Raw genomic sequence first — 144,179 nt, forward strand, 5'->3', positions numbered from 1 at the left:
TGCTTTTCATGATTGGCATGACTAGTTAGACTTATGTAAAACTGCACTCTTAGTTCGCTTGTTGGGAAAGGCCGCTTTACCGCACCCATGGTAGAGAAATCTCCGCTACCTACTGATTGTATCCCATTCAAAATACCACTTGGGATAATTGAAATAATTAGGAATGATTGTTATGCAGGAGACGAAACAGTCGATCCTAGTATTAATTTGTTGAAACTTACAAAACTTTGTGTCTTGTTTAAGATTACAGGTTTGACAAGAGATGGAGTCATGAGGAAATTATTTGCTTTGTCACTAGAAGGAAAAGCATTGGAATGGTATAGGCTACTAGATGATTCTCACATACGGGATTCGGAAGGGATTCAGTCTCTCTTTTCCTCCAAGTTTTATCCTTTTCATGAAGTCCATGAGAATAGGAATTATGTTTATAATTTATATCCTTATCACGAAGAGAGCATATCTCAAGATTGGGGGAGAATGAAAACTTTAATGCTAAAATGTCCTAACCATAGCACTAGTAGAAAAGAGGGCTTTGGTCCACTTGATGGAATACCATTAGTCCCGGTTCACTTACGAACCGGGACCCATGGGGGCATCGGTCCCGGTTCGTGAGGCCAGGGCGATGGCCAGGACTATGGGGCCATTGCTCCCGATTCGTCTGGACCCTTTGATCCCGGTTCTAGACACGAACCAGGACCAATGTGCCTCTCTCCTAGCCCACAACCATTAGTTCCGGTTTTTGGCTGGAATCGGGACCCTATGTTGAACTTTAGTCTTTGTTCCGTCCACAAACCGGGACCAATGCTTGGCCTATATATACCCCCTTCCCGCGAGCAGAGCAGTGCACTGCTCTATTTTTTTGGCCTACCGTGGGAGAGCTTTGTGGTGCTCTAGCTCACCTCCTATGCACAGGAGGTGTTTGATGAAATGCCCAAGCCACACTTAAGCTTTCTCCACTCGGAGCTCCTTGTCCAAGCTCCATTTTCCTGTAGTTTTGTGTTGCTTTGGTGGTCCGTCCGTGTCCCATCCCCATCCTCACCGCGGTCAATCGGCCGCGCCCATCTCGGCATCGGCACCACCGTGGTTAGTCTCTTCTTCTTATCTTCTTTCTAAAAGAAAAAAGTTCTTACTTTTATGATTTAGATAGATACTTGTGTTATTTTCTTACTTCTATTATTAGTTGTTATTATATAGTGCGATGGTTTTGGTATCCGCCTCCGTCGGCCGTCATCATGTCTACGTTCCGTGGTTAATCTAGGAGGTTTGTGAACCGGAAATTCGAACCGACATACAAATTCTTGCCGAGAAGTTAAATTTGGTTGAAAAAGAAAACAGTTACTTGAAAGAAAAATTACAAACTGTTGAAGAGGAGAAGATGATATTAGAGTTGGATGTTGCCGATGTGTGTGACGATCACAAGATCAATATGAATGCAATGCTCTTGAAGATTAGAAACATTGGAAAATATGCCATTCATATTGAGGTTGGATATCATTATGCCGTTGGATCAATTTGTACCTTAGTTGCGGTTATGATCGCATTTGTTGTTGCATTTATATTTAATAGTTTCAGTGTATGTTCTAATTAGAAGCTCTAGAGAGCTATATGTTGTTCAATAATGAGAACTATGTAAGAACGTGATGTATTTATTTTGGTCCCTAATGTACTTTGGCTTTAATGTGATGATGAATTTATATTAATTTGGTCACTTCTCGATATGTTCTAATGGTTTTTATACATTTTCTTTTATAACGCGCGCAGGTAAACTGGCAATGGATGTACGGTGACCGACGCACCTCCGAGTATATTAAGGGCCTGCATAATTTTCTCGAAGCGGCTGATGCAAACAAGCACATAATGGTTTTATGCATTGTGCATGTGGGAATACGAAGGAATTCTCCGACTATAAAACCCTTCACTTCCAGCTGCTTTAGAAGGGTTTTATGCCACACTATAATGTTTGGACCAAGACGGAGAAAGAGGGGTTATGATGGAAGACAATGTAGAAAAAGAGGACGATGACAACTACCCGCCCCCTGAATACGGTGATGCTGCAATGGGGGAAGCTGGACATCAAGAGGAACCAGACGATGTGCCCGATGATGATCTTCGTCGGATCATTGTTGATACACATAGAGAATGCGAAAGTGAAATGGAGAAGTTGAAGTTCGATCGCATGTTAGAGGATTACAAAATGGTTGTACCCAAATTGCGAAGATGACAACACAACGATCGGTACCACCGTGGAATTGCTGCAATGGAAGGCAGACAATGGTGTATCTGACAAGGGATTTAGTTTGCTATTGAAATTAATGAAGAAGAAGCTTCCAAAGGATAACGAATTTCCCGGCAGTACGTACGAAGCAAAGAAGGTTCTATACGCTCTAGGATTGGACGTGCAAAAGATACATGCATGCCCTAATGACCGCATCCTCTACCGCGATGCGTACGAGGATTTGAACGCATGCCCGATATGTGACGCATTGCGGTATATGATTAAAAGAGATGACGATGGTGATGTTGAGGGCCAGTGCACCGGGAAGATGGTTCCTGCAAAGGTGATGTGGTATGCTCCTACAATACCACAGTTGAAACGTCTGTTCAGAAACAAAAAGCATGTCGAGTTGATGCAATGGCACATAAAAGACCGTAAGAAAGACGGGAAGTTAAGAGCACCCATCGACGGGTCGCATTGGAGAAAATTGAGAGCAAGTGGAGCGACTTTACACGTGAACCAAGAAACATATGGTTTGGTTGAAGTGCAGATGGCGTTAATACTTTTGGGGAGCAGAGCAACAAGCATAATACGTGGCCAGTGACTCTCTGTATGTATAACCTTCCTCCTTGGTTGTGCATGAAGCGGAAGTTCATTATGATGGCAGTGCTCATCCAAGGCCCTAGACAACCCAGCAATGACATTGATGTGTACCTAAGGCCATTAGTTGATGAACTTTTACAGCTATCGAATGGAATTGGTGTACCTGTGTGGGATGAGAACGAACAGGAGGAATTTGACCTACATGCGTTGTTGTTTGTAACCATCAACAATTGGCCTGCTCTCAGTAACCTTTCAGGACAGACAAAGAAGGGATACAACGCATGCACACACTGTTTAGATGACACCGACAATATATATTTCGACAAATGCAAGAAGAATGTGTACCTGGGGCATCGTCGATTTCTTCCAACCAACCATCAATGTCGAAAGAAAGGAAAGCATTTCAAAGGTGAGGAAAATCACCAGAAGAAGGCCGCCCTCCATACTGGTGATCACATACTTGATATGGTCAATGATTTACATGTAATCTTTGGAAAGGGTCCTAGTGGACTATTTGTTCCGAATGACCATCCGGGACACGCACCCATGTGGAAGAAGAAATCTATATTTTGGGACCTACCCAATTGAAATGACCTAGAGATCCGCTCTGCAATCGACGTGATGCACGTGACGAAGAATCTTTGCGTGAACCTGCTAGGCTTCTAGGGAGTGTATGGGAATACAAAATACACATTGGAGGCACGGGAAGAACATCAGCGTGTGCATGAAAAACACGGCACGCATCCAAAGCAGTATGAAGGTACTACCAGCTACGCTCTTACCAAAGAAGAGAAGGAAATCTTCTTTGAATGCCTGCTCAGTATGAAGGTCCCGTTTGGCTTCTCATCGAATATAAAAGGAATAATAAATATGGCAGAGAAAAAGTTCGAGAACCTAAAGTCTCATGAGTGCCACGTGAATATAACGCAACTACTTGCGGTTTCATTGAGGGGGCTTCTACCGGAAAATGTTGGATTAGCCATTGTGAAGCTATGTGCATTCCTCAATGCAATCTCCCAGAAGGTGATTGATCCAATAATCCTGCCAAGGTTAAGGATTGATTGGTGCAATGTCTTGCTAGTTTCGACCTGTTGTTCCCACCATCCTTCTTCAATATCATGACGCACGTCCTAGTTCATCTTGTCAATGAGATTGTCGTTCTGGGCCCTGTATTTCTACACAATATGTTCCCCTTTGAGAGGTTCATGGGAGTCTTAAAGAAATATGTTCGTAACCGCGCTAGGCCAGAAGGAAGCATCTCCATGGGCCATAAAACAGAGGATGTGATTGGGTTTTGTGTTGACTTCATTCCTGACCTTAAGAAGATTTGTCTCCCTCAATCTCGGTATGAGGGGAGACTGACTGGAAAAGGCACGCTAGGAGCGGACTCAACAATATGTCCAGACGGGCATTCTTGGTCTCAAGCACACTACACAGTTCTACAAAATTCTACCTTGGTGAGCATGTATGTCAATGAACACAAGAATATTCTGAGCTCCAAACACCCGGAGCAGTGTGATGACTGTATTACATTTGGACACATCAGGACTTTCTGCAGTTTGTTGCAAAAACGTCTCATGTCTGACAATACTGTTTTTGATGAGCTGTACTCGTTGGCCAGGGGACCATCTTCGACTGTATTGACTTACCAAGGGTACGAGATAAATGGGAATACATTTTACACCATCACCCAAGATCAAAAGAGCACCAACCAAAACAGCGGTGTCTGCTTTAATGCAGCAATCAAGAGGGGAAATGACACATATTATGGATACACAGTGGACATATGGGAACTTGACTATGGACATGATTTCAAGGTCCCTTTGTTTCAGTGCAGATGGGTCAATCTGTCAGGAGGCAAGGTCCATATAGACCCATAGTATGGAATGACAACAGTGGATCTGAACAATCTTGCGCACGCATAGGAACCGTTCGTCCTAGCCAATGGTGTAGCGCAGGTTTTCTATGTGAAGGACATGTCTACCAAACCGAGAAAAAGAAAATATAAGGAAGCGAATACATGATACGATGAGCCAAAGCTCCACATAGTTCTTTCAGGGAAAAGAGACATCATGGGATTGGAGGGCAAGACAGACATGTCTGAAGATTATGAAAAGTTTCATGAAATTCCTCCCTTCAAAGTCAAGGCTGACCCAAGCACCCTGTTAAACGATGAATATTATCCATGGCTATGGCGCAATAAGCAAAGAAAACAACCAAAGAAGAAGTGAAGAAATGAAATGCCCTTTGTAAAAGATGAGTTTTCGTATGAAACCGAGATACTTCGAAATAGATTGTCTGTTTTGTACACGAAGTGCATCCAATTTTTTCTGCAACCCTCTCAACTTTTTAGCACATGCTATATGGGTGAAATGATGATACCATGCAACCTTTCAACATTTTTAGAATTCATTTGTAGTGCTTTTCAATTTAAGGGTCATTTAGCTCAAAAAATAGTAAATGCATGAAAAATACTAAATGAAGTCAAAAATAGTTGAAAATTGATGATGTGGCTTTGAATGGTGCATTTTGAACACACAAAAAGTCTTGAGTTTAAATAACTTAAAAAAATGAAATCCCTTTGTAAGAAATGAGTTTTCGTATGAAATCGTGATACTTCAAAAGAGATTGTCCGTTTTGTACACGAAGTTCATCCAGTTTTTACTGCAACCCTCTCAACTTTTTAGCACATGTTATATGTGTGAAATGATGATACATGCCAACTTTCAACATTTTCAGAGTTCATTTGTAGTGCTTTTCAATTTAAGGGTCATTAAACTCTAAAAACAGTAAATGCATGAAAAATACCAAATGAAGTCAGAAATAGTTGAAAATTGATTATGTGGCTTTGAATGGTGCATTTTAAACACACAAAAAGTCTTGAGTTCAAATAAGTTCAAAAAAATGAAATCCCTTTGTAAGAGATGAGTTTTCGAATGAAACCCTGATACTTCGAAAGAGATCGATTGTCCGTTTTGTACACGAAGTGCATCCAGTTTTTGCCGCAACCCTCTCAACTTTTTAGCACATGCTATGTGGGTGAAATGATGATACCATGACAACTTTCAACATTTTCAGAGTTCATTTGTAGTGCTTTTCAATTTAAGGGTCATTAAACTCCAAAAAACAGTAAATGCATGAAAAGTACCAAATGAAGTCAGAAATAGTTGAAAATTGATTATGTGGCTTTGAATGGTGCATTTTAAACACACAAAAAGTCTAGATTTCAAATAAGTTCAAAAAAATGAAATCCCTTTGTAAGAGATGAGTTTTCGAATGAAACCCTGATACTTCGAAAGAGATCGATTGTCCGTTTTGTACACGAAGTGCATCCAGTTTTTGCCGCAACCCTCTAAACTTTTTAGCACATGCTATGTGGGTGAAATAATGATACCATGCCAACTTTCAACATTTTCAGAGTTCCTTTGTAGTGCTTTTCAATTTAAGGTTCATTTAGCTCAAAAAAATCAGTTAATGCATGAAAAATACCAAATGAAGTCAGAAATGGTTGAAAGTTGATGATGTGGCCTTGAATGGTGAATTTTGAACACACAAAAAGTCTTGTGTTCAAATAAATTCAAAAAACTAAAATCCCTTGGTAACACATGTGTTTTCGTATGAAACCCTCATACTTTGAAAGAGATTGTTCGTTTTGTACAGGAAGTGCATCTAGTTTTAGCCGCAACCCTCTCAGCTTTTTAGCACATGCTATGTGGGTGAAATGATGACACCATGCCAACTTTCAACATTTTTAGAATTTATTCGTAGTGCTTTTCAATTTAAGGGTCATTCAACTCCAAAAAACTGTAAATGCATGAAAAATACCAGACGAAGCCAGAAATAGTTGAAAATTGATTATGTGGCTTTCAATGGTGCATTTTAAACACAAAAAAACTCTTGAGTTCAAGTAAGTTCAAAAAAATGAAATCGCTTTGTAAGAGATGAGTTTTCGTATGAAACCCTCATACTTCGAAAGAAATCGATTGTCCGTTTTGTACACGAAGTGCATCCAGTTTTTGCCGCAACCGTCTCAACTTATTAGCACATGCTATGTGGGTGAAATGATGATACCATGCCAACTTTCAACATTTTCAGAGTTCCTTTGTAGTGCTTTTCAATTTAAGGTTCATTTAGCTCAAAAAAATCAGTAAATGCATGAAAAATACCAAATGAAGTCAGAAATGGTTGAAAGTTGATGATGTTGCCTTGAATGGTGAATTTTGAACACACAAAAAGTCTTGTGTTCAAATAAATTCAAAAAACTAAAATCCCTTTGTAACACATGTGTTTTCGTATGAAACCCTCATACTTTGAAAGAGATTGTTCGTTTTGTACACGAAGTGCATCTAGTTTTTGCCACAACCCTCTCAACTTTTTAGCACATGCTATGTGGGTGAAATGATGATACCATGACAACTTTCAACATTTTTAGAATTTATTCGTAGTGCTTTTCAATTTAAGGGTCATTCAAATCCAAAAAAACTGTAAATGCATGAAAAATACCAAATGAAGCCAGAAATAGTTGAAAATTGATTATGTGGATTTCAATGGTGCATTTTAAACACACAAAAAGTCTTGAGTTCAAATAAGTTCGAAAAAATTAAATCGCATTGTAAGAGATGAGTTTTCATATGAAACCCTGATACTTCGAAAGAGATCGATTATCCGTTTTGTACACGAAGTGCATCCAGTTTTTGCCGCAACCCTCTCAACTTATTAGCACATGCTATGTGGGTGAAATGATGATACCATGCCAACTTTCAACATTTTCAGAGTTCCTTTGTAGTGCTTTTCAATTTAAGGTTCATTTAGCTCAAAAAAATCAGTAAATGCATGAAAAATACCAAATGAAGTCAGAAATGGTTGAAAGTTGATGATGTGGCCTTGAATGGTGAATTTTGAACACACAAAAGGTCTTGTGTTCAAATAAATTCAAAAAACTAAAATCCCTTGGTAACAGATGTGTTTTCGTATGAAACCCTCATACTTTGAAAGAGATTGTTCGTTTTGTACAGGAAGTGCATCTAGTTTTTGCCCCAACCCTCTCAGTTTTTAGCACATGCTATGTGGGTGAAATGATGACACCATGCCAACTTTCAACATTTTTAGAATTTATTCGTAGTTCTTTTCAATTTAAGGGTCATTCAACTCCAAAAAACTGTAAATGCATGAAAAATACCAGATGAAGCCAGAAATAGTTGAAAATTGATTATGTGGCTTTCAATGGTGCATTTTAAACACAAAAAAACTCTTGAGTTCAAGTAAGTTCAAAAAAATGAAATCGCTTTGTAAGAGATGAGTTTTCGTATGAAACCCTCATACTTCGAAAGAAATCGATTGTCCGTTTTGTACACGAAGTGCATCCAGTTTTTGCCGCAACCCTCTCAACTTATTAGCACATGCTATGTGGGTGAAATGATGATACCATGCCAACTTTCAACATTTTCAGAGTTCCTTTGTAGTGCTTTTCAATTTAAGGTTCATTTAGCTCAAAAAAATCAGTAAATGCATGAAAAATACCAAATGAAGTCAGAAATGGTTGAAAGTTGATGATGTGGCCTTGAATGGTGAATTTTGAACACACAAAAAGTCTTGTGTTCAAATAAATTCAAAAAACTAAAATCCCTTTGTAACAGATGTGTTTTCGTATGAAACCCTCATACTTTGAAAGAGATTGTTCGTTTTGTACACGAAGTGCATCTAGTTTTTGCCGCAACCCTCTCAACTTTTTAGCACATGCTATGTGGGTGAAATGATGATACCATGACAACTTTCAACATTTTTAGAATTTATTCGTAGTGCTTTTCAATTTAAGGGTCATTCAAATCCAAAAAAACTGTAAATGCATGAAAAATACCAAATGAAGCCAGAAATAGTTGAAAATTGATTATGTGGCTTTCAATGGTGCATTTTAAACACACAAAAAGTCTTGAGTTCAAATAAGTTCGAAAAAATTAAATCGCATTGTAAGAGATGAGTTTTCGTATGAAACCCTGATACTTCGAAAGAGATCGATTATCCGTTTTGTACACGAAGTGCATCCAGTTTTTGCCGCAACCCTCTCAACTTATTAGCACATGCTATGTGGGTGAAATGATGATACCATGCCAACTTTCAACATTTTCAGAGTTCCTTTGTAGTGCTTTTCAATTTAAGGTTCATTTAGCTCAAAAAAAATCAGTAAATGCGTGAAAAATACCAAATGAAGTTAGAAATGGTTGAAAGTTGATGATGTGGCCTTGAATGGTGCATTTTGAACACACAAAAAGTCTTGTGTTCAAATAAATTCAAAAAACTAAAATCCCTTGGTAACAGATGTGTTTTCGTATGAAACCCTCATACTTTGAAAGAGATTGTTCGTTTTGTACAGGAAGTGCATCTAGTTTTTGCCCCAACCCTCTCAGCTTTTTAGCACATGCTATGTGGGTGAAATGATGACACCATGCCAACTTTCAACATTTTTAGAATTTATTCGTAGTGCTTTTCAATTTAAGGGTCATTCAACTCCAAAAAACTGTAAATGCATGAAAAATACCAGATGAAGCCAGAAATAGTTGAAAATTGATTATGTGGCTTTCAATGGTGCATTTTAAACACAAAAAAACTCTTGAGTTCAAGTAAGTTCAAAAAAATGAAATCGCTTTGTAAGAGATGAGTTTTCGTATGAAACCCTCATACTTCGAAAGAAATCGATTGTCCGTTTTGTACACGAAGTGCATCCAGTTTTTGCCGCAACCCTCTCAACTTATTAGCACATGCTATGTGGGTGAAATGATGATACCATGCCAACTTTCAACATTTTCAGAGTTCCTTTGTAGTGCTTTTCAATTTAAGGTTCATTTAGCTCAAAAAAATCAGTAAATGCATGAAAAATACCAAATGAAGTCAGAAATGGTTGAAAGTTGATGATGTGGCCTTGAATGGTGAATTTTGAACACACAAAAAGTCTTGTGTTCAAATAAATTCAAAAAACTAAAATCCCTTTGTAACAGATGTGTTTTCGTATGAAACCCTCATACTTTGAAAGAGATTGTTCGTTTTGTACACGAAGTGCATCTAGTTTTTGCCGCAACCCTCTCAACTTTTCAGCACATGCTATGTGGGTGAAATGATGATACCATGACAACTTTCAACATTTTTAGAATTTATTCGTAGTGCTTTTCAATTTAAGGGTCATTCAAATCCAAAAAAACTGTAAATGCATGAAAAATACCAAATGAAGCCAGAAATAGTTGAAAATTGATTATGTGGCTTTCAATGGTGCATTTTAAACACACAAAAAGTCTTGAGTTCAAATAAGTTCGAAAAAATTAAATCGCATTGTAAGAGATGAGTTTTCGTATGAAACCCTGATACTTCGAAAGAGATCGATTATCCGTTTTGTACACGAAGTGCATCCAGTTTTTGCCGCAACCCTCTCAACTTATTAGAACATGCTATGTGGGTGAAATGATGATACCATGCCAACTTTCAACATTTTCAGAGTTCCTTTGTAGTGCTTTTCAATTTAAGGTTCATTTAGCTCAAAAAAATCAGTAAATGCATGAAAAATACCAAATGAAGTCAGAAATGGTTGAAAGTTGATGATGTGGCCTTGAATGGTGAATTTTGAACACACAAAAAGTCTTGTGTTCAAATAAATTCAAAAAACTAAAATCCCTTGGTAACAGATGTGTTTTCGTATGAAACCCTCATACTTTGAAAGAGATTGTTCGTTTTGTACAGGAAGTGCATCTAGTTTTTGCCGCAACCCTCTCAGCTTTTTAGCACATGCTATGTGGGTGAAATGATGACACCATGCCAACTTTCAACATTTTTAGAATTTATTCGTAGTGCTTTTCAATTTAAGGGTCATTCAACTCCAAAAAACTGTAAATGCATGAAAAATACCAGATGAAGCCAGAAATAGTTGAAAATTGATTATGTGGCTTTCAATGGTGCATTTTAAACACAAAAAAACTCTTGAGTTCAAGTAAGTTCAAAAAAATGAAATCGCTTTGTAAGAGATGAGTTTTCGTATGAAACCCTCATACTTCGAAAGAAATCGATTGTCCGTTTTGTACACGAAGTGCATCCAGTTTTTGCCGCAACCCTCTCAACTTATTAGCACATGCTATGTGGGTGAAATGATGATACCATGCCAACTTTCAACATTTTCAGAGTTCCTTTGTAGTGCTTTTCAATTTAAGGTTCATTTAGCTCAAAAAAATCAGTAAATGCATGAAAAATACCAAATGAAGTCAGAAATGGTTGAAAGTTGATGATGTGGCCTTGAATGGTGTATTTTGAACACACAAAAAGTCTTGTGTTCAAATAAATTCAAAAAACTAAAATCCCTTTGTAACCGATGTGTTTTCGTATGAAACCCTCATACTTTGAAAGAGATTGTTCGTTTTGTACACGAAGTGCATCTAGTTTTTGCCGCAACCCTCTCAACTTTTTAGCACATGCTATGTGGGTGAAATGATGATACCATGACAACTTTCAACATTTTTAGAATTTATTCGTAGTGCTTTTCAATTTAAGGGTCATTCAAATCCAAAAAAACTGTAAATGCATGAAAAATACCAAATGAAGCCAGAAATAGTTGAAAATTGATTATGTGGCTTTCAATGGTGCATTTTAAACACACAAAAAGTCTTGAGTTCAAATAAGTTCGAAAAAATTAAATCGCATTGTAAGAGATGAGTTTTCGTATGAAACCCTGATACTTCGAAAGAGATCGATTATCCGTTTTGTACACGAAGTGCATCCAGTTTTTGCCGCAACCCTCTAAACTTTTTAGCACATGCTATGTGGGTGAAATGATGATACCATGCCAACTTTCAACATTTTCAGAGTTCCTTTGTAGTGCTTTTCAATTTAAGGTTCATTTAGCTCAAAAAAATCAGTAAATGCATGAAAAATACCAAATGAAGTCAGAAATGGTTGAAAGTTGATGATGTGGCCTTGAATGGTGAATTTTGAACACACAAAAAGTCTTGTGTTCAAATAAATTCAAAAAACTAAAATCCCTTGGTAACAGATGTGTTTTCGTATGAAACCCTCATACTTTGAAAGAGATTGTTCGTTTTGTACAGGAAGTGCATCTAGTTTTTGCCGCAACCCTCTCAGCTTTTTAGCACATGCCATGTGGGTGAAATGATGACACCATGCCAACTTTCAACATTTTTAGAATTTATTCGTAGTGCTTTTCAATTTAAGGGTCATTCAACTCCAAAAAACTGTAAATGCATGAAAAATACCAGATGAAGCCAGAAATAGTTGAAAATTGATTATGTGGCTTTCAATGGTGCATTTTAAACACAAAAAAACTCTTGAGTTCAAGTAAGTTCAAAAAAATGAAATCGCTTTGTAAGAGATGAGTTTTCGTATGAAACCCTCATACTTCGAAAGAAATCGATTGTCCGTTTTGTACACGAAGTGCATCCAGTTTTTGCCGCAACCCTCTCAACTTATTAGCACATGCTATGTGGGTGAAATGATGATACCATGCCAACTTTCAACATTTTCAGAGTTCCTTTGTAGTGCTTTTCAATTTAAGGTTCATTTAGCTCAAAAAAATCAGTAAATGCATGAAAAATACCAAATGAAGTCAGAAATGGTTGAAAGTTGATGATGTGGCCTTGAATGGTGCATTTTGAACACACAAAAAGTCTTGTGTTCAAATAAATTCAAAAAACTAAAATCCCTTTGTAACAGATGTGTTTTCGTATGAAACCCTCATACTTTGAAAGAGATTGTTCGTTTTGTACACGAAGTGCATCTAGTTTTTGCCGCAACCCTCTCAACTTTTTAGCACATGCTATGTGGGTGAAATGATGATACCATGACAACTTTCAACATTTTTAGAATTTATTCGTAGTGCTTTTCAATTTAAGGGTCATTCAAATCCAAAAAAACTGTAAATGCATGAAAAATACCAAATGAAGCCAGAAATAGTTGAAAATTGATTATGTGGCTTTCAATGGTGCATTTTAAACACACAAAAAGTCTTGAGTTCAAATAAGTTCGAAAAAATTAAATCGCTTTGTAAGAGATGAGTTTTCGTATGAAACCCTGATACTTCGAAAGAAATCGATTGTCCGTTTTGTACACGAAGTGCATCCAGTTTTTGCCGCAACCCTCTCAACTTATTAGCACATGCTATGTGGGTGAAATGATGATACCATGCCAACTTTCAACATTTTCAGAGTTCCTTTGTAGTGCTTTTCAATTTAAGGTTCATTTAGCACAAAAAAAATCAGTAAATGCATGAAAAATACCAAATGAAGTCAGAAATGGTTGAAAGTTGATGATGTGGCCTTGAATGGTGAATTTTGAACACACAAAAAGTCTTGTGTTCAAATAAATTCAAAAAACTAAAATCCCTTTGTAACAGATGTGTTTTCGTATGAAACCATGATACTTTGAACGAGATTGTTCGTTATGTACACGATGTGCATCCAGTCTTTGCCGCAACCCTCTCAACTTTTTAGCACATGCTATGTGGGTGAAATGATGACACCATGCCAACTTTCAACATTTTTAGAATTTATTCGTAGTGCTTTTCAATTTAAGGGTCATTCAACTCCAAAAAACTGTAAATGCATGAAAAATACCAGATGAAGCCAGAAATAGTTGAAAATTGATTATGTGGCTTTCAATGGTGCATTTTAAACACACAAAAAGTCTTGAGTTCAAATAAGTTCAAAAAAATGAAATCGCTTTGTAAGAGATGAGTTTTCGTATGAAACCCTCATACTTCGAAAGAAATCGATTGTCCGTTTTGTACACGAAGTGCATCCAGTTTTTGCCGCACCCCTCTCAACTTATTAGCACATGCTATGTGGGTGAAATGATGATACCATGCCAACTTTCAACATTTTCAGAGTTCCTTTGTAGTGCTTTTCAATTTAAGGTTCATTTAGCTCACAAAAAATCAGTAAATGCATGAAAAATACCAAATGAAGTGAGAAATGGTTGAAAGTTGATGATGTGGCCTTGAATGGTGAATTTTGAACACACAAAAAGTCTTGTGTTCAAATAAATTCAAAAAACTAAAATCCCTTTGTAACAGATGTGTTTTCGTATGAAACCATGATACTTTGAAAGACATTTTTCGTTTTGTACACGAAGTGCATCCAGTTTTTGCCGCAACCCTCTCAACTTTTTAGCACATGCTATGTGGGTGAAATGATGATACCATGACAACTTTCAACATTTTTAGAATTTATTCGTAGTGCTTTTCAATTTAAGGGTGATTCAACTCCAAAAAAACTGTAAATGCATGAAAAATACCAGATGAAGCCAGAAATAGTTGAAAATTGATTATGTGGCTTTCAATGGTGCATTTTAAACACACAAAAAGTCTTGAGTTCAAATAAGTTCAAAAAAATGAAATCGCTTTGTAAGAGATGAGTTTTCGTATGAAACCCTCATACTTCGAAAGAGATCGATTGTCCGTTTTGTACACGAAGTGCATCCAGTTTTTGCCGAACCCTCTCAACTGTTTAGCACATGCTATGTGGGTGAAATGATGATACCATGCCAACTTTCAACATTTTCAGAGTTCCTTTGTAGTGCTTTTCAATTTAAGGTTCATTTAGCTCAAAAAAAATCAGTAAATGCATGAAAAATACCAAATGAAGTCAGAAATGGTTGAAAGTTGATGATGTGGCCTTGAATGGTGCATTTTGAACACACAAAAAGTCTTGTGTTCAAATAAATTTAAAAAACTAAAATACCTTTGTAACAGATGTGTTTTCGTATGAAACCCTGATACTTTGAAAGAGATTGTTCGTTTTGTACACGAAGTGCATCTAGTTTTGGCCGCAACCCTCTCAACTTTTTAGCACATGCTATGTGGGTGAAATGATGACACCATGCCAACTTTCAACATTTTTGGAATTTATTCGTAGTGCTTTTCAATTTAAGGGTCATTCAACTCCAAAAAACTGTAAATGCAGGAAAAATACCAGATGAAGCCAGAAATAGTTGAAAATTGATTATGTGGCTTTAAATGGTGCATTTTAAACACACAAAAAGTCTTGAGTTCAAATAAGTTCAAAAAAATGAAATCGCTTTGTAAGAGATGAGTTTTCGTATGAAACCCTCATACTTCGAAAGAGATCGATTGTCCGTTTTGTACACGAAGTGCATCCAGTTTTTGCCGCAACCCTCTCAACTTATTAGCACATGCTATGTGGGTGAAATGATGATACCATGCCAACTTTGAACATTTTCAGAGTTCCTTTGTAGTGCTTTTCAATTTAAGGTTCATTTAGCTCAAAAAAATCAGTAAATGCATGAAAAATACCAAATGAAGTCAGAAATGGTTAAAAGTTGATGATGTGGCCTTGAATGGTGAATTTTGAACACACAAAAAGTCTTGTGTTCAAATAAATTCAAAAAACTAAAATCCCTTTGTAACAGATGTGTTTTCGTATGAAACCATGATACTTCGAACGAGATTGTTCGTTTTGTACACGATGTGCATCCAGTTTTTGCCGCAACCCTCTCAACTTTTTAGCACATGCTATGTGGGTTAAATGATAACACCATGCCAACTTTCAACATTTTTAGAATTTATTCGTAGTGCTTTTCAATTTAAGGGTGATTCAACTCCAAAAAACTGTAAATGCATGAAAAATACCAGATGAAGCCAGAAATAGTTGAAAATTGATTATGTGGCTTTCAATGGTGCATTTTAAACACACAAAAAGTCTTGAGTTCAAATAAGTTCAAAAAAATGAAATCGCTTTGTAAGAGATGAGTTTTCGTATGAAACCCTCATACTTCGAAAGAGATCGATTGTCCGTTTTGTACACGAAGTGCATCGAGTTTTTGCCGCAACCCTCTCAACTTTTTAGCACATGCTATGTGGGTGAAATGATGATAGCATGCCAACTTTCAACATTTTCAGAGTTCCTTTGTAGTGCTTTTCAATTTAAGGTTCATTTAGCTCAAAAAAAATCAGTAAATGCATGAAAAATACCAAATGAAGTCAGAAATAGTTGAAAGTTGATGATGTGGCCTTGAATGGTGCATTTTGAACACACAAAAAGTCTTGTGTTCAAATAAATTCAAAAAACTAAAATACCTTTGTAACAGATGTGTTTTCGTATGAAACCCTGATACTTTGAAAGAGATTGTTCGTTTTGTACACGAAGTGCATCTAGTTTTGGCCGCAACCCTCTCAACTTTTTAGCACATGCTATGTGGGTGAAATGATGACACCATGCCAACTTTCAACATTTTTAGAATTTATTCGTAGTGCTTTTCAGTTTAAGGGTCATTCAACTCCAAAAAACTGTAAATGCATGAAAAATACCAGATGAAGCCAGAAATAGTTGAAAATTGATTATGTGGCTTTAAATGGTGCATTTTAAACACACAAAAAGTCTTGAGTTCAAATAAGTTCAAAAAAATGAAATCGCTTTGTAAGAGATGAGTTTTCGTATGAAACCCTCATACTTCGAAAGAGATCGATTGTCCGTTTTGTACACAAAGTGCATCCAGTTTTTGCCGCAACTCTCTCAACTTATTAGCACATGCTATGTGGGTGAAATGATGATACCATGCCAACTTTGAAGATTTTCAGAGTTCCTTTGTAGTGCTTTTCAATTTAAGGTTCATTTAGCTCAAAAAAATCAGTAAATGCATGAAAAATACCAAATGAAGTCAGAAATGGTTGAAAGTTGATGATGTGGCCTTGAATGGTGAATTTTGAACACACAAAAAGTCTTGTGTTCAAATAAATTCAAAAAACTAAAATCCCTTGGTAACAGATGTGTTTTCGTATGAAACCATGATACTTTGAAAGAGATTGTTCGTTTTGTACACGAAGTGCATCCAGTTTTTGCCGCAACCCTCTCAACTTTTTAGCACATGCTATGTCGGTGAAATGATGATACCATGCCAACTTTCAACATTTTAAAATTTATTCGTAGTGCTTTTCAATTTAAGGTTGATTCAACTCCAAAAAAACTGTAAATGCATGAAAAATACCAAATGAAGCCTGAAATAGTTGAAAATTGATTATGTGGCTTTCAATGGTGCATTTTAAATACACAAAAAGTCTTGAGTTCAAATAAGTTCAAAAAAATGAAATCGCTTTGTAAGAGATGAGTTTTCGTATGAAAACCTCATACTTCGAAAGAGATCGATTGTCCGTTTTGTACACGAAGTGCATCCAGTTTTTGCCGCAACCCTCTCAACTTTTTAGCACATGCTATGTGGGTGAAATGATGATACCATGCCAACTTTGAACATTTTCAGAGTTCCTTTGTAGTGCTTTTCAATTTAAGGTTCATTTAGCTCAAAAAAAATCAGAAAATGCATGGAAAATACCAAATGAAGTCAGAAATGGTTGAAAGTTGATGATGTGGCCTTGAATGGGGAATTTTGAACACACAAAAAGTCTTGTGTTCAAATAAATTCAAAAACTAAAATCCCTTTGTAACAGATGTGTTTTCGTATGAAACCCTGATACTTTGAAAGAGATTGTTCGTTTTGTACACGAAGTGCATCTAGTTTTTGCCGCAACCCTGTCAACTTTTTAGCACATGCTATGTGGGTGAAATGATGATACCATGCCAACTTTCAACATTTTTAGAATTTATTCGAAGTGCTTTTCAATTTAAGGGTCATTCAACTCCAAAAAACTGTAAATGCATGAAAACTACGAGATGAAGCCAGAAATAGTTGAAAATTGATTATGTGGCTTTCAATGGTGCATTTTAAACACAAAAAAACTCTTGAGTTCAAGTAAGTTCAAAAAAATGAAATCGCTTTGTAAGAGATGAGTTTTCGTATGAAACCCTCATACTTCGAAAGATATCGATTGTCCGTTTTGTACACGAAGTGCATCCAGTTTTTGCCGCAACGCTCTCAACTTATTAGCACATGCTATGTGGGTGAAATGATGATACCATGCCAACTTTCAACATTTTCAGAGTTCCTTTGTAGTGCTTTTGAATTTAAGGTTCATTTAGCTCAAAAAAATCAGTAAATGCATGAAAAATACCAAATGAAGTCAGAAATGGTTGAAAGTTGATGATGTGGCCTTGAATGGTGAAATTTGAACACACAAAAAGTCTTGTGTTCAAATAAATTCGAAAAATTAAAATCCCTTTGTAACAGATGTGTTTTCGTATGAAACCATGATACTTTGAAAGAGATTGTTTGTTTTGTACACGAAGTGCATCCAGTTTTTGCCGCAACCCTCTCAACTTTTTAGCACATGCTATGTGGGTGAAATGATGATACCATGCCAACTTTCAACATTTTTAGAATTATTCGTAGTGCTTTTCAATTTAAGGTTGATTCAACTCCAAAAAAACTGTAAATGCATGAAAAATACCAAATGAAGCCTGAAATAGTTGAAAATTTATTATGTGGCTTTCAATGGTGCATTTTAAACACACAAAAAGTCTTGAGTTCAAATAAGTTCAAAAAAATGAAATCGCTTTGTAAGAGATGAGTTTTCGTATGAAAACCTCATACTTCGAAAGAGATCGATTGTCCGTTTTGTACACGAAGTGCATCCAGTTTTTGCCGCAACCCTCTCAACTTTTTAGCACATGCTATGTGGGTGAAATGATGATACCATGCCAACTTTGAACATTTTCAGAGTTCCTTTGTAGTGCTTTTCAATTTAAGGTTCATTTAGCTCAAAAAAAATCAGTAAATGCATGAAAAATACCAAATGAAGTCAGAAATGGTTGAAAGTTGATGATGTGGCCTTGAATGGGGAATTTTGAACACACAAAAAGTCTTGTGTTCAAATAAATTCAAAAACTAAAATCCCTTTGTAACAGATGTGTTTTCGTATGAAACCCTGATACTTTGAAAGCGATTGTTCGTTTTATACACGAAGTGCATCTAGTTTTTTCCGCAACCCTGTCAACTTTTTAGCACATGCTATGTGGGTGAAATGATGATACCATGCCAACTTTCAACATTTTTAGAATTTATTCGTAGTGCTTTTCAATTTAAGGGTCATTCAACTCCAAAAAACTGTAAATGCATGAAAAATACCAGATGAAGCCAAAAATAGTTGAAAATTGATTATGTGGCTTTCAATGGTGCATTTTAAACACAAAAAAACTCTTGAGTTCAAGTAAGTTCAAAAAAATGAAATCGCTTTGTAAGAGATGAGTTTTCGTATGAAACCCTCATACTTCGAAAGAGATCGATTGTCCGTTTTGTACACGAAGTGCATCCAGTTTTTGTCGCAACCCTCTCAACTTATTAGCACATGCTATGTGGGTGAAATGATGATATCATGCCAACTTTCAACATTTTCAGAGTTCCTTTGTAGTGCTTTTCAATTTAAGGTTCACTTAGCTCAAAAAATCAGTAAATGCATGAAAAATACCAAATGAAGTCAGAAATGGTTGAAAGTTCTTGATGTGGCCTTGAATGGTGAATTTTGAACACACAAAAAGTCTTGTGTTCAAATAAATTCAAAAAACTAAAATCCCTTTGTAACAGATGTGTTCTCGTATGAAACCATGATACTTTGAAAGAGATTGTTCATTTTGTACAAGAAGTGCATCCAGTTTTTGCCGCAACCCTCTCAACTTTTTAGCACATGCTATGTGGGTGAAATGATGATACCATGCCAAATTTCAACATTTTTAGAATTTATTCGTAGTGCTTTTCAATTTAAGGGTGATTCAACTCCAAAAAAACTGTAAATGCAAGAGATGAGTTTTCGTATGAAACCCTGATACTTCGACAGAGATCGATTGTCCGATTTGCACACGAAGTGCATCCAGTTTTTGCCGCAACCCTCTCAACTTTTTCGTACATGCTATGTGGATGAAATGATGATACCATGCCAACTTTCAACATTTTCAGAGTTCCTTTTGTAGTGCTTTTCAATTTAAGGTTCATTTAGCTCAAAAAAAAAATCAGTAAATGCATGAAAAATACCAAATGAAGTCAGAAATGGTTGAAAGTTGATGATGTGGTGTCACATCCCTAACCCTTAAGCAAGATAGCATTGTGCTCATGTCTTCTTTGCATTTGCATCTAAGAAGTTTCATCAAAAACAACAAAGTGGCAAAGGAAAAACTCAAAACCCTAGCCACCATTTCAATTAAAGAAAATCTCAAACTAGTTCAAAATCAATGAACCCAAAATGGCCTCAAAAAATGTTCAAACTTTCTGATAAATCATGAAAGTAAATGAGCATTGGAGAAAACTATTTTCTTGACACTTTAAGAATTTTAAATAAATGAAAAAGGCTACTGGTTTCAAGTATTAAATTTGAAATCAGAAACTATGAATTTCCAAAAATGTTGAAAACCTTGGAAATGAGTGGGGATATTGTAACAAATATTTCAGGAGGTCTAAAATAGTTTTTACTTTTTGTTTTGGAGCTGAACTAATTAGCAAAACAATAATTAGCAAAACGGAAAATCAAAAACAGAAAAAATGGAAAAACCTTACCTGTCGCCTAAGCCTCGCCCGGCCCATCCCTAGCTCGTCCCCTCCGGCGTGGCCACGCACCTGCGTGCCTGCCTGGCCGCCGCCTCGCGCTGGCGAAGACGGGGATAAGCTCCCCAGAGCCTCCCCTATCCATTCCCCGCCTCGGTTCTCTTCCTTCTCCCGGATCTCCTCCTCCTCCCCGCTGCCGTCATTGGAGCCGAGCTCGAGCTCGAGCTGCCCGTGCCCCTGGCCATAGGATCCCCTCCTAGAGCACGCCAGTAGCTCCGCCTCGTTGCCCTGGTCATCTCTGTAGAAGCCGAAGCTTCCTCGAGCCCTGCAACGCCCGCAACGCCGTCGTCTTCCACCTCCGGCCGCCGGACCTCTCCCGTCGATTCGTCGCCCCCAGGCCTTCCCCGAGCCGTCTAAGCTCTACTCTGCACTCCCCGTGAGCATGCGGTCGTTTCCCCTAAGTTTTCCCCGTCGATCCCCTCCTCTAGCTCTAGTTTCACCGGAGCCCGACGAGGACCGCCGCTGCCGCTCGTCGCCGGTAGCCCTCCGATGATCAGCTCGTCCTTCCGAGGGCACCAGCAGCTCCAGGTCGACGCGTAGATGCTGTAGCAGCTAAGGACCGAGCGTAGATCCCTCTGATTCAAAGACCCCGATGACGCCCGATCCTTGGCCGCCGCCAAGCTCGTCGCCGGCGTCATCTCCGGCCAGATCAGCCCCGGCTAGGTGCAGAAATGAAGCTGCGGGAGACGTGTCGTTCCTCTGGTGCTCTCCGCGCAGCATTTGGCCGTCTGTGCGCCGTTTCCGAGCCCCTCCGCCGTGCTGGTGGTCGCCAGAGGCTCCCCGCCGGCGAGGACGACCTCGCCACCGGTGGATGCCGACGTGGCAAAGCTAACCCAGCAGCTTAGTGACCTAATCACTCGCTGACAAGTGGGCCCAAGGCCAAGTCAAACCTCAGTTAGGGCTGGTCAGCGCGGGATTAGTCCCAGAGAGGCTGACCAGTGGGCCCCCCCTGTAAGGTTTGACCTGAACAGGTCGGCTGACCTGCTGACGTCAGCCTGATGCAATAAATGGAATTTCCAGTATAGAAATAATTCCAGTAAATTGCTAAAACTTGTAAAAATCATAGAAATTAATCTGTAACTCCAATGAAAATAATTTATATATGAAAAAGTATCAGAAAAATTCAAGGATTCTGATTATGCTATTTTCAACTATGTTTGAAAAAGTTACAGAACCCTAAATTGTGAAATAAGGAATAATTGAATTCTTATAATCACTTTATAAATGGAATTTGCAAAAATATTCAAATTTCATTATATATGCATTGATCACACACTGGCCTAATTACAACTCACTACCATAACATGACATTTCATGCATGTTAACATCAAGTTGATCTGAGCACCAGGTCGAATCAATTTAACCGGTATCCGAGAATACCCCGTTTGAACTGCTATTGGAATGTGATTCAAATCAACTCTAAACCTATTACATATTGAAAATAATAGCTTATCACTTTGCATTCTCATGCCATGCTCATGCATCATTTTGATTGCATATGATTGTTATTGAATGTTGCCATTCATTTCGGTAGGCTCCGCACCCCCGGATTCCACCGAATATCCGTCTCACGGATATCGTTCCTCCTCTGAGCAACAAGGCAAGCAACCCTTTTGATCATCCCGATAAATCCCATGTTCTCGCTCCTGCACCTATTTATTGCATTTAAGATCAAATGCTTCAACTGCTTTTGCCACGATAGTTGAACCCACTTCCTTTGCATGACTTAACCTTGTCCCAGTAAATAGCCGAAGCTTGCAACCTAGCATACCTGGTAGTTGCTTGAACTATGATGTGCCTTATTCTGCTATGCTATGCTTAGAGTTGTGTATGGTGTGTCATCTGGGGGATGAACAGAAATGTGGAATGTGTTCGGTGAGCAAAGGTTGTGTGTTGAACTTGATTTGGTAAAGGTACCGGTGAAAGGCTGTGTAGGAGTACTTGGCGGGTTGTTTCATTGGAACCGTCCTTAGGAACTGAGTTCCGTGTATGTAATCCAAGACTAGATACTACCACATGCTGGGCCCTGACATATGACCCCGCTCGGCCTATTAATCGCGTAGTACTCGGTCCAGGAGTTGCAAGTAGTTTCTGGTGTTTATAGTAATGCTGGAGGCCGTGCATGTTGCTGACCTGAGAGGTGGACCGTGATGCGGTAGGCAGTGGCACGGTGTACCAAGTGGCACCCGGATGATGGGCTTGGGAACCCTGCGCAAATCGTTTGAGGCCGTGGCGGAAACCTCGGCCGGACTTCCGTACGGGTTACTCTCAGATAGGCGATAAACCTGGACTAGGTACTAGTGTGGTTAACGGTCGTGGCCGACTCCCTCGCTGGGCTTCCGCTTGAAGGTTGCCGAGGTGCATGTCGTGCACATGGCGATAAGTGGCGGGAGCGTGTGTGACGAAGTACACCCCTGCAGGGTTATGATCTATTCGAATAGCCACGTCCGCGGATATGGACTACTTGGAGACATATGTTGTTCATAGATAACTTCAATGGCTACTCATAAAATTGCCAAGATAAGCGTGAGTGTCGTGGACGACATTTCCGTATGGAGACGGAATGATTCCACGATAGTGTATTGTTGTGGTGTTAGTGGACTCGTGTGTGAGAATTCAAGTTGTCAAAATTTTTTAAAAATGCAAGTTGTCTAGCCACGAGTCAAATGCTGGCTTTCTGCATGAAACCGCACAATACCTTTTGATACCTTGCATGAGTAGTTAGTTATCCTAAAGTCTTGCTGAGTACCTTCGTACTCATGTTTGCTTAATAAATGTTGCAGAGGTTGGTAATGACCCTAATGGAGGGTTCTTCGTAGACATCGACGACGACGAGTAGCTGGTGTCCCAGCTACGATCTGGCCCTGCGTCGGCTCTGTAGTATAGTCCGGCCATGTGCCTTCTAGTTGCCCTGTCTGTACTCAAACAGTTTAAACTCTTCCGCTGGCTTGTATTTGTATGACTGTTATTATTGGTCGTGAGACCCTTAATGTGTAATATTATGTGTGTGGCTCTTCCGAGCCTTTAAAATAAAGCTTGTATGTTTATGGTTATGTTGTGATGCCATCGATGTATCTATACATATCGGTATGCCATGCGTACGTGTGTCTTACTTGATATGTATGGGGTTCGAATACCTAGTCGTGAACTTTAGTAGCACACCTTACAAGGAAATGCCCCTTTGTGATCCAACGAGCCTTGGTAGTTCGCTACTGCTCCGGACACATTGGTTGACCGGCATGTGTCCTTCTTAGCTGCTGTGTCTGTCCCCTTTGGGGAAATGTCATGCGACGTAATGGAGTCCTTGTAGCTTGCTACGACTCGTCTACGTTCGCTGATGACCGACACCTGCTTTGTTGGGTCATGTATGCCTGTCCTTGTGCGGTACTGCCACTTTGGTTTATGACTAGACATGTCGATCCGGGTTCTTTGACATTCGATTGCTAGCGACACTATCGCATATGTGAGTCAAAAGACGCAAACGGTCCCGGCTAAGGTAAGGCTGCAGCCGTGGAGTTAACCTTGCGTGAGACCACAAAGGGATGCGATGTGTTACAGGCTGGATTCCTATGGCTTAGGATCGGGGTCCCGACATGTGGCCTTGAATGGTGCATTTTGAACAAACAAAAAGTCTTGAGTTCAATTAATTTCAAAAAACTAAAATCCCTTTGTAACAGATGTGTTTTCGTATGAAACCATGATACTTTGAAAGAGATTGTCTGTTTTGTACACGAAGTGCATCCAGTTTTTGTGGCAACCCTCTCAACTTTTTAGCACGTGCTATGTGGGTGAAATGATGATACCATGCCAACTTTCAACATTTTTAGAATTTATTCGTAGTGCTTTTCAATTTAAGGGTCATTCAACTCCAAAAGAATTGTAAATGCATGAAAAATACCAAATGAAGCCAGAAATAGTTGAAAATTGATTATGTGGCTTTCAATGGTGCATTTTAAACACACAAAAAGTCTTGAGTTCAAATAAGTTCAAAAAAATGAAATCGCTTTGTAAGAGATGAGTTTTCGTATGAAACCCTGATACTTCGAAAGAGATCGATTGTCCGTTTTGTACACGAAGTGCATCCAGTTTTTGCCGCAACCCTCTCAACTTTTTCATACATGCTATGTGGATGAAATGATGATACCATGCCAACTTTCAACATTTTCAGAGTTCCTTTGTAGTGCTTTTCAATTTAAGGTTCATTTAGCTCAAAAAAAATCAGTAAATGCATGAAAAATACCAAATGAAGTGAGAAATGGTTGAAAGTTGATGATGTGGCCTTGAATGGTGCATTTTGAACACACACAAAGTCTTGAGTTCAAATAATTTCAAAAAACTAAAATCCCTTTGTAACAGATGTGTTTTCGTATGAAACCATGATACTTTGAAAGAGATTGTCTGTTTTGTACACGAAGTGCATCCAGTTTTTGCGGCAACCCTCTCAACTTTTTAGCACATGCTATGTGGGTTAAATTATGATACCATGTTAACTTTCAACATTTTCAGAGTTCATTTGTAGTGCTTTTCAATTTAAGGGTCATTTAGCTCAAAAAAATCAGTAAATGCATGAAAAATACCAAATGAAGTGAGAAATAGTTGAAAACTGATGATGTGGCTTTGAATGGTGCATTTTGAACACACAAAAAGTCTCGAGTTCAAATAATTTCAAAAAATGAAATCGCTTTGTAATAGATGAGGTTTCGTATGAAACCCTGATACTTCGACAGAGATTGTCCGTTTTGTACACGAAGTGCATCCAGTTTTTGTGGCAACCCTCTCAACTTTTGAACACATGCTATGTGGGTTAAATGATAATACCATGTTAACTTTCAACATTTTCAGAGTTCATTTGTAGTGCTTTTCAATTTAAGGGTCATTAAGCTCAAAAAATCAGTAAATGCATGAAAAATACCAAATGAAGTCAGAAATAGTTGAATTTTGTGACCTAAAAGCAAAAAGAATCACTGAAAATGAGTAAGCATGAACAAAATAAAATAAATAAAGTAAAAAACAAAAAGCAATTTTTTTTAAATGCGACCTACTAGGCAACCACGGCCTGAATACGACTAGAATCCCAACCAGCCTATTGGGCTAGGATTCAGGCCCGCAGTAGGCCCAATAGGCCCACACGAAGTGACACATAAGGCCCGGAAGCCTGCAATCGAGAGGAGCTCGAGAGGTTATGCACAACAGCGCTTATAAACAACTCGCTACTCTCTGGGCTAGCGATGTGGGACTAAAATTTTGGCCCCGGGCAGCAGCACACTTTGGTCCCGGTTGGTGGCTCCCACCAGCACCAATACGGACCTTTCGTCCCGGTTTGGAGTCACCAACCGGTACTAAAGATCTCTTCTTCCCTCCCTTTTGGGCCGATGAAATTGACCTTTAGTCCCAATTGGTGTACCAAACTGGGACTAAAGTGTTGCTTTGGTTCCGGTTTGAGCCACCGCTACCTCTTGAGCTTGCGTTGGTTTTTCCCTTGAGGAGGAAAGGGTGATGCAGCATAGTAGCAGTAAGTATTTCCCTCAGTTTGAGAACCAAGGTATCAATCCAGTAGGAGTACCAAGGCAAGTCACTACTGGAATTCAGAAATTTGCCGTCTGCTTGGCCTTTGCCGTCAGCTGACGCATGGAAAAGGTACTCTTTGCCGTCAGCTGTCACAGTGCTGACAACAAAGAGGTGGCTGATGGAAAAAGTTTATTTTGCCGTCGGCCACCTCTTTGTCGTCCGCTGGCGGAGGGAAAAGAAGCCCTATGCGGATGACAAAGGCAGGGCAGACGGCAAAGGCCCCCCCAAACGACCGAAACGCCACCCCACCCACCCCTTCACTTTGCCGTCTGCCTGGGGGCCTTTGCCGTCCGCCTGGGAGAGCGGCGGACGGCAAAGGGGACGGCGGCCCACCAACCCAACCCCCACCAGGTGCCTCCCCCCCGGGACCTTTGTCATCTGCCTTGGGGGCCTTTGCTGTCCGCCGAGGAGCGCGGCAGACGGCAAAGGCGCGGCAGCCTACCTCACGCCCGCCCCCTCCAACGGAGCTTCCCACATAGCCCACCCCATTGCACGAATCCCTCACCGCCCGCGCCGCCGCCTGCCGACGTACCGCGCCGCCTGCCCCGCGCCGCTGCCCTGTGTCGCCCCTCCTCCCTGCCCCGCGCCGCCCCTCCTCCCTGCGCCGCCCCTCCTCCGTGCCCCGCGCCGCCCACTCCCCTGGCGCCTGCCCCTCCCGGCGCCTCCCCCACCCTGCACCACCCCTCCTACACCGCCCCTCCTACACCTCCTCTCCTGCGCCGCCCATCCTCCCAGCGGCACTCCTCCTCCCTGCGTCGCCCCTCGTCCCTGCGCCTCCTCCCTGCACCGCCCTTCCTCCCTAGGTAAATTTATTTTTGTTTTTTATGTTTTTTCTCTTTTGTCATTTTTAGGTTCATGGTAATTAGTTCATGGTAATTAGTTTGTGGTAATTAGTTTGTTAGGTTATACTATATATGCTAATTGTTTATGGTAAAATTAATGACACGAGGATGATAACATTAGTTGTCAAGCATGATGTGTTTTTTGGTTTTGTTTCTATTTAATGGTATTTGTAGTTTGAAAACCCCGATGTGTTCTGTGTCACACATGTGACACATATTATCTACAAAAAATATTTTTTTCTCATAGTACCTCTTCATCGGAATGGCTAAAAAACAATATATTTTTTTGACTCGGGAGTACTGATGATGTGTTTCAAGAAAAAAGTGGTGTCATTAGAAAAGAAAAAGGTTTAGGTTTGAGCACATTATTCTATCTTCGAAGATCGACCCGGTACCCTCCCAAAAAAAAAGATCGACCCGGTCCAGCTGATTCATGAGCACAGCGACGTGGGAAGCACTATGTTGTGGTGTGTGTGCTTCCACCGGACAAAACAATGAAATTTTGAAACATGGACGCGGCGCCGGACCCCCGACGCGGCGGCCGTGCTCTCCCCGAGCGGGCCGGTCAGGTAGCTGATGAAGTTGGAGGAGATGCCGTAGTACGCGAACCCCCGACCCCCCGACCCCCGACGCCACCGACCCCCGACCCCCGACAACACTCACCCTTGACCCCCGACCCCCTACCCCGACCCCCGACGCCACTGACCCCCAACCCCCGAGCCCCGACACCTCTTCGGCCTCTTGTTGACCGAAAATACCCCAATCCCCGATGCCAGTGACCTTCGACCCCCGATGACACTGACCCACATAGTTATGAGTTAGGTCACATAGTTATGTTAATTACAAAAACATCATATTTGTGTTGATCGGGTGAATTTCAATGTGCAGTTGCTCGACGAACTCCACGTGCGTTGGACGAGCTCCGCCCTTGCGTTTGTTGGTGAGCACAAATGACTTCTCCTCCTACCCCCTTAATTTGCTCTGTCCCGGTCTTCGTGCCGATGAAACTTGCTAGCTATAGGTTTCTTCAATCATGAGTATGCGTGACCAGTATGCGTCTCCCATTCGAAAGGGCGACATCTATAAATATGCATTTCTTTGCATATTTATAACCGCCATCCTTTCGAATTGTCCAACATTATCCATGGACAGCCCGATGCGGAATTTCGTCAGTGCCTCCCCTGTTGTTCTCCGGGTACACATCCTCTCTGCTTATTGCCGAGACGTGTATCAGGAGAACAGCGGGGAGGTGCTGTCGAAATTCTGCGTCGCATCTGGAGCAGAGCATGTGAAAACGAACCCAGTCTACACATACTCGGGTGGGATTAGGACCTATCTTTACCTATTAGCGTGTAGGTTGCATGGACGTAATAAAACTGACAAACTTGATTAGCGTATGAATATAGATGATGAATTATATATTTATTTCTTGTGCCCCCATAGGCAGCTAGGCAACATGAGTGATCATGCTTGGATGTACACTGGTCACCCTAGTCAGAAAGACATGACCCATGAATGGTTAACAAAAACCAGGGGGTTTGTGAGAGCCGCATTTGCAAATGGCCAGCATAAAACATGGTCCCCCTCTCCCAACTGCGACAACTGGAAAAAGCAGACAGAGTTTGAAATGGGTAAACACCTGCAGAAGTGGGGTTTTACGCCTAATTATACGGTGTGGACTTCTCATGGTGAGTCTGACCAACGTGCCAGAGCCGAGGTGATTCGTCGTCGCACCGACGAGCATGGTACCGGGATTGAAGACATGGTGCATGACTTTGATGATGCTCGTGATTCGGATGATGAGTTGGAGGAATCTGCAAAGGCCTTCTATGAAATGTTGGAGTCTTCAAAACGTCCTCTCCACGAGCAGACTGAGCTTTGTCAGCTGGATGCCATCGCGCAAGTAATGGCTCTGAAGGCTCAATTCAACCTAGGCAGAGAATGCTACGATGCGATGATGACGATATTTGGACGCTTTCTACCCAAAGGCCATGTACTGCCTGCAAACCTGTACCAGTCAGAGAAAATCCTCCGTGTACTTAAGATGCCCTATGAGAAGATACATGCCTGTGAGAATGGATGTGCCTTATTTAGGCTTGAGTATGCGGCCTTGAACTATTGCCCCATTTGCAATTCTTCCAGGTATATTGTGGTAGACAACGGCATGGGTGAGAAGAATCAGACCAAAATCCCCATTAGTGTTCTTCGATATCTGCCAATCGTACCAAGACTTCAACGTCTTTTCATGGTCGAAGAGACGGCCAGACAGATGACATGGCACAAATTGGGCAAAAGAACCGAACTAGATGTGGATGGGAACAAGATGCTGGTACACACTTCAGATGGTTTTGCGTGGAGGCACTTCGATGCATTACATAAGGATAAATCGGAAGATCCAAGGCAACCAAGAGTTGCCATCAGCACGGATGGGTTCAATGTGTATGGTATGACGGCAGCACAATACAGTTGTTGGCCTGTATTTGTCATTCCACTAAATTTGCCACCCGGAGAGATTATGAAAAGAAAGAACATTTTCCTGACGTTGATAATTCCAGGGCCCAACTATTCGGGGAAGAATATGAATGTGTACATGCAGCCGCTTAAGGATGAGTTGCAAGAAGCCTGGGATAATGGGATCAAGACCTACGACGCGGCTACCAAAACAAATTTCAAAATGCATGTGTGGTACATGTACTCGACGCATGATTATCTGGCGTTTGCGCTATTCGGTGTCTGGTGTGTGCATGGAAGGTTCCCGTGCACCACATGCAAGGCAGCTCTCCAGTTCCATTGGCTGCAGACTGGTCGCAAGTATTCTTGCTTCGACATGCATAGACAATTCCTGGATCCTGACCATAAGTTCAGAAAAGACAAGAAGAATTTCATCAAAGGTAGAGTTGTCAAAAACACTGCACCAGCTGCGTTGACAGGCCAACAGACCCTTGATCAGTTAAACGCTCTCGAGCCCGATCCTTTGCGTCCAGGATACTTCAAAGGGTATAATACGGAACACGCCTGGACTCACAAGTCATGCTTATGGGATATCACTTACTTCAAAGACCTCCTTTGCCCACACAACATTGACGTGATGCACACTGAATAGAATTTTGCGGAGGCCATTTTTGGTACATTGTTCGGCATAGAGGGGAAGTCAAAAGATAATCCTAAGGCTAGAATCGACCTGGAGGCTCTATGTGATAGACCGTTGCAAAACTTGCGACAACGGAAAGGAAAGCAAAGCATAGCGAAGCCAAAGGCATGGTTCAATCTTGAAAGGCCAGCTATGAGGGAAATGCTATTGTGGGTGAAAATGCGGTTGATGTTCCCCGATGGGTATGCTGCGAATCTAAAGAGGGGAGCGAGTCTTGAGAAATTGAAAATATTTGGGCTCAAGAGTCATGATTGGCACATATGGATTGAGCGGGTAATGCCGGTGATGTTGCGTGGCTTTATCCCTGAGGATGAATGGCTAGTACTAGCAGAGCTGAGCTATTTCTTCCGTTCTCTTTATGCGAAAGAACTATCGCCTGGCGTGCTAGATGAAATGGAAGAGTTGGCGCCGGAGTTGGTCTGAAAATTAGAAAAAATCTTTCCACCGGGCTTCTTTAATCCAATGCAACATTTGATTTTGCATCTCCCGAGCGAGGCAAGAATGGGGGGGCCCGTTCAAAATCGATGGTGCTACTCAACTGAGAGGATGCAGAAGACGCTTCGAGCTAAGTGTAAAAATAAACGTAGAATTGAAGCATCGATGGCCGAGGCATTCATTACTGAGGAGGAGGCAAACTTCGTGACAGCACACTACGAAGCCAAAAATCATCATTTGCATAACCCGAAGCCTCGGTACAATGATGGCGATCGAGAAAAAGTTCGATCCAACCTCAGCCTATTCAAAGGTAAACTCGCACCATCCGGTGCTTCGAAAGGGAAATCGTTGGATGTCGAAGAATGGTGGACCATTTCATTGTATATGTTCACCAACCTAACAGAAGTGCGGCCGTACATCGAGTAAGTTCTCGGTAATTTATTGTTCCGCAACTTCTAATTGCTTTGAACTACTCTTATTCCCGGATATTTGATATAGTCGATACGTCGCCGAATTCTCGGATGGGGCGGTCATCGAAAAGGATTCCGTCGAAGAGTATGAGCTTCTCGCAAAGCATGGAGGCGACTATCCTGGTTTCATCTCTTGGTTCGAACAAAGGGTAATTAATTACCATTAAGGGCTCATTTGATTTATTGGTCTAATTTGCGGCTAATGCATCCATTCTTTCGTATTAAACTTGTAGGCTGATGCAGAGTCTATGGACGCCGAGTTGAGACAAGTCGCTAATGGTTTTGACTATAAGGTTCGTTCATTTGACAAATACAACATCAACGGGTATCACTTTCGTACCTTTGGCAAAGAGCTATCTATGCCCGACCTAAAGACTACAAATTGTTCTGTCTCTGCTATCGGCGAAGGAGACACCGAGTATTATGGAAGAGTTGAAGCAATTTATGAACTTCTATTCTATGGTGAAAACCCACCGACCGTCGTAGTCTTCAAATGTTATTGGTTTGAGCCGAGGGAGACTAGAAGGACTCATGAACATATAGGACTAGTCGAAATCAACCAAAACACCCACTTAGATGTTCCCGATGTCTATATTACGGCTCAACAGGCGACACAAGTTTTCTATCTACCGTGGGCCTGCCAAACTGATCCAAATCTCAAAGGTTGGGATGTCGTTTATGAAGTGCCACCACATTTTAGACCACCTACCCTCAATGAAGAGGATTACGAACCTCACATTAACCCAGACACATATGAAGGAGAATTCTTCCAAGAAACACGTATGTCCAAGAAACGTTTCAAGAACCGCTCTACTTCACCCGAGAACATTGAAGTAGACAGCGACAATGAATCCGTCTTAACCCCTGAGACCGAACAGGAAGAGCTGGAAGAAGAAGAGGTTACTGCTGTGGATGACCTATCACTTCTTGACCGATTACATAATGGTGGCCTTCCAAATGTTCTTCTAGATAGTGATGATGATGATGCATTTATTGATGATAGTGATGATCATGATGCATTTATTGACCCCGAAGCATATATAGACGAGGACGATTGTTATTAGTTCATCTCAGGTATTCAACTATTATACTATATACAAATTTTGAGTTCATGTTAGGTATTCAATTTTTATTAGTCATGTTGGTATTTATGTTGTACAAATTTCATTTACTCTTTGTCATGACAGGTGTTGAAAGATGGTGGGAAAGGGTCGAAAGCACGCCGCGGCTGCTTCTTCGTCGGTGGGTGATGGGATGGGTACTTCCATTCCTGCCTCGCCTCTTCGGAGAGTGTTGCTCTCTACTATGCAAGGAGCACCCCCCGTGAGAGGAGGTCGACCACCCGCGAAGCCGAGAGGCACTAAAGGTACACGTTGTATTCATGTTGGTATTTATGTTGTACTCATGTTGTATGCATATTGGTATTTATATACATTTTATTACTCATGTTGGTATTTATGTTGTACTAAAGGTACACGTGGCCGCGGGAGAGGTAGGGATACACGGTCTCCGCCACCACCCCAAGCTGATTCACCCGAGCACAGGAGGACTTCTAGGGTGGATTCGTCTGAGGTGGAGGCTACACGGTCTCCGGTTCACGAGCCTCGGGTCAACGAGCCTCAGGTCGACGAGCCTTCGACCCACGAGACTCGTGTCCTAGAGACTTCCTTCCAGACGACTGCGGAGCATAGCAGGGATGAGGGTATGTCCCAAGAGACCAAGTGGGATACCTGGCCTGAGCCAACTGGCCATGCTGGTAGCGACGAGGAGCTGGGTGAGGGGGATACCGTCTACCAGCGTGGTAGTTCGGGGCTCCCGCTCGTGCCAGCGACCCCCGAGCAGAGGTGGTCGATTAGGCCAAATGGGGACAAGTAAGTTAATTTACTCTTATTTAACCTTTTGCCTTCGCGTTTTCTCAAATATCTAATGTTTTGGCTTTAATTTGTCATACTGTAGGGGTTGGATTGTTGCCAAGGGTGTCCGCAAGCCCAACAACGTCCTTGGTGTTCTTTGCCGTCAAAACTTCCCAGGGTTTGTTACGGTGCCCGGTCGGGAGCGAGAGGTAGGGATGACCTGGGAGCACTACTTGGGTGCCCCGGCCCCGTCGGAGGTGGAGATCGACGGTGTTTTGTGTGACACGAGGGCGGACATGGTGATCCGAAAGTTCTGGGTAATTTCTCTTTCACAGAATTATAAATTAACCATAGCTATTTATTGTACTAATTGGTGTTGTCGCGTTTGCAGACCTTCTACAGGTGTGAGGAGGGATACGAGGACGACGCGGCAAAGGTTATCGAAACCGAATGTCGCCGCCTACTTCAAAACTTTCGGCACGAGGCTCGGGTGCAGGCTGTTCGAGACTACTATGCCACGCGGCGTATTAGGATTGATAAGGCGAAGTGCCGTGATGCTAAGATGGAGAAGGAGCATTACATGAAGGTAATTACATATTATTAAGGATTTTTAGTTAGTTTCCTTGATTTGGTTCTTACGCACTCAAATTTATCTTTATTAACTTAGGTGCCCCCGAGATGGTGTGTGGATAATATGGATTGTTGGAAGGCCTTGGTGGATCAGTGGTGCTCCGAAACGTGGGAGACCAGCCACAACAACACCAAGGAGAGGCATGGCAAAACGGTTGGCGTGCCACACCATCAAGGGAGCGTCAACTTAATCCAATTTGGCGAGAACTGGGTATGTGGTTTGCTTCATGCCTCATGCAATTCATTCTTAATGCTATCTTGAGCCCTTTACCAATACAATTTTCTGCTCTCTCTCTTTTAGGCGCGTCACAATAAGACGGAGGCGCAACAGATGTACGACCTGTATGCGATGGCCCATACTGCCTCGTACAAGAAGGTCAAGGCATTCTCTGAGTCTGACCTCGAGCATCCAGAAAACTTCACCAACATCTCCTCCCACGACAAGCTCGTGAAGTACAGAGATCACGGGAAGGCGAGGAAAGGGGAGGACTTTAACCCGAGGGAGGGGCCTATTGATCCAGAGCTGGTGATGATAGCTGGCAACGGGAGGCCCCATGGCTCGATCGCCATTGGAGACGGCCTTATACGTTGTCCTAGCACTCTTCGGCAGATAAAGGCACGCCAAACGAGCTCTTGTCCGGAGATAACACGTCGTCCACGGCCAGTCGAGCTCGCCATCGAGGTTATTTTAATAGACTCAACTATCTTTCCGCATTATGTTGTGCGTTGGAACCAATATGATTACATTGCTAACAATGAGTTGTGTTGCAGGCTGCTATTCAGAAAGAGAGAGCGGCAATGCAGGCGGCTATGGCGGAGAAGGATAAGGAAATTAGGGAGCTGGAGGAGAGGACGACTGCATTGGTGGAGGCGGAGAGGGCACGGAATGAAGCGTCTACCAGGGCCATATACGAGCTCTTCGTGGTAAGTTTCTTCTTCATGTTATTTCAAATCTTGCATTTGAATGTCCGTTTCATTAATAAATAAAAAGTTTGAGTTGTCGAAACCAAATGTACAGTCTATGTGCGAGAAGAACGGCCAAGTCCCTCCGCCGATGCCAGTCATTAACGTGGCGGGGACGGTGAGTTTCATTTCAGTGGAGTGATCTTAAGAGTGTCCTCATGCTAACTACACATTGCAAACGATGTTTGTTGCAGAATATGTCCCGAAACGCATCGCACGACCCTTCTACAGTCGAGCCTTCTCCAGGGCAGCCTTCTCCAGGTGAAACAAGCCAGAGCCACCGTGCTTCACCCTAACTTAGGTATGTTATTTCTAGTGTTTTAATAAAAAATAGCTAGACTTCCATCTAATGACATAATTAGCTTAGTTAGCTCCAAAATAGCTAGACTTCCATCTAATGACATAATTAGCTTAGTTAGCTCAAAAATAGCTAGACTTCCATCTAATGACACAATTAGCTTAGTTAGCTCCAAAATAGCTAGACTTCCATCTAATGACATAATTAGCTTAGTTAGCTCAAAAATAGCTAGACTTCCATCTAATGACATAATTAGCTTAGTTAGCTCCATAATAGCTAGACTTCCATCTAATGACATAATTCCTTCTTCTTCCTCCTTCTCTTCTCCTTCTTTTCTTCTTCTTCCCCTCTTCCTTCTCCTCCTCCTCCTCCTCCTCCTCCTCCTCCTTCTTTTACTTCTTCCTTCTCCTTCTTCTTCCTCCTTTTTCCTCCTTCTCCTTCTTCTTCCTCCTTCTACCTCCTTCTCCTTCTCCTTCTTCTCCTCCTTCTCCTTCTTCTTTTCTTCTTCTTCTCCTCTTCTTTCTTCTCCTCCTCCTCCTCCTCCTTCTTTTACTTCTTCTTATCTATCTCTTCTTCTACGTAGCTTAGCCTCATTCGAGAAAGGCTAAATTGGCTAATTATCCTACGAAATGACATAATTAGCTTAGTTAGCTCCAAAATGGCCTATTTAATAAAAAATGACCTATACTTAGCTAATTATCCTCGAAATGACATAATTAGCTCCAAAAAGGCATTCTTAGCCATTTTAGCCCGAAGAAGGAGACAAGAAGAGAAAAAGAGGAAAAATGAAAGGAAGGAAGAGGAAAAATGAGAAGAAGAAGGAGGAGGAGAGGGAGGGGGAGAAGAAGAAGGAGAAGAAGGAGGAGAAGGAGAAGGAGCTCCTCCTTCTCCTTCTTCCTCCTTCTCCTTCTCCTTCTTCTCCTCCTTCTCCTTCTTCTTTTCTTCTTCTTCTCCTCTCCCTTCTTCTCCTCCTCCTCCTCCTCCTCCTTCTTTTACGTCTTCTTCTCTATCTCTTCTTCTACGTAGCTTAGACTCATCCAAGAAAGGCTAAATTGGCCAATTATCCTACGAAATGACATAATTAGCTTAGTTAGCTCCAAAATGGCCTATTTAATAAAAAATGACCTATACTTAGCTAATTATCCTCGAAATGACATAATTAGCTCCGAAAAGGCATTCTTAGCCAATTTAGCCCGAAGAAGGGGACAAGAAGAGAAAAAGAGGAAAAATGAAAGGAAGGAAGAGGAAAAATGAGAAGAAGAAGAAGGAGGAGAGGGAGGGGGAGAAGAAGAAGGAGAAGAAGGAGGAGAAGGAGAAGGAGCTCCTCCTTCTCCTTCTTCTTCCTCCTTCTTCCTCCTTCTCCTTCTCCTTCTTCTCCTCCTTCTCCTTCTTCTTTTCTTCTTCTCCTCCTCTTCCTTCTTCTCCTCCTCCTCCTCCTCCTCCTCCTTATTTTACTTCTTCTTCTCTATCTGTTCTTCTACGTTGCTTAGACTCATCATAGAAAGGCTAAATTGGCTAATTATCCTACGAAATGACATAATTAGCTTAGTTAGCTCCAAAATGGCCTATTTAATAAAAAATGACCTATACTTAGCTAATTATCCTCGAAATGACATAATTAGCTCCAAAAAGGCATTCTTAGCCAATTTAGCCCGAAGAAGGGGACAAGAAGAGAAAAAGAGGAAAAATGAATGGAAGGAAGAGGAAAAATGAGAAGAAGAAGAAGGAGGAGAGGGAGGGGGAGAAGAAGAAGGAGCAGGAGAAGGAGCTCCTCCTTCTCCTTCTTCTTCCTCCTTCTTCCTCCTTCTCCTTCTCCTTCTTCTCCTCCTTCTCCTTCTTCTTTTCTTCTTCTTCTCCTCTTCCTTCTTCTCCTCCTCCTCCTCCTCCTCCTTCTTTTACTTCTTCTTCTCTATCTCTTCTTCTACGTAGCTTAGACTCATCCAAGAAAGGCTAAATTGGCTAATTATCCTACGAAATGACATAATTAGCTTAGTTAGCTCCAAAATGGTCTATTTAATAAAAAATGACCTATACTTAGCTAATTATCCTCGAAATGACATAATTAGCTCCGAAAAGACATTCTTAGCCAATTTAGCCCGAAGAAGGGGACAAGAAGAGAAAAAGAGGAAAAATGAAAGGAAGGAAGAGGAAAAATGAGAAGAAGAAGAAGGAGGAGAGGGAGGAGGAGAAGAAGAAGGAGAAGAAGGAGGAGAAGGAGAAGGAGCTCCTCCTTCTCCTTCTTCTTCCTCCTTCTCCTTCTTCTTCTTCCTCCTTCTTCCTCCTTCTCCTTCTTCTTCCTCCTCCTCCTCCTCCTCCTTTTACTTCTTCTTCTCCTCTTCCTTCTCCTTCTCCTCCTCCTCCTCCTCCTCCTCCTTCTTTTACTTCTTCTTCTCTTTCTCTTCTCCTATGGTTAGCTAGGGTTCCACCCAAATGACAGAATTAGCTTAGTTAGCTCCTAAATGGTCTATACTTAGCTAATTTCTCTCCGAAATAACCTATATATACACTACTTCATCTAGTATTATTTTTCTAACTTTCTTATTTGTCATTTTGCAGATTACCTTCACTTCACGGGAAGCTTGGTTGATGGAATGCTTGAAGATGATTTCTTGTACCATGGGTTGTATTGAAACTATTGTAGTATATGAATATATGAAACTTTGTATGCACCTGGATGAAACTGGTGTAATATATGGTTTGGTACGGATGTAACTTGCATAATATGTATGCACTATGGATGAGACTTATTTTAATATGGTTATGAGTACGGAAAGAAATTTATTTATGTCAAATATATATATATATATATCCTGATTATTGTTAAAAATGCTGGATACAACAAAAAATAAATAAATAAGGGGCTGGTTCCCCTATTTGCCATGTGCCAACACATGGCAAAAGGGGGAAGGCACATGGCAAAGGGGGGATCTGCCCCCTCTCTCTCCCCTCTTTGCCGTGTGCCAACACATGGCAAAGGGGGGAAGGCACATGGGAAAGGGGGAATCTGCCCCTCTCTATCCCCTGTTTGTTGTGTGCCAACACATGGCAAAGGGGGGAAGGCACATGGCAAAGGGGTAACCTGCCCCCTCTCTCTCCCCTCTTTGCCGTCTGCCCCCACATGGCAAAGGGGGGAAGGCACATGGCAAAGGGGGAATCTGCCCCCTCTCTCTCCCCTATTTGCCGTTTGCCAACACATGGCAAAGGGGGGAAGGCACATGGCAAAGGGGTAATCTGCCCCTCTCTCTCCCCTCTTTGCCGTCTGCCCCCACATGGCAAAGGGGGGAAGGCAGACGGCAAAGGGGGAATCTGCCCCCCCCCTCTCTCCCCTCTTTGCCGTCTGCCCCCACATGGCAAAGGGGGTAAGGCAGACGACAAAGAGAGGAGGCCTGCCGTTAACACTTAACGGGGACGTTACCATATATGCCGTCCCATCTATTTTGTCGTCTGTCCCCTCATGGCGAAGATTCTTTGCCGTCCGTGGTGTGAAAGCTGACGGCAAAGAGCCTCTTCACCGGAATTTTTTTTTACCGTCTACTTTGCCATGAGGGGGCAGACGGCAAAGCCTTTGCCGTCCGTGGTTGCCCCATTTGCCGTCCGCCTTGGCAGACGGCAAATTTCTGAATTTCAGTAGTGAGTATCCAAAGTACCTGCACAAAAACAAACAAACTTTCACCCAACGCTACAAATGGGTTGTCAATCCCTTCACGATTGATTGCAAGGTGAGATCTGAAGGCAGAAAGTGCAACAAAGTGAAAGTGTAGAGCTGAAAATATGAAGTGAAGTAGACCCGGGGGCCATAGTGTTCACTAGAGAGGCTTCTCTCATGATAAGAAGTGTGACGGTGGGTGAACAAATTACTATCGAGCAATTGATAGAAGCACGCAAAGTCATGATGATATCTAAGGCAATGATCATACATATAGGGATCACGTCTAAGACAAGTAGACCGATACTGTCTGCATCTACTACTATTACTCCACACATCGACCGCTATCCAGCATGCATCTAGTGTATTGAGTTCATAAAGAACAAAGTAAAGCCTTAAGCAAGATGACATGATGTAGAAGGATAAATTCATGCAATAGATATAAACCCCATCTTTTTATCCTTGATGGCAACAACACGATACGTGCCTCGCTACCCCTTCTGTCACTGGGTGAGGACACCACATGGTATGAACCCAAAACCAAGCACTTCTCCCATTGCAAGAATTATAGATCAAGTTGGCCAAACGAAACCCACAACTGGAAGAGAATTACAAGGATACGAAATCATGCATATAAGAGAGATTAGAGGAACTCAAATAACATTCATAGATAATCTGATCATAAGTCCACAATTCATCGGGTCTGGACAAACACACCACAAAATAATATTACATCAGATAGATCTCCATGAAGATCATGGAGAACGTTGTATTAAAGATACAACAGAGAGAGGAAGCCATGTAGCTACTAGCTATGGACTCGAAGGTCTGTGGTGAACTACTCATGCATCATCAGAGAGGCAATGATGTTGATGAAGAAGCCCTCCGTATCCGAATCCCCCTCCAGCACGGCACCAGAACGTGCCCTAGATGGGATCTTGCGGAGACAGAAGCTTCCGGCGGTGAAAAAGTATTTTCGTGGCTCTCTCCCGTGGTTCAGATTTTTAGGGAATTTATAGGCGGAAGAAGTAGGGTAGGGGAGCCACAGGGGTCCCACAAGCCTGCTAGGCCCGCCCCCCCTAGGCCGGTCCTGGGTGGCTTGTGACCTCCTCCGAGGTCCCCTGCCTTGGTTCTCAAGTTTCTTGCGTGTCTTCTGTATGGAAAAAATCATTCCGCAGGTTTTATTCCGTTCGGACTCCGTTTAATATTATCCTCTGAAAAAGGTCAAAAACACGGAAAAAACACGAACTGGCACTTGGTACTGACTTAATAGGTTAGTCCCAAAAAAGATATAAAATAGCATATTCATGCATACAAAACATCCAAAGTTGACAAGATAATAGCATGGAACCATCAAGAATTATAGATACGTTGGAGACGTATCAAGCATCCCCAAGCTTAACTCCTGTTCATCCTCGAGTAGGGAAGTGATAAAGACTGAATTTTTGATGTGGAATGCTACCTAACATATTTGTTCTTTGTAACTTCTTTCATGTGGCATGAATGTTCAGATCCGTAAGATTCAAAACAATATTTTACTATTGACATGAAAACAATAATACTTCAAGCAAACTAGCCAAGTGATCATGAACTTTTGAAATAACAAGGCCAAATAAAGTTATCCCTACAAAATCATATAGTCTGGCTATGCTCCATCATCCCCACACAACGAATTTAAATCATGCACAACCCCGGTATTGGCCAATTAATTGTTTTCACACTCTTACTTTCTCAAACCTTTTCAACTCTCACCCAATACATGAGCATGAGCCATGGATATAGCACTACAGGTGGAATAGAGTGTGGTGGAGGTTGTGAGGCAAAAAGGAGGAGATGGTCACGTTGACTTGGCGTATTAATGAGCTATGGAGATGACCATCAGTAGATATCAATGTGAATGAGTAGGGATTACCATGCAACGGATGCATGAGAGCTATAAGTGTGTGAAAGCTCAACGGATGCACTAGTATATGGAAGTGTCAAAACAAGAGACTCTCTATAATAAAGAACATGGTGCTATTTTGAATCACAAGTGTGGAAAAAGATAGTAGCATTGTCCCTTCTCTCTTTTTCTCTCTTTCTTTTTTTTCTCTCTCTTTTTCGTTTGGGCTCTTCGGCCTCTTTTTTTCATTTTTTTGGTAAGCAACTTTGGCCTCTTTTTTTTATTTCCTCACATGGGACAATGCTCTAATAATTATGATCATCACACTTTTATTTACTCACAACTCAACACTTAGAGCAATGATGACTCTATAGGAAATGCCTCTGGCAGTGTACTAGAATGTGCAACGATCTAGCTTAGCGTATGACGTTGAAACATCTCGCTAGATATCTCACGATCATGCAATGGCAATATGAAAGTGACGACACAAGTCATGAGAAGGAACGGCGGGAGGTGCATGGCAATATATCTCGGAATGGCTATGAAAATGCCATAATAGGTAGGTATGGTGGCAGTTTTGAGGAAGGTATATGGTGTGTTTCTGCACCGGCAAAAGTTGCGCAGCACTAGAGAGGCTAGCAATGGTGGAAGGTGAAAGTGCATCTATACCATGGACTCACATTAGTCATGAAGAACTCATACTTTCTGCGAAAGTTTTATTAGTAATCGAAACAAAGTGCTAAACACAGACTCCTAGGAGAAGGGTTGGTATGTGTTAACCATCGCGCGATCCCGATCGCAACAAAAAGGATGATAGTAAATAAATCAATTATGCTCCGACTTCCAAACATAGCGGTTCACCATACTTGCATGCTACGGGAATCACTAACTTCAACACAAGTAATTCTAGATTCACAACACCCTACTAACATAACTCTAACATCACCAAATCCATGTCTCAAAACTAATTGAGAGGAATCAAACTTCTCTTTACTAATCAATGCACATGAATAAGGAAGTTTGTATTATATCCTCTTTGGATGCCTATCATCTTTTAGGACTCTTTCATAGCACAAGCCAATTACCAAGTTACTCGCAGAGAGCACTATCAAACAGACATAAGTGAAGATCGAGAGTTCTTATTTCTTCAAAATATGACACCGCCGTGCTCTAAAAAGATCTAAGTGACGCACTGGAGCAAAGTTATCTAGCTCAAAAGATATAAGTGAAGCTCCATGAGTATTCTAGCAAATTCAAGATGAGTACATGTACCTCTCAAAAAGGTGTTCAGAAATGATGATTGTGACACAACAAAAAGAAAAGACTCCTATAATACACGACGCTTCAAGCAAAACACATAGCATGTGGTGAATAAAAATATAGCTCCAAGTAATGTTACCAATGGATTGAATACGAAACAGGGGATGCCTTGCCGGGGCATCCCCAAGCTTAGACTTTTTGGTGTCCTTGAACTTTTCTTGGGATGACTAGGGCATCCCCAAGCTTGATCTCTTTCCACTCTTTATCCCATTGTCCATGAGAACATCACCCAAAACTTGAAAACTTCACAACACAAAACTTAAACAGAAACTCGTGATATCATCAGCACAAGAAAACAAACCACCACCTATTGAGGTACTGTAGCAAACTTGATTTCTATTTATATTGTTGTTATATTACTGTATTATCACTATTCCTTGGCTATTACCCCCCGATACTATCCATAGTTTCATCAAAATAAGGAATCAACACAACAAAAGCACAATCTGTCAAAAACAAACCACTCTGTATCAATCTGTATACTTAGTATACTTCTGTTATCTAACAAATTCTTAAAAATTACGAACATTAGGGAAATTGGCATATAAACCAGAAGAAAAAAGGATCAGCTCAAAACCTCTTTCTGTCTAGGAATTAAAAATAATTTCGTGAGCGCAAAGTTTCTGTCTTTTTCAGCGCGATCAAACAACCATCACCAAAACTAGTCATAAAGGTTCTACTTGGCACAAACACAAAAAGAAACATAAAAACATAATCATGACAGAATTATGATGGTGTTGACACAACAAAACAGAAAGCAAAAAACAAAGATAAATTCATTGGGTTGCCTCCCAACAAGCGCTATTGTTTAACGCCCTTAGCTAGGCATTGATAATTCAATGATGCTCACACAAAAGATAGGAATTGAAGCACAACGAGAGCATCATAAATCATGTGAAAATCAAATCTAAGTCTAACATACTTCCTATGCATAGGCATTTTATAGGGAAACAAATTATCAAGACAAGCAATAGTTACCATATGCAAGGAAGAAGAAAGGGACAATATCAATCTCAACATAACGAGAGGTAATTTAGTGATATGAAAGTTTCTACCACAATATTTTCCTCTCTCATAACAATTGCATGTGGGATCATAATCAAATTCAATAATATATCTATCACATAGGATATTCTTTTCATGATCCACATGCATGCAAAGTTGACGCTCTTCAAAAATAGTGGGATTACCATCAACTAAAGTCATGACTTCTCCAAACCCACTTTCAACATTATTGCAAATATCATATTCATCATGAGGCTTAAACAAATTTTCAAGATCATAAGAAAAAGCATTACCCCAATCATGATCATTGCAACAAGTAGTAGACATAGCAAAACTAGCATCCCCAAGGTTAGGGTTTTGCATATTTTTAGCATGATTGGCACTAATAGGATTTATAGTGAAACCATTGCAATCATGCTTTTCATTCAAGGAGCCCTCGGGAATCACTTCATAAATTTCTTCATCACGATTTCCAGATTCATGCATCTCAAGCAAAACTCCATAAAGATAGTCAAGTACACTCAACTCACTAGCAATTGGTTCAACATAATTGGATCTCTTAAAGAGATTAGCAAGTGGATGACCATCCATATCAATAGATTTTCACAAAGCGAAGATGCAAGCATATTGAAGGCACATGGCAACAAAAGCAAACATGAAGCAAGCCAAAGAAAGGGCGAACGAAAAAGGAAAATGTATTTGTATTTTTTGTTTTTTTCAGAAGTGGGGAGAGGAAAATGAGAGGCAAAAGGCAAACAAAAGTAAATGCAAGAGATGAGTTTGCGATAGTTACTTGGATAAGCTTCACTAAGAATAGTCCCCGGCGCCAGAAATTGACACGTTGAAGGGAGACTATTCTTGACTTGATACTCCCCGGCACTGGCGCCAGAAATTGGCATGTTGACGAGAGACCATTCTTCACTTGATCCTCCTCCCCGACAACGGCACCAGAAATTGGCACGTTGACGGGAGACTATTCTTGACTTGATGCTCCTCCCCAGCAACGGCGGCAGAAATTCTTCTTGCTACCTCTTGAGCTTGCGTTGGTTTTTCCCTTGAAGAGGAAAGGGTGATGCAGCACAGTAGCAATAAGTATTTCCCTCAGTGTGAGAACGAAGGTATCAATCCAGTAGGAGTATCAACGCAAGTCTCCAAAGTACCTGCGCAAAAACAAACAAACTTGCACCCAACGCTACAAAGGGGTTGTCAATCCCTTCACGATTGATTGCAAGGTGAGATTTGAAGGCGGAAAGTGCAACAAAGTTAAAGTCTAGGGGTGAAAAAATGAAGTGAAGTAGACCCGAGGGCCATAGTGTTCACTAGAGGCTTCTCTCATGATAGCAAGTATTTCGGTGGGTGAACGAATTAGTGCCGAGCAATTGATAGAACCGCGCAAAGTCATGATGATATCTAAGGCAATGATCATACATATAGGCATCACGTCCGAGACAAGTAGACCAATACTGTCTGCATCTACTACTATTACTCCACACAACGACCTCTATCCAGCATGCATCTAGTGTGTTGAGTTCATAAAGAATAGAGGAACGCCTTAAGCAAGATGACATGATGTAGATGGATAAATTTATGCAATAGATACAAACCCCATCTTTTTACCCTTGATGGCAACAACACGATACGTGCCTTGCTACCCCTTCTGTCACTTGGTGAGGACACCGCACGGTATGAACCCAAAACCAAGCACGTCTCCCATTGCAAGAATTATAGGTCAAGTTGGCCAAACAAAACCCACAACTCGAAGAGAATTACAAGGATACGAAATCATGCATATAAGAGAGATTAAAGGACACTCAAATAACATTCATAGATAATCTGATCATAAATCCACAATTCATGGGATCTCGACAAACACACCACAAAAGAAGATTACATCGGATAGATCTCCATGAAGATCATGGAGAACTTTGTATTGAAGATCCAAGAGAGAGAAGAAGCCATCTAGCTACTAGCTATGGACCCGAAGGTTTGTGGTGAACTACTCACGCATCATCGGAGAGGCAATGGTGTTGATGAAGAAGCCCTCCGTGTCCGAATCCCCCCTCCGGCAGGGCACCAGAACGTGCCCCAGATGGGATCTTGCGGAGACAGAAGCTTGCGGCGGCGGAAAAGTATTTTCGTGGTTCTCTCACGTGGTTTCAGATTTTTAGGGAATTTATAGGCGGAAGAAGTAGGGCAGGGGAGCCACAGGGGGCCCACAAGCCTGCTAGGCCCGCCCCCCTAAACCGGGCCTGGGTGGCTTGTGACCTCCTCCAAGGTCCCCTGCCTTGGTTCTCAAGTTTCCTGCGTGTCTTCTGTTATGGAAAAAATCATTCCATAAGTTTTATTCCGTTTGGACTCCATTTAATATTCTGCTCTAAAAAAGGTCAAAAACACGGAAAAAACAGGAACTGGCACTTGGCACTGACTTAATAGGGTAGTCCCAAAAAAGATATAAAATAACATATTCATGCATACAAAACATCCCAAGTTGACAAGATAATAGCATGGAACCATAAAAAATTATAGATATGTTGCAGACGTATCAACCACCAACCGGAAACAAAGGTATTCGTATATTTGCGGGAGTTGTCAAAATTTCCACCAACTTGCATCACCCCGTTCTCTCTTCGTTGCCGTCGTCGCACCCGAGTTCATCGCCGCCGGCCTACACCTCCTCCACGAGCCCGTCGTTATTGTCGTCGTCGCTCCCGAGCTCGTCGTCGTCCTAAGGCCATCATCGTCGCCGTCGCTCCCAAGCCCGTCGTCTCCCCGAGCCCATCGCGCACCGTCATCCCCGAGACCATCGCTCACCGTCGTCCCTGAGACCGTCGCCTGCCATCGTCCCTGAGCCCCTCGTTTCCCCGAGCCCATCGCACGCCGTCGTCCCTGAGCCCAACATCGTCGCCGTCGCCGTCGGCGTCACCCCCGAGCCCATCGCCGTCGTCGTTGACGCCCGTCGCCGTCGCCGTTGCCATAGCCCCCGAGCCCATCTCCGATGTCGTCGTCGCCCGTCACCCATCTTCGTTCCAAAGCACACCGTCGTCGCCCGTCGACGCCCGGTAGCACGTCCATATCCATCTCCCTATTTGCGAATCCACCGGTGACACAAGTTATAAAAATAATAAAAATACTGTTGAAATTATGCCCTATAGGCAATAATGAATGTACTTATTATTATAATTCCTGTATCAAGACAATAGTTTATTATCCATGCTATAATTGTATTTAATGAAGACTCATTTACATGTGTGGATACATAGACAAAACACCGTCCCTAGCATGCCTCTAGTTGGCTAGCCAGTTAGTCAATGATAGTCACTGTCTTCTGATTATGAACAAGGTGTTGTTGCTTGATAACTAGGTCACGTCATTGGGAGAATCACGTGATGGACTAGACCCAAACTAATAGACGTAGCATGTTGATCGTGTCATTTTGTTGCTACAGTGTTCTGCGTGTCAAGTATTTATTCCTATGACCATGAGATCATATAACTTATTGACATCGGTGGAATGCTTTGTGTGTATCAAACGCCGCAACATAACTGGGTGACTATAAAGATGCTCTACAGGTATCTCCGAAGGTGTTAGTGGAGTTAGTATGGATCAAGACTGGGATTTGTCACTCCGTGTGACGAAGAGGTATCTCGGGGCCCACTCAGTAATACAACATCACACACAAGCCTTGCAAGCAATGTAACTTAGTGTAAGTTGCGGGATCTTGTATTACGGAACGAGTAAAGAGACTTGCCGGTAAACGAGATTGAAATAGGTATGCGGATACTGACGATCGAATCTCGGGCAAGTAACATATCGAAGGACAAAGGGAATGACATACGGGATTATACGAATCCTTGGCACTGAGGTTCAAACGATAAGATCTTCGTAGAATATGTAGGAGCCAATATGGGCATCCAGGTACCGCTATTGGATATTGGCCGAGGAGTCTCTCGGGTCATGTCTACATAGTTCTCGAACCCGTAGGGTCTACACACTTAAGGTTCGACGTTGTTTTATGTGTATTTGAGTGATATGGTTGGTTACCGAATGTTGTTCGGAGTCCCGGATGAGATCACGGACGTCACGGGGGTTTCCGGAATGGTCCGGAAACAAAGATTGATATATAGGATGACCTCATTTGATTACCGGAAGGTTTTCAGAGTTACCGGGAATGTACCGGGAATGACGATTGGGTTCCGGGAGTTCATCGGGGGGGCAACCCACCCCGGGGAAGCCCATAGGCCATAAGGGTGGCGCACCAGCCCTTAGTGGGATGGTGGGACAGCCCAAAAGTGCCCTATGCACCAAGGATAAGAAATCAAAGGAAAAAAAAAGGAGGAGGTGGGAAGGGAGGGGGACTCCCTCCCACCAAACCTAGTCCAACTCGGTTTGGGGGGGGGAGAGTCCTCCCCCTTGGCTCGGCCGACCCCCTTGAGGGTCCTTGGACCCCAAGGCAAGGCCCCCTCCCTCCCACCTATATATACGGAGGTTTTAGGGCTGATTTGAGACGACTTTTCCAGGGCAGCCCGACCACATACCTCCACGGTTTTTCCTCTAGATTGCGTTTCTGCAGAGCTCGGGCGGGGCCCTGCTGAGACAAGGTCATCACCAACCTCCGGAGCGCCGTCACGCTGCCGGAGAACTCTTCTACCTCTCCGTCTCTCTTGCTGGATCAAGAAGGCCGAGATCATCGTCGAGCTGTACGTGTGTTGAACGCGGAGGTGCCGTCCGTTCAGTACTAGATCGTGGGACTGATCGCGGGATTGTTCGCAGGGCGGATCGAGGGACGTGAGGACGTTCCACTACATCAACCGCGTTCTCTAATGCTTCTGCTGTACGGTCTACAAGGGTATGTAGATCACTCATCCCCTCTCGTAGATGGACATCACCATGATAGGTCTTCGTGCGCGTAGGAAATTTTTTGTTTCCCATGCGACGTTCCCCAACAAATACTTAGATTAGATTAAGTTACAATAGCAAATAAAGTTATAAAATTATAAAAATATTTAGATTAGATTAAGTTACAAATTAAGAATTTATGTTAATATTTGGGATTATGTATAAAAGTTAGTTTTTACCTTATTTTTACTTTCGTTTCAATAAAAAGTATTTTACCGAAAAAGGGCTTCCCCCTCTTTGTAATATTTGCAGAAACAATGGATATTCCAAGAGACATGGACCAAGAAGAAATTTTGGGGGATATAATCCACGGCGACGATAATGTTGTTTTTTTTCTCAATGACATCGATTGTCTGGAAGGAGAAGATTACAGCTTCGGTGATCAAACAATGGAGGAGGAAGGACATTCTCATGATGGCTTCGGTGACTACCGAATCCTGGAGGAAGGAGACCATGATGACGGCTCTGGTTACCGAACGAGGAGGGAGCTATTGAAAAGTACGGATCGAGCCAAACTTCGATAACGAGACGAGGCCCAAAGAGAAGGTTGGGCAAGGATCAAAAGTTCACGATCAGAGCACTCGCGGACGATGGCCTACCGATTGAACCCAAGCGGACCAAGGACGCATTTTCTGCTCAGTGCGGAGCTGTTATCACGGACAACATCCCGATCAGCATCAAGAAATGGAATAAGCCTAAGGGCGATGACGTCCCTGAAGGTGATTATGTCACCGATGGGCAGAAAGATAATCTTTGGACCGTGCTGAATGAAAATTTCAACCTACCGCCGGAGGAGGATCCGAATAAGCTAGTTATAGACCCACTCCTCAAGGCACGTGCTCTTAAGAAGATGTCACATCTATTCAGGAGGTGGAAGAATTAGTTGATATCAAATTTGTCGACAAAGGGAAGACTCCAGAATTCGTCGGCCAGTTTGAGAAGATGAGAGATCATTGGTCCGCATTTGTGGCCTACAAGACATCGTACAAGAGTAAGAAAATGTCAGAGCCAAACAAGAACAATGCTGCAATAAATCAGTATCACCATCGCACGGGGTCAGGTGGCTACCTCAAAGGCCGTCCGTTCTGGGACAAAGCTGAGAATGACCTGATTGCTAAAGGGGTCCAACCACAGACTTAGGACTGGCCCAACTGTTCAAGGAATTGGTTCTTCGGGGTTGGGGATCTTTTGACCCTAAAACAGGGATGTGTCGTTGGATGGCCGAGCAACTTGCAACACCCATCAACAAGCTTTAGAAGTGTATCACCGCAGCCCAGGAAGGGACGTTCTTTCCCGACAGAGAGAAGGACGAGCTGATTGAGGCCCTATGGATTCCTGAGAACCCTGGACGAACTAGAGGCACACCAGGCTCCGTTCCGTGGAAGGTTGGGTTTTCTAACCCAGCCGGTTACAGAAGCCGAGAGAGAAAGAGGAAAGTGGATCTGAGCGACATGTAGAAGATCAATGCAAGACTACAAATTCTAGAGGAACTAGAGAGCCAGCAAGCTGCCGACCAACCATCTCAGCGCCACGAAACTACCCCAGAATTTTCCCCGCCATCTCAGCGAAGAAGCAGAGTGGCTTCCACGGAGCTCGTTCATCCTGACTTCACGGCTCCTAGCTACCCCGTGGATACTATCACAGAGTCTCAACCTTGCGATCTTTTGACAAAATGTCGGAACCTCACTTTCAAGGTTGCTATCGGCTTTGTTGCACCTCCTGAACCCAACGGAACTTTTCACTGCCTTCCGATTCCACATGGCATTGCTATTGTGATGGTGGATGAAGTAAAGAAGGGACTTGAGCAGATCGAGCTTGGCCACCCTACAGGTGAAGGGGAGAATAAGCTGGTTCATGCTGTGAGGAGTACATGTCTATGGTCGAAGGAGCACATCACGTTTCCAAACTGGACGCCTCCTCCTCCTCCTCCTCTAGCGAGTGATCAGGGCACTCCTCATCCTCCTCCGGCGAGTGATCAGGGCACTCCGGCTCATCCGATGCATGAGGGCACTCCGCCTCCTTTGGCTCCTCCTCATGCGCGCGAAGGCACTCCGCCTCCTTTGGCACCTACTCCTGCGCATGAAGGCACTCCGCCTCCTTCTTCGACTCCTCCCATGATGCATCGGAGCAGTCCGCCTCCTTCTTCGGCCCCTCCTTTGGCGCGTCGGAGCATTCCGCCTCCTTCTTCGGCTCCACCTCTAGCGCGTCGGGGCAGTCCTCCTCCTTCGGCTCCTCCTCCGGCGCGTCATAGCAGTCCCCCTCCTTCGGCTCCTCCTCAGGCACGTCGAAGCAATCCTCCTCCTTCGGCTCCTCATCAGGAACCTCGGAGCAGTCTGCCTCGTCCGCTCCACCGAAAATCACACAAGTAAGAAAGATGCCACCTCCTCCTCCTTCTCTCAAGTAGAAGACAGACTCCGCTGACGCTCTGGCGGCTAGTATTGTTGCAATGTTAGCAAAACGAAGAAGTGGGAAAACAAATCCCCAGCTCAGCCAACAGAAGAAGCAATCGTGCCCCCCGCTCAAGTTGTCTAGCTATATCGCCGTAGCTAAAGATTCGGGGTTGCCACCCGATACCAATCCTGGTGATTACATGAAGGATTCAATAATTTTTGATATAGTTGAGGTAACAAATAAAGAAAGATAAGAATACGTGCTCGGGAAGCGTCTCATTAAACCTGGTCATCCGCCTCTAACACCGAGGATTCACGAATTGCATGAGTGGTACATGAACATCTTCAGGGAGACTGGGAAGACGCTATCTATATGAGAGTGAAAAAAGATCTCGATTTCATTGGAACTCCAGTGCTACTTGTTCAATTCAAGGAGTTATTTCAGTTATACAATCAACTGGTCCTCGACAAACAACTTCTGACTTCCTATTGTTTGTAAGTATTACTTCTATAGTTAAGTCTCTAGCTCAGCTCGTTCATTGCATGTATATATAATTATCCTCACTATATATATTATGTAGATTGAAGATCATCGAATTAAAAAAAGCAGGTATCTTCGATGTTGGGTTCATTAGCCCAGAAGCCGTAAATATATTGTCGGTATGAAATGAAACCAAAGAGATCGAGGTTAGCTTGCTAAACTCGTTGCTTGCAACTCCAAAAAAAAGGGAAATACACTTTCCTTACAACTTCAAGTGAGTGTTGCTGTCTTATCTGTATACTTGGTTTCGCTTACTCGTTGTTAAGTAAATGTAATTGATGAGTTATCTATGCATGCGCAGTTACCACTTTATTCTGCTATCCATTAAGCTTGACGGGGCAAAAGAACTGTCTTAGACTCGAGATGTAAAGATACCGAGGATTATGCGAACATGAGTGCAATGCTCAAGAAGTAAGTTCAATCAGTACCGGCCATACCGGCATGCAACTTTTGTTAATTTCCTGATATCAAGTAATCATTTTCTTTGCCTGGCATCGTTTGGAAGATGTTCACCTCAAAGTCTCCCGGTCTAAACAAGGAGTTGCAATTTACGCACCCCCAATAAGTAGTACTAGCTAGTTCCGCGCATCTCTAATTGATTCAAATTTTCATCAGTATATCATTACCATGCTTGCTTATCAGTTTGATTGAACTCTATTCTTGTAAAGTCTTTGTACCAGGTAGCTGGTGCTGAAAAATGTGCATACTACGTACGCAAGTTCATTCGCCTCTCGACCTGTTAGTGGGGCATCACTGACAAACAAGTTGAAGTATGTAAATAATATTCACAAAATTATTTTATATATTACCATCAATTGTGTTGAATTTTATTCATATATATGCATATATTGACCCCCTTCTTTAAATTAGATGGGGAAGAAGCGGGATGAACTCCTATCAGATGATGGCATACGAGCAATTCAAGAGGAATTGGTGGGATTGGAGCTATTTGTGATTGGATCTTAGGTAGATGATGTTAGGCATTGTAAAAGATGTTATATTGTAAAATATGTTAGGGATTGTAAATGGTTTCCTTCATTTTCTTATTAGCTAGCGTCATGTTCTCTCTATATGTATAGTAGCTAGCGTCGACCAAGCACTAAGAAAGAGAGGACACTTATCTTTATTAGCTAGCTAACACAATATGAAACTAGTAAATTAACCCCCCAAACTCCCTCCCCCCAAAAAAAACCCAGCTCTAGCCAAATGCTGACGCATGGATGCCATGTTGTCCCGGTTGGTGTGGTCAACTGGGACTAAAGGCCCTCCTGCCCGGGCTCCCCGCAGCGGACACGTGGAGACCCTTCGGTCCCGGTTGGTAAGCGAACCGGGACTAAAGGTTTTGTGCTTTAGTCTCGACACTTCAGTCCCGGTTCCAGAACCGGGGCTAATGAGCCTCTGGAACCAGGACAAATGGGCCTTTTTCTACTAGTTTGGGCTCCCCAAAGATTATGCTTATGTGGAGAGTAAGAGTACCTTTTTGCATATGGATCATGGTAACAATTCTTTATGGATACTTATATTGTGGAGTTTATTCATGATCGCACCGAAAATTATTATGAGAAGGGAACATATACTTTTAGCTATTTCAATAATATCAAGTTCCCTCTCTTTATGTTGAAGGTTTTGATGCTGCACTTATTTTGCCTTCCTATGCTTATTGACTTGTGCTTCAATGTATTATTCAATTGCAATATTCCTATGCATAGGAGGCATGTTAGACGTAAATGTGCTTGGTACTTGCTTCTTGATGCTCTATTTTGTTCTATAACTCTTATTCCTACGAGAGCATCATTAAAATCTTAAGCCTATCTTTATGGCTATAAAGAAAGATCTCTAGGGAGACAACCCTTGTTATCTTTACATTAACTTTTTACTTTCAGTTTTAGTGGTATTGATGCTTGTTACTACGGTAGCAACATCATTGTATCTTTATTTTTAAGCTTTGTGCCAAGTTTTAGCCTCCGATTGCAAGAAAGCTCAAAAGTTGTGACATGTTGTCCAGAAAAAGATTCTGTCTGCTTGACGGAAAAATTTGCCAAAAATCACCAGATCATATTTTTGATCTGAATTGTTTTTACAGTATGCTCTATATAATTGTCTTTCTTGCATCTATTCTTATTTTTTATTTGAGTTGCAGAAGTGCCCCGAAAAAATTGTTTACTACCTTTTGTTCTGTTTTTCACAGATTCTGCCACGTTTTGCGTTTTCATCATTTTGCAACTCTTGATCTTGTTGTTCCTTTGCAAAAACCTTTTGGCAATCATGAGAAACAGTAGCTTTTCATGAAAATCTTTATTTCCAGTAGGTAATGAATTATTTTATTATGGTTACTAACCACTCTAATCAGCTTATGATGAGTTTTGCATGAAGGGAGTTTTCAAGTATGCGATGGGAGATGATGAAAGAAGATACAGGATTGTCAAGCGCTCAAGCTTGGGGATGCCCCCATGCACCACAAAAAATATTCAAGGAGACTCAAGCGTCTAAGCTTGGGTATGCCCGAGTGCATCCCCTTCTCTATCAACAATCATCTGTTCGTCCATCTCTATGCTATATTTTTATCACTTCATATGTTATCTTCTATGCTTGGAGCGTCCCGCTCTTTACTTTTTAGTTTTTTTAGTTTTTCTTGCTGTTCATAACAAGTCGGAACATAGCCTACCTTGTTTGGGAGAGAAACACGCTTCATTCCACTCTAGAACACAACATAGGTTTTCATGATTATCTTATATGTGTGTTCTCTATTTCTACGTAGCTATTGTCATGCTTAGCTCTTAGTTTTCATGCTATATCTTTTTAAGAGCTTTTATTTATGTTGCTTTTGGACCTCTCTTGAGTTATCATGCTTATGTTGTTTAGAGAGTTGGCTCGTTGCACTGACTTGTGTGTCTTGTATGAGTAGGTAATTAAGGTTGCTATTTAAGTATACACTACTGGAATCCAGAAATTTGCCGTCAGCCAGTTCTTTACCGTCTGCTGGCTGACGGCAAAGAACCTCTTTGCCATCAGTTGACACAATACAGACGGCAAAGAACTGACACATGGCAAAAATACTATTTGCCATGTGTGGGTCCTTTGCGGTCTGCCAGCAGACGGCAAAGAGCCCCAGGGCAGACGGCAAAGGGGACGCGTGGGCCCCATGCCTGCCGTGTCCGAAATCCGGGGCCTTTGCCGTTCGCGGGCCTTTGCCGTCAGCAGTACGGCCCTTTGCCGTCTGCCTTACGTCCCTTTGCCGTCGGGGGGCGGACGGCAAAGGGGCCTCCCTATAACGGCCGTTACCCCCCACCTCGCTCACTGTCTCTCTCTCTCTCTCTCACCCCGACCACTCTCACCCCTGCCGGCGAGATCCCCTCCCCGCGGCGAGCCTACCCCCCCGGCGAGCCCACCCCCCCGGCGACCCCCTTCCCGCGGCGACCCACCCCCGCCCCCTGCCGCCGCCGCCCCCTGCCGCGCGCCGCCCCCTGCCGCCGCCCCCTGCCGCGCGCCGCCCCCTGCCGCCGCCCCCTTCCGCGCGCCGCCCCCTGCCGCTGCCGCCCCCTGCCGCCGCCCCCTGCCGCCGACGCCCCCTGCGGCGAGCCCCCAGCCGCGCGCCCCCGTGCCGCCGGCGCCCCCTGCCGCCGCCCCCTGCCGGTGAGTTTTTTTGTTTTTCTTTTTAAAAAAGTTAATTACTTTAGTTAGTTTATTAGGTTAGTTTTTTTATTATATATAGGGTAATTTAGTTAGTTTATTTGGTTAGATTATTAGGCTAATTAGGTTAGTTAGTTAGGTTAGAAGAAAAAAAGCAGAAGGAAAAAAAGCAGGAGAAGAAGAAGAAGAAGAAGAAGAAGAAGAGGAGGAGGAGGAGGAGAAAAAAGAAGAAGAAGAAGAAGAAGAAGAAGAAGAAGAAGAGGAGAGGAGGAGGAGGAGAAAGAGGAGGAGAAAGAAGAAGAAGAAGAAAAAGAAGAAGAAGAAGAAGAAGAAAAAGAATAGAAGGAGAAAAAGAGGAGGGGGAGTAGGAGGAGAAAAAAGAAGAAGAAGAAGAAGAAGAAGAAGAAGAAGAAGAAGAAGAAAAAGAGGAGAGAGGAGAAGAAGAAAGAAGAGGAAAGGGGAACCCCGGCACCCCGAAACTGACCCTCGACCCCCGACCCCTGACGCCCGACGCCACTGACCCCCGACCATCAACTTCCGACGCCACTGACCCCCGTCCCCCAACCCCCGACGCCACTGACCCCCGACGCCACTAACCCTCGACCCCCGACGCCACTGCCCCCGACCCAGCCCCTCGGCCCACGACTCCCGACCCCCGACGCTCGACGCCACCAACCCCCGACCCCCGACGCCACTGACACCCGATGTCACTGACCCTGGACCCCCGACGCCACTAACCCTGGACCCCCGACGCCACTGACCCCCCACAACCGACGCCACTAACCCCCCGACCACCGATGCCACCGACCCTCGACGGCACTGACTCCCGACGCCACTAAGCCCCGACCCCCGACACCTCTTCTGCCTTCTTTTGAACGAGAAGGTGCTTTTCGGCCTTCCAGAGGCCCACGGGGTCATAGTTTTGAAAATTATGAGTTAGGTCACATATTTTCCGATCATGTCAATTATAAAAACATCGTATTTGTGTCGATCAGGTGAATTTCAATGTGCAGTTGTTCGACGACCTCCACGTGCGTTGGACGTTTGTTGGTGAGCACAAATGACTTCTCCTCCTACCCCCTTAATTTTCTCTGTCCCGGTCTTCGTGCCGATGAAACTTGCTAGCTATAGGTTTCTTCAATCATGAGTATGCGTGACCAGTATGCGTCTCCCGTTCGAAAGGGCGACATCTATAAATATGCATTTCTTTGCATATTAATAACCGCCATCCTTTCGAATTGTCCAACATTATCCATGGACAGCCCGAGTATGTGTAGATTGGGTTTCTTTTCCCGTATGCCGTGCTCCGGATCCGATGCGGAATTTCGTCAGTGCCTCCCCTGTTGTTCTCCGGGTACACATCCTCTCTGCTTATTGCCGAGACGTGTATCAGGAGAACAGCGGGGAGGTGCTGCCGAAATTGTGCGTCGCATCTGGAGCAGAGCATGGGAAAACGAACCCAGTCTACACATACTCGGGTGGGATTAGGACCTATCTTTACCTATTAGCGTGTAGGTTGCATGGACGTAATAAAACTGACAAACTTGATTAGCGTATGAATATAGATGATGAATTATGTATTTATTTCTTGTGCCCCCATAGGTAGCTAGGCAACATGAGTGATCGTGCTTGGATGTACACTGGTCACCCTAGTCAGAAAGACATGACCCATGAATGGTTAACAAAAACCAGGGGGTTTGTGAGAGCCGCATTTGCAAATGGCCAGCAAAAAACATGGTGCCCCTGTCCCAACTGCGACAACTGGAAAAAGCAGACAGAGTTTGAAATGGGTAAACACTTGCAGAAGTGGGGTTTTACGCCTAATTATACGGTGTGGACTTTTCATGGTGAGTCTGACCAACGTGCCAGAGCTGAGGTGATTCGTCGTCACACCGACGAGCATGGTACCGGGATTGAAGACATGGTGCAAGACTTTGATGATGCTCGGGATTCGGACGATGAGATGGAGGAATCTGCAAAGGCCTTCTATGAAATGCTGGAGTCTTCAAAACGTCCTCTCCACGAGCAGACTGAGCTTTGTCAGCTGGATGCCATCGCGCAAGTAATGGCTCTGAAGGCTCAATTCAACCTAGGCAGAGAATGCTACGACGCGATGATGACGATATTTGGACGCTTTCTACCCAAAGGCCATGTACTGCCTGCAAACCTGTACCAGTCAGAGAAAATCCTCCGTGTACTAAAGATGCCCTATGAGAAGATACATGCCTGTGAGAATGGATGTGCCTTATTTAGGCTTGAGTATGCGGCCTTGAACTATTGCCCCATTTGCAATTCTTCCAGGTATATTGTGGTAGACAACGGCATGGGTGAGAAGAATCAGACCAAAATCCCCATTAGTGTTCTTCGATATCTGCCAATCGTACCAAGACTTCAACGTCTTTTCATGGTCGAAGAGACGGCCAGACAGATGACATGGCACAAATTGGGCAAAAGAACCGAACTAGATGCGGATGGGAACAAGATGCTGGTACACACTTCAGATGGTTTTGCGTGGAGGCACTTCGATGCATTACATAAGGATAAATCGGAATATCCAAGGCAACCTAGAGTTGCCATCAGCACGGATGGGTTCAATGTGTATGGTATGACGGCAGCACAATACAGTTGTTGGCCTGTATTTGTCATTCCACTAAATTTGCCACCCGGAGAGATTATGAAAAGAAAGAACATTTTCCTGACGTTGATAATTCCAGGGCCCAACTATCCGGGGAAGAATATGAATGTGTACATGCAGCCGCTTAAGGATGAGTTGCAAGAAGCCTGGGATAATGGGATCAAGACCTACGACGCGGCTACCAAAACAAATTTCAAAATGCATGTGTGGTACATGTACTCGACGCATGATTATCCGGCGTTTGCGCTATTCGCTGGCTGGTGTGTGCATGGAAGGTTCCCGTGCACCACATGCAAGGCAGCTCTTCAGTTCCGTTGGCTGCAGGCTGGTCGCAAATATTCTTGCTTCGACATGCATAGACAATTCCTGGATCCTGACCATAAGTTCAGAAAAGACAAGAAGAATTTCATCAAAGGTAGAGTTGTCAAAAACACTGCACCAGCTGCGTTGACAGGCCAACAGACCCTTGATCAGTTAAACGCTCTCGAGCCCGATCCTTTGCGTCCAGGATACTTCAAAGGGTATAATACGGAACACGCCTGGACTCACAAGTCATGCTTATGGGATATCCCTTACTTCAAAGACCTCCTTTGCCCACACAACATTGACGTGATGCACACTGAATAGAATTTTGCGGAGGCCATTTTTGGTACATTGTTCGGCATAGAGGGGAAGTCAAAAGATAATCCTAAGGCTAGAATCGACCTGGAGGCTCTATGTGATAGACCGTTGCAAAACTTGCGACAACGGAAAGGAAAGCAAAGCATAGCGAAGCCAAAGGCATGGTTCAATCTTGAAAGGCCAGCTATGAGGGAAATGCTATTGTGGGTGAAAATGCGGTTGATGTTCCCCGATGGGTATGCTGCGAATCTAAAGAGGGGAGCGAGTCTTGAGAAATTGAAAATATTTGGGCTCAAGAGATATGATTGGCACATATGGATTGAGCGGGTAATGCCGGTGATGTTGCGTGGCTTTATCCCTGAGGATGAATGGCTAGTACTGGCAGAGCTGAGCTATTTCTTCCGTTCTCTTTGTGCGAAAGAACTATCGCCTGGCGTGCTAGATGAAATGGAAGAGTTGGCGCCGGAGTTGGTCTGCAAATTAGAAAAGATCTTTCCACCGGGCTTCTTTAATCCAATGCAACATTTGATTTTGCATCTCCCGACCGAGGCAAGAATGGGGGGCCCGTTAAAAATCGATGGTGCTACTCAACTGAGAGGATGCAGAAGACGCTTCGAGCTAAGTGTAAAAATAAACATAGAATTGAAGCATCGATGGCCGAGGCATTCATTACTGAGGAGGCGGCAAACTTCGTGAGACCAGACTACGAAGCCAAAAATTATCATTTGCATAACCCGAAGCCTCGGTACAATGAAGGCGATCGAGAAAAAGTTCGATCCAACCTCAGCCTATTCAAAGGTAAGCTCGCACCATCCGGTGCTTCGAAAGGGAAATCGTTGGATGTCGAAGAATGGCGGACCATTTCATTGTATATCTTCACCAACCTAACAGAAGTGCGGCCGTACATCGAGTAAGTTCTCGGTAATTTATTGTTCCGCAACTTCTAATTGCTTTGAACCACTCTTATTCCCGGATATTTGATATAGTCGATACGTCGCCGAATTCTCAGATGGAGCGGTCATCGAAAAGGATTCCGTCGAAGAGTATGAGCTTCTCGCAAAGCATGGAGGCGACTATCCTGGTTTCATCTCTTGGTTCAAACAAAGGGTAATTAATTACCATTAAGGGCCCATTTGACTTATTGGTCTAATTTGCGGCTAATGCATCCATTCTTTCGTATTAAACTTGTAGGCTGATGCAGAGTCTTTGGACGCCGAGTTGAGACAAGTCGCTAATGGTTTTGACTATAAGGTCCGTTCATTTGAAAAATACAACATCAACGGGTATCACTTTCGTACCTTTGGCAAAGAGCTATCTATGCCTGACCTAAAGACTACAAATTGTTCTGTCTCTGCTATCGGCAAAGGAGACACCGAGTATTATGGAAGGGTTGAAGCAATTTATGAACTTCTATTCTATTGTGAAAACCCACCGACCGTCGTAGTATTCAAATGTTATTGGTTTGAGCCGAGGGAGACTAGAAGGACTCATGAACATATAGGACTAGTCGAAATCAACCAAAACACCCACTTAGATGTTCCCGATGTCTATATTACGGCTCAACAGGCGACACAAGTTTTCTATCTACCGTGGGCCTGCCAAACTGATCCAAATCTCAAAGGTTGGGATGTCGTTTATGAAGTGCCAACACATTTTAGACCACCTACCCTCAATGAAGAGGAATACGAACCTCACATTAACCCAGACACATATGAAGGAGAATTCTTCCAAGAAACACGTATGTCCAAGAAACGTTTCAAGAACCGCTCTACTTCACCCCAGAACATTGAAGTAGACAGCGACAGTGAATCCGTCTTAACCCCTGAGCCCGAACAGGAAGAGCTGGAAGAAGAAGAGGTTACTGCTGCGGATGACCTGTCACTTCTTGACCGATTACATAATGGTGGCCTTCCACATGTTCTTCTAGATAGTGATGATGATGATGCATTTATTGATGATAGTGATGATCATGATGCATTTATTGACCCCGAAGCATATATAGACGAGGACGATTGTTATTAGTTCATGTCAGGTATTCAACTATTATACTATATATAAATTTTGAGTTCATGTTAGGTATTCAATTTTTATTAGTCATGTTGGTATTTATGTTGTACTAATTTCATTTACTCTTTGTCATGACAGGTGTTGAAAGATGGTGGGAAAGGGTCGAAAGCATGCCGCGGCTGCTTCTTCGTCGGCGGGTGATGGGATGGGTACTTCCATTCCTGCCTCGCCTCTTCGGAGAGTGTTGCTCTCTACTATGCAAGGAGCGGCCCCCGTGAGAGGAGGTCGACCACCCGCGAAGCCGAGAGGCACTAAAGGTACACGTTGTATTCATGTTGGTATTTATGTTGTACTCATGTTGTATGCATATTGGTATTTTATTACTCATGTTGGTATTTATGTTGTACTAAAGGTACACGTGGCCGCGGGAGAGGTAGGGCTACACGGTCTCCGCCACCACCCCAAGCTGATTCACCTGAGCACAGGAGGACTTCTAGGGTGGATTCGTCTGAGGTGGAGGCTACACGGTCTCCGGTTCACGAGCCTCGGGTCGACGAGCCTTTGACCCACGAGACTCGTGTCCCAGAGGCTTCCTTCCACACGACTGCGGAGCACAGCAGGGATGAGGGTACGTCCCAAGAGACCCAGTGGAATACCTGGCCTGAGCCAACTGGCCATGCTGGTAGCGACGAGGAGCTGGGTGAGGGGGATACCCAGTGGGATACCGTCTACCAGCGTGGTAGTTCGGGGCTCCCGCTCGTGCTAGCGACCCCCGACCAGAGGTGGTCGATTAGGCCAAATGGGGACACGTAAGTTAATTTACTCTTATTTAACCTTTTGCCTTCGCGTTTTCTCAAATATCTAATGTTTTGGCTTCAATCTGTCATACTGTAGGGGTTGGATTGTTGCCAAGGGTGTCCGCAAGCCCAACAGCGTCCTCGGTGTTCTTTGCCGTCAAAACTTCCCAGGGTTTGTTACGCTGCCCGGTCGGGAGCGAGAGGTAGGGATGACCTAGGAGCACTACTTGGGTGCCCCGGCCCCGCCGGAGGTGGAGATCGACGGTGTTTTGTGTGACACGAGGGCGGACATGGTGATCCGAAAGTTTTGGGTAATTTCTCTTTCACACAATTATAAATTAACCATAGCTATTTATTGTACTAATCGGTGTTGTCTCGTTTGCATACCTTCTACAGGTGTTAGGAGGGATACGAGGACGACGTGGCAAAGGTTATCGAAACCGAATGTCGCCGCCTACTTCAAAACTTTTGGCACGAGGCTCGGGTGCAGGCTGTTCGAGACTACTATGCCACGAGGCGTATTAGGATTGATAAGGCGAAGTGCCGTGATGCTAAGATGGAGAAGGAGCATTACATGATGGTAATTACATATTATTAAGGCTTTGTAGTTAGTTTCCTTGATTTGGTTCTTACGCACTCAATTTTCTCTTTATTAACTTAGGTGCCCCCGAGATGGTGTGTGGATAAGATGGATTGTTGGGAGGCCTTGGTGGACCAGTGGTGCTCCGAAACGTGGGAGACCAGCCACAAGAACGCCAAGGAGAGGCGTGGCAAAATGGTTGGCGTGCCACACCATCAAGGGAGCGTCAACTTAATCCAATTTGGCGAGAACTGGGTATGTGGTTTGCTTCATGCCTCATGCAATTCATTCTTAATGCTATCTTGAGCCCTTTACCAATACAATTTTCTGCTCTCTCTCTTTTAGGCGCGTCACAATAAGACGGAGGCGCCACAGATGTACGACCTGTATGCGATGGCCCATACTGCCTCGTACAAGAAGGTCAAGGCATTCTCTGAGTCTGACCTCGAGCATCCAGAAAACTTCACCAACGTCTCCTCCCACGACCAGCTCGTGAAGTACAGAGATCACGGGAAGGCGAGGAAAGGGGAGGACTTTAACCCGAGCGAGGGGCCTATTGATCCAGAGCTGGTGATGATAGCTGGCAACGGGAGGCCCCATGGCTCGCTCGCCATTGGAGACGGCCTTATACGTTGTCCTAGCACTCTCCGGCAGATAAAGGCACGCCAAACGAGCTCTTGTCCGGAGATAACACGTCGTCCACGGCCAGTCGAGCTCGCCATCGAGGTTAGTTTAATGGACTCAACTATCTTTCCGCATTATGTTGTGCGTTGGAACCAATATGATTACATTGCTAACAATGAGTTGTGTTGCAGGCTGCTATTCAGAAAGAGAGAGCGGCAATGCAGGCGGCTATGGCGGAGAAGGATAAGGAAATTAGGGAGCTGGAGGAGAGGACGACTGCATTGGTGGAGGCGGAGAGGGCACGGAATGAAGCGTCTACCAGGGCCATATACGAGCTCTTCGTGGTAAGTTTCTTCTTCATGTTATTTCAAATCTTGCATTTGAATGTCCGTTTCATTAATAAATAAAAAGTTTGACTTGTCGAAACCAAATGTACAGTCTATGTGCGAGAAGAACGGCCAAGTCCCTCCGCCGATGCCAGTCATTAACGTGGCAGGGACGGTGAGTTTCATTTCAGTGGAGTGATCTTAAGAGTGTCCTCATGCTAACTACACATTGCAAATGATGTTTGGTGCAGAATATGTCCCGAAACGCATCGCACGACCCTTCTACAGTCGAGCCTTCTCCAGGGCGGCCTTCTCCAGGTGAAACAAGCCAGAGCCACCGTGCTTCACCCTAACTTAGGTATGTTATTTCTAGTGTTTTAATAAAAAATAGCTAGACTTCCATATAATGACATAATTAGCTTAGTTAGCTGCAAAATAGCTAGACTTCCATCTAATGACATAATTAGCTTAGTTAGCTCCAAGAAGAAGGAGGAGAGGGAGGAGGAGAAGAAGAAGGGGACAAAAGGATAAGAAGAAGAAGGAGAAGAAGGGGACTTCCTCTTTTTCTCCTCTTCCTTCTCCTTCTCCTCCTCCTCCTCCTCCTCCTTTTTCTTCTTCTTCTCCTCTTCCTTCTCCTCCTCCTTCTTTTACTTCTTCTTCTCTTTCTCTTCTCCTATAGTTAGCTAGGGTTCCACCTAAATGACATAATTAGCTTAGTTAGCTCCTAAATGGCCTATTTAATAAAAAATGACCTATACTTAGCTAATTATCCTCGAAATGACATAATTAGCTCCAAAAAGGCATTCTTAGCCAATTTAGCCCGAAGAAGGGGACAAGAATAGAAATAGAGGAAAATGAAAGCAAGGAAGAGGAAAAAGGAGAAGAAGAAGGAGGAGAGGGAGGAGGAGAAGAAGAAGGGGACAAAAGGATAAGAAGAAGGAGAAGAAGGAGAAGAAGAAGGAGAAGAAGAAGGAGAAGAAGAAGGAGAAGGAGCTCCCGCTCCTTCTCCTTCTTCTTCTCCTTCTTCTCCTTCTCCTCTTCCTTCTCCTTCTCCTCCTCCTCCTCCTCCTTTTTCTTCTTCTTCTCATCTTCCTCCTCCTCCTCCTTCTTTTACTTCTTCTTCTCTTTCTCTTCTCCTATAGTTAGCTAGGGTTCCACCTAAATGACATAATTAGCTTAGTTAGCTCCAAAATGGCCTATTTAATAAAAAATGACATATACTTAGCTAATTATCCTCGAAATGACATAATTAGCTCCAAAAAGGCATTCTTAGCCAATTTAGCCCGAAGAAGGGGACAAGAATAGAAAAAGAGGAAAATGAAAGCAAGGAAGAGGAAAAAGGAGAAGAAGAAGGAGGAGAGGGAGGAGGTGAAGAAGAAGGGGACAAAAGGATAAGAAGAAGAAGGAGAAGAAGGAGAAGGAGAAGGAGAAGGAGCTCCCGCTCCTTCTCCTTCTTCTTCTCCTTCTTCTTCTCCTTCTTCTTCTCCTTCTTCTCCTTCTCCTCTTCCTTCTCCTTCTCCTCCTCCTCCTCCTCCTTTTTCTTCTTCTTCTCCTCTTCCTCCTCCTCCTCCTTCTTTTACTTCTTCTTCTCTTTCTCTTCTCCTATAGTTAGCTAGGGTTCCACCTAAATGACATAATTAGCTTAGTTAGCTCCTAAATGGCCTATTTAATAAAAAATGACCTATACTTAGCTAATTATCCTCGAAATGACATAATTAGCTCCAAAAAGGCATTCTTAGCCAATTTAGCCCGAAGAAGGGGACAAGAATAGAAAAAGAGGAAAATGAAAGCAAGGAAGAGGAAAAAGGAGAAGAAGGAGGAGAGGGAGGAGGAGAAGAAGAAGGGGACAAAACGATAAGAAGAAGAAGGAGAAGAAGGAGAAGGAGAAGGAGAAGGAGCTCCCGCTCCTTCTCCTTCTCCTTCTCCTTCTTCTTCTCCTTCTTCTCCTTCTTCTCCTTCTCCTCTTCCTTCTCCTTCTCCTCCTCCTCCTCCTCCTACTTTTTCTTCTTCTTCTCCTCTTCCTCCTGCTCCTCCTTCTTTTACTTCTTCTTCTCTTTCTCTTCTCCTATAGTTAGCTAGGGTTCCACCTAAATGACATAATTAGCTTAGTTAGCTCCTAAATGGCCTATTTAATAAAAAATGACCTATACTTAGCTAATTATCCTCGAAATTACATAATTAGCTCCAAAAAGGCATTCTTAGCCAATTTAGCCCGAAGAAGGGGACAAGAATAGAAAAAGAGGAAAATGAAAGCAAGGAAGAGGAAAAAGGAGAAGAAGAAGGAGGAGAGGGAGGAGGAGAAGAAGAAGGGGACAAAAGGATAAGAAGAAGGAGAAGAAGGAGAAGAAGAAGGAGACTCCTTCTCCTTCTTCTTCTCCTTCTTCTTCTCCTTCTTCTCCTTCTTCTCCTTCTCCTCTTCCTTCTCCTTCTCCTCCTCCTCCTCCTCCTCCTTTTTCTTCTTCTTCTCATCTTCCTCCTCCTCCTCCTTCTTTTACTTCTTCTTCTCTTTCTCTTCTCCTATAGTTAGCTAGGGTTCCACCTAAATGACATAATTAGGTTAGTTAGCTCCAAAATGGCCTATTTAATAAAAAATGACCTATACTTAGCTAATTATCCTCGAAATGACATAATTAGCTCCAAAAAGGCATTCTTAGCCAATTTAGCCCGAAGAAGGGGACAAGAATAGAAAAAGAGGAAAATGAAAGCAAGGAAGAGGAAAAAGGAGAAGAAGAAGGAGGAGAGGGAGGAGGTGAAGAAGAAGGGGACAAAAGGATAAGAAGAAGAAGGAGAAGGAGGAGAAGGAGAAGGAGAAGGAGCTCCCGCTCCTTCTCCTTCTTCTTCTCCTTCTTCTTCTCCTTCTTCTTCTCCTTCTTCTCCTTCTCCTCTTCCTTCTCCTTCTCCTCCTCCTCCTCCTCCTTTTTCTTCTTCTTCTCCTCTTCCTCCTCCTCCTCCTTCTTTTACTTCTTCTTCTCTTTCTCTTCTCCTATAGTTAGCTAGGGTTCCACCTAAATGACATAATTAGCTTAGTTAGCTCCTAAATGGCCTATTTAATAAAAAATGACCTATACTTAGCTAATTATCCTCGAAATGACATAATTAGCTCCAAAAAGGCATTCTTAGCCAATTTAGCCCGAAGAAGGGGACAAGAATAGAAAAAGAGGAAAATGAAAGCAAGGAAGAGGAAAAAGGAGAAGAAGGAGGAGAGGGAGGAGGAGAAGAAGAAGGGGACAAAAGGATAAGAAGAAGAAGGAGAAGAAGGAGAAGGAGAAGGAGAAGGAGCTCCCGCTCCTTCTCCTTCTCCTTCTCCTTCTTCTTCTCCTTCTTCTCCTTCTTCTCCTTCTCCTCTTCCTTCTCCTTCTCCTCCTCCTCCTCCTCCTACTTTTTCTTCTTCTTCTCCTCTTCCTCCTGCTCCTCCTTCTTTTACTTCTTCTTCTCTTTCTCTTCTCCTATAGTTAGCTAGGGTTCCACCTAAATGACATAATTAGCTTAGTTAGCTCCTAAATGGCCTATTTAATAAAAAATGACCTATACTTAGCTAATTATCCTCGAAATGACATAATTAGCTCCAAAAAGGCATTCTTAGCCAATTTAGCCCGAAGAAGGGGACAAGAATAGAAAAAGGGGAAAATGAAAGCAAGGAAGAGGAAAAAGGAGAAGAAGGAGGAGAGGGAGGAGGAGAAGAAGAAGGGGACAAAAGGATAAGAAGAAGAAGGAGAAGAAGGAGAAGGAGAAGGAGAAGGAGCTCCCGCTCCTTCTCCTTCTTCTTCTCCTTCTTCTTCTCCTTCTTCTCCTTCTTCTCCTTCTCCTCTTCCTTCTCCTTCTCCTCCTCCTCCTCCTCCTCCACTACTGAAATTCAGAAATTTGCCGTCTGCCAAGGCGGACGGCAAAGGGGGCAACCACGGACGGCAAAGGCTTTGCCGTCTGCCCCCTCATGGCAAAGTAGACTGTAAAAAAAAATCCGGTGAAGAGGATCTTTGCCGTCAGCTTTCACAAAGCGGACGGCAAAGAATCTTTGCCATGAGGGGGCAGACGGCAAAATAAATGGGACGGAATATATTGCAACGTCCCCGTTAAGTGTTAACGGCAGGCCTCCTCTCTTTGCCGTCTGCCTTGCCCATTTTGCCATGTGTTGGCGGACGGCAAAGAGGGGAGAGAGAGGGGGCAGATTCCCCCTTTGCCGTCTGCCTTCCCCGCTTTGCCATGTGTTGGCGGACGACAAAGAGGGGAGAGAGAGGGTGCAGATTCCCCCTTTGCCGTCTGCCTTCCCCCCTTTGCCATGTGTTGGCACATGGCAAAGAGGGGACAGAGAGGGGGCAAATTCCCCCTTTGCCATGTGCCTTCCCCCCTTTGCCATGTGTTGGCAGACGGCAAAGAGGGGAGAGAGAGGGGGCAGATTCCCCCTTTGCCATGTGCCTTCCCCCCTTTGCCATGTGTTGGCACACGGCAAAGAGGGGAGAGAGAGGGGGCAGATTCCCCCTTTGCCATGTGATTTCCCCAATTTGCCATGTGTTGGCAGACGGCAAAGAGGGGAGAGAGAGGGGGCAGATTCCCCTTTGCCATGTGCCTTCCCCCCTTTGCCATCTGTTGGCACATGGCAAAGAGGGGAGAGAGAGGGGGCAGATTCTCCCTTTGCCATGTGCCTTCCCCCCTTTGCCATGTGCCTTCCCCTCTTTGCCATGTGTTGGCAGACGGCAAAGAGGGGAACCAGCCCCTTTTTTATTTATTTATTGTTATATCCAGCATTTTTAACAATAATCAGGATATATATATATATATATATTTGACATAAATAAATTTCTTTCCGTACTCATAACCATATTAAAATAACTCTCATCCATAGTGCATACATATTATGCAAGTTACATCCGTACCAAACCATATATTACACCAGTTTCATCCACGTGCATACAAAGTTTCATATATTCATATACTACAATAGTTTCAAGACAACCCATGGTACAAGAAATCATCTTCAAGCATTCCATCAACCAAGCTTCCCGTGAAGTGAAGGTAATCTGCAAAATGACAAATAAGAAAGTTAGAAAAATAATACTAGATGAAGTAGTGTATATATAGGTTATTTCGGAGAGAAATTAGCTAAGTATAGACCATTTAGGAGCTAACTAAGCTAATTATGTCATTTAGGTGGAACCCTAGCTAACTATAGGAGAAGAGAAAGAGAAGAAGTAAAAGAAGGAGGAGGAGGAGAAGGAGAAGAAGAAGAAAAAGGAGGAGGAGGAGGAGAAGGAGAAGGAAGAGGAGAAGAAGAAGAAGGAGAAGGAGATGAAGAAGAAGAAGAAGAAGAAGAAGAAGAAGAAGAAGAAGAAGAAGGAGAAGAAGGAGAAGAAGAAGGAGAAGGAGCTTCTTCTTCTCCTTCTTCTCCTTCTTCTTCTCCTTCTTATCCTTTTGTCCCCTTCTTCTCATTTTTCCTCTTCCTTCTCCTTTTTCCTCTTCCTTCCTTTCATTTTCCTCTTTTTCTCTTCTTGTCCCCTTCTTCGGGCTAAATTGGCTAAGAATGCCTTTTTGGAGCTAATTATGTCATATCGAGGATAATTAGCTAAGTACAGGTCATTTCTTCCTTAAATAGGCCATTTTGGAGCTAACTAAGCTAATTATGTCATTTCGTAGGATAATTAGCCAATTTAGCCTTTCTTGGAGGAGTCTAAGCTACGTAGAAGAAGAGATAGAGAAGAAGAAGTAAAATAAGGAGGAGGAGGAGGTGGAGGAGAAGAAGAAGGAAGAGGAGAAGAAGAAGAAAAGAAGAAGGAGAAGGAGAAGAAGAAGGAGAAGGAGAAGGAGGAAGAAGGAGGAAGAAGTTCCTTCTCCCTCTCCTCCTTCTCCTTCTTCTTCTCCTCCTCCCTCTCCTCCTTCTTCTCCTCATTTTTCCTCTTCCTTCCTTTCATTTTTCCTCTTTTTCTCTTCTTGCCCCCTTCTTCGGGCTAAATTGGCTAAGAATGCCTTTTTGGAGCTAATTATGTCATATCGAGGATAATTAGCTAAGTACAGGACATTTCTTCCTTAAATAGGCCATTTTGGAGCTAACTAAGCTAATTATGTCATTTCGTAGGATAATTAGCCAATTTAGCCTTTCTTGGAGGAGTCTAAGCTACGTAGAAGAAGAGATAGAGAAGAAGAAGTAAAATAAGGAGGAGGAGGAGGTGGAGGAGAAGAAGAAGGAAGAGGAGAAGAAGAAGAAAAGAAGAAGGAGAAGGAGAAGAAGAAGGAGAAGGAGAAGGAGGAAGAAGGAGGAAGAAGTTCCTTCTCCTCCTTCTCCTTCTTCTTCTCCTCCTCCCTCTCCTCCTTCGTCTTCTCCTCATTTTTCCTCTGCCTTCCTTTCATTTTTCCTCTTTTTCTCTTCTTGTCCCCTTCTTCGGGCTAAATTGGCTAAGAATGCCTTTTTGGAGCTAATTATGTCATTTCGAGGATAATTAGCTAAGTAGAGGTCATTTCTTATTAAATAGGCCATTTTGGAGCTAAGTAAGCTAATTATGTCATTTCGTAGGATAATTAGCCAATTTAGCCTTTCTTGGAGGAATCTAAGCTACGTAGAAGAAAAGATAGAGAAGAAGAAGTAAAATAAGGAGGAGGAGGAGGTGGAGGAGAAGAAGAAGGAAGAGGAGAAGAAGAAGAAAAGAAGAAGGAGAAGAAGAAGGAGAAGGAGAAGGAGGAAGAAGTTCCTTCTCCTTCTCCTCCTTCTTCTTCTCCTCCTCCCTCTCCTCCTTCGTCTTCTCCTCATTTTTCCTCTTCCTTCCTTTCAGTTTTCCTCTTTTTCTCTTCTTGTCCCCTTCTTTGGGATAAATTGGCTAAGAATGCATTTTTGGAGCTCATTATGTCATTTCGAGGATAATTAGCTAAGTAGAGGTCATTTCTTATTAAATAGGCCATTTTGGAGCTAAGTAAGCTAATTATGTCATTTCGTAGGATAATTAGCCAATTTAGCCTTTCTTGGAGGAATCTAAGCTACGTAGAAGAAGAGATAGAGAAGAAGAAGTAAAATAAGGAGGAGGAGGAGGTGGAGGAGAAGAAGAAGGAAGAGGAGAAGAAGAAGAAAAGAAGAAGGAGAAGGAGAAGAAGAAGGAGAAGGAGAAGGAGGAAGAAGGAGGAAGAAGTTCCTTCTCCTTCTCCTCCTTCTTCTTCTCCTCCTCCCTCTCCTCCTTCGTCTTCTCCTCATTTTTCCTCTTCCTTCCTTCCATTTTTCCTCTTTTTCTCTTCTTGTCCCCTTCTTTGGGCTAAATTGGCTAAGAATGCCTTTTTGGAGCTAATTATGTCATTTCGAGGATAATTAGCTAAGTAGAGGTCATTTCTTATTAAATAGGCCATTTTGGAGCTAAGTAAGCTAATTATGTCATTTCGTAGGATAATTAGCCAATTTAGCCTTTCTTGGAGGAATCTAAGCTACGTAGAAGAAGAGATAGAGAAGAAGAAGTAAAATAAGGAGGAGGAGGAGGTGGAGGAGAAGAAGAAGGAAGAGGAGAAGAAGAAGAAAAGAAGAAGGAGAAGGAGAAGAAGAAGGAGAAGGAGAAGGAGGAAGAAGGAGGAAGAAGTTCCTTCTCCCTCTCCTCCTTCTCCTTCTTCTTCTCCTCCTCCCTCTCCTCCTTCTTCTCCTCATTTTTCCTCTTCCTTCCTTTCATTTTTCCTCTTTTTCTCTTCTTGTCCCCTTCTTCGGGCTAAATTGGCTAAGAATGCCTTTTTGGAGCTAATTATGTCATTTCGAGGATAATTAGCTAAGTACAGGTCATTTCTTCCTTAAATAGGCCATTTTGGAGCTAACTAAGCTAATTATGTCATTTCGTAGGATAATTAGCCAATTTAGCCTTTCTTGGAGGAGTCTAAGCTACGTAGAAGAAGAGATAGAGAAGAAGAAGTAAAATAAGGAGGAGGAGGAGGTGGAGGAGAAGAAGAAGGAAGAGGAGAAGAAGAAGAAAAGAAGAAGGAGAAGGAGAAGAAGAAGGAGAAGGAGAAGGAGGAAGAAGGAGGAAGAAGTTCCTCCTCCTCCTTCTCCTTCTTCTCCTCCTCCCTCTCCTCCTTCGTCTTCTCCTCATTTTTCCTCTTCCTTCCTTTCATTTTTCCTCTTTTTCTGTTCTTGTCCCCTTCTTCGGGCTAAATTGGCTAAGAATGCCTTTTTGGAGCTAATTATGTCATTTCGAGGATAATTAGCTAAGTAGAGGTCATTTCTTATTAAATAGGCCATTTTGGAGCTAAGTAAGCTAATTATGTCATTTCGTAGGATAATTAGCCAATTTAGCCTTTCTTGGAGGAATCTAAGCTACGTAGAAGAAGAGATAGAGAAGAAGAAGTAAAATAAGGAGGAGGAGGAGGTGGAGGAGAAGAAGAAGGAAGAGGAGAAGGTCTTGATCCCATTATCCCAGGCTTCTTGCAACTCATCCTTAAGCGGCTGCATGTACACATTCATATTCTTCCCCGGATAGTTGGGCCCTGGAATTATCAACGTCAGGAAGATGTTCTTTCTTTTCATAATCTCTCCGGGTGGCAAATTTAGTGGAATGACAAATACAGGCCAACAACTGTATTGTGTTGCCGTCATACCATACACATTGAACCCATCCGTGCTGATAGCAACTCTAGGTTGCCTTGGATCTTCCGATTTATCCTTATGTAATGCATCGAAGTGCCTCCACGCAAAACCATCTGAAGTGTGTACCAGCATCTTGTTCCCATCCGCATCTAGTTCGGTTCTTTTGCCCAATTTGTGCCATGTCATCTGTCTGGCCGTCTCTTCGACCATGAAAAGACGTTGAAGTCTTGGTACGATTGGCAGATATCGAAGAACACTAATGGGGACTTTGGTCTGATTCTTCTCACCCATGCCATTGTCTACCACAATATACCTTGAAGAATTGCAAATGGGGCAATAGTTCAAGGCCGCATACTCAAGCCTAAATAAGGCACATCCATTCTCACAGGCATGTATCTTCTCATAGGGCATCTTAAGTACACGGAGGATTTTCTCTGACTGGTACAGGTTTGCAGGCAGTACATGGCCTTTGGGTAGAAAGCGTCCAAATATCGTCATCATCGCGTCGTAGCATTCTCTGCCTAGGTTGAATTGAGCCTTCAGAGCCATTACTTGCGCGATGGCATCCAGCTGACAAAGCTCAGTCTGCTCGTGGAGAGGACGTTTTGAAGACTCCAGCATTTCATAGAAGGCCTTTGCAGATTCCTCCATCTCATCGTCCGAATCACGAGCATCATCAAAGTCTTGCACCATGTCTTCAATCCCAGTACCATGCTCGTCGGTGCGATGACGAATCACCTCAGCTCTAGCATGTTGGTCAGACTCACCATGAAAAGTCCACACCGTATAATTAGGCGTAAAACCCCACTTCTGCAGGTGTTTACCCATTTCAAACTCTGTCTGCTTTTTCCAGTTGTCGCAGTTGGGACAGGGGCACCATGTTTTATGCTGGCCATTTGCAAATGCGGCTCTCACAAACCCCCTGGTTTTTGTTAACCATTCATGGGTCATGTCTTTCTGACTAGGGTGACCAGTGTACATCCAAGCACGATCACTCATGTTGCCTAGCTACCTATGGGGGCACAAGAAATAAATATATAATTCATCATCTATATTCATGCGCTAATCAAGTTTGTCAGTTTTATTACGTCCATGCAACCTACACGCTAATAGGTAAAGATAGGTCCTAATCCCACCCGAGTATGTGTAGACTGGGTTCGTTTTCCCATGCTCTGCTCCAGATGCGACGCAGAATTTCGACAACACCTCCCCGTTGTTCTCCTGATACACGTCTCGGCAATAAGCAGAGAGGATGTGTACCCGGAGAACAACAGGGGAGGCACTGACGAAATTCCGCATCGGATCCGGAGCACAGCATACAGGAAAACAAACCCAATCTACACATACTCGGGCTGTCCATGGATAATGTTGGACAATTCGAAAGGATGGCGGTTATAAATATGCAAAGAAATGCATATTTATAGATGTCGCCCTTTCGAATGGGAGACGCATACTGGTCACGCATACTCATGATTGAAGAAACCTATAGCTAGCAAGTTTCATCGGCACAAAGACCGGGACAGAGCAAATTAAGGGGGTAGGAGGAGAAGTCATTTGTGCTCACCAACAAACGCAAGGGCGAAGCTCGTCCAACGCACGTGGAGGTCGTCGAACAACTGCACATTGAAATTCACCCGATCAACACAAATACGATGTTTTTATAATTAACATAACTATCTGACCTAACTCATAACTATGTGGGTCAGTGTCATCGGGGGTCGAGGGTCGAGGGTGAGTGTTGTCGGGGGTCGGGGGTCGGGGTTACCTATTATGGATCTGCATGGGGCTTTCATATATACCTTCATGAATCGCTTTACGCCTTGATTTCCAGATAGCCCAAAGAGTTACTATCATGCGCGCAAACTCCTCTTGTGACAACTTCTCATGCATTGTAAAGACCCAAGCTTTAGCATTGAAATTCAGATTTTCACACATGAGCTCCACCGTGTCCTCAAACGACAAAGACCAAAAGCACCTGGCAGTAGTGCAGTTGATTAATGCAGGTTTCCAGCTGTCCTCTGCCAAACAGAAAGAACAAGCTGGGGTGGATGACATATGACGATGGCGTAGCATATCTGAAGTTGGAACTGTCTCCTTGCACAATCTCCAGACAATTTTTTTAGCTTCGACGACGCATTGATACTCCACCGGGGTACCCATGCTTTATTCTCAATCTCAGCCGCTGATGAGCTCCCAATACTCGCCAAATAGTTTTCCCTATGAGGTTTAACCTTGTAACCTGGGGCGCCGCCTCCTCCTCCGACGTGTGTGTCTCTTCCTTGGGTTCCTCCCCCATCTCCTCCCCCTCCTTAAAATCCACCTCCAATTCCATAGGTAGCCCCGCAACCCTTCGGATTCGGACCAGCTCTAGGAGGAAGAGAAAGTGTTGGACCGTGTAATGCCAGCGGCGTGGTGGCATGGCTGACGGGCTCGGAGAGGGAAGTGCTCGGGTGGTGACGGAGAGAGGGAGGAGGCAGATGTGCTAGGCTGGGGGGCGTCGGACGACTTAAATAGCCGGCCCCGACTCCGAGAGGGAGGAGGCAGTTTTATAGCACAAATCTGATGCCTTTTCATTTGTTTGTAGGCTGCTGGTTGGTGGAGAAGTGGAGGCCCTGCACACTGGATGCAAATGCCACAGTCCCAGGTTCCTCTCTGCTCACTATGGCATCAGCATTTTCAGTATTTACAGCTAGACTGCTAGACTACATATCGACAAGTCTATGACTAGTCACGACTAGTCATGACTTGTCTACTTGTCAGTACCCCGGCGACAAGTTGCGATAGGTCGACTTGTAAACCTTGCCATCGCTACACATCGATCCTTAACTGATCAGATTTATGAAGATCAAGAGGTACAACATCTCGGATTGATTTTCCTACTATGAAGCACTCGACTTACGAAAACTGCACGGTGCCATGAAGACGCTATCACCGACAGAAAAAGCCAAGCAAAGAAAACACATGGTCCTACATACTACTCCCTCTGTCCCAAAATAAGTGTCTTAAGCTTAGTATAACTTTGTACTAGGGCTAGTAGAAAGTTGAGACAGTTCTTTTGGGACGGAGGGAGTATAAAATTAAGCAAACACGAACTAATACACGGAATTAGTTGAGGATAATAGATACGAGTGGACGAATCATCCTAACTGATCAGAAACAAACATTGTGTAGTCACTTGGCGCTAAAACAATAGATGTTAAACACTAACTGGCTTCGTAAAGAAGAACGATAGTAATAACCAGCAGGTATTAACGAACAACTAGCCTCAAGGTGTTCTAAAAACTTACCATTGTACTGTAAGGGACAATTATATCACCCGCAGATATAAAGGTTTACAAACTAGGCGATTTAGTCTCGACTAATAATGAAGGATACTTCCCAGTTCCCACCGCCATATATCTAACTATTATGATGTCGATCACTGAATCTCTCCACAGCAACACTCTTGTGTGCAGGTTTGCATGTTGATGACAGTCATATTCATAACAGCACTGACAGCTATTCCCCATCGCAATAACACAATACCACACACATTTGTACCCGATTCGATTGTAACTGTCAAACTCCAGGATTTTACAGGGTTATTTTTAGTGGATATATAAAATTAATCTGAGACTGAAACATCCAGCCAATGTAAATGTGGGGTGAGGCGCTGCGCCGGTTTACCTTGGGAGAGGGAGCACCAGCAGGTGGAGTCGACGGCGATGCAGGACTTGAGGCGCGCCGACGCCACCGCGGTGTGCAGTGGCAGCAGCGTATCCAGCCCCGCCACCGCCGACCTGCAGGAGCCCTCCATGTCACACACACAGCCACGCCCATCGATCCATCCATCTACTGGAGCACCAAGCAACATACCTGCGGAGGATGCGGGCGGCCAGGTGGTGGCGGCGTCGGGTGGGAGAGGTGCCGGGTGGGGGAGGTGCCGGGTGGGGGAGCCGCCGGTGGGTGGGGGAGGTGCCGGGTGGGGGAGCCGCCGGTGGGTGGGGGAGGTGCCGGGTGGGGGAGGCCTGGGGGAGGGGGCCGTCGCGGGGGAGGCGCCGACGGGTGGGGGAGGCGCCGGTGGACGGGGGAGGCGCCGGCGGGGGAGGCACCGGTGGGTGGGGGAGGCGCCGGCGGGTGGGGCGGCAAAACTTCGATGGGGGAGGCCTGCGGGAGGGCGTGGGCGGGAGGGAGGGCGACGGGAGGTTGGGGTTGGATCGAGCCGTTAGTGGGGGAGGCATCGCGCGGGCGGGGGCAGCCGTCTGGGACGCCGTCCCCTTTGCCGTCCGCTGTATTCCCAGGCAGACGGCAAAGGGGTTTCCGGCGGACGGCAAAGAGCGGCACATGGCAAAGGCAAAGGCTCCCGCTCCTTCTCCTTCTCCTTCTCCTTCTTCTCCTTCTTCTCCTTCTCCTCTTCCTTCTCCTTCTCCTCCTCCTCCTCCTCCTCCTTTTTCTTCTTCTTCTCCTCTTCCTCCTCCTCCTCCTTCTTTTACTTCTTCTTCTCTTTCTCTTCTCCTATAGTTAGCTAGGGTTCCACCTAAATGACATAATTAGCTTAGTTAGCTCCTAAATGGCCTATTTAATAAAAAATGACCTATACTTAGCTAATTATCCTCGAAATGACATAATTAGCTCCAAAAAGGCATTCTTATCCAATTTAGCCCGAAGAAGGGGACAAGAATAGAAAAAGAGGAAAATGAAAGCAAGGAAGAGGAAAAAGGAGAAGAAGAAGGAGGAGAGGGAGGAGGAGAAGAAGAAGGGGACAAAAGTATAAGAAGAAGGAGAAGAAGGAGAAGAAGAAGGAGAAGAAGAAGGAGAAGGAGAGCTCCTTCTCCTTCTTCGTCTCCTTCTTCTTCTGCTTCTTCTCTTTCTTCTCCTTCTCCTCTTCCTTCTCCTTCTCCTCCTCCTCCTTCTCCTCCTTTTTCTTCTTCTTCTCCTCTTCCTCCTCCTCCTCCTTATTTTACTTCTTCTTCTCTTTCTCTTCTCCTATAGTTAGCTAGGGTTCCACCTAAATGACATAATTAGCTTAGTTAGCTCCTAAATGGCCTATTTAATAAAAAATGACCTATAGTTAGCTAATTATCCTCGAAATGACATAATTAGCTCCAAAAAGGCATTCTTAGCCAATTTAGCCCGAAGAAGGGGACAAGAATAGAAAAAGAGGAAAATGAAAGCAAGGAAGAGGAAAAAGGAGAAGAAGAAGGAGGAGAGGGAGGAGGAGAAGAAGAAGGGGACAAAAGGATAAGAAGAAGGAGAAGAAGGAGAAGAAGAAGGAGAAGAAGAAGGAGAAGGAGAGCTCCTTCTCCTTCTTCTTCTCCTTCTTCTTCTGCTTCTTCTCTTTCTTCTCCTTCTCCTCTTCCTTCTCCTTCTCCTCCTCCTCCTTCTCCTCCTTTTTCTTCTTCTTCTCCTCTTCCTCCTCCTCCTCCTTATTTTACTTCTTCTTCTCTTTCTCTTCTCCTATAGTTAGCTAGGGTTCCACCTAAATGACATAATTAGCTTAGTTAGCTCCTAAATGGTCTATACTTAGCTAATTTCTCTCCGAAATAACCTATATATACACTACTTCATCTAGTATTATTTTTCTAACTTTCTTATTTGTCATTTTGCAGATTACCTTCACTTCACGGGAAGCTTGGTTGATGGAATGCTTGAAGATGATTTCTTGTACCATGTGTTGTATTGAAACTATTGTAGTATATGAATATATGAAACTTTGTATGCACGTGGATGAAACTAGTGTAATATATTGTTTGGTACGGATGTAACTTCCATAATATGTATGCACTATGGATGAGAGTTATTTTAATATGGTTATGAGTACGGAAAGATATTTATTTATGTCAAATATATATATATCCTGATTATTGTTAAAAATGCTGGATATAACAAAAAACAAATAAAAAAGGGGCTGGTTCCCCTCTTTGCCGTCTGCCCCCGCATGGCAAAGGGCGGGAGGCAGACGGCAAAGGGGGGAATCTGCCCCCCCCCCTCTCTCCCCTCTTTGCCGTCCGCCACCACATGGCAAAGGGGGGGAGGCAGACGGCAAAGGGGGGAATCTGCCCCCCCTCTCTCCCCTCTTTGCCGTCTGCCACCACATGGCAAAGGGGGGGTAGGCAGACGGCAAAGGGGGGAATCTGCCCCCCCCTCTCTCCCCTCTTTGCCGTCTGCCACCACATGGCAAAGGGGGGGAGGCAGACGGCAAAGGGGGGAATCTGCCCCCCCTCTCTCCCCTCTTTGCCGTCTGCCACCACATGGCAAAGGGGGGGGGAGGCAGACGGCAAAGGGGGAGGCCTCCGTTAACACTTAACGGGGACGTTGCAATATATGCCGTCCCACTTATTTTGCCGTCCGCCCCCTCATGGCAAAGATTCTTTGCCGTCCGCTTTGTGAAAGCAGACGGCAAAGAGCCTCTTCACCGGATTTTTTTTTACCGTCTACTTTGCCGTCTGCTGACCGACGGCAAATCCTTTGCCGTCCGTGGTAGCCCCCTTTGCCGTCCGCCTTGGCAGACGGCAAATTTCTGAATTTCAGTAGTGATAGTAGTAACTTGCAATAGTTTCACGGAATTGATTTGAGTAATGTTTGGACTATTGGTGCCAAGAGCTTGAGCCTATTTGTTATAGGTGTAGTATTTTGGTAAATCCGTGTGTTTTTCAAAAAAACTAAAAATTAGTTGGGAACTCTAGCTACTAAATTTATCGCTAACCTCTCGAGGGGTTGGAATATATAGAGTACCCTCACGTTACCATGAGTCGAGGATGCGCAAGGATAACCAAACCCCCAAACACTACTCCTCGGGGTACTTGTCTATTTGTGAATTTCCTAACTAGATAGAGAGTTACCGACAATAAGTGTATGAGGTCTTCGGACTAATGTGAGTATTCGATTGTTGGCAGTTCCACCATCCATATTTTATTAGCCTCTTCGGTACCATGCATTGCCCTTTCTCACATTGAGAGTTGGTGAAAACTCCGCCGGTGCATCCAAACCCATGACATGATACACTCTGTCATACATAAGCCTCATTATATATTTCCTCAAAACAGCCACCATACCTACCTATTAAGGCATTTCCATAGCCTTTCCGAGATACATTGCCATGCAACATCCATCATCTCATGACTTGATCTTCATTTCGTACATGCTTTTGCTTGATCGAGGAGCCGCATGCTAGTTGGGCCTTGTCCTTATTACTACTACATGGCACGCTAGTATCATTGCATATCCTGCTACACTGACACAGACATACATTTTTATACATCATGATAGTTTTCATTCGTCTTTATGTTGAGTACTTCCTATAAAGTGTGATGATCGTCTTTCTATTCATGTAAAACATAGAGTGTTGCACTTAAGTGAGGAAAAGAGCCCGAAGAGGACAAACAAAGATCCCAAAGTGGACAAATGACAGATAAAAAGAAATATCCAAAGAGGCCACAAATAAAAGAAAAAGAAAAGGAAAAAGAAAAAAAAGAGAAGTGGGTAACACCACCATTCCTTTTGAAAGATCCACACTCGTACTCCATTGCTATATTGGTACTACATAGAGATTATCATTCATGCATAACTAAGTGGGGACCCTTACACTATAGAATTTGGTTTGCATATTCCAATGACGATCCTCCTCAAATGGGATCTAGGTCATCATGAGCAAACAAGTTGGATGCACCTCACTAGTTCTATTGGAGGGCTTACCTTAGCTCATATGTGCATCCATTACATGGCAATCCCTACTCCTGACATCATATCTATCATTTGGCTTTCTCTAGCCTATGGTTGTCGTCCTTGATGTGAGCCTTTCATACCTTTTTGTGTTCCTTCCTCATCATTATTATATTTTCCATCCTAAGTGCCAACATATCTTGCTTACACTCATCCATTGCATGAGTGCTCAAAGTTGAAAGGGAGAGGATCATTTTGACTTGTGCCTGACTAGTGGTCTCGGGATGAGTCAAAATATGATTCCGAAGGAGACTAAGTGCGAAGTTTAGTAGACTGAGTTCTCAATTAAAAAATATATTTTATGATCTCAACCCATCTCCCACTTCTTGCACGCAAATACCATTTGGAGACATTCGAGTCATGGACTGCGAGAGCTCTTCCACCTTTATGTTTTTACTTTGCTAAATTCAATACTAGATATAGACTCTTTCTTGTTATTGTCTTGACTTGAATTGTATATCTCACTTTCTTTAAATTGAAGTTCTTATATGTGTGATAGCATGTCACCATAGAAATTATTGTGTTATCATTTATCTACTCAAGGACGAGCAGAAATTAAGCCTGGGATATTGATATGTATCTATAATTTATGCTTGTTCCATGATCTTTTGGGTGACATTGTTAAATGTTTTTCTACACTTTTATACCATTTTACACATATTTGGACTAACCTACAAAGCCAGTGCACCCAGTTCCAGAATCTGTCTCCTGATGTCTATTTTGCACGGGATTTTACCCAATTTTACGAAGCCCGAAAAATTGCAAGAAAAATATATACAAAATCAGCATAATGGAAGCTTCCAAATCACCGAAGATGGGCCATAGGGGGGCCAAGGGCCTCCGAGTTGACCTGTAGGCGCGGCATGGCCCTAATCCGCACCAAGAGGCCGCCTGGGTGGGTCCAACCTCCTCCGAGAGAAAACCCAACATCACATCCAAAATGTGAATTTCTCCATCTTTCCGCCACCGCAGCGCTTCCGAGATTGGGAGCGTCAGGAGACCTCTTCCCGGCACCCTTCCGGAGGGAGGATTGACCTCCGGGAGCTTCTCCACCGCCATGGACGCTTCCTGGACGTGTCATGATTAGTCCTCCTTGGACCATGAGTCTAGGACCAGTAGCTATTTGATGTCTTCTCTCCAATCTTGTGCTTCAATGATTAGTCCTTGTGGCTCACAGATTACTAAAACCCCACATGCCCAGGTACAACAGATCCAGAGCTTTTTGATGCTACATAATTGTAGTGCAAGTTCGATGAAGGTAGTGGATGCATGTACGTGACGTACCCCGATGATTAGGGGCCCTTGGTGGTCCCATAGGCATAGTCAGATAGATCATTGCAATTTTATCGTTTATCTTATCCGTAGTCGGACCTTTTCTTTTGGAATGATTTGAAATTAACTGTTGAGTGAATTGTAACTTAACTTGCGGCGAGTGTAGGCCATTCCATATACTTATCTCTTCATGTATGTAGTGCAATGTTTCCTTTTCTTTCGAAACGCTAAGGTGCGTATCATGGTCGCAAGATTTTTCAGTCCTACACCATAGGTCCAGGTACCGCATATCCAGAGGCGTTCGGCGCTATGCAGGTTCAGTGGAAGTTTGACGAAGGCAGTGGCCTCATGTATGTGACGTACCCTAACGATTAGAGGACCTTGGTCGTCTCTTGGGCTAGCGAGACAGATTCTTTGCTTTTGTCGTTTATCTTGTTTATAGTCGGACCCTATTTTGTGGACGATTGGGAATAAATGGTGTGTGACTTGCAACTTAACTTGTGGAGAGTGTAAGCCATTCCATATACTCATAGATGACCCACAAGTATAGGGGATAATTCGTAGTCCTTTTGATAAGTAAGAGTGTCGAACCCAACGAGGAGGAGAAGGCTCTGATAAACGGTTTTCAGCAAGGGAATAACTACAAGCACTAAAAGTAGCGGTAACAAGTGATGGTGTAGTGAGGTGAAACGTAGCAAGCGAAAAGTAACAAGTAACAAATAGTAGCAACGGTGCAGCAAGTTGCCCAATCCCTTTTGTAGCAAGGGACAAGCTTGAACAAATTCTTATAAGAGGAAAAACGCTCCCGAGGACACACAGGAATTCCTGTCATGCTAGTTTCATCATGTTCATATGATTTGCGTTCGTTACTTTGATAGTTTGATATGTGTGTGGACCGGTGCTTGGGTACTACCGTTACTTGGACAAGCATACCACTTATGATTAACCCCTCTTGCAAGCATCCGCAACTACGAAAGAAGAATTAAGACAACGTCTAACCATAACATTAAACTAGTGGATCCAAATCGACCCCTTACGAAGCAACACATAGACTGGGGTTTAAGCTTCTGTCACTCTAACAACCCATCATCTACTTACTACTCCCCAGTGCCTTCCTCTAGGCCCAAATATGGTGAAGTGTTATGTAGTCGACGTTCACATAACCCCACTAGAGGAAAAACAACATACAACATATCAAAATACCAAACGAATACCAAATTCACATGACTATTGTTAGCATGACTTATCCCATGTCCTCAGGAACAAAAGTAACTACTCACAAAGCATAATCATAATCATGATCAGAGGTGTAATGAATAGCATCAAGGATCTGAACATGAACTCGTCCACCATGTAATCCAACTAGCATCAACTACAACAAGTAATCAACACTACTAGCAACCATACAAGTACAAATCGGAGTCGCGAGACGGAGATTGGTTACAAGAGATGAACTAGGGTTTGGAGAGGAGATGGTGCTGATGAAGATGTTGATGGAGATGCCTCCGCTCCGACGAGACGAGTGTTGGTGATGACGAAGGCGTCGATTTCTCCCTCCTGGAGGGAACCTGCCGGAGCTCTAGATTGGATCTGCTCAAGTTCCTCCTCGTGGCGGCGGAGAATCCACGAAAAAGCCCCACCTTGATTTTTTTCCGGACAAAACCCTTCATATAGCAAAAAAGGGGGGCTAGTGGGCCACCAGGGTGCCCACAAGCCCTGTTGCCGCAGCCAGGGGTAGGCTACGGCAACCAGGCTTGTGGGCCCCTGGCTGCTCCCCTCTGACGCTTCTTTCGCCCAGTATTTTTAATATATTCCCAAAAAAATCCACGTTGATTTTCAGGGCATTTGGCGTTGCGCAGAATAGAGGACTCAGACTTTCTCCTTTTCCAGTCCAAAATTCCAGCTGCCGGTATTCTCCCTCTTCAAATAAACCTTGCAAAATAAGAGAGAAAAGGCATAAGTAAGGTTCCACAAAGTATAATAAAAGTCCATAAAGCGATAAATATCAACATGAAAGGATGATGCAAAATGGACATATCTACTCCCCCAAGCTTAGACCTCGCTTGTCCTCAAGCGAAAACCAAGACCCAAAACATGTCCACATGTTTAGGGATGAAGGTGTCGATAAAACATAATACGGACATGAGGGCATCATGATCACACGTAGAACATCAATACAACATAGAGATTCGTATGGGAAAGTAACAATTCCTTCGCAAAGCAAAGTATAAAACAAAAACCTCACCGAGAAGTAGCCAACAACAGTCCATAGTCATTGAAGCAATTGCAATTTATCATAACATCAGAAAGAGTCAAATTAGAGCTTGCAAGGCAAATCCTCATACTCAATCATCTCTTTTGTTTTCCATAATTGTTACAACTCACGTGGTACTCATGGTATCAAATTTTCAGTTGAACACAGAGGAAGATATGGGATTATAATTTTGCCTCCCAACCATTTACCTCAAGGGTAAAGTCAACAATAATAAAGCATAAGTACTCAGCTCCAAGTTGATATATGAATATAGATCTTTCCCAAGTATATGACGTTCACCAAGAAAAAGGCTAAATAAGGAATTGGTGAAGATCACCATGACTCTTACAAGGGAAAAGTAAAAGTACAAGATAGGCCCTTCGCAGAGGGAAGCAGAGGTTGTCATGCGCTTTTGAGGTTTGGATGCATGTCCTCTTAGTGCGGAGGAACGTCACTTCGTATTGCCTCCTGTGATAAAGAACTTTATTATGCAGTCTGTCGCTTTTATGTCTTCCTCATCACAGGTTCGTACAAAGCTTATTTTCCACACACTAATAGATCATACATATTAGATAGCAATTTTTATTGCTTGCACCGATGACAACTTACTTGAGGGATCTTATTCAATCCATAGGTAGGTATGGTGGACACTCATGGCAAAACTGGGTTAAAGGTTTATGGATGCACAAGTAGTATCTCTACTTGGTGCGGGAGTTTTGGCTAATATGAGGTGGAAGCAATCGTCACATGCTAAGGGATTTCTAAACAAATAACATTGTTTGGAACTAAGCAAATACAATTCATTATGTTGTCTTCCTTGTCCAACATCTACTTCTAAGCATGTAACAGTTTGGTGAGTGCTCACAATTATAGAAAGTGTCTAAGATGATATATTTATATGTGAACCTCTCTTTCCTTATTACTTCTTATTAATTGCAACAATGACCGGGGTCTACGTTGGTCTATTCTCAACAAGTTTCAATCATCATACTTGTTATATGTGAACTATCACTTTCCATAGGATCATCTCATGATCTTTCATGCTATCGTTCTTTTCATACTTTTGATAACGGCACAAAACAAAGCCCTTGACTAAGATACTCTTTATTATATAGCTCGCAAGCTCGAATACATCAGAGGAGACACAAGACAAAAGACTCAAACTAAAACACTAAAGAATTATTCCACCAAGAGAAGAAATAAAACTGAAAAGGAAAGAACTAAAACAAAGGTAAAATCAATAGATATAAAGATGATAGGATACGAGGGCAAATCCCACAAGCTTGGCATAAGCCATGGGAGTTGCCCATACCATTGCTTAGTTGTCTTACTTCGGTGGTGATGGTGGTGGAGTTGTTGAAGTAGTCTGATCCTCCGTCTTCCAAGGCATAGGTGCTCCATCATGGCAGGATGAACGAGTCACCAGAATCCTCAAATCTGCAACCAACCCTATTGATTTAAATCTATACTCATACTCACAGTTTTGGTTTTGCAGGTCATAGATCTAGCCTTGAAGTTGATCAACCCTGTCATAGAGCCTCGAGAGGTGCTTCCCAATGTCAATGGAATCCATCTTGTGGTCACTGGTGAACTCTGGGATCATCATGTGGTTGGCATTGAGTCCACGCTCCACCATCCCTTGGCACTTGAAGACTTTTTGCTCCATTGCTTCGAGACTCGTCTCCATTCTTCCGGTCTTCTTAGGCCCCTCAACATCACGGATGTGCAACATCCCCTCACTCATCTTAATAGATTGAGGGTATTTCAGCACTTCCGTGAGGTAGGGATTGATGACCTTCTCGAAGATCTTGTCCTTAGGAGCTTTTGGGGAAGTCATGATGGTCTAAATCTTCGACCGAAACAAGCTCGAAACGAAAACAGAGGAAAACTGGGTGATACAGAGATCAAAACCCTCGGGCATATATATAATGATTTTTTCTGGACCAGAAGGAGTGCTCCGCAAGCAAATGGAGTCCGGGAGGTACACGAGGTGCCCACAAGCCCTGTTGCCGCGGCCAGGGGGAGGCCCCGACAACCAAGCTTGTGGCCGCCTCGTGCGCTCTCCGGCCTGCTTTTTATTTTTCTAATTTTCCAAAAATTCCAAAATGGAGAAAAATTTCTATTCGAAAAGTTTTGGAGTCCAATTACTTCTCGAAACAGATACCTCTTCGTTTTCAGTGTCTGAAACAGGCTGATAAACATCCCTTATGTACTCCTCTGGAGTTATGATATTGATGATATTGGTCTCAACATTTATGGGAGTACCAGAGATGTAATGCTTGATTATTTGCCAATTTACCACTCTAGGAAAATTACCTTCCGTGTTATTGATTTTGATGGCACCGGAACGATATACTTCCTCGACAATGTAGGGACCTTCCCATTTAGAGAGAAGCTGGCGTGCGAAGAATCTTAAACGAGAATTGTATAGCATGACATAAGCACCTACATTGAACTCTCGTTTTTGTGTTCTTTTATCATGCCATCTCTTAACCTTTTCCTTGAACAACTTGGCATTCTCATATGCCTGGGACCTCCATTCATCTAATGAGCAGATATCAAACAACCGCTTCTCACCGGCAAGTTTGAAATCGAAGTTGAGCTCTTTGATTGCCCAATAAGCTTTGTGTTCCAGCTCAAGGGGTAAATGAGAGGCCTTACTGTAAACCATTTTATACGGCAACATGCCCATGGGATTCTTAAAAGCAGTCCTATAAGCCCATAGTACATCATCAAGTTTGCTAGAGCCATTCTATCGAGACCTATTGACGGTCTTTTGTAAGATCAATTTGATCTCCCTATTACTCAACTCCACTTGACCACTAGACTGAGGATGATAAGGAGATGCAACTCTATGGTTGACATCATACTTAACGAGCATCTTGTGGAAAACACCATGAATGTAGTGTGAGCCGCCATCAGTCATCAGATATCTAGGGACTCCAAATCTTGGGAAAATGACTTCTTTAAGCATCTTAATAGAGGTGTGGTGATCAGCATTTTTAGTAGGGATAGCCTCTACCCACTTAGTGACATAATCCACAACAACTAAGACGTGAGTATACCCATTGGAACTCGGGAAAGGTCCCATATAATCAAAGCCCCAGACATCAAATGGTTCAATGACAAGTGAATAGTTCATAGGCATTTCCCGACGCTTAATAATATTCCCTATTCTTTGGCATTCGTCACAAGACAAGACAGACTTACGGGCATCCGTGAAGAGAGTGGGCCAATAGAAACCTGATTGCAATACCTTATGTGCAGTTCTGTCTCCACATGGTGTCCTCCGTAGGCCTCGGAATGATACTTATGGAGGATTTGTCCCTGCTCATGTTCAGGCACACAACGTCTAATAACACCATCTACTCCTTCCTTATAAAGGTGAGGATCATCCCAAAAGTAGTATCTCAAATCAAAGAATAATTTCTTCTTTTGCCGGTAGGTGAAACTGTGTGGTATGTATTTGGCTACGATATAGTTTGAAGAATCAGCATACCACGGAGCACTATGTGAAGTGCGGATGGCATTCAATTGCTCATCACGAAAGCTGTCATCATTAGGTCATGGGTCATCAAGGACATTCTCTAGCCTAAACAAGTTATCTGCCACAGGGTTATCAGCACCCTTTCGGTCAAAAACGTGCAAATCAAATTCATGTAGCAGGAGAACCGATCTGATTAGCCTAGGCTTAGCGTCCTTCTTCTCCATAAGGTACTTAATAGCAGCATGATCAGAGTGAATAGTGACTTTGGAGTCAACTATATAAGATCTGAACTTTTCACATGCAAACACGACTCCTAAAAACTCCTTCTCCGTAGTGGGATAGTTTCTTTGGGCACTGTCTAGAGTTCTACTAGCGTAGTAAATGACATTCAACTTCTTGTCAACTCTTTGTCCTAGAACAACACCAACAACATAATCACTAGCATCGCACATGATTTCAAAGGGCAAGTTCCAACCAGGTGGTTGGACAATAGGTGCGGTTATTAAGGCCTTCTTAAGTATTTCAAAAGCTTCCTCACAATCCTCATCAAAAACAAAAGGAACACCCTTCTGCGAGAGGTTGGTAAGAGGCCTAGAAATCTTAGAGAAGTCTTTAATGAACCTTCTATAGAAACCAGCATGACCTAGGAAACTTCGTATACCTCTGATATCTGTGGGGCAAGGCATTTTCTCAATTGCATCTACCTTAGCCTTATCAACTTCAATGCCTTTCTCAGAGATTTTGTGTCCTAAGACGATTACTTCATTAACCATGAAGTGGCACTTCTCCCAGTTCAAGACGAGGTTGGTATCTTTGCATCTCTATAAGACTCGATCAAGGTTGCTGAGGCAATTATCAAAGGAAGAACCGTAAATGGAGAAATCATCCATGAAAACCTCAACAATCTATTCACAAAAGTCAGAGAATATAGCCATCATACATCTTTGAAAGGTGGCAGGTGCATTGCACAAGCCAAAAGGCATACGTCTACAAGCAAAGGTACAGAAGGGGCAGGTTAAAGTGGTTTTCTCCTGATCAGATTGTGCAACAGGTATTTTCAAGAAACCTGAATAACCGTCTAAAAAGCATAAGTGTGTGTGTTTAGATAGCCTTTCTAGCATTTGGTCGATAAACGACAAAGGATAATGGTCTTTCCTGGTTGCCTTGTTCAGTTTCCGGAAGTCTATCACCATCCTATAGCCAGTAATAATCCTCTGTGGGATTAGTTCATTCTTATCATTAGGAACGACGGTGATACCTCCCTTCTTAGGTATGCAATGTACTGGACTTACCCAATCACTATGAGCAACATGATAGATGATTCCTGCTTCCATAAGCTTTAATATTTCTTTTCTCACGACCTCTTTCATCCTCGGATTTAGCCTCCGTTGATGATCAGCAACTGGTTTAGAATCAGGATCAGTTTTAATCTTGTGCTGACATAGAGTGGGACTAATACCTTTTAGATCATCAAGAGGATAGCCAATAGCAGCATGGTGCTTCCTCAAAGTTTTTAATAACTTCTTCTCTTCGTGATTCGAGAGATGAGCACTAATAATAACAGGATATATCTCCTTCTCATCAAGATAGGCATACTTAAGAGTATCTGGTAACTGTTTTAGCTCGAGCACAGGATCACCCTTTGGTGGGGGAGGATCCCCAAGAAGTTCAACAGGAATATTATTCTTGAGAATAGGACATTGTTCTAAAACAATTTTATCTATCTCATCTCTTTCATCCATATGCATATCATTTTCATGCTCAAGCAGATATTGCTCTAAAGGATCCGTAGGAGGTACGGCAATAGAGGCTAGACCAATGATTTCATCCCTACCAGACGACTATTTTTCATGGGGTTGTCTTCCAAACTTGGAGAAGTTAAATTCATGAGACACACCCTCGAAACTAACAGTAATAGTTTGTTTAATACAATCAATGTGAGCATTGGTAGTGTTAAGAAAGGGTCTACCAAATATGATGGGACAAAAGCTATCTTGTGCAGTAGCAAGGACGAGGAAATCAGTATGATACTTCGTCTTACCACAGAGGACTTCTACGTCTCTCACAGTTCCCAGATGGCAAATAGTGTTTCTATTAGCTAGCGTAATAGTGACATCAATGGGTTCTAACTCAGCAGGTGCAATATCATCTTTAATTTCATCATATAGGGACTAGGGTATTGCACTAACACTTGAACCCATATCACATAAACCATGATAATAGTGATCTCCTATCTTGACAGAAACAAGGGGCAGGCCAACTAAATGTCCGTATTTGTCTTTCGCGCGAGGTTTAGCTATTCTAGCGGAGTCCTCACAGAATTTGATAACATGCCCATATGTGTCTTCGGCTAAGAGATCTTTGATAATAGAAACACTAGGTTCAACTCTAACTTCCTCAGGGGGTGCAAGTGGTCTAATGTAACCCGTACGTATCCCAGTTGGAGCTTTAGAATAATCCTTTTTCCTAGCAGGGTAAGGTGGTTTCTCAGTGTAGGCACAAGGAACAATAGGATCACTAAAGGCAATGACTTTCTCTTCAACTAGATTGGGTTTAACTATGTTGACTTCTACAGGCGGATGATACTTAAACCCCTTCTCTTTGGGAAGATCAACATGAGCAGCAAAAGATTCACATAGAGAAGCTACTATCCAAGAGTCAAGTCCGTAGTTAGCGCTAAAATCTCTAGAAGTGTTTGTTTCAACAAAAGATTTCACGCAATCAAACTGGAAATTCATACCTGACTCCTTACCTTCTTCAAGTTCCCAATCTTCAGAGGTGCATTTGATTCTTTCCAATAAATTCCACTTGTGGTCAATATCCTTCCTCATAAAAAAACCGGTACAAGAAGTGTCAAGCATGGTACGATCTTCATGAGAAAGCCGAGCAAAATAGTTTTGAGTGATAATTTCTCTCGAGAGCTCATTATTGGGGCATGAATATAGAATTGATTTCAGCTTCCCCCAAGCTTGAGCTCTGCTTTCCCCGTCACGAGGCCAAAAGTGAGAGATATAATCCTGATCACGATGTACTAAATGCATAGGATAAAACTTTTGATGAAATTCCAATTTCAACCGATTATAGTCCCATGATCCAGTATCATCACATAGCCTATACCATGTCAACGCCTTATCCTTCAAAGATAAAGGAAAGACTTTCTTCTTTACCTCATCCTTGGGAAAACCTGGAAGCATAAGTAAACCAGAAACTTCATCTACATAGATTAGATGCAAGTCTGGATGTGATGATCCATCTCCTATAAAAGGATTCGCCAGCAGTTTGTCAAGCATACCCGAAGGAATTTCATAAAAGATATTTTCAGTAGGTACCTCAGGTTGAGGAACAACTCCTCGTGCTTCCGTTCGTGGTGAAGATACCCCGAACAAACTCCTCAAAGGAACAGTTTCCATAGTGACAAGTGACAATAAATTTCAGCACAGTATATAAATGTTTCCATACCAAATTCCACTTACCGAAGGCGCTTTCCTCCCCGGCAATGGCGCCAGAAAAGAGTCTTGATGACCCACAAGTATAGGGGATCAATCGTAGTCCTTTTTATAAGTAAGAGTGTCGAACCCAACGAGGAGGAGAAGGCTCTGATAAACGGTTTTCCGCAAGGTAATAACTGCAAGCACTGAAAGTAGCGGTAACAAGTGATGGTGTAGTCAGGTGAAACGTAGCATGCGAAAATTACAAGTAACAAGTAGTAGCAACGGTGCAGCAAGTGGTCCAATCCCTTTTGTAGCAAGGGACAAGCCTGAACAAAGTCTTATAAGAGGAAAAAATGCTCCCGAGGACACACGCGAATTGATGTCATGCTAGGTTCATCATGTTCATATGATTCGCGTTCGTTACTTTGATAGTTTGATATGTGGGTGGACCGGCGCTTGGGTACTGCCCTTACTTGGACAAGCATCCCACTTATGATTAACCCATTTCGCAAGCATCCGCAACTACGAAAGAAGAATTAAGACAACATCTAACCATAGCATTAAACTAGTGGACCCAAATCAGCCCCTTACGAAGCAACGCATAGACTGGGGTTTAAGCTTCTGTCACTCTAGCAACCCATCATCTACTTACTACTCATCAAAGCCTTCCTCTTGACCCAAATATGGTGAAGTGTTATGTAGTCGACGTTCACATAACACCACTAGAGGAAAAACAACATACATCATATCAAAATACCGAACGAAAACCAAATTCACATGACTATTATTAGCATGACTTACTCGGGAACAAATGTAACTACTCACAAAGCATAATCATAATCATGATCAGAGGTGTAATGAATAGCATCAAGGATCTCAACATAAACTCTTCCACCAAGTAATCCAACTAGCATCAACTACAAAGAGTAATCAACACTACTAGCAACCTTACAAGTACCAATCGGAGTCACGAGATGGAGATTGGTTACAAGAGATGAACTAGGGTTTGGAGAGGAGATGGTGCTGATGAACATGTTGATGGAGATGCCTACCCTCCGACGAGAGGAGTGTTGGTGATGACGAAGGCGACAATTTTCCCCTCCGGGAGGGAAGTTTCCTCGATAGGATCGTCCTGCCGGTGCTCTAGATTGGATCTGCTCAAGTTCCGCCTCGTGGCGGCGGAGAATCCACGAAAAAGCTCCACCTTGATTGTTTTTCCAGACGAAACCCTTCATATAGCAAAAGAGGGGGGCTAGTGGGCCACCAGGGTGCCCACATGCCCTGTTGCCGCGGCCAGGGCGGTAGGCCGCGGCAACCAGACTTGTGGGCCCCTGGCTAATCCCCTCTGAGGCTTCTTTCGCCCAGTATTTTTTGTATATTCCCAAAAAAATACACGTTGACTTTCACAGCATTTTCCAGACTTGCTCTTTTTCCAGTCCAGAATTCCAGCTGCCGGTATTCTCCCTTTTCAGATAAACCTTACAAAATAAGAGAGAACAGGCATAAGTAAGGTTCCACAAAGTATAATAACAGTCCATAAAGCGATAAATATCAACATGAAAGCATGATGCAAAATGGACGTATCACTCATCTCTTCTTCTATGTATTGCGATGATTTATGTACTTGCGAGACAGTAAGATGCGCCTCTTTCCATATTGAGGCCCCGCCCCCAAATATGGAAAGTGCCGCCTCTTGGATGTTACAAATAGCTTGCCATTCTCCTTTACTTTTTATTTTATTTTGCAATTTATAATTATCTACTACGAATCACACTACTTAAAAGCTTGCAAATAACGAGTCCAAGGGGATTGACAACCCTCTTGCCCGCATTTGGTGCAAGTGTTTGCTTCTTTGTGTGTAGCCGCTGAAGATGGGGTTGGTTGTTACTCCTATTGGTTAGATAAACCTTGGTTCTCTAGTATGGGAAATAATTACATATATTGTGTTGCATCATCCGTTCCTCTTCACGAAAAACCCAACGGAGATCTCAAGTATCACGATCTACCACCCTTAGGTGTTGTAGCACTACTAAGTTTGCTATGTCAAAGTCTTTGCTTCGACCCGAGTAGTCCACATGCATTTCCCTCGGGCCGTTTCTGTGGTCTTCACCTACGAGCCTCCCGAGGTGCTTGTTGATGAGAAAACCTACAATACGGTCTCCGACGTCACGTAGATAATTCTCGTAGAAGGAGATGCACTCTTCAATCAGAATGCCGTGTACGATGCGTCCATCCGGACGAGACATGTTACAAATAAATAATTTGATGACCCTATTACTTCTCTTGAATGACATCATAGACACACAGATGCACCATGATGTCAAAGAAGGCGTGCGGGCAGTACATCTCAAGCTCATTTAGTATGACAATGATCTCTTCCTGTAGCTTTTAGAGTTGCTTCACACTAATCTGCTTCCAAGAGTTAACATCGAAAAAGCGGAAGAGACCAGTAAGCGTGGCACGGGCGTGCTGGTCCATTATCCCTCTAATGGCAACATGTAGTATCTGCGCCATGATCCCGTGACAATGATGAGACTTCATCCCGCCGAACCTTTTCTTCTTCGTTTCTAGAAATCTTCTTATCTTCCTACAGAAACCATAACTAACTTTGATTCTAGTAAGGAACTTGAAGAATGGATCTACCTCCTTTGCACTTAAGGTGAAGCAAGAAGGGGGCGCAATATTGCTCTTCCTTCTTGTTTGGTTTTTGCCTCTGTCACACAACTCCATCTCCATCTTCCGGTCCTTCAATGACTTTCTATGGGGCATGCGTAGATCTACCCTCACTTTCCAATCTTCCAAGTCTTTACTTAACTTCGGCCATCCATGGTCTTGTCCGGCATGTTCATTAGTGTTCCAAGCAAACACTCGAGGACATTATTTGCGATATGCATTTGATCAGGGAAACAAGGCATGTCAAGTTTGGGCCAGTACTCCAAGTCAGAGAAACCTCACCTTGTTTTCCATACCATCAACAACTGTTGCGGTGCTTTTTTCATCTTTCTCAGCGCGGGGAACTCACACCAGTTTTTCAACAACTCATAGATTTAGGCACCGCACGTCTTACATGATTTCTCGACACCGCACCGCACCTCACCAGTCCTTGATGCTCAGCCTTAAAATTGAATAAATATCCGTCGTTTCTCCATGGGTCATCCTTCTCGAGCCATCTTTGATGCCCCCTGTGCACGCTTTTCTCAGACCTGCCATTTTCATTGACGTTAGCTGCTGAGATACTGTGTCATACATGCACCGGGTGCATCCACAATATCTGTGGCACACATGTCCTATGGCATATCCGTAACCGAGATAGTCGTGCACCATCATCCTCAGAGCGTCTCTCATATTGACATACTCTCCTTTGCTAGCGTCCCATGTCTTGATCAGTGTTTTCCATAACATGTCTAAATTCTCTTTCAGTAGCCCTAGATGCAGAAGTAGCTATAAAATGATTGATGTATGCATGGTATCTAATGTGTGGCACATCAAGGAGGCACACGATTTTCTTGGCCTCATCAGACTACAAGAAATATGCTCATACATGATGTTTTTAAGATGTCATTGATGAATTCATCATAAATCTATGACGATTTCATCTAAGATAATCGTAAACCATTTGAGGGGATCAAATCTACATATAAATCTTGTTTGCTGGCAATGGCGATAACTGAACTTTAGTTTTGCTGATTGATCTGTGTGGTTGAGGTTGCTCGAAACCTTGCATCTTCATCTTTGTGCTGAACTACTTGTTTATGATTGTGTTGAACTTTACTGTTTTCCCTATGCAACTTCTTATATGCTACAACCTTGTTCTATTATCATGCTTGACAGTGGAACCCAGTCATTTTGTGCTGCCAGTTGACCCTGTCGTGTTGGAAATGTTTCCAGTGACACAAAACTTCACCAACCACCGAGCGAACCTGAAGGTGGGCTCATCATCCGTCAAGTTGGGCCTGGAGAGGAGTGAGGGGCGGTGGGTTGCTTCCTCTGCTCCAGGTACTCCCAGTGAGCCAGGGGACCACGACGCCGGATCCACCTCCATGACCACGCACCAGCAGCCATGGAAGATCAGGGCTCTTGGTCCTTTCCATGTGCTTCTTCTCCATGGATCTCCACAACATGGAAACCCTGGAGCTCGTCAAGGTCCCTCTCTCCCTGCCTCTCCCCCCTCCCCACCCCCTCCTCTTCTCGTTTCGGTTTGGCCGCTCCCGGACTCACGCACGTGTGCAGGTTCACCACTTAGAAGACCAGCGCTCCTGCCGTGAGCTTCTTGTGCTCTCCCTGTTGTTGCTTGACTCTAGTACGGAGCTCAACGTATCTCTCTCCATCACTCTCTTCTCTGGGTGAATTAGTTAGGTGTGAGAAGAAAAATGTAACTTTCTTCAGAGAGGAGAGGAGAGGTCCTAGGATCCTAGCTAAAGTGCATCTGGAAATTATTGTCCATGTTTTTATGGTGCTGCTTGTGGTTGCAGCTTGGTTGATGTTCAGGTCTGTCGATGTCCATGTTTGGTTGTGTGTTGGTTTACCCAGCACTAGTCTTTTCTTATTTTTGATTGGCAAAGTCGTTTTTCTATCATTGGATTAAGTAATTGACTGTCATTTTCTCGTCTTACTATTATCCTGAACTTTTGGATGTTCAATTTCCATGAATATACAGAAACGTTTTTGGTTAAATATAAACTGAAATTTCTCTCTATTTGCGTATAAGAAACGCTTATTTCTGTCTCTCTCCTGTGATTATTGATGACCCACAAGTATAGGGGATCAATCTTAGTCCTTTCGATAAGTAAGAGTGTCGAACCCAACGAGGAGTAGAAGGCTCTGATAAACGGATTTCAGGAAGGTAATAACTGCAAGCACTGAAAGTAGCGGTAACAAGTGATTGTGTAACAAGTAACAAGTAGTATCAACGGTGCAGAAAGTGGCCCAATCCATTTTGTAGCAAGGGACAAGCCTAAACAAAGTCTTATAGGAGAAAAAACGCTCCCGAGGACACACGGGAATTTCTGTCATGCTAGTTTCGTCATGTTCATATGATTCGCGTTTGTTACTTTGATAGTTTGATATGTGGGTGGACCGACGCTTGGGTACTGCCCTTAATTGGACAAGCATCCCACTTATGATTAACCTCTCTCGCAGGCATCCGCAACTAGAAAAGAAGATTTAAGACAAACTCTAACCATAGCATTAAAATAGTGGATCCAAATCAGCCCCTCACGAAGCAGCGCATAAACTGGGTTTAAGCTTCTGTCACTCCAGCAACCCATCATCTACTTACTACTTCCCAATGCCTTCCTCTAGGCCCAAATATGGTGAAGTGTTGTGTAGTCGACGTTCACATAACACAACTAGAGGAAAAAAAATACAACATATCAAAATACCGAACGAATATCAAATTCACATGACTATTATTAACATGACTTATCCCATGCCCTCACGAACAAAAGTAGCTACTCACAAGACATAATCATAATCATGACCACAGGTGTAATGAATAGCATGAAGGATCTGAACATAAACTCTTCCACCAAGTAATCCAACAAGCATCAACTACAAAGAGTAATCAACACTACTAGCAACCATACAAGTACCAATCTGAGTTGGGAGACGAAGATTGGTTACAAGAGATGAACTAGGGATTGGAGAGGAGATGGTGCTGATGAAGATGTTGATGAAGATGCCTCCCCTCCGACGAGAGGAGTGTTGGTGATGAAGATGGCGATGATTCCCCCCCTCCGGGAGGGAAATTTCCCCTGCAGGATCGTCCTGCCGGAGCTCTAGATTGGATCTGCTCAAGTTTCGCCCGGTGGATGTGGCGAAACCACGAAAAAGCTCCCGTATTATTTTTTCCAGGTCAGGACGCATCATATAGCAAAAGAGGGGGGCTAGTGGGCCAGTGGGCTGCCCACAAGCCTGCCCTGCGCCACCACGGGGGTGGTGGCGGTGGGCAAGCATGTGGGGCCCTGGTGGCCCCCCTTCGGTAGTTCTTTTGCCCAGTATTTTTAATATATTCCAGAAAAAATCCACGTAAATTTTCAGGGCATTTGGAGATGTGCAGAATAGTGGACTAGGATTTGCTCCTTTTCCAGTCCAGAATTCCAGCTGCCTAAATTCTCCCTCTTCAAATAATCCTTGCAAAATAAGATAAAAAGGCATAAATATGGTACCAGAAGTAATATAATAGCCCAAGAAGCAATAAATATCAACATGAAAACATGATGCAAAATGGACGTATCAACTCCCCTAAGCTTAGACCTCGCTTGTCCTCAAGCGAAAACAAAGTTCCATAAACATGTCCACATGTTAGGTAAAACATAATACGGACATGAGGGTATCATGATCACACAGAGAACAGCAATATATCATAAAGATTCTTATGGGAAAGTAACAATTCCTTCACAAAGCAAAGCATGAAGCAAAAACCTTACCGAGAAGTAACCAATAATAGTCCATAGTCATTGAAGCAATTGCAATTTATCACAACATCAGAAAGATTCAAATAAGAGCTTGTAAGGCCAACCCACATACTCAATCATCTCTTTTCTTTTCCACAATTGTTACAACTCGTGTGGTACTCATGGTGTCAAAGTTTCAGTTGGACACAGAGGAAGATAGGGGCTTATTGTTTTTCCTCCAAACTGTTTACCTCGAGGGTAAAGTCAACAACAATAAAGCATAAGTACTCAACTCCAAGTTGATATATGAATATAGATCTTTCCCAAGTATGTGATGGTAGCCAAGACAAAGGCAAAAAGGGAATTGGTGATGATCACCATGACTCTTACAAGGGTAAAAAGTAAAGGTACAAGATAGGCCCTTCGCAGAGGGAATTAGACGTTTTCATGCGCTTTTGAGGTTTGAATGCGTGTCCTCTTAGTGCGGAGGAACGTCACTTTATATTGCCCCCTGTAACAAAGAACTTTATTATGCAGTCTGTCGCTTTTATGTCTTCCTCATCACAGGTTCGTACAAAGCTTATTTTCCACAGACTAATAGATCATATATATTAGACAACAATTTTTATTGCTTGTACCGATGACAACTTAATTGAAGGATCTTATTCAATCCATAGGTAGGTATGGTGGACTCTCATGGCAAAACTGGTTTGGAGGTTTATGGATGCACAAGTAGTATCACTACTTGGTGCGGGAGTTTTGGCTAATATGAGGTGGAAGCAATCGTCACATGCTATGGGATCTCTAATCATATAACATTGTTTGGAACCAAGCAAACACAATTCATTAAGTTGTCTTCCTTGTCCAACATCTACTCCTAGGCATGTAATAGTTTGCTGAGTGCTCACAATTGCAAAAAGTGTCTAAGATGATATATCTATATGTGAACCTCTCTTTCCTTATTACTTCTTATTAATTGCAACAATGACTGAGGTCTATGTTAATTTATTCTCAACAAGTTTCAATCATCATACTTGTCATATGTGAAGTTATCACTTTCCATAAGATCGTTTCATGATCTTTCATGCTATCGTTCTTTTCATACTTTTGATCATGGCACAAAGTAGAGCCCTTGACTAAGACACTCTTTATTATATAGCTCACAAGCTCGAATAAATCGGGGGAGAGACAAAAGCAGAAGACTCAAACTAAAAACTAAAGACTTATTCCTCTAAAAGAAGAAATAAAAACTAAAAAGGAAAGAACTAAAACAAAGGTAAAAGCAAAAGATATAAAGGTGATACGATACCAGGGCAACTCCCCCAAGATTGGCAGAAGCCAAGGGGATTGCCCATACCAATGCTTAGTTGTCTTCCTTTTTGTGGTGATGGTGGTGTTGTTGTCGTAGTCTGATCCTCCGTCTTCCAAGGCATAGGTGCTCCATCATGGCAGGATGAACGAGTGGCCAGAATCCTCAAATCTGCAGCCAACCTTATTGATTTAAATCTGTACTCATACTCACGCTTTTGATTCGGCAGGTCATAGATCTGTCCCTGAAGTTGGTCAATGCTATCGTAAAGTCTGGAGAGGGGTTTCCCAATATCAATGGCATCCATCTTGTGATTGCTAGTGAACTCCGTGATCATCGTGTGGTTGGCGTTGAGTCCACACTCAACCATCCCTTGGCACTTGAAGACTTGTTGCTCCATTGCTTCGAGCCTCGTCTCCACGCTTCCGGTCTTCTTAGGCCCCTCAACATCACAGATGTGAAATATCCCCTCGATCATCTTGATAGATTGAGGGTGTTTCGGCACTTCCGTGAGGTACGGATTGATGACCTTCTCGAAAATCTTGTCCTTAGGAGCGTTTGGGGAAGTCATGATGATCTAGATCTGTGGCAGAAACAAGCTCGAAACAAAAACACAGGAAAACTGCGTGATACGGAGATCAAGACCTTCGGGCAACTATATATTGATTTTTTCTGGGCCAGAAGGAGTTCTCCGCAAGAAAACGGAGTCCGGGAGGCACACGAGGTGCCCACAAGCTTGCCCACCGCCACGAGGGGGTGGTGGTGGTGGTGTGGGACCTTGTGGCTTCCTCGTTTGCTCTCCGACTGCTTTTTTTTTCTTCTAATTTTCCAAAAATTCCAGAACTGAGGAAATTTCCTATTGGAAAAGTATCGGAGTCCAATTTCTTGCCGAAACAGATACATCTTTGTTTTCAGGGTCTGAAACAGGCTGATAAACATCCCGTATGTAGTCCTCTGGAGTTATGACATTGATGATATTGGTCTCGACATTTATGGGAGTACCAGAGATGTAATTCTTGATTCTTTGCCCATTTACCACTCTAGGAAAATTTCCTTCCATGCTATTGATTCTGATGGCACCGGAACGATATACTTCCTCGACAACATAGGGACCTTCTCATTTAGAGAGAAGCTTGCCTACAAAGAATCTCAAACAAGAATTGTATAGCAAGACATAATCACGTACATTGAACTCTCATTTCTGTATTTGTTTGTCGTGCCATCTCTTAACCTTTTCCTTGAACAACCTGGCATTCTCATATGCCTGGGCTCTCCATTCATCCAACGAGCTGCTATCAAACAACCTCTTCTCACCGGCATGTTTGAAATCAAGGTTGAGCTCTCTGATTGCCCAATAAGCTTTGTGTTCCAGCTCAAGAGGTAAATGGCAGGCCTTACCATAGACCATTTTATATGGTGACATGCCCTTGGGATTCTTATAAGTAGTCCTATAAGCCCATAGTGCATCGTCAAGTTTTCTAGACCAGTTCTTTCGAGACCTATTGACGGTCTTTTGTAGGATCAACTTGATCTCCCTATTACTCAACTCCACTTGACCACTAGACTGAGGATGATAAGGAGATGCAACTCTATGGTTGACATCATACTTAGCTAGCATCTTGCGGAAAACACCATGATTGAAGTGTGAACCGCCATCATTCATCAAGTATCTAGGGACTCCAAATCTTGGGAATATGACTTCTTTAAGCATCTTAATAGAGGTGTGATGATCAACATTTTTAGTGGGGATAGCTTCTACCCACTTAGTAACGTAATCCACAGCAACTAAGATGTGAGTGTACCCATTGGAACTCGGGAAGGGTTCCATATAATCAAAGCCCGAGACATCAAATGGTTCAATGACAAGTGAATAGTTCATAGGCATCTCTTGACGCTTACTGATGTTCCCTATCCTTTGGCATTCGTCACAAGACAAGACAAACTTACGAGCATCATTGAAGAGAGTGGGCCAATAGAAACCTGATTCCAATACCTTTTGGGCAATTCTATCTCAAGCATGGTGTCCTCCGTAGGCTTCCGAATGACAGTTCTGCAGGATCTGTCCCTGTTCATGTTCAGGCACACAACATCTAATAACACCATCTACTCCTTCCTTATAAAGGTGAGGATCATCCCAAAAGTAGTGTCTCAAATCAAAGAGGAATTTCTTCTTTTGTTGATAGGTGAAACTGGGTGGTATGTATTTGGCTACGATATAGTTTGCATAATCGGCATACCACGGTGCACTAAGTGAAGTGCGGATGACAATTAATTGCTCATCAGGAAAGCTGTCATCAATTGGTAGTGGGTCATCAAGGACATTCTGTAGCCTAGACAAGTTATCTGCTACAGGGTTATCAGCACCCTTTCGGTCAACGACGTGCAAATCAAATTCTTGTAGAAGGAGAACCCATCTGATCAGCCTAGGCTTAGCGTCCTTCTTCTCCATGAGGTACTTAATAGTAGCATGATCAGAGTGAATAGTGACTTTGGAGTCAACTATGTAAGATCTCAAGTTTTCACATGCACACACGAGCGTTATAAATTCCTTCTCCATAATGGCATAGTTTATTTGGGCACTGTCTAGAGTTTTACTAGCGTAGTGAATGACATTCAACTTCTTGTCAATTCTTTGTCCTAGAACAGCACCAACAGCATAATCACTAGCGTCACACATGATTTCAAAGGGAAAGTTCAAGTCAGGTGGTTGAACAATAGGTGTGGTTATCAAAGCCTTCTTAAGTATTTCAAAGGCTTCCTCACAATCCTCATCAAAAACAAAAGGAACATCCTTCTCCAAGAGGTTGGTAAGAGGCCTAGAAATCTTAGAGAAGTCTTTAATGAAGCTTCTATAGAAGCCAACATGACCTAGGAAACTTTGTATACCTCTGGTATCTGTGGGGCAAGGCATTTTCTCAATTGCATCAACCTTAGCCTTGTCAACTTCAATGCCTCTCTCGGAGATTTTGTGTCCTAAGACGATACCTTCATTAACCATAAAGTGGCACTTCTCCCAATTCAAGACGAGGTTGGTTTCTTTACATCTCTGTAAGACTTGATCAAGGTTCCTGAGGCAATCATGAAAGGAAGACCCGTAAACGGAGAAGTCATCCATGAAAACCTCGACAATCTTTTCACAAAAGTCAGAGAATATAGCCATCATACATCTTTGGAAGGTGGAGGTGTATTACATAAGCCAAAAGGCATACGTCTATAGGCAAAGGTACCGAAAGGGCAGGTGAAGGTGGTTTTCTCTTGATCAGATTGTGCAATAGGTATTTACGAGAAACCTTAATAACCGTCTAGAAAGCAAAAGTGTGTGTGCTTTGATAGCCTTTTTAGCATTTGGTCGATGAACGACAAAGGATATTGATCTTTCCTGGTTGCCTTGTTCTGTTTTCGGAAGTCTATCACCATTCTATAGCCGGTAATAATCCTTTGTGGGATTAGTTCACCCTTATCATTAGGAACAACGGTGATACATCCCTTCTTAGGTACGCAACGTACTAGACTAACCCAATCACTATGAGCAACAGGATAAATGATTCCTTCTTCCACAAGCTTTAATATTTCTTTTCTATCAACCTCTTTCATCTTAGGATTTAATCTTCTTTGATGATCAGCAACTGGTTTGAACTCAGGATCGGTTTTAATCTTGTGCTGACATAGAGTAGGACTAATACCCTTAAGAACATCAAGAGTATATCCAATAGCAGCGCGGTGCTTCCTCAGATTTTTTATTAACTTCTTCTCTTCATGCTCTGAGAGGAGAGCACTAATAATGATAGGATATATCTCCTTCTCATCAAGATAGGCATACTTAAGAGTATCAGGCAACTGTTTAAGCTTGAACACAGGATCACCCTTTGGTGGGGGAGGATCCCCAAGCAGTTCAACAGGCAGATTATTCTTGAGAATAGGACATTGTTCTAAGACAATTCTATCTATCTCATCTCTCTCCTCCATATGCATATCATTTTCATGCTCAAGGAGATATTGCTCTAAAGGAGGTACAACAATAGAGGCAAGAGCAATGATATCATCCCTACTGTCGCGACCCCGATCCTAAGTCATAGGAATCCAGCCGGTAACACATCGCATCTCTTTGCGGTCTCACGCACGGTTATCCCCATGGCTGCAGCCTTACCATAGCCGGGACCGTTTGCGCCTTTTGACTCGCGTATGCAATTGTGTCGCTAGCAATCCACTGACAGAGTACCCGGATCGACATGTGTAGTCATAAACCAAAGTGGCAGTTCCACACAGGGACAGGCATACATGACCCAGCAAAGCACGTGTCGGTCACCAGCGAATGTAGACGAGTCGTAGCAAGCTACATGGACTCCATTACATCGCGTGACATTTCCCTAAAGGGGACAGACACATCAGCTAAGAAGGACACATGCCGGTCAACCTATGTGTCTGGAGCAGTAGCAAACTACCATGGCTCGGTGGATCACAAAGGGGCATTTACCTGTAAGGAATGCTGCTAAAGCCTACGGCTAGGTAATCGAACCCCATACATATCAAGTATGACACACGTACGCATGCCATACTGATATGTATAGATACATCGATGGCATCACAACATAACCATAAACATACAAGCTTTATTTAAAAGGCTCGGAAGAGCCTCACACATAATATTACACAGTAGGGTCTCACAACCCATCATAACAGCCATCGGAAGTAGATAAACTGTCTGAGTACAGACAGATGAAACTAGAAGGCACATGGCGTGACTATACTACAGACCCACCCTAGGGCCATATCGTAGCTGGGATACCAGCTACTCGTCCTCGTCGATGTCTAGGAAGAACCCTCCATTAGGGTCATTAACAACCTCTGCAACAAATATTAAGCAAACATGAGGACGGAGGTACTCAGCAAGACTTTAGGATAACTATCTACTCATGCAAAGTATCAATAAGGAATTGTGGGGTTCATGCGGAAAGCCAGCATTTGACTCGTGGCTAGACAACTTGCATTTTTAAATAATTTTGACAACTTGATTTCTCGCACACGAGTCCACTAACACCACAAGAATACTCCATCGTGGAATCATTCCGTGTCCATACGGGAATGCCGTCCACGACACTCACACTTATCTTGACAGTTCTATGAGTAGCCATTGAAGTTATCTATGAACAACATATGTCTCCAAGTAGTCCATATCCGCGAATGCGGCTATTCGAATAGATCATAACCCTCCAGGGGTGTACTTCGTCACACACGCTCTCGCTAGTTATCGCCATGTGCACGTCATGCACCTCGGCAACCTTCAAGCGGAAGCCCAGCGAGGGAGTCAGCCACGACCGTTAATCATGCTAATACTTAGTCTAGGTCTATTGCTTTCTGAGGGTAACCCGCACGGAAGTCCTGCCGAGGTTTCCGCCACGGCCCGAAACGATGTGCGCAGGGTTCCCAAGCCCACCATCCGGGTGCCACTTGGTACACCGTGCCACTGCCTACTGCATCACAGCCCACCTCTCAGGTCAGTGCTATGCACGGCCTCTAGCATGACTATAAACACCAGAAACTACTTGCAACTCCTGGACCGAGTACTAAGCGATTAATAAGTCGAGAGGGTCAATTAAGTATCCCAACGTGTGGTAGTATCTAGTCTTGGATTACATACATGGAACTCTGTTCCTAAGTACTATTCTAATGAAACAACCCTCCATGTACTCCTACATAGCCTTTCACTGGTACCTTTACCAAATCAGGTTCAACACACAACCTTTACCTACTGAACACATTCTCACAATTCTGTTCATCTCCCAGATGACAGACCATACACAACTCTAAGCATAGCATGCATAGGAGGATAAGTCACATCATGGCTCAAGCATCTATCAGGTATGCTAGGTTGCAAGGTTCAGCTATTTACTGTGACAAAGACAGGTCATGCAAAGGAAGTGGGTTCAACTAACGTGGCAAAAGCATTTGTAGCATTTGATCCTAATGCAATAAGTAAGTGCAGAAGCAAGAACATGGGATTTATCGGGATGATCAAAATGGTTGCTTGCCTTGTTGCTCAGAGGAGGGACAATATTCGCCAAACGGATATTCGGTGGAATCCGGAGGAGCGGAGCCTACCGAAAGAAATGACAACAATGAATAACAATCATATGCAACAAGATGATGCATGAGCATGGCATGAGGATGCAAGGTGGTATGCTAATATAGCTAACATTTATTAGGATTGAAGTTGATTTGAATCAGATTCAATATCACTTCAAACGAGGTATTCTCGAATACCATTTTAATAGATTCGACCTGATGCTCAGATCAACTTGGTTTTAACATGCATGGAATGATATGTTAAGTTGCTAGTTGTGATTGAACAATGTTTGATCATAGCATTTGAATTGGAATTCAAATTATTTTCAAATTCCAATTCCAAGGCATTTATTAAATTTAACCTATTCAATATTCTACATGTTTGGTCTAGTAACATTTTCAAGCATGTTTGAAAATGACATATTCAGATTCCTTGATTTTTTCTGATACTTTTTCATACATAAATTCTTTTCATTGGAGTTACAAATTAATTTCTATGATTTTTAGAAGTTTTGGGTATTTTCTGGAATTCTTTTTAAACAGAAAAGCCACTTATTGCGTCAGCATGGCATCAGCAGGTCCAACTAGCCGTTGAAAGTCAAAGCTGACCAGTGGGACCCACTTGTCAATGACTCTGGTCAGTGTTAGATTAGTTTTAAACTTAATTAGCTAATAAACAGCACTGGACCCACATGTCAGTGACTTATTAGATTAATTACTTTTATTTTTGTTAGTTATAATCATTCACAGGCTGGCCTTACGCGTCAGTGGCTCAGGCCAGCTGAGATCCACCAGTGGCGAGGTCGTCCTCGCCGGCAGTGAGCCTCCGGCGACCACCAGAACGGCGGAGGGGCTCGGAAATGGCGCACAGGCGGCCAAACTTTGTGCGGAGTGCACCAGAGGAACGACACGTCTCCCATAGGTTCATTTTTGCACCTAGACGTGGCTGATCTGGCCGGAGATGATGCCAACGACGAGCTTGGCGGCGGCCAAAGCTCGGGCGTCATCGGGGTCATCGAAACAGAGGGAGCTACGCACGGGACTGAGCTCCTACGTCATCTACGCGACGACCTGAAGCTACTGGTGGCCTCAGATGGACGAGCTGTTCACCGGAGGGCTACCGACGACGAGCTTCCGCGGCGGATCTCGTCGGGCTCCGATGAAATCAAGGATAGAGGAAGGGATCGAAGGGGAAAACTTAGGGGAAAGCTGCGCAAGCTCACGGGGAGTGCAGTGGTGGCGCTAGCTTGCTCGGGGACGGCCTGGAGAGGGAGAACACGGGCGACGAACTTCGGTGACCCGAGGAAGAAGAGGACTGCGTCTCGTCGTTTCACTGCGTCTCAGTGTCACGCTCGTGGCTAGATAGCTTCACGGAGTTGCGGCGGATCTATTGCGCGGCTCAAGAGGGAAAGAGGTAGGCTAGAACGACGGCGAGCTCGAGCTCTGCTCAGGCTCCAATGGCGGCAGTGGGGGACGAAGCAGAGGGGGGGAATGAGGAGAGGATGAGCTCGGGCACGTCTCGGGAGAGTTATCCCCTCGCGTGCCAGCGCGAAGCGGCGGCCAGGCAGGCGCACAGGTGCGTGGCCGCGCCAGAGTACGCGGCGGCCACCTCCTGCTGCCCACTGGCGGGGAGGAAGACGACAGGGAGGAAGCTGGTCCGGGCCAGGTGAGCGACACGTAGTCTCGCCTTCATTTGTTTTTCTGTTTTGTTTCTGTTTTGCTAACTATTTTGATTTGCTTTTTATTTCAGCTCCAAAATAGTTTATAAAATTATTTTGAACACACCAGAATATTAGTTGGAATATATCCAACCATTCCTGAAGTTTTCAACATTTTCGAAAACTTAAAGTTTTTTAATTCAAATTTAAACTTTAATCCAGTAGCTTTTTGCATTTAAATAAAATGCCAAATGTGTTATGAAAATAGTTTTCTTCACTGGTTATTTGCTTTCACGAACTATGAGAAAAGTTGAACTTTTCTTGAGGCCATTTTGGGTTCTTTGAATTTGAGAAGTGGCTAGGGTTTTTGAGTTTTGCTTCACCACTTGCTTTGATCTTGTTGCAATTTTCTTGGATGCAATGCAAAGAAGATATGAGCACAATGATATACTTGATTAGGGTTCCAGGGATGTGACACCTACCAGACGACTCTCTTTCATGGGGTTGTCTTCCAAACATGGAGAAGTTAAATTCATGAGACACACCCTAAAAAATTACTGTGACAGTCTGCTTAATGCAATCAATGTGAGCATTGACAGTGTTGAGAAAGGATCTACCGAATATGATGGGACAAAAGCTATCTTGTGTAGTACCAAGGACGAGGAAATCAGTAGGATACTTCGTCTTACCGCACAGGACTTCTACGTCTCTCACAATTCCCAAAGGGCAGATAGTGTCTCTATTAGCTAGCCCTGGTAGTGACATCAATGGGTTCTATCTCAGCAGGTGCAATCTCATCTTTGATTTTATCATATAGAGAACGGGGTATTACACTAACACTAGCTCCCATATCACATAAACCATGATAACAGTGATCTCCTATGTTAACAGAAACAACAACAAGGCGAACTACAGGTTCGTTCTTGTCTTTCGCGTGAGGTTTAGCAATTCTAGAAGAGTCCTCACAGAATTTGATAACATGCCCATCTATGTCTTCGGCTAAGAGATATTTGATAATAGCAAGACTAGGTTCAACTCTAGTCTCTTTAGGGGGTGCAAGTGGTCTAATGGTAACCCCTATGTATCAAAGTTGGAGCTTTAGAATAATCCTTCATCCTAGCAGGGTATGGTGGTTTCTCAGTGTAAGCACAAGGAACAACAGGATCACTAAAAGCTTTGATTTTCTCCTCAACTAGATTGGTTTTGGCTATGTTGCTTTCTACAGGAGGATGATACTTAAACCACTTCTCTTTGGAAGATCAACATGAGCAGCAAAAGATTCACAAAGAGAAGCTACTATCTCAGAGTCAAGTCCATACTTAGTGCTAAAATCTCTAGAAGTGTTTGTATCAACAAAAGATTTAACGCAATCAAACTGGAAATTCATACCTGAGACCTTACTTCCTCCAGCTCCCAATCTTCAGAGTTGCGTTTGATTCTCTCCAATAAATTCCACTTGTTATCAACATCCTTCTTCATAAAAGAATGGCACAAGAAGTGTCAAGCATGGTACGATCTTCATGAGAAAGCCGAGCACAAAAGTTTTGAGTGATGATTTCTCTCGAGAGCTCATGATTGGGGCATGAATATAGCATTGATTTAATCCTCCCCCAAGATTGAGCTATGCTTTCCCTATCACGAGGCCAAAAGTTATAAATAAAGTTTCGATCACGATGTACTAAATGCATGGGATAGAACTTTTGATGAAATTCCAATTTCAACCGATTCTAGCTCCATGATCCCGTATCATCACATAGCCAATACCATGTCAACGCCTTATCCTTCAAAGATAAAGGAAAGACTTTCTTCTTTACCTCATCCTCGGGAAAATCTCCAAGCCTAAATAAACCACAAACTTCATCTACATAGATTAGATGAAAGTCTTGATGTAAAGATCCATCTATTGTAAAAGGATTAGCCAGCAGTTTCTCAAGCATACCCAAAGGAATTTCATAAAAGATATTTTCAGTAGGTACCTCAGGTTGAGGAGCAACTCCACGTGCTTCCGTTCAAGGTGAAGATACCTCGAACAAACTCCTCAAAGAAAGAGTTTCCATAGTGTCAACTGAAAATAAATTTCAGCACAGTACAAAAGTGTTTCCTTACCAATTTCCACATACCAAAGGCACTTCACTCCCCAGCATCGGCGCCAGAAAAGAGTCTTGATGACCCACAAGTATAGGGGATCAATCGTAGTCCTTTTGATAAGTAAGAGTGTCGAACCCAACGAGGAGAAGAAGGCTCTGATAAACGGATTTCAGCAAGCTAATAACTGCAAGCACTGAAAGTAGCGGTAACTAGTGATTGTGTAGCGATGTGAAACGTAGCAAGCAAAGAGTAACAAGTAACAAGTAGTAGCAATGGTGCAGCAAGTGGACCAATCCCTTTTGTAGCAAGGGACGAGCCTGGACAAAGTCTTATTGGAGGAAAAAGGCTCCCAAGGACACACAGGAATTTCTGTCATGCTAGTTTCATCATGTTCATATGATTCGCGTTCGTTACTTTGATAGTTTGATATGTGGGTGGACAGGCGCTTGGGTACTGCCCTTACTTGGACAAGCATCCCACTTATGATTAACCTCTCTCGCAAGCATCGCAACTACAAAAGAAGAATTAAGACAAAGTCTGACCATACCATTAAACTAGTGGATCCAAATCGGCCCCTCACGAAGCAGCGCATAAACTAGGGTTTAAGCTTGTGTCACTCCAGCAACCCATCATCTACTTACTACTTCCCAATGCCTTTCTCTAGGCCCAAATATGGTGAAGTGTTATGTAGTCGACGTTCACATAACACCACTAGAGGAAAAACAACATACAGCATATCAAAATACCGAACGAATATCAAATTCACATGACTATTATTAACATGACTTACCCCATGTCCTTAGGAACAAAAGTAACTACTCACAAGACATAATCATAATCATGACCAGAGGTGTAACGAATAGCATCAAGGATCTGAACATAAACTCTTCCACCAAGTAATCCAACAAGCATCAACTACAAAGAGTAATCAACACTACTAGCAACCTTACAAGTACCAATCTGAGTTGCGAGACGAAGATTGGTTACAACAGATGAACTAGGGATTGGAGAGGAGATGGTCCTGATGAAGATGTTGATGAAGATGCGTCCCCTCCGACGAGAGGAGTGTTGGTGATGAAGATGGCGACGATTCCCCCCCTTTGGGATGGAAATTTCCCTGGCAGGACGATCTAGATTGGATCTGCTCAAGTTTCGTCCCGTGGTGGCAGCAAAACCAAGAAAAAACTCCCGTATGATTTTTTCCAGGTCAGGACGCATCATATAGCAAAAGAGGGGGGCTAGTGGGCCAATGGGCTGCCCACAAGCCTGCCCTGCGCCACTAGGGGGGTGGTGGCGTTGGGCAAGCTTGTGGCGCCCTAGTGGCCCCCCTCCGGTAGTTCTTTCGCCCAGTATTTTTAATATATTCCAGAAAAAATCCACGTAAATTTTCAGGGCATTTGGAGATGTGTAGAATAATGGACTAGGATTTGCTCCTTTCTAGTCCTGAATTCGAGCTGCCTGAATTCTCCCTCTTCAAATAATCCTTGCAAAATAAGAGAGAAAAGGCATAAATATGGTACCAAAAGTAATATAACAGCCCAAGAAGCAATAAATATCAACATGAAAACATGATGCAAAATGGACGTATCAATGATGCATGTGCATGTTGTATATAGTTGCATTGGTAGTTAGTGTTGTTTCTAGTCCAGGATTATGATGATTGGATGCCTACCATTGGAAAGCAAATCTTTTCTGTTATGTACATGTTGTACCACACTACACTATGTGTCGTGCTAGTGCACTGCATATCTTTTTTCTATATGCCAGTGATACGGCTGTTGGCTAGTCTCTCTTCTACTTAATCAATCTTGGTCATTGCTAGCTTCCATGTGGAGTTGTGAACTAAAAAAGTTAGGTTTGTTAGTGATTAATTTTCCATCTTCCTAATTTTTTATTTCTAATATTTTTTATATTTATTTCCTTTTGATTGATTCATGTGCAGTGTAATGTTCTTGTAGGATGACAAGTTGTCGCATCTTGAGCATGCCTCATGGGAGAGCGGAATGAAGTCCACTGTACTGTTGGGACAGTAGCATTTGTGGCATTGTTCTATTGTGCAACTTTGTTCGTTCTTGCTATATTGTTGTGTAAGAAAATGTATTCATGAGATGATTTATTGTGTTATGTAAACCTGGGATATGTATTTTGTGATGTTATATGATGGATGATTTTAATTCGACTTGGACTCTTCTTGATTTGAATCAGAAATAGTGTTGGATTTAATACTCGACAAATAATTGGGTTGAAAAGGCCCAACAAATAGAAATGAAACTAAGTTCTGTAACAAGAAGTTGCTCAATTCAAAAATGAAAAAATGCCAAAACTGAAATTGGACCAAATGTATTAGGGCACTAAAAGTCGAGGGCCCAAATTATAATGATAAAAAAATCGAAAAAATACTAAAGTGGGTGTAAATAGGCTAAGGCCCAAAAAGAAGCCCAATAAGAAAAAGCACAAAAAAATAAAACCAGCCCATGTGATCAATTGAAATGGGTTGGGCTAATTTAAACCATGACGTTTTGATTTCGTCGTAATTTTGGTACGTAGGACTGCCACGTAGGACTAGGTTTGATTGCCAACGATTTAGGGTCGTCGTAAAGGTTACGACAATCCAGGAATCGTCGTAAAAGTGATGACGATTTTGATCAAAACGTCGCTGCTTTTCATTTGTAATGCTCCATTTTTTATGCTAGGTTTTTCTTCGTGAGATCGTAGTAAATTAAAAACCGTGACGATGTAGCGACGAAAAAATAGCTTAGTGTATTAGCATATTCCTTGTAGTGTCAACACTAGCTACTAGGACACAAGTACCCTGCAGGCAGAACCTTCTTTAGATACTCGAGAAGCTTATCAGGGCTTCTATTGGTCCATTTGTTTTTAGCCTTCGTATTTATAAGTTCGAGTGTGAAACTCCACCGGGTCACCTCTTGATCGCAACCAACATAGGATGGATTTATCGAGTCTAACTCCAGTAGCTCCAGCTTGGACTCCTCTCTAGAAGCAGCGCCGTCGCTAGTTGTCTTCTTGCGAAGCAGGTCTCCAACATGATGGTCCTACAGGATTGAACGTAGTAGCGAAGAATGTTGCGTCATGTCTACGCTTCATGTGTGACATCTTCTCCACCTCCATATCCACCCTCTTCTTCACCGCCATGTCCGACTTATTCTCCATCGCCATGTCCGTCCTCTTCTTTGCCTCCATGTATGGCCTCTTCTCCGCAGCCATGTTCGTCCTCTTCTCCGTCACCGTTATCGCTCATCTCTTCGTCTAGTCCGGTGTCATTATTGGCTTCCATATTGATGTCCACATCTTCACTTATCCACTGATTATCTTTCAAACAGACCGCCTTAAACACACAAAATGGAGGCCATACATGGAGGAAGATAGGGGCTTACAGTTTTTCCTCCCAACGGTTTACCTCAAGGGTAAAGTCAACAACAATAAAGCATGAGTACTCAACTCCAAGTTGATATATGAATATAGATCTTTCCCAAGCATGTGACAGTAGCCAAGACAAAGGCAAAAAGGGAATTGGTGATGATCACCATGACTCTTACAAGGGTAAAAAGTAAAGGTACAAGATAGGCCCTTCCCAGAGGGAAGTAGAGGTTGTCATGCGCTTTTGAGGTTTGAATGCGTGTCCTCTTAGTGCGGAGGAACGTCACTTTATATTGCCTCCTGTGATAAAGAACTTATTATGCAGTTTGTCACTTTTATGTCTTCCTCATCACAGGTTCGTACAAAGCTTATTTTCCACACACTAATAGATCATACATATTAGAGAGCAATTTTTATTGCTTGCACCGATGACAACTTACTTGAATGATCTTATTCAATCCATAGGTAGGTATGGTGGACTCTCATGGCAAAACTGGTTTGGAGGTTTATGGATGCACAAGTAGTATCTCTACTTGGTGCGGGAGTTTTGGCTAATATGAGGTGGAAGAAATCGTCACATGCTAAGGGATCTCTAATCATATAACATTGTTTGGAACCAAGCAAACACAATTCATTATGTTGTCTTCCTTGTCCAACATCTGCTCCAAGGCATGTAATAGTTTGGTGAGTGCTCACAATTGTAAAAAGTGTCTAAGATGATATATTTATATGTGAACCTCTCTTTCCTTATTACTTCTTATTAATTGCAACAATGACTGAGGTCTATGTTGATTTATTCTCAACAAGTTTCAATCATCATACGTGTCATAAGTGAAGTTATCACTTTCCATAAGATCGTCTCATGATCTTTCATGCTATAATTCTTTTCATACTTTTCATCATTGCACAAAACAAAGCTCTTGACTAAGACACTCTTTATTAAATAGCTCGCAAGCTCGAATACATCGGGGGAGAGACAAAAGCAAAAGACTCAAACTAAAAACTAAAGAATTATTCCTCTAAAAGAAGAAATAAAAACTGAGAAAGGAAAGAACTGGAACAAAGGTAAATGCAAAAGATATAAAGGTGATACGATACCAGGGAAACTCCCCCAAGCTTGGCAGAAGCCAAGGGGATTGCCCATACCAATGGTTAGTTGTCTTCCCTTCGCGGTGATGGTGGTGTTGTTGTCGGAGTAGTCTTGAGCTTGTCTAATTTCAACCTGAGCAAAAAGTTCTCTCCCCTAGATCGTCATTTTACTCCTCAAGTTTCAAAACTCTATGGCAAAGCTCCTGCTTACTCTCCTGCAAGAAACGAGAAGGGATAAACAAGGTCTTAGGCTTCTTCCTATGGTCAGAGAGGCTTGACTTCTTGAACTCCACATGGGTGTTTGGAGGTTGAGGTAGAGGAGCCTCCTCTTTATCAGAACTCGTTTGCTCCTTCCCCTTCGGCTCATAGTCCTCTTCCTCATCAGTGGTCCATCCATATGGTTCCAAGTCCCCATAGACCTTGGGGTTACCAAGGTAGTCAGCCACATAGCTCTCTCCCTCGGAATCTTGAGAAGACATCTTGACCTAGATCTACGTCAGAAACAAGCTCGAAACGAAAATAGAGGAAACCAACACGATACGGAGATCAAAACCTTCGGGCGACTATATATTGATTTTTTCTGGGCCAGAATGAGTCCTCCGCAAGAAAACGGAGTCCGGGAGGCACACGAGGTGCCCACAAGCTTGCCCACCGCCACCAGTGGGTGGTGGCGGTGTGGGCCCTTGTGGCTTCCTCGTTTACTCTCCGGACTGCTTTTTATTTTTCTAATTTTCCAAAAATTCCAAAACTGAGGAAATTTCCTATTATAAAAGCATAAGAGTCCAATTTCTTGCCGAAACAGGTACATCTTCGTTTTAAGGTCTGAAACAGGCTGATAAACATCCCTTATGTACTCCTCTGGAGTTATGACATTGATGATACCGGTCTCAACATTTATGGGAGTACCAGAGATGTAATGCTTGATTCTTTGCCCATTTACCACTCTAGTAAAATTTCCTTCCGTGTTATTGATTTTGATGGCACCGGAATGATATACTTCCTCGACAACATAGGGACCTTCCCATTTAGAGAGCAGCTTGCCTGGAAAGAATCTCAAACGAGAATTGTATAGCAAGACATAATCACCTACATTGAACTCTCGTTTCTGTATTCGTTTGTCGCGCCATCTCTTAACCTTTTCCTTGAACAACCTGGCATTCTCATATGCCTGGGCTCTCCATTCATCCAACAAGATGATATCAAACAACCGCTTCTCACCGGCATGTTTGAAATCAAAGTTGAGCTCTTTGATTGCCCAATAAGCTTTGTGTTCCAGCTCAAGAGGTAAATGACAGGCATTTCCGTAAACCATTTTATACGGTGACATGCCCATGGGATTCTTATAAGCAGTCCTATAAGCCCATAGTGCATCGTCAAGTTTGCTAGACCATTTCTTTAGAGACCTATTGACGGTCTTTTGTGGGATCAACTTGATCTCCCTATTACTCAACTCCAATTGACTACTAGACTGAGGATGATAAGGAGATGCAAATTTATGGTTGACATCATACTTAGCTAGCATCTTGCGGAAAACACCATGAATGAAGTGTGAACCGCCATCAGTCATCAAGTATCTAGGGACTCCAAATCTTGGGAATATGACTTCTTTAAGCATCTTAATAGAGGTGTGGTGATCAGCATTTTTAGTGGGGATAGCTTCGACCCACTTAGTAACATAATCCACAACAACTAAGATGTGAGTGTACCCATTGGAACTCGGGAAGGGTCCCATATAATCAAAGCCCCAGACATCAAATGGTTCAATGACAAGTGAATAGTTCATAGGCATCTCTTGAGGCTTACTGATGTTCCCTATCCTTTGGCATTCATCACAAGACAAGACAAACTTGCGAGCTTCCTTGAAGGGAGTGGGCCAATAGAAACCTGATTGCAATACCTTATGGGTAGTTCTATCTCCATCATGGTGTCCTCCGTAGGCTTCGGAATGACACTTCTGCAGGATCTGCCCCTGTTCAGGTTCAGGCACACAACGCCTAATAACACCATCTACTCCTTCCATATAAAGGTGAGGATCATCCGAAAAGTAGTGTCTCAAATCAAAGAAGAATTTCTTATTTTGTGGATAGGTCAAACTAGGTGGTATGTATTTGGCTACGATATAGTTTCCATAATCGGCATACCACAGTGCACTAGGTGAAGTGCGGATGACATTAGTTGCTTATCAGGAAAGCTGTCATCAATTGGTAGTGGGTCATCAACGACATTCTCTAGCCTAGACAAATTATCTGCTACAGGGTTATCAGCACCCTTTCGGTCAACGATGTACAAATCAAATTCCTGTAGCAGGAGAACCCATCTGATCAGCCTAGGCTTAGCGTCCTTCTTCTCCATGAGGTACTTAATAGCAGCATGATCAGAGTGAATAGTGACTTTTGAGTCAACTATGTAAGATCTGAACTTTTCACATGCAAACACGACTTCTAAAAATTCCTTCTCCGTAGTGCCATAGTTTCTTTGGGCACTGTCTAGAGTTTTACTATCATAGTGAATGACATTCAACTTCTTGTTAACTCTTTGTCCTAGAACAACACCAACAGCATAATCACTAGCGTCACACATGATTTCAAAGGGCAAGTTCCATTCAGGTGGTTTAACAATAGGTGCGGTTATCAAAGCCTTCTTAAGTATTTCAAAGGCTTCCTCACAATCCTCATCAAAAATAAAAGGAACATCCTTCTGCAAGATGTTGGTAAGAGGCCTAGAAATTTTAGAGAAGTCTTTAATGAACCTTCTATAGAAACCAGCATGACCTAGGAAACTTCGTATACCTCTGATATCTGTGGGGCAAGGCATTTTCTCAATTGCATCAACCTTAGCCTTATCAACTTCAATGCCTCTCTCAGAGATTTTGTGTCCTAAGACGATACCTTCATTAACCATAAAGTGGCACTTCTCCCAATTCAAGATGAGGTTGGTTTCTTCGCATCACTGTAAGACTCGATCTAGGTTGCTGAGGCAATCATCAAAGGAAGACCCGTAAACGGAGAAGTCATCCATGAAGACCTCGACAATCTTTTCACAAAAGTTAGAGAATATAGCCATCATACATCTTTGGAAGGTGACAGGTGCATTACATAAGCCAAAAGGCATACGTCTATAGGCAAAGGTACCGAAAGGGCAGGTGAAGGTGGTTTTCTCTTCATCAGATTGTGCAACAGGTATTTGCGAGAAACCTGAATAACCGTCTAGAAAGCAAAAGTGTGTGTGCTTTGATAGCCTTTCTAGCATTTGGTCGATGAACAGCAAAGGATAATGATCTTTCCTGGTTGCCTTCTTGAGTTTCCTGAAGTCTATCACCATTCTATAGCCGGTAATAATCCTTTGTGGGATTAGTTCATCCTTATCATTATAAACGACGGTGATACCTCCCTTCTTAGGTACACAATGTACTGGACTTACCCAATCACTATGAGCAATAGGATAAATGATTCCTTCTTCCAGGAGCTTTAATATTTCTTTTCTAATGACCGCTTTCATCTTAGGATTTAATCTCCTTTGATGATCAGCAACTGGTTTGAAGTCAGGATCGGTTTTAATCTTGTGCTGACATACAGTAGGACTAATACCCTTAAGATCATCAAGAGTATACCCAATAGCAGCGCGGTGCTTCCTCATAGTTTTTAGTAACTTCTTCTCTTCACGCTGTGAGAGGAGAGCACTAATAATGACAGGATAAATCTCCTTCTCGTCAAGATAGGCATACTTAAGAGTATCAGGCAACTGTTTAAGCTCGAACACATGATCACCCTTTGGTGGGGAAGGATCCCCAAGAAGTTCAACAGGCAGATTATTCTTGAGAATAGGACATTGTTCTAAGACAATTCTATCTATCTCATCTCTCTCCTCCATATGCATATCATTTTCATGCTCAAGCCGATATTGCTCTAAAGGATCCGTAGGAGGTACGCAATAGAGGCAAGAGCAATTATTTCATCCCTACCAGACGACTCTCTTTCATGGGGTTGTATTCCAAACTTGGAGAAGTTAAATTCATGAGACACACCCTCGAAACTTACTGTGACAGTCTGCTTAATGCAATCAATGTGAGCATTGACAGTGTTGAGAAAGGGTCTACCGAATATGATGGGACAAAAGATATGTTGTGCAGTACCAAGGACGAGGAAATCAGTAGGATACTTCGTCTTACCACACAGGACTTCTACGTCTCTCACAATTCCCAGAGGGCAGATAGTCTCTCTATTGGCTAGCGTAATAGTGACATCAATGGGTTCTAACTCAGCAGGTGCAATCTCATCTTTAATTTCATCATAGAGAGAACGGGGCATTGCACTAACACACGCTCCCGTATCACATAAACCATGGTAACAGTGATCTCCTATCTTAACAGAAACAATGGGCAGGCCAACTACAGGTCCATGCTTGCCTTTCGCGTGAGGTTTAGCAATTCTAGCGGAGTCCTCATAGAATTTGATAACATGCCGTCTATGTCTTCGACTAAGAGATCTTTGATAATAGCAACACTAGGTTCAACTCTAATCTTTTCAGGGGGTGCAAGTGGTCTAATGTAACCCCTATGTATCACAGTTGGAGCTTTAGAATAATCCTTTATCCTAGCAGGGTATGGTGGTTTCCCAGTGTAAGCACAAGGAACAACAGGATCACTAAAAGCTATGATTTTCTCCTCAACTAGATTGGTTTTGGCTATGTTGCTTTCTACAGTAGGATGATATTTAAACCACTTCTCTTTGGGAAGATCAACATGAGCAGCAAAAGATTCACATAAAGAAGCTACTATCTCAGAGTCAAGTCGATACTTAGCGCTAAAATCTCTAGAAGTGTTTGTCTCAACAAAAGATTTAACGGAATCAAACTAGAAATTCATACCTGACTCCTTACATTCCTCCAGCTCCCAATCTTCAGAGTTGCGTTTGATTCTCTCCAATAAATTCCACTTGTGATCAATATCCTTCTTCATAAAAGAACCGACACAAGAAGTGTCAAGCATGGTACGACCTTCATGAGAAAGCCAAGCATAAAAGTTTTGAGTGATGATTTATTTCGAGAGCTCATGATTGGGGCATGAATATAGCATTGATTTAAGCCTCCCCCAAGCTTGAACTATGGTTTCCCTGTCACGAGGCGAAAAGTTATAAATAAAGTTCCGATCACGATGTACTAAATGCATAGGATAGAACTTTTGATGAAATTCCAATTTCAACCGATTGTAGCCCCATGATCCAGCATCATCACATAGCCTATACCATGTCAATGCCTTATCCTTCAAAGATAAAGGAAAGACTTTCTGCTTTACCTCATCCTCGAGGAAACCTGCAAGCTTAAATAAACCACAAACTTCATCTACATAGATTAAATGAAAGTCTGGATGTGAAGATCCATCTCGTGTAAAAGGATTAGCCAGCAGTTTCTCAAGCATACCCAAAGGTATTTCATAAAAGATATTTTCAGTAGGTACCTCAAGTTGAGGAGAAACTCCTCGTTCTTCCGTTCGTGGTGAAGATACCCCGAGCAAACTCCTCAAAGAAAGAGTTTCCATAGTGACAAGTGACAATAAATTTCAGCACACTACAAAAGTGTTTCCTTACCAATTTCCACTTACCAAAGGCGCTTCACTCCCCGGCAATGGAGCCAGAAAAGAGTCTTGATGACCCACAAGTATAGGGGATCAATCGTAGTCCTTTCGATAAGTAAGAGTGTCGAACCCAGAGAGGAGCAGAAGGCTCTGATAAACGGATTTCAGCAAGGTAATAACTGCAAGCACTCAAATTAAGAACTGACAAAATGGCGACTAGCAGACAGTCTCAGACTTGGTGAAAATAACACTGTTGACAGTGCATTTTTCAACCAGAAGGCATATTGGCAGCCATAAAAATATATGCTACGGGGCACCGAATGGCATGAAACTCTATAGCATGCTAGAGAATCTTAAGCACTACAAATTACTCCATTGCACCAACCCCAAAGGAGTTGTAGATCACTTAGCTGTCGGGACCCCGATCCTAAGCCATAGGAATCCAGCCTGTAACACATCGCATCTCTTTGTGGTCTCACGCACGGTTAACTCCACGGCTGCAGCCTTACCTTAGCCGGGACCATTTCCATCTTTTGACTCACGTATGCGATAGGTGTCGCTAGCAATCCAATGTCAAAGAACCCGGATCGACATGTCTAGTCATAAACCAAAGTGGCAGTTCCGCACAAGGACAGGCATACATGACCCAACAAAGCAGGTGTCGGTCATCAGCGAATGTAGACGAGTCGTAGCAAGCTACAAGGACTCCATTACATCGCGTGACATTTCCCCAAAGGGGACAGACACATCAGCTAAGAAGGACACATGCCGGTCAACCAATGTGTCCGGAGCAGTAGCGAACTACCAAGGCTCGTTGGACCACAAAGGGGCATTTCCTTGTAAGGAGTGCTACTAAAGTTCACGACTAGGTAATCGAACCCCATACATATCAAGTACGACACATGTACGCATGGCATACCGGTATGTACAGATACATCGATGGCATCACAACATAACCATAAACATACATGCTTTATTTAAGAGGCTCAGAAGAGCCACACACATAATATTATACATCAAGGGTCTCATGACCCTTAATAGCAGTCATACAATTACAAGCCAGCGGAAGAGTTATAAACTGTCTGAGTACAGACAGGGCAACTAGTAGGCACGTGGCCTGACTATACTACAGAGCCGACGTAGGGCCAGATCGTAGCTGGGACACCAGCTACTCGTCGTCGTCGATGTCTACGAAGAACCCTTCATTAGGGTCATTAGCAACCTCTGCAACATTTACTAAGCAAACATGAGTACGAAGGTACTCAGCAAGACTTTAGGAGAACTAAGTACTCATGCAAGGTATCAAAAGGTATTGTGGGGTTTCATGCGGAAAGCCAGCATTTGACTCATGGCTAGACAACTTGCATTTTGAAATTAGTTTTGACAACTTGATTTCTCGCACACGAGTCCACTAACACCACAACAATACACTATCGTGGAATCATTCCGTCTCCATACGGAAATGCCGTCCACGACACTCACGCTTACCTTGACAATTTTATGAGTAGCCATTGAAGTTATCTATGAACAACATATGTCTCCAAGTAGTCCATATCCGCGGACGCGGCTATTCGAATAGATCATAACCCTGCAGGGGTGTACTTCGTCACACACGCTCCCGCCACTTATCGCCATGTGCACGTCATGCACCTTGGCAACCTTCAAGCGGAAGCCCAGCGAGGGAGTCGGCCACGACCGTTAACCACACTAGTACCTAGTCCAGGTTTATCGCCTATTTGAGAGTAACTCGTACGGAAGTCCGGCCGAGGTTTCCGCCACGGCCTCAAACGATGTGCGCAGGGTTCCCAAGCACACCATCCGGGTGCCACTTGGTACACCGTGCCACTGCCTACCGCATCACGGCCCACCTCTTAGGTCAGCACCATGCACGGCCTCCAGCATTTCTATAAACACCAGAAACTACTTGCAACTCCTCGACCGAGTACTACGCGATTAATAGGCCGAGCGGGGTCATATTTCAGGGCCCAGCATGTGGTAGTATCTAGTCTTGGATTACATACACGGAACTCAGTTCCTAAGGACGGTTCCAATGAAACAACCCGCCATGTACTCCTACACAGCCTTTCACCGGTACCTTTACCAAATCAAGTTCAACACACAACCTTTGCTCACCGAACACATTCCTCATTTCCGTTCATCTCCCAGATGACAGACCATACACAACTCTCTAAGCATAGCATGCATAGCAGGATAAGGCACATCATAGCTCAAGCAACTACCAGGTATGCTAGGTTGCAAGGTTTGGCTATTTACTGTGACAAGGTTAAGTCATGCAAAGGAAGTGGGTCCAACTATCGTGGCAAAAGCAGTTGAAGCATTTGATCCTAATGCAATAAATAGTTGCAGGAGCAAGAACATAGGAGTTATCGGGATTATCAAAAGGGTTGCTTGCCTTGTTGCTCAGAGGAGGAACGTTATCCGTCAGACGGATATTCGGTGGAATCCGGGGGTGCGGAGCCTATCGAAATGAATCGCAACATTCAATAACAATCATATGCAATCAAAATGATGCATGAGCATGGCATGAGAATGCAAGTGATAAGTTATTATAATCAAGATGTTTTAGGTTTAGAGTTGATTTGAATCACATTCGAATAGCAATTCAAACGGGTATTCTCGGATACCGGTTTAATTGATTCGACCTGATGCTCAGATCAACCTAATGTTAACATGCATGAAATGTCATGTTATGGTACTGATTTATATCTAGGGCAGTGTGTGATCATTGTATTTATAATGAAATTTGTATATTTTTGCAAATTCCATTTATAAAGTGATTAAAAGAATTGAATTATTCCTTATTTCACAAATTAGGGTCCTGTAACTTTTTCAAACATAGTTGAAAATAGCATAATCAGAATCCTTGAATTTTTCTGATACTTTTTCATATATGATTTATTTTCATTGGAGTTACAGATTAATTTCTATGATTTTTGCAATTTTTAGCAATTTCCTGAATTAGTTTTATACTAGAAATTCCATTTATTGCATCAGGCTGACGTCAGCAGGTCAGCCGACCTGTTCAGGTCAAACCTGACAGGGGGGCCCCACTGGTCAGCCTCTCTGGGACTAATCCCACGCTGACCAACCCTAACTGAGGTTTGACTTGGCCTTGGGCCCACTTGTCAGCGAGTGATTAAGTCACTAATCGGCTGGGTTAGCTTGCCACGTCGACCTCCACCGGCGACGAGGTCGACCTCGCCGGCGGGGAGCCTCCGGCGACCACCAGCACGGCGGAGGGGCTCAGAAACGGCGCACAGGGGGCCAAATGCTGCGCGGAGAGCACCAGAGGAACGACACGTCTCCCGCAGCTTCATTTCTGCGCCTAGCCGGGGCTGATCTGGCCGGAGATGACGCCGGCGACGAGCTTGGCGGCGGCCAAGGCTCGGGCGTCATCGGGGTCTTTCCAACAGGGGGATCTACGCTTGGTTCTTAGCTGCTACAGCATCTACTCGTCGTCCTAGAGCTGTTGGTGCCATCGGAAGGACGAGCTGGACATCGGAGGGCTACCGGCGACGAGCGGCAGCGGCGGTCCCCGTCGGGCTCCGGTGAAACTAGGGCTAGAGGAGGGGATCGACGGGGAAAACTTAGGGAAAACGACCGCATGCTCACAGGGAGTGCAGAGCAGAGCTCAGACGGCTCGGGAAAGGCCTGGGGGCGACGAATCGACGGGAGAGGTCCGGCGGCCGGACGAGGAAGACGACGGCATTGCGGGCGTTGCAGGGCTCGAGGAGGCTTCGCCTTCTGCAGAGACGACCTGGGCGACGAGGCGGAGCTAATGGCGTGCTCTGGGAGGGGATCCTATGGCCAGGGGCACGGGCAGCTCGAGCTCAAGCTTGGCTCTAATGGCGGCAGCAGGGAGAAGGAGGAGATCCGGGAGGAGGAGGAGAACCGAGGCGGGGAATGGATAGGGGAAGCTCTAGGGAGCTTATCCCCGTCGTCGCCAGCGCGAACCGGCGGCCAGGCAGGCACGCAGGTGCGTGGCCGCGCCGGAGGGGGCGGCGGCCACCTCCTGCTGCCTACTGGCGCGAGGGAGGGGACGAGCGGGGAGATGGGTCGGGCCTGGCTTGGGCGACAGGTAAGTCTTTTTCCATTTCCTCTGTTTTTGTTTTTCTGTTTTGCTATTTATTGCTTTGCTAATTATTTCAGCTCCAAAACAAAAAGTAAAAACAATTTTAGACCTCCTGAAATATTTGTTATAATATCCCCACTCATTTCCAAGGTTTTCAACATTTTTGGAAAATTATAGTTTCTGATTTCAATTTTTAAATTTGAAACCAGTGGCTTTTGCATTTATTTAAAATGCTTAAAGTGTCAAGAAAATAGTTTTCTCCAATGCTCATTTACTTTCATGATTTATCAGAAAGTTTGAGCATTTCTTGAGGCCATTTTGGGTCCATTGATTTGAACTAGTTTGAAATTTCCTTTAATTGAAATGGTGGCTAGGGTTTTGAGTTTTTCCTTTGCCACTTTGTTGTTTTTTGTTGAAACTTCTTAGATGCAAATGCAAAAGAAGACATGAGCACAATGCTATCTTGATTAAGGGTTAGGGATGTGACATTAGCAAACTCATGGCAAGACAACAAAAAATTATAACAGATCTCAGACTTGGAAATATTTCAACATCTCAAAACAACACTATTTTCTAGCATGTTGGCAACAAGAAAACAACAGCTAAACATGGATTTCTATAGCAACCAAAATTACCAGGGGCTAACATGAATGTCCAAGGGCATATATCTAGTTCACAAGTAAATCATATCATGCATGGAATAAATCCCACAAAAAAAAGGTTAGCAAGGCAAAATATCATGCACGCTAACTTACTCGGAAGACAAAATATCATGCAAAGTTAAATTCTACGGATTTTTCTACCACGAAAACATATATAATATGTGGCATGAAAATAAAAACTAATGCCACTCATATATGCGGGAATATGTCCTAAGCATGACATAACATACTATTGATGCCACCTACATGAAAATTACAGGACAACTATTTGTAAAATACCTGGCAAGGTGTTGCAAGAACCTAGACATTTTAACTACAAGCTTTGAGCAAATTGGATGCACGCATAAATATCTATGGAATAATTAACCTAATAGGATAGCGCCCAAATCTATGCAAACAGCGGGTAAAACAACTTCAAACATGCATGCAAGTTGTAAAATATTAATATACGTGAAATTCTAACCAAGTTACATAGATAACTTGTCGCAATCCGACGCACGAATTTAAAACTACGACCATTCGGAAATAATGCCTTTTTCTGAAAAAGAATAAATCACACGTAAAAAATAAAAATAAAAGAATTACGGGCCGAAACTGCTACGGGCCAAAACAGTGCATGGGCACAGGTTAATAAAAATGCGCGCGGGCTCGGAATAGCACTACAAGGATACCCCTATAAAGCAACACATTTTTTACAACATTTTGACTATATGTTGCATAATTTCCATAGATACGGATATAAGCGTTGTAGCATATTGCATGTTCGCCTTTCCCCTATCGTAGTATACATATAAAAAAAGTAAACAAACGGAATGAGAGAGAGGGAGACACATGAAAAAGGAAGCCCACGATTCCCCTCTTCTCTCCCAGATCACCACCACCTCTTCCTCCACCTCGCCATCGGATCTCCCCCTCCCCTCCTCCCACCACGCCGCCGGATCTCCCCCTCCCCTCCTCCCACCTCGCTATCGGATCTCCCCCTCCCCTCCTCCCACCTTGCAGCTCTGGCGGCTGCCGGATCCATCGCATCCCCCAACCTCGAGGTCCGCATCAAACCACGACGCCCTCCCATCCGACTGAATCCGGTGCTTGCGGCCACCCAAGGCCACCCACGACCCTCCCCCTAGGGTTTTGGGTGCCGGCTCCGGTAGCGATGGCCATGGCATCCTCCTCTCATTCGGTGAGTGCATCCCTTGATTCCCTTCCCCTGGCTACGTCCTCTCTCCCTCCCCCTTCCTCTAACCACTATTATCCTCTTCTCATGTACACGTGCAGGGAGGAACTAGCTGTGTATGAACTCCACCATGACGCTGCTGATGGTGATGTCAATGGACGGGATGTGTCGCGGCGTCGACGAGGTTGTGCTAAGGCGGGAAGTTGAAAGGGAATACATGACCATGAAACTCGATGGCACGGTGCTGGGGGTGGAGGACATGGCCAACACGACGCTGTATGTGGAGTCAGACGAGGCTAGGTATGTGACCGTGACTTGGACTTCAAATTACCCCATGAGTTAAGGCTGAACCTCCTACATACTTGTGTGTTGCTGAACCACTACTAAACATCTGAATATATCCAATGCTACGTCACCCAAAAAGCATCAAGATAATTGACCAACCTAGAACTATGGATTTAGTAGCCTCTTTGTTCTGTAGAGTTTTTTTATTATCTATGTCTTGCCTGCTACTTAGATTGTATGGTATGATAGGGAAGGATGCATAAACGGACAACCCCTACATGCACAACACCAGTCACTGCCTTGAACACACGTCCAGAACTAATGCCAAAGATCGATAAATTTGACTCTTGAATCATATGTTCTGAAACAACAGCCAATTATTTTGCAGGGATATGTCATAGAAGTGCCGTATCGGTGCAGGATACTGCACTAGGGGTGATATGTCGGGATACGCGCGAGATACACTTATCTATCGTAGCACATTTTATCAAATTAAAATAAAGTAAAAAAAACAGAATACGACTAGGACACGCAGGGATACATCAAGGATATGTAAGGGCACGTTAACACTCGATCTCCAGCCCATCAGAAGGCCTACTCGATGGATACATAAACCTAATCCCTAGAATCCTTCCTATCGCTGTAATCTTGAAGTTGACAAATCGCAAGACTAGTTTCAGCGCATCTCCAGCCTCCCTTACGTCGCCGCCGCCGACACCTCACAATGCAGTTCATCTCAATTCTCTAAGTCTTCTTCATCCAGAATCTGTACTGTACGCAAGTAAGCTTCGATCCATTGCTTCATATTTATCTTAATGTTAGGGAATGTCGTGTAGGTCGAACAACTAATCCTATGTTGCCCGATCTGGGAGTGGGTATGGTAGTAATGTCGTCCATGATCTGGGAGTGGGTATAAGGTTTTCCCTTTAGTGTTCTAAGGAACAGAAGGACTGCATCAAGGAGTTGGGACATGAAAATTAAAAATACAACAACTTTTTTATATCCATGATCAAGTTACTTTATAAACGTCGATTTTCTAACCCTCTAAATTAATGATTTTTTATGCTTATTTTTTATGTATTTGTACATATACTCGTCGCATCCCCATTAGTCTATTTCAAGAAAATGTCGTACGTACTAGTATCCCTGTACCATGTAACATAATTGACAAGTCATGTAAATAGGATTCAGTCGTATTTGAATATGTTTTATCCTTTTTTATAATTGTATTTTTATGGTATCAATTATTTTGTACTGTAGGGAGCTCACAAACTGCACAAAGTCAAGATTATTGCTATGGTACCATCAATGATTGCAACGGAAGATATTTGTAACCTCAAGTGTTATACAAGGTTACTATTTGCCAATGTGTCATCATGTGTTTCCATTATTTTTTTAAACCTTTAGTATATCAAAAGATTCCTTTTATTCTACGATAGAATTGGTTTGGCAAAACTGTATGCAACTACCACCATGAAATTGTATTGAGAATTATGCAAAGAGTGAAGTCATCATTTCTCGAGGAGTTGCAGTTGTAGTGATGTGCATGCCACACAATTACCGTTTGATGTCCTTGATATTACTATAACTTTAATATGATCCAAACACACGCAACCTCATTTACCAACTATTTATATATATACTTCTATGCCCGGTAGAAAACGTAATATGAAATTTCTTTTGGCAATGTTTATGAAACGTGAATGAAGTAAGATGCCAGAAACCAAGTGAAGAAATTGATAGATATTTTATTGGCCTAGCTGTTAAAAACTATATGTAAAAAATATCTTTCTATAATTTTAGTATTAGCAACCTATTTCTGATGATAGTAGTAGATTCGTATAAGCCATTCCATTGGGTAAGGATTCATTCCTTACAGTTGGCTTATACTTAGGTGCTAATTATAGTTTTTGTGTCAATCCATTCTCATTCATTGTATACTTTTAATGATGACAGTGGTTTTTTAATAAATTCTTAGTTGCTACTCATATATGCAGGCTAGCTTCAAGGCTATGAAGTGAAAGACCAAAGAAAGATTTTCACCATGTTTGTTATTTAGCTCAGTAACTGTACGTCTACTTCTTTCCCCTGTTGTTTGTTCCTTTATTTGCACCGGACTTCTTGAAAGATGACAACATGCAATCATTATTGTAGAGTGGCCATGTTTCTATTTGTATTCCTAAAATAGAATGAAGTTTCATTTACATCTTTATAACTTTGTTTCATTAATAAAAGGTTTTGTTATTTAAACATAGCAATTACGTGGCTTTATCCTTATTTTTCATTGTATCATGTCTCCACTTACATTTAACAAGTATGTAGCTCTTTCTCTAGTTGTAAGATCTGATCCTAAATTTAACCTTGATGGAGTTGAAACTGCGAATGAATTCGGGGCACTTCATGTTCATATGACACTTGTGAAAAATGAAGATTTGGTACGGAGTCGCAAAACCTATAATATTCTTGGTAATTCAGAAAAAACAAAGATTGTATTCTGTTTAACATTTGTATGTGAAACATCATGCCTCTATCACTACTTGTGTAATCTCAATGCATTGTGTATTAACAGTTCATTTTCTTATTCACTTTGTAGATTCAGAAGATATATGGATGAGGAAATTATACTTCAATGATGGTGATGGTGTTCTGGTTCATGATGACGATGACAGATGCTTTTAGTTTTAGTTAAGTTAGTAGGGATGTTGTTCCTCTTGGATCATGTTGCTCGATTAAGTTTTTGTTAAGTTGTAGGGATGTTGATGGATGGTTTCAATTTAAGTTTTTTTGTTAAGAGAATATTTACATTATGCATCACATTTGGATGATGTTCCTCCTGCAATATCCCCTATTGTAATCCAAAAGTTTATCCAATATATGATTTCTCTCTTTCGTACATATATTCTCTTATCTTTTGCTCATTTACTATACATAATGAGAAGCCATATGTGGATCATTAATTTAATTGATGGGAAGAATAAGCGTTGCATATTCTCCGTTGCTAGGCAATTAGGTTTGGATTCATGTATATTAAGTACAACATATAAAAGTGTTGTAAAACTTTGTTTTATGTGTTGTACTCTTGCAACGGTTCATTTTACCAACGGAAGTATAAGCGTTGCATTATGCGCTAGCAACACTGGATAAGGCAATGCATCTCAAAGTGTTGGTAAAGACACTAACAACACATATATGGACTTTTGGATATTGAAAAAACCGTTGCTATAGGGGGATCATGTTGTAGTGTAGTCGGGCGCTCACGAGAAGGCCTCATGGGTCGGCGTGGGAGGAGGACTAGGCCTGGGGAGGCGAGGCGGAGGCCGGCTGGGGCCCTGGGCTAGCTGGACCGAGGGCAGGGCCGGCCCACTCGGTCGTGTTAACGGCCCGCCGCACGCTTGAGCTTCTCGATCCAGATCGATCGATGGGGAGACTAGCGATGGCGCATGCTCTTGGGCTCCGGCCTGTGGGCGGCGCGACGGGAGGTGGTCGGGGTCGGCACATCTAGCGGTGGAACACCGGTGGCCAACGGCGGAGGCACGTGTGGCAGCGCGAGATCCGGTGGCTCTCCACAGGCAGGACGAGCTGGCGGCGACTACGTTCCGGCGAGCTGCTCGGGCGGTCGAAGGGTGCACGTGCGGCAATTGGACGACGATGATGAAGATCTGTAGTGAGCTCTTGGCTGCTTCGGGAGGCGAGGCGGACTGAGTCTAGGTAGGAGCCGGTTGGAAGGCTGGGGCAAAGCCAGAGGCGGCTGCAGCACGCGGTAGTTCCTAGGGCCTAGTTCGGCCTCGTGCAGGCCGGATCTGGGTCCGGGCGGGCCGCGACGGTTGGTGGGAGGAGGCTGGCCATGTGGCCACGCACAAGACATGGGAGGTGGCGGTGCGGGTCCCGAGGATGCTAGGTTTTTCCAAAAATGAACGAGGAGATGTCCATTTATATGCAGGGATGCATGGGCTAGGTTAGGGATTTGGGGTGGTTTTTTGACCCTCCGATCGCGATCGGACGGTTCAGTCGGAGAGGTGGGTTAGGGTTAGCTTAGGTGGGCTAGTTGGGCTGTGGAGAGGTGGCTAGGTGGGGAGGAGAGGGAGGTTTGCGGCCCGGCAACAAAGTTTAAAAACGTCGAAAACCGTCCGACGATGAACCGAAGACGGTGCCGCTACGGTCGACCGTTTGGGAATAAAACTGACTCTCATTTCGACGAAAATTGGGATGCGCCCTACCTATAATAAAATAAAGCCACTTGCTAGGTTTCAACCCAATCCGAGAGGGGAATAGGAATAGAAAGCAAGAGGTGAAACTTGGTCCCTTTCTTTTGACAAACGAGTGAAACCAACGATCCTTGAAGGTTGCAAAGAGATGAAGAATGATATTAAGAACAAGACAGAATTCACAAGAAGTTTCAGCAGCACTTCGGTAGGAAGAGAGGGCAAAATTTGATAGATTGAAAGATCTTGACAAGATTGACAACAAACAAACTAAATTGATATGCAAGGAAGGAACATGATCTTGATAGAATAGGAAGATAACTGGAAGAGGGCAACAACACCACAACTCCGGAACAATAGAATATAAACTAGATCTTTGAGAAGAATAGAATGAAGAAGAAAATGACAACTACTATCACAATTGAATTTGACACGCAGCCTCTCAAGAAGAATTGAACGGAGTTGTTGGCGAACCAACAACGAAAATAACAAGATTGTATTGGACTTATGAAAACCATCCCAAAATAATGAGGTGACAACCAACCACTAACAGAAACAAGGATTGATTGGATGCAACAAGAAGTGCAAAACTTCTTACACCAAGAGGATACATTGAAAACTTGGATTAATGGTAACACCATAATAGCAACAATCTTTAGGGAAACATTTTGGTGAAATCTAATCCAAGATAACTCAATGAAGAAACCATGGTCAAAATATCTTATGATCAAAGGGTTTGGGGGATTTAAATATCTGATTCTTAAAACAACTTCTCTTCGAGACTCCTCCACTAACAAGAATGCTATAACACCACCTCAATGGATAACAAAAGAAGAATTGCACTCGAAATGCAAGAGAGAGGATACTTGAGTTTCTCCGAAAAGAATCTTGAAGAACTCATTAAGAATGAAGAGATAATGATCTGCCTAACAAAAAACTTCAACAAGGCACCGGGATAATTGAGAGACTAACGAACAGACAATAATTGAGAGTGAAAGCTGAAAGCTCAGAACAAAGAAATATTTCAAAATGATGGCCTTCGGAGGATTGAGAATGAAAACAAATCTGAAATGCACCGGATAGATATGGAAGAATTACACATTATCGAGAACATAAAGATGATAAAATAAAGCAAAAATGATGAGTCTTCAAAGAATGGACCAAAATTGATAGAAACACTCCTTCAGTCTCCCTAGCTGAAAATGATGCGGAGGACACCACTGAGACATAGTGAGACACTTAGAATTAATGAAGAATGAATGGTTGAGCCAATGAGGAGAATAAATTTTGAAGCAATCTTGGACAAGGAATGTGACTGATGAATTCATACTTACGTCATAATTGACAAGAATTAGAGATCTCCGTGAAAGATTAGAAGAGCTAGATACGATCGTGGAAGAAACCTGTGGGTTATGGGCCCACTCAAAAGAAACCACCCCCAAAACAATTGATTTGAAAGAGAGATCGCACTGGTACAAATGAAAACTTGATGAGGTTGGGCACCTTAGAATAATTTAAAGAATTGAAAACAAGAAACTTCTAAGACTCCTTCGACACTCTGGGTAGAAAGAGATGGAAGACTAACCAAGAAAGACTTTAAAAGAATTCCCAAACTAATGAGAAGGATATGATGGCCACAAAGATCTTGAATTGAATCCCCCGTTTAAGAAAACAACATGAAGAAATGATGAAATACAACTCATGAGAATCTTCACAAAGAATCACCGGATATGATATGAAAGAGAAGATAGCGGAAGCATAAATGAATTGAAATGCAGTTGGATGAGAATTGAATCACTAAATAAAAGGGCGGGAGGGTGGGGAAAAACAAAGACAAGTTGGGACAGATGAGATGAATTGTGTAAAGAACTGAGAGATTGATCTTGCAAAAAATTTAAAAGGAAAGAATTGACTTGAAGAGAAACACGCCAGATGAAAAAGAATTGACATGACAACTCCGATTGACAAGACTTGAAAACACAACTTGATTGAGCCAAAGAATTTGCATTCCCATAAAAATATGAGAACACCTCTTAGGAAAACATCTTAAATCAACATTTGACATCGAAGCAACTCGAATTAACATACTCCAACAACACAAAGGATGAGGCTTACAAAACAAGCCAGAACAAATTCATGACAGTGATTTCGTCCGATATTTTCATGGACAGGATCGCAAGGGCTCTATCCTGTCGTAGCCATCATTTACAAGGCAGTGCACACAACATACAAAGCATCCCCGAGTCGTAGTAAGCTACAAGGACTCTTTACACTAGTAGAAAATGTCCCATTTGTCCCGGTTCCAGAGGCCCATTAGCCCCGGTTCTTGAACCTGGACTAAATCGTCGGGACTAAAGCCCAAAACCTTTAGTCCCGGTTTGCTTACGAACCGGGACCGAATGGCAAAATTTGGGACCGAAGCCCAAAACTCATTTTATTCCCTCTCATTCAAAAGTTTTCAAAAAGTTTCAAATTTCACTCAAGTTTCAATCATTCAAAAAATAAACAATCAATCTAATAATTATATTAACATTCCAAATTTTGGGGTGTCAGAAACCTACCACACTTAAAATGAATCTCGCCCTTGAGATTCAAAGAGGTTAGAAAGACAAGGTTAGGGTTTGGGGTCTCCTAACAAATCCAAACTCCTGCAAGGTGCATGCTACCACACTTAAAATGAGAGTTACTGGTCCCTCAAAATATTAACAATCCACTAGGATCTTGGCATCTGACTCCTCACATTCTTCATGGTAACTACTTTTGTGAAGCTCTTCCATTATATTCATAATTTTTCTATCAAAATCAAGGGTTCTTCTGTTGATATAAGCTTCTTCCGTCACTAGGTCTTCTTAACTGACAAGTCTCGTGACAATTCTAAATAACCTATTGATGATTCTCACGGGGGTCTACCATTTGTGGTTATCCTGTAGAGAGAAGGGTCTTCGCTTCATCCTCACCGTAAAATTTCCTACGCGTGACAACAATTGCGATGTACATGGGCTTTCATCATACCATTCTAAGGCTTAAACAAAAGCTTCAGAGAACGTCGTCTCTCACTATGATTAAGTCTCTCGGATTTACCATTTTGAATAGGAAGAGAATGATAAGAGTAAGTCGTCATGGTGATCAATCCATTCGGCAACCAAATCATTACTCTGTATAAGGTTTAGCGAATCTCGTGATTCTAACACCCGGGCAGTCTCACAAGCGTTGCAGAATTACTCTTGTACATGAACGAAGTTCAGATAAATCCATTGATTCTGCAAGCTGAACAAATGTCTATCGTGTTCTTCACCACTCTCAAGTTTTCGTATGCTCCTAAGAAAACCTTTGCTGATCCATCATGCGCTTGGGGAAACCTTCAGGAAAGTCTTGGGATGCATCCTTGGTACCGATTGAGTTCCTTGAAGTCATATTTTCCCTTGCCATTGGTTTGTTTACCAATAAAAGTGTTTGTTCCACATATTAAGTCTCTCCTCAGAATTCCTATTCCAATGTACATTATTCATCTGTTTTCATCCCCATAGTTTGATATGATCCATCATTTCCTTCAACTGTATTAAGTGGATATTGGCTCCTTGGTATGCATGGTACATTCCTACTCAGTGGATCCTATGGGTTTACCATTTAAAACCACACTTACAATGAAATATACTCATGCCTGCAGAGACCATATTTTCTCATATCCTCAGAAATGAACAGAGATCTTTGTACTTGGAGAAACAACTCATTCAATTTCAACATAGGAAAACATGACACAATAGATTCCATTGTTTTATGAAGTTATTACAATTCTCAGAGACTCCTGTTGAAAAATTTAACTCCATAAATTCATGAAGACAAGAGTGCTTTAGGTTACAGTTATTGCCATTGTCAAAACTTAACTACTCCATTCTAACTTTCTTCCCCTGCGGACAATTACTAGCATAATGTCCTGCTTCCTTGCAATGAAAACAAATGAGTTCCGACAAGTCTCGGGTCTTCTTGGTGTTTGCTATTACTCCTTGGTTTCCCTACTTCCTTCTTTGGCACATATTGTTGTAGTGGACCAATTCCTTACACTTGAAACTTCTGATATGACTCAGGTCTTTATGTGTAGGGATTTGACTGTGGTTGGTGTACTTTCTCTTCTTTCCGGACTGCTTCATTCTAGTTAGTTCTTCTATTTCAAGTGGATCCAACTCTAATTTTTCTGTCGGCAAGTCTTCCAGATATTTATGGCTTTCCTTCTTGCAATCCTGTGAGTTATGTCCTTCTTCTCCACATGAGTAGCATGCATTGGAGAAAAATCTGGTTAGGCCTTGTCCATCAGGGTCTTCATTATTTTCCTTCATCACATGTTCTTCTAAGATCTTCTTCTTGAGTGTTTCCTTCATTGCTTCATTCTGCTGCTTGACAACTTGTGGCACCTTGGGGTAAATGTAACACTAGGCTGGGTAGTGGGTGGTTTCTTCACACAAGAAACAAGTAACCTAACTAGTTGGGCATTCCTCTGATGAGTGATTTTCTTCACAATGAGGGCATCCATCCTTGTGTTCTTCCCGGGTGTGTCCTATTTCTCCACAGATCTTGCATGCACAAGGCTTGTTCATCGGGTTATCATAGCACTTCTCAATGAGACGGGATCTTAACAGAGTCTTCTTGAATTTGTCCCTGGTTTCTGCTCCACTAAATCCTTGTATGGCATGATGCATTTTCCACCAGATAGCAACAATTTGGGTAAAGTACTGAAGAGCGTGTTCCACTTCATATTTCCTTGAAATCAAATTGCTCCCGAAGTGGTTCTCCTTGTTCTGAATCCATATTTCAGCCTCCAGCTGAGTCATTGGTCTAGAGATTACAAGTCCAGCTTCATACGCCATCTATTGGGTCCATGGTTTTTGGGATGAGACACTACATGAAATATGTCAACTAACGACATTCTATCAGTGACACTCGCGGAATTGGTCGTAAATCTACGACCATTTGAGACCAATTGGTCGTAAGTTTTCCGGAGGGGTCCTAACCCCAAAAACTAACGACCTTTTTCATAAGAAAGGTCATATCTTCCTTATGGGCAAAGGTCGTAAAGCAGATAGCCCTGTTTTGCTGCCTTATTTCTAGCTAATTACGACCAATATAGATGGTCATAGCTATGACCAACTGCCACATCATCAGTTTTGCCTACATGTGATGTCCATATGTTATTTTTTCCCTAGTTTTTGAAGCAACCTACTATTCTGTCATTCCAAAAATTCTCGAAAAATTGTCATAAATACTTTACATCATATATTCCTCAAATATGTGAAACCCCTTCCTTCCATAGTTCAAAAATAATTCAGCAATATTCATTTTCCTATTCTGTTCAGAATAGCAATTTCTGAAGGAAGTGTCACTTTGGCATGTCCAAATAGTATAACATTTTTACAGTGCCTTCATATGCCCTAATTAACATCATACGCCAAATTTCAGCTCAATCCATTGATTCATTTGATCCCAGCTTCAACATCCATATTTCTGCACAGTGTGGTACTTTGCAAAGCAAGTGTCACCTAGGTTCATCCATTTGAGCTAAAATTTTGGCAAGAGCGTCTCCTTAGTAGATGATAATCCTCAGCCAAAATCTAGGCCCATTGTCTATTGCATTACACGCCCCGCTAATCAAACACTTGGCTCCTAATTCATGTTTGAGCTTAGTTCGATCTCCTCGTGAGATTCTTCTATTGTATTCTTCTTCCTCACACCTACCGAGGGAGTGTCTAACCCACCAGACATGCCTATTGCACCCAGAATGCATGGCAACGCAACGGTAACGCGGTGACCACGCGGCTCGCATGCAAGTTCACGCGCTCTAGAGTTGGGGCCCTCGACCACCATCCAAACCTCGGCGTCAAGTCACCACACCATGTATTTCTTATTAAATAGATAATGTACCTATGAATGATTTTTGGGAAAAATAAATAGAAAATTATAATACAACTTCAATTCGAATTTGACCAGGTTCCTCCTGAATCGGCGGCAATTTGTCTTTTTCACTAGAGGTGGATAAAAGCTTTTAACACCCAACCATTTTGTCAATTTTACATTAAATATGACCTAGTATTTTAGAAAAATGATTTGGTACAATTTTGAAACAAATATATGGTAGGTCCTTCACAAAAAAAGTCATTTCGGACACTTGAAAAATGGAAAATGAATTTTTATACAAGGAAAGTGAAAACTTCCTTAATCAACATTGTTTTCCATTCCAATATGCACCTTTGTGCATAATATTAGATCGTTTCAACAAACTATGCCATGAATGTGGCAATAAGATCGATCATTTGGCTTGAAAGCCATGAATCTTCACACAAGATAGCCCATTTCTGAGAACAATTTTTTAAAATAATCACCGTATTACAAGTTTATTATTTTTGCTCGTAACTTGGTCACATGTTATGACACACCGCGAAGGTTTTGCATTTTTTTGATTTTTCTTAATTTGTTATGCTCGTTTCAAAATGCGGTCTAAACGGCGGGCATGACCGTTCATAGCTAGAGGTTGAATCTTGCAAATTTTTGTTGGATCTCTGATTAAATAGATATTTCTTTACCTAAAAATGATTTTAGGAAAAAATTATGAGAAAACTATGAGGCAGCTCTAGTTCAAATTTGACCCGCTTCCTACTAAATAGGCGACAATTTGTCTTTTTCACTAGAGGTGGATAAAAGCTTTTTAACAACCAACCATTTTGTCAATTGTAGATTAAATATGTCCTAGTATTTTTAAAAATGATTTGGTACAATTTTGAAATAAATATATGGTAGATCCTTCACAAAAAAACTCATTTTGGGCACTTGAAAAATGGAAAATGATTTTTTCATACAAGGAAAATGAAAACGTCTTTAACCCTTGTGCATAATATTAGATCATTTGATCAAACTATGCCATGAATGTGGCCATAAGATTGGTCATTTGGCTTGAAATCCATGAATCTTCACACATGATATCCCATTTCTGAGAACACTTTTTAAAAATAATTGCCGCATTACAAGTTTATTATTTTTCCTAGTAAATTTGTCACATATAATGACACATTGCAAAGGATTTCCATTTTTTTGAATTTTTCATGGCCATTTCAAAATACGGTCAAAAGAGCGGGTATGACCGTTCCTAGCTAGTGGTTGAATCTTGGAAAACTTTTGATGTTTTTATGATTAATTAGATACTTTTGTACCTAAAAATCATTTTTGGGGAAAATGAAAAGCAAATTATGAGGCAGCCGCAGTTCTGATTAGTGGGACCATTTTTGAGATCAGGATGACATGTGGGACCAATCTGATTAGTGTGACGAGTACAAAAATAAAATGGCTAAAAAAATCAATAGAAAGTAAAAGACCACAACCCAAAATTAAAAAGGCTAAAATGTTGGGGATTATTGGGCCAGGCCCATGCAGCTAAGCAAAATAAATAGAAAAAACATTAAATGGACTGGATTAATGGGCTCGGCCCATCTAAAACACCGAATTGGACCGGGCTGATTCTATGCCACGTTAGCTTGCCATGTCAGATCCGACGTGGCGTGGGCAGATTGCTAGTGACCAAAATAATTTCAATGTTTTCGTTCGTTCGTAAAATCCTATGACCAATCCAGCAAAAAGGTCGTTATAGTTCATTAGAGACACTCAGCTTTTGACCGTTTGTTTTTGGTCGTAAAAAGGTCGCAAATGGAAATCAATGACCATTCGGTGACCAATATTGAAGGTCGTTAGTTGACATATTTCTTGTAGTGAGATGAGGAAAGGAGAGAGGTAAAGATACGAACATCTCAAAGACACAATAATATCAAAACTCAAGTCTGCACATTCATAAATTTCAACCAATAATATAGTATCGCCACCCACATAAGGTTTGTATGGTCGATCACACAATATGCAATAACGTTCATCTTTATTTCTCTCATGATGGGACTACTACTACTAAGCTAGTTCACATCATGTCTTCATCATCAGTGGGCTTCTTCTGGTCATGCGTGATCTTCTCAAGTTCTTCTGCGAGATTATCCCTGTTGACGCGGAGTTTTCGATGTCGTCCTTGTAGTTCCAAGAGTTGGCTCTTGAGCTTCTGGATTTCAACATCACCAGTATGCACCCTGGCTTCACTATTCTTCAAGTCTTGATGAAGCTTCTGAATCTCTGGATCGTGCTTCTTCACATTGGCTACCTTCACTTTCTCAGTGTTGAGACTCTCACGGAGTGCGTCAGTCTCAAATAATTCTAAGAGAAGGTCGATCTATAGGTTCTTGATGTAATGTTCCAGTTCTTGATTATACACCACTATAGGTGAAAACTTCACCTTCTACTCATCTGTAAGGATGATGTGTGCTTCATGAGGCTTCTGCCATCCAAGCCTTCCAAATTAGTGAGTACCCAACTCAACACGACGACGATAGCTCAAACGTGCGATAGCATCATGAACAGCAGTGCTCATGCCCATATCATAGTCATGGGTCAATGTGTCATAGTTGATGTCTTCAGTCTTGGGGTCTTCTTTACGTCCAAAAACTTTAGTTCTGACACCCCAGAATCCAGACTTCCTCTTTGTCACCTTGATCTCACGTATCGGCAACTTCCTCATGTGTACCTGCTCCATGAGAAATGGGCCTCCAAGAACATCTTCATTGTGCTCTCTTTCGTTTAGAGTGTAGGTCTCCATCTATAGTTTGGAATAGGGAAGGTTCAATAAAAGAATGAAGAGGTACGAGAGTAGTGAAAACAAATGTTGTTCCTATCAAGATCGTCCTATTTCTAAGCCATTTCCCAGGGTGACGTCCTACAGTCAACATGTGCTCTGATACCATATCTGTAGCGACCAGACTAAAAACGAGTCAAGCCTCTGTGTATCTGTGCCATCCCTGGATCAGTATGCTAGCACACAAAGTACATCAATGTATATATCAAAGTGCAATCACATGTAAATAATGTAAAACTGATATATACCTGAAAGTCTCAACGGAAACAGTCAAGGGAGTGGAGTCCCAATAAACACCAACGGCAAGTTGAGTGTAGACTGTAACACTGATTCGTACTCTTACACGTCGAAGAAAGTATCTGTAAGATAAGACGTTGCAGCCGTGTAGGTCAGCATATTGAATATGCCGGCAAGTCACAAAAGAGAGGTGAAAATATCATCTATACTATATGCATATATGGTAGGTGGGGCAAGTTTTGCGTAAAGCAAATTTTCTTACAACAAGAGAGAGGTTAAAAGAAAAATTTACTACATCGTTGGTTGTTAATGAGAAGGTTCCACCAACCATTTCTCATATGCAAGTTATAATATTACCCACATCAATAATTAATGGTGTTGAGAGTTCCTGATAGTTTCAATTCTTTTAGCTCAAGTTGTCCATGATCGTGGACACGGCTAATCGATTAGGTTTGAGTACTCTGCAGAGTTCTGCACACGTTCCCCACAAGATTAGATCGCCTTAGTTGAAGTCCTCGCCCTTCAGGGTGTTTGAGAACCGGATGATCAAAACATGGTCGCCTAGTAGGTGGCATTTAAAAAATATATTTGTTTTTGTTTTTTTACTTTATTTATTTTATTTTGTTCCTCCTTACTGTTTTTTACTTATTCATTTTGCTTTTAGGTCACAAAATTCAACTATTTCTGACTTCATTTGGTATATTTCATGCATTTACTGATTTTTTTGAGCTTAAAGACCCTTAAATTGAAAAGCACAAAAAATGAACTGTGTAAATGTTGAAAGTTGGCATGATATCATCATTTCACCCACATAGCAAGTGCTAAAAAGTTGAGAGGGTTAAGGCAAAAACTGGATGCACTTCATGTACAAAACAGACAATCTCTTTCGAAGTATCACAGTTTCATACGAAAACTCACCTATTACAAAGGTATTTCATTTTTTGAACTTATTTGAACTCCAGACTTTTTGTGTGTTCAAAATGCACCATTCAAAGCCACATCATCAATTTTCTACTATTTCTCACTTCATTTGGTATTTTTCATGCATTTACTGATTTTTTTTTAGCTAAATGACCCTTAAATTGAAAAGCACTACAAATGAACTCTGAAAATGTTGATAGTTGGCATGGTGTCATCATTTCACCCACATAGCATGTGCTAAAAAGTTGAGAGGGTTGTGGCAAAAACTTGATACACTTCGTGTACAAAACGGACAATCTCTTTCGAAGTATCAGGGTTTAATATGAAAACTCATGTGTTACTAAAGGATTTCGTTTTTTGAAACTTATTTGAACTCCAGACTGTTTGTGTTCAAAATGCACCATTCAAAGCCACATCATCAATTTTCAACTATTTCTGACTTCATTTGGTATTTTTCATGTATTTACTGATTTTTGTGAGCTAAATGAATCTTAAATTGAAAAGCACTACAAATGAACTCTGAAAATATAGAAAGTTGGCATGGTATCATCATTTCACCCACATAGCTTGTGCTAAAAAGTTGAGAGGGTTGTGGAAAAAACTGGATGCACTTCGTGTACAAAACGGGCAATCTCTTTTGAAGTATCAGGGTTTCATACGAAAACTCATCTCTTACAAAAGGATTTCATTTTTTTGAACTTATTTGAACTCAAGACTTTTTTGTGTTTAAAATGCACCATTCAAAGCCACATTCACAATTTTCAACTATTTATGACTTCATTTGGTATTTTTCATCCATTTACTGTTTTTTTGAGCTAAATGACCCTTAAATTGAAAAGCACTACTAGTGAACTCTGAAAATGTTGAAAGTTGGCATGGTATCATCATTTCACCCACATAGCATATGCTAAAACGTTGAGAGGGTTGCGGCAAAAATTGGATGCATTTCGTATACAAAACGGACAATCTCTTCCAAAGTATCAGGGTTTCATACGAAAACACATCTGTCACAAAGGGATTTCATTTTTTTGAACTTAACTGAACTCAAGACTTTTCATGTGTTCAAACTGCACCGTTCAAAGCCACATCATCAATTTTCAACCATTTCTGACTTCATTTGGTATTTTTCATGCATTTACTATTGTTTTGAGCTAAATGACAATTAAATTGAAAAGCACAACAAATGAACTCTGAAAATGTTAAAAGTTGGCATGCTATCATCATTTCACCCACATAGCATGTGCTAAAAAGTTGAGAGGGTTGCGGCAAAAACTGGCACTTCGTGTACAAACGGACAATCTCTTTCAAAGTATTAGAGTTTCATACGAAAGCTCATCTGTTATAAAGGGATTTCATTTTTTTGAACTTATTTGAACTCCAGACTTTTTGCGTGTTGAAAATGCACCATTCAAAGCCACATCATCAATTTTCAACTATTTCTGATTTCATTTGGTATTTTTTATGCATTTACTGATTTTTTGAGCTAAATGAACCTTAAATTGAAAAGCACTACAAATGAACTCTGAAAATGTTGAAAGTTGGCATGGTATCATCATTTCGCCCACATAGCTTGTGCTAAAAAGTTGAGAGGGTTGCAGCGAAAACTGGATGCCCTTTGTGTACAAAGCGGACAATCTCTTTCGAAGTATCATGCTTTCATACGAAAACTCATCTCTCACAAAGGGATTTCATTTTTTGAACTTATTTGAACTCAAGACTTTTTGTGTGTTCAAAATGCACCATTCAAAGCCACATCATCAATTTTCAACTATTTCTGACTTCATTTGGCATTTTTCATGCGTTTTCTGATTTTTTGAGCTAAATGACCCTTAAATTGAAAAGCACTACAAATGAACTCTTAAAATGTTGAAAGTTGGCATGGTATCATCATTTCACCCACATAGCATGTGCTAAAAAGTTGAGAGGGTTGCGGCAAAAACTGGATGCTCTTCGCGTACAAAACGGACAATCTCTTTGACAGTATCAGGGTTTCATACGAAAACACGTCTGTTACAAAGGGATTTCATTTTTTTAACTTATTTGAACTCAAGACTTTTTGTGTATTCAAAATGCACCATTCAAAGCCACATCATCAATTTTCAACTATTTTCTGACTTCATTTGGTATTTTTCATGCATTTACTGATTTGTTGTGAACTAAATGACCCATAAATTGAAAAGCACTACAAATGAATTCTAAAAATGTTGAAAATTGTCATGGTATCATCATTTCACCCATATAGCACGCGCTAAAAAGTTGAGAGGGTTGCAGCAAAAACTGGATGCACTTCGTGTGCAAAACAGACAATCTCTTTCAAAGTATCACGGTTTCATACGAAAACTCATCTGTTACAAAGGGCATTTCATTTCTTCACTTTTTCTTCGCTTGTTTTATTTTCTTATTGCGCCGTAGCCATGGAGAATCTTCATCGTTTAACAGGGTGCTTGGGTCAGCCTTGACTTTGAAGGGAGGAATTTCAGGAAACTTTTCATAATCTTCAGACATGTCTGTCTTGCCCTCCAACCCACGATGTCTCTTTTTCCTAAAAGAACTATGTTCAGCTTTGGCTCATCATATGATGTAGTCGCTTCCTTATATTTTCTTTTTCTTGGTTTGGTAGACATTTCCTTCACATAGAAAACATGCGCCACATCATTGGCTAGGACGAATGGTTTCTCTACGTGCGCAAGATTGTTCAGATCCACTGTTGTCATTCCGTATTGTGGGTCTATCTGTACCTCGCCTCCTGACAGATTGACCCATTTGCACTGAAACAAAGGGACCTTGAAATCATGTCCATAGTAAAGTTCCCATATGTCCACTATGTATCCATAATATGTGTCCTTCCCCTCTTGGTTGTTGCATCAAAGCAGACACCGCTGTTTTGGTTGGTGCTCTTTTGATGTTGGGTGATCATGTAAAATGTATTCCCATTTATCTCGTACCCTTGGTAAGTCAATATAGTCGAAGATGGTCCCCTGGCCAACGAGTACAGCTGATCAGAAACAGTGTTGTTACACATGAGACGTTTTTGCAACAAACTGTAGAAAGTCCTGATGTATCCAAATGTAATCCAGTCGTCACACTGCTCCGGGTGTTTGGAGCTCAGAATATTCTTGTGTTCATCGAAATACAGGCTCACCAAGATAGAATTCTGTAGAACTGTGTAGTGTGCTCGAGACCAAGAATGCCCGTCCGGACATATTATTGAGTCCGCTCCTATCGTGCCTTTTCCAGCCAGTCTCCCCTCATACCGCGATTGAGGGAGATAAATCTTCTTAAGGTCAGGAATGAAGTCAATTGAAAACCCAATCACATCCTCCGTTTGATGGCCCATGGAGATGCTTCCTTCTGGCCTAGTGCGGTTACGAACATATTTCTTTAAGACTCCCATGAACCTCTCAAAGGGGAACATATTGTGTAGAAATACAGAGCACAGAACGACAATCTCGTCGACTAGATGAACTAGGACGTGCGTCATGATATTGAAGAAGTATGGTGGGAACATGAGATCGAAACTAGCAAGACATTGCACCAAATCAATCCTTAACCTTGGCAAGATTACTGGATCTATCACCTTCTCAGAGATTGCATGGAGGAATGCACATAGCTTCACAATGGCTAATCGAACATTTTCCGGTAGAAGCCCCTCAATGCAACCGGAAGCAGTTGCGCCATATTCACGTGGAAGTCATGAGACTAGGTTCTGGAACTTTTTCTCTGCCATATTTCTTATTCCCTTTATATTCGAAGAGAAGCCAGACGGGGCCTTCATACTGAGCAGGCATTCAAAGAAGATTTCCTTCTCTTCTTTGGTAAGAGCGTAGCTGGCAGTACCTTCATAACGCTTTGGATGCATGCCGTCTTTTTCATGCACACGTTGATGTTCCTCCCGTGCCTCCGGTGTGTATTTTGTCTTGCCATACACTCCCAAGAATCCTAGCAGGTCCAAGCAAAGATTCTTCATCACGTGCATCACGTTGATTGTAGAGCGGACCTCTAGGTCTTTCCAATAGATTTCTTCTTCCTCATGGGTGCGTGTCCCGCATCGTCATTCGGAACAGATAGTCCGTTGGGACCCTTTCCAAAGATTACTTGTAAATCGTTGACCATATCAAGTATGTGATCACCGGTACGGAGGTGGGCTTCTTCCGATGATCTGCCTCACCTTTGAAAATCTTTCCTTTCTTTCGACATTGATGGTTGGTCGGAAGAAATCGACGATGCCCCAGGTACACATTCTTCTTGAATTCGTCCAAATATATATTTTCGGTGTCATCTAAATAGTGTGTGCATGCGTTGTAGCCCTTGTTTGTCTGTCCTGAAAGGTTACTGAGAGCAGGCCAATAGTTGATGGTTACAAACAGCAACGCATGTAGGTCAAATTACTCCTTTTCGTTTTCATCCCACAAACGTACACTATTTCCATTCCATAGCACTAAAAGTTCATCAACTAATGGCCTTAGGTAAACATCAATGTCATTGTCGGGTTGCCTAGGGCCTTCGATGAGCACTGGCATCATAATGAACTTCTGCTTCATGCACAACCAAGGAGGAAGGTTATATATACATAGAGTCACAGGCCATGTATTATGGTTGTTGCTCTTCTCCCCAAAAGGATTAACGCCATCTGCACTTAAACCAAACCATACGTTTCTTGTTTCACGTGTAAAGTCGCTCCAATTTCTTTCGATCTTTCTCCACTGCGACCCGTCGCTGGGTGCTCTCAACTTCTCGTCTTTCTTACGGTCTTTTATGTGCCATTGCATCAACTCGACATGCTTTTTTGTTTCGGAACAGACGTTTCAACCGTGGTATTATATGAGCATACCACATCACCTTTGCATGAACCATCATCCCGGTGTGCTGGCCCTCAACATCACCAGGGTCATCTCTTTCGATCTTATACCGCAATGCGCCGCATACCGGGCATGCCTTCAAATCCTCGTTCGCACCGCAGTAGAGGATGCAGTCATTAGGGCATGCATGTATCTTCTGCACCTCCAATCCTACAGGGCATAGAACCTTCTTTCCTTCGTACGTACTGCCAGACAATTCGTTATCCTTTGGAAACTTCTTGTTCATTAATTTCAGTAGCAAACAAAATCACTTATCAGATACACCATTGCCTGCCTTCCATTGCAGCAATTCCAGTGTGGTACCGAGCTTTGTGTTGTCATCTTCACAATTTGGGTACAACCCTTTTTGTGATCCTCTAACAAGCGATCGAACTTCAACTTCTCGATGTCACTTTTTCATTCTTTGTGTTCATCAACAATGACCTGACGAAGATCATCATCGGGCACATCGTCTGGTTCCTCTTGATCTTCAGCTTCCGCCATTGCAACATCACCGTATCCAGGGGCGGGTAGTTTTCATCATCCTTTTCTTCTACGTTGTCTTCCGTCATAACCCCTCTTTCTCCATGCTTGGTCCAAACATTATAGTGTGGCATAAAACCCTTCTAAAGCATGTGGAAGTGAAGGGTTTTATAGTCGAAGAATTCCTTCGTATTCCCACAGACACTACATGCACAATGCATAAAACTATTCTGCTTGTTTGCATCAGCCACTTCGAGAAAATTATGCAAGCCCTTAATATACTCGGAGGTGCGTCGGTCACCGTACATCCATTGCCGGTTTACCTGCGTGTGTTATATAATAAAATGTATAGAAACCAGTACAACATATCTTGAATAGAGAAGTGACCAAATTAATAGAAATTCATCATCACATTAAAGCCAAACTACATTAGTGACCAAAATACATACATCACGTTCTTACATAGTTCTCATTATTGAACTACATATAGCTATCTAGAGCATCTAATTAGAATATACATTGAAACTATTAAATTTAAATGCAAAAACAAATGCGATCATAACAGCAACTAAGGTACAAATTGATCCAACGGCATAATGATACCAAGCCTCAGTATGAATGGCATATTTTCTAATGTTTCTAACTTCAAGCGCATTGCATTCATATTGATCTTGTGATCGTCACACACATCCAACATTCAACTCCAATATCATCTTCTCCTCTTCAACTCTTTGTAATTTTTCTTTCAAGTAACTATTTTCTTTTTCAACCAAATTTAACTTCTCGGCAATAATTTGTATGTCGGTTCGAATTTCCGGTTCACATACCTCCTAGATAAACCGCGGAACATAGACAGGACGACGGCTGATGGAGGCGGTTACCAAAACCATCGCACTATATAATAAAAACAATACTAGAAGTAAGAAAATTACACAAGTATCTATCTAAATCATAGAAGTAAGAACTTTTCTCTTTTAGAAAGAAGATAAGAAGAATAGACTAACCACGGTGGTGCCGACGACGACATGGGAGCGGGCGATCGACGCTGGTGAGGATGGGGACGGGACACGGACGGACCGCCAAAGCTACACAAAACTAGAGGGAAATGGAGCTTGGACAAGGAGCTTCGAGAGGAGAAATCTTAAGTGTGGTTGGGCATTCCATCGAACACCTCATGTGCATAGGAGGTGAGCTAGAGCACCACAAAGCTCTCCCACGACTAGCCAAAAAAACAGAGCAGTGTGATACGTCTCCAACGTATCTATAATTTTTTATGGTTCCATGCTATTATATTGTCAAACTTTGGATGTTTTGTATGCATTTTATATATTTTTTCGGGACTAACTTATTAACTTAGTGCCAAGTGCCAGTTCCTGTTTTTCCATGTTTTTGATCATTTTCAGAGGAGAATATTAAACAGAGTCCAAATGGAATAAAACTTCTGAAAAGATTTTTTCCGGAAGAGAAGATACACAGGGGGCGTGAGAACCAAGGCAGAGGCCACCAGGGGAGGCCACAAGCCCCCTAGGCGCGGCCAGGGGGCCCGCGCCTAGCAGGCTTGTGGGCCCCCTGTGGCTCGTCTACCCTACTTCTTCCGCCTATAAATTTCCAAAAAATCCAAAACCACATGAGAGATCCTCGAAAATACTTTTCCGCAGCCGCAAGCTTCTGTGTCCGCAAGATTCCATCTGGGCACGTTCTAGTGCCCTGCCGGAGGGGGATTCGAATACAGAGGGCTTCTTCATCAACACCGTTGCCTCTCCGATGATGCGTGAGTAGTTCACCATAGACCTTCGGGTACATAGCTAGTAGCTAGATGGCTTCTTCTCTCTCTTGGATCTTCAATACAAAGTTCTCCATGATCTTCATGGAGATCTATCCGATGTAATCTTCTTTTGCGGTGTGTTTGTCGAGAACCGATGAATTGTGGATTTATGATCAGATTATCTGTGACTCTTATTTGAGTTTTTTCTGATCTCTTATATGCATGATTCCATATCCTTGTAATTCTCTTCCAGTTGTGGGTTTTGTTTGGCCAACTTGATCTATGATTCTTGCAATGGGAGAAGTGCTTGGTTTTGGGTTCATACCGTGCGGTGACCTCACTGATACGTCTCCAACGTGTCTATAATTGTTGATGGTTCCATGCTATTATCTTGTCAACTTTGGATGTTTTATATGCATGAATATGCTATTATATATATATATATTTGGGACTAACCTATTAACTCAGTGCCAAGTGCCAGTTTATGTTTTTTCCATGTTTTTGACCCTTTTTCAGATGGAGTCCACGTGGAATAAAACTTTGTGATGATTTTTGTTGGACCAAAAGAGACCCCCGAAGCTTTGAAAGAAGGCCAGAAGAGCCACGAGGGACTCACAAGCCCGAGAGGCCCGACCCCGCCTCAATAGGCGGAGCCTAGCAGGCTTGTGACCTCCTCGTGGGCCCAACCAATGTAATTCCACCACCATAAATTCCTATAAATACAGAAACCCCCAAAAAGAAACCTAGATCGGGAGTTCCGCCGCCGCAAGCCTCTGGAGCCACCAAAAACCAATCGGTAGCCCGTTCCGGCACCCTGCCGGAGGGGGAATCCATCTCCGGTGGCCATCTTCATCATCCTGGCGATCGCCATGACGAGGAGGGAGTAGTTCTCCCTCGGGGCGGAGAGTATGTACCAATAGCTATGTGTTTGATCTCTGTCTCTGGTGTTCTTGAGATGTCTTGATCTCGATGTACGGTTGGCTTTGCTACTATAGTTGGATCTTATGATGTTGTTCCCCCTCTCCCTCTTGTAATGAATTGAGTTTCCCCTTTGAGGTTATCTTATCGAATTGAGTCTTTGAGAACACTTGATGTATGTCTTGCACATGTCTATCTGCGGTGATCAACTTGAGGGTTTGTGACATTGGGAACCTATGCATA

The sequence above is a fragment of the Hordeum vulgare genome, chromosome 6H, assembly GCF_904849725.1.
Source record: "Hordeum vulgare subsp. vulgare chromosome 6H, MorexV3_pseudomolecules_assembly, whole genome shotgun sequence".
In the NCBI taxonomy this organism is placed as follows: domain Eukaryota; kingdom Viridiplantae; phylum Streptophyta; class Magnoliopsida; order Poales; family Poaceae; genus Hordeum; species Hordeum vulgare.